The sequence below is a fragment of the Carcharhinus amblyrhynchos genome, unplaced genomic scaffold, assembly GCF_965287045.1.
Source record: "Carcharhinus amblyrhynchos unplaced genomic scaffold, sCarAmb.v2.hapA chromosome_152, whole genome shotgun sequence".
Taxonomy (NCBI): domain Eukaryota; kingdom Metazoa; phylum Chordata; class Chondrichthyes; order Carcharhiniformes; family Carcharhinidae; genus Carcharhinus; species Carcharhinus amblyrhynchos.
The window spans coordinates 307,782-411,453 of NW_027649892.1; the positions used below are offsets into that span (position 1 = coordinate 307,782).

The 103,672-nt window shown below is 45.2% G+C and overlaps 1 protein-coding gene across 1 annotated transcript; it reads left to right on the forward strand.

Annotated features, from left to right (window-relative positions):
* Positions 1-11,910: 11,910 nt before the first annotated feature.
* Positions 11,911-71,580, forward strand: LOC145338708 (lamin-B3-like). Its single transcript, XM_080183108.1, has 10 exons — positions 11,911-12,511; positions 22,823-22,979; positions 23,070-23,195; positions 41,298-41,423; positions 43,597-43,796; positions 45,974-46,187; positions 47,333-47,440; positions 57,327-57,446; positions 59,087-59,199; positions 70,211-71,580. Exons 1-9 carry the CDS (start codon positions 12,087-12,089, stop codon positions 59,168-59,170), a joined length of 1,560 nt encoding a protein of 519 aa, XP_080039234.1. The 5' UTR covers positions 11,911-12,086; the 3' UTR covers positions 59,171-59,199; positions 70,211-71,580.
* Positions 71,581-103,672: the final 32,092 nt, after the last annotated feature.

The following is a 103,672-nucleotide window of genomic DNA, read 5'->3' on the forward strand; positions in this document are numbered from 1 at the left end:
GTCCAATGCCTGACCTGCCAACTCTGCCAGTGGGGCTGGAGGGGTGTGGGGAGGCTGGGGGGGTGTGTGGGGGGAGGTGGGGGTTGGGTGGGTGGTGTGGGGGGGGGGGTGGGGGTTGGGTGGGGTGGGTGGTCTGGGGGGGTGGTGTGGGGAGGGGTTGGGGTGAGTGGTGTGGGGGCGGTTGGGTGGGGTGATGGTGGGTGGGGCATGGGGGGTGGGTGGGGTGATGGTGGGTGGGGCATGGGGGGTGGGTGGGGGGTGGGGTGGGTGAGGTATGGGGGTGGGTGGGGTGGGGGGGGTGTGTGTGGGGCGGGTGGGGTGTGGGGGGTGGGTGGGGCAGGGTGGGTGGGGGGGTGTGGTGGGTAAGGTATGTGGGGTGGGATGTGTGGGGGATGGGTGGGGTGTGGGGGTGGGTGGGTGAGGTATGTGGGGTGGGGTGTGGGGGATGGGTGGGATGTGGGTGGGGTGGGGTGTGTGGGGGATGGGGGTTGGGTGGTGTGGGGTGGGGGATGGGGGTGGGTGGGGTGTGGGTGGGATTTGGGGGATGTGGGGGTAGTGGGATTTGGGGGATGTGGGGGTAGTGGGATGTGGGGGGTGGTGGGGGTAGGGGGTGGGGGTAGGGCGTGGGGGGGTGGGTTGGGTGGTGTGGGGGTTGGGGTGTGGTTGGTGAGGGGGGGTGTGTTGGGAGAGGGGGTGTGGGGGAAGGAGGGTGGATGGGGGGTGGGGTGGGGGGAGTGGTGGGTGGGGGGGTGTGGGGGTGGGGTGGGTGAGGCAGGGGGGGGGTGGGCGTGGGGGTTGGGTGGGGCAGGGCGGGAGGGGGGTGGGTGTGGGGTGGGTGAGGTATGTGGGGTGGGGTGTGGGAGATGGGTGTGGGCGGTGGGTGGGATTTGGAGGGTGGGGGTTTGGGGGGGGTGGGGGTAGGGGTGTGGGGGTAGGGGGTGTGGGGGTGTAGGGGGGGGTGTGGGGGTAGGGGTAGGGGTAGGGGGGGAGGGTGGGGGGTGATTAGGTGGAAGGAGGAAAGAGGCTATTTGGCCCTTTGTGCTTGCACCGGCTCTCCAAATGAGCATCACAACTTAGTGCCACTCCCTTGCCTTTCCCCATACTGCTGCACATTGTTTCTATTTAAATAATCAACTAATGCCCTCTTAAATGCCTTAATGGAAGTTCCACCACACTTCCAGCAGTTCCAGACCCAAACCATTCACTGTGTGAATAAGTTTTTCACATCACACTTACTTCTTTTGCAAATCAATTCAAATTGTGCCCTCTCATTCTTGGTTCTTTTAAGAGTGGGGTCAGTTTCTCCTTATCGACTCAGGCCCTCATGGTTTTGAACAACTCTTTCAAATCTCCTCCCAGCCTTCCTCTCTCCAAGGACAACAGTCCCAGCCTCTCCAGTCCATCCTAACTGAAATTTCTCATCCTTGAATGAACCTCATCTGTACTCTCTCCAATATGTTCATATCCTTCCTGTTGGCACCCAGACCATACGCAACATTCCAGCTGAGTTCTAACGAGAGCCTTGTATAAATTCAACATAACCGCCTTGCCTTCGCACTCTATGATTCTATAAATAAATCCAGATAAAGTATATGCTTTATTAACTGCTCTCTCCACCTGTCTGACTACCTTCAATGATTTAAGCACGTGGATACCCAGCTCCCTCTGCTCTTGCACCCTGTTCAGAATTTTACCCCTTATTTTATATTTTCTCTCCATGTTCTTCCTACCAAAATGCATCACCTCACACTTCTCCACATTGAACTTCATCTGCCACCAATCTGCCCACTCCACCAACTTGTCTATGTTCTTTTGAAGTTTATACTGCCCTCGTCACAGTTTACAATATTTACAACTTTTGTATCATTCATAAATTTTGAAATTGTCTCCCTGCACACCAAGATCTAGATCATTAATGTATAGCAGGAAAAGCAAGATTCCCAATACTGACCCCTTGGGGAACACCACTACAAACCTCCTCTGGCCCAAAAAATATACATTGACTATTACTGTTAGGGTGACATGGTGGCACGGTGGTTAGCACTGCTGCTTCACAGTGCCAGGGACCAGGGTTTGATTCCTGGCTTGGGTCACGGTCTGTGTGGAGTCTGCACATTCTCCCATGCCTGTGTGGTTTTTCTCTGACTCCTCCGGTTTCCTTCCACTGTCTAAGAGACGTGCTGGTTAGGTGGATTGGCCATGCTAAGTTCTCCCTCAGTGTACTCAAACAGGTGCCAGAGTATGGCAACAAGGGGATTTTCACAGTAAATTCATTGCAGTGATAATGTAATCTTACTTGTGATTAATAAATAAACTTTATTTCTACTCTCGGCTTCCTATTATTCGGCCAGTTTAGTATCCAGTTTGCTGCTGTTCCTTTTATTCTATGAGTTATAACTTTTCTCACTAGTCTGTTGTGCAGCACTGTATCAAATGCCTTCTGAAGTCCATGTACTACACATCAACAGCTTTCCCCTCATTGGCCCTCTCTGTTACCTCCTCAAAAGCTCCAGCAAGTTAGTTAAACATGATTTAGAAATCTTCCTAATGAAACCACATTTTTCTACATGACTATTCTATCCCAAATTATTGTTCCTGAAGCTTGCCCACCACTGGTGTTCAATTGACTGGTCTATAATTGCTGGGGCTATCCGTCAACCTTCAACCTTTTTTTGAACAAGTGTGTAACATTTGCAATACTCCAGTCCTCTGACACCTCCCGTGAGTGTAGAGAAGACCGGAAGATTAGATTCAGCAGCCCTGCAATTTCCATTCACACTTCCTTCAATATCCTTGGATGCATCTGGTCCTGGTGTGTTGGCAACTTTAAGTTGAAGAAAACATGTTTCCACTTGTTGGGGAGTCCAAAACCACAGGAGCATAAATATGACATTTTTGAATAAACTCAAACGGCATTTTAGGAGAAAGCTCTTCGTTAGTGGTGAGAATGTGGAATAGTTGAGGCGACTATGAGGAATTTAAGGGGAAGTTTGAGGAATGCAAGGGAGAGAGGATTGGAAAGATAAGTTGATAGTGTTGAGATGAATTAAGGTGGGAGGAAAGTCATGTGGAATAAAAACACTGGCACGACCAAAAGCCCATTTCTATGCTATAAAATTCCATGTAATTCTATGATCATTATACTTTTATTTCAGTTATTTATTAGTGTCACAAGTAGGCTTAGATTAACTGCAATGAAGTTACTGTGAAAATTCTCTAGTTGCCACTTTCCTGCACCTGTTTGGGTACACAGAGGGAGAATTTAGCATGGCCAATGCACCATGAGAGGAAATCAGAACTCCCAGAGGAAACCCACGCAGACATGGGGAGAACATGCAGACTCCACACAGACAGTGACCCAAGCCTGGAATTGAACTCTGGCTCTGTGAGGCAGAAATGCTAACTTCGGTGCCACCATTGCGCCCATCCATCTAGGTGCCCGTATAGCATCTTCTATCTGTACCAAGCGGCCTGTTGGGAAGCTTGCATGCAATAGCACAGCGCATGGTCAAGTTCAGCTTCAGCAATAACCAGTAGATTTGTTGGCTCCCACAGCAGGGTGAAGGTTTTGTAGGAGCACTAGAACAAGTCAAGGTACCATTGCCAGGCACAAGCTTGGATGGTTTAAGTTCAATATGCAGAGAAAAGGAAAGTTGTAAATTAGACAATGTGCATGATATGAAGTAAATTGGATTTTGTTTTGCTTGTTTTATGGTTTATGGGAGCACCAAGTTAAGCAAGATTGTAGCGTTAGGTACATAGGAAGGAATGTAAGAGTAGAAGTAAGCCATTGAACCCCTCAAGCCAGTTCTGAATTGTTCCATAACTTTATTTACATACTGTGTCTCCACATCCCTGAATACCCTTGCTAAACAAAAATCAATCAATTTCAAAGAACAAAGAACAGCACAGCACAGGAAACAGGCCCTTCAGCCCTACAAGCCCGCGCCACCCATTTTAACACTCAGTGAGTGCCTTATTCAAGTCTTTCGTCGCTCGTCAACGTTTTTGTCTACCTCTAGTGGAACTCCACAATAAAGGGGATGGAAATTTAGGGAAATGTATGTACCAATTTCAGTTCCAAAATGTTCAACTGACCTGAGCTTTATAGTGGGATAGAATTCCAGATGTTCCCTATTTTCCACTTGTTAGAGAACATTCAGAATATAGGTATATAAATAAATTTAAGTTTATTTATTAGTCACAAATAAGGCTCAAATTAACACTGCAGTGAAGTACTGTAAAATTCCCCCATCACTACACTCTGGTGCCGGTTTGGGTCAATGCACCTCATATATGTAACAGGTGAACTGGTGATCTGGGGAAAGGGTTTGCATCGTGGAATCTCTCCTGATTTATTTGGTTGTAATGTACTATCACAGAATTAAAGAAGTAACATTCTAAGCCATGTGAAAAATTGCTTCATTTTTCTCACAATGATATTCATAAACCCTTCGAGTATTGTTCTCAAGTTTAATGATCAACTGATTTATAACGCGCATATTGTATTTCATGGCTTTATATAAAGTTTAATAGCAAACAAATTTAGTGCACAACAACATAAAAGTAGAATCAAAGGTTAGCATAGTTACAAAACATAACTCCTTGAATAAATAGAAAATATTTTAACTGCTGTGCTCAAATATGCTTTAGGTGACAGCTCTTTTTATTCATCACAGAAGTATCTGGCCTGATAGCAATCACCAAAGGAATCAAAACGGCATCCTGATTTGAACATACAAGCATAGAAACTAGAAGTAGAACTAGGCCACTCGGCCCTTTGAGCCTGCCCCACCATTCATTTTGATCATGGCTGATCATCGAATTCAATATTCTGATCCCCCCTTCCTCCTATATCATTTGATCCCTTTAGCACCAAGAGCTGTATCTAATTTCTTCTTGGAATCAAACAATGTTTTGGCCTCAACTACTTTCTGTGATAGTGAATTCCACACATTCACCACCCTCTGGGTGAAGAAATTTCTCCCCACTTAGTTATTGAGTCTTAAAGTCATAGAGGTTCACAGCATGAACCAGGCCCTTCAGCCCAACTTATAAATGCTGCCCTTTTTTCTTAACCATTAAGCTCATCCCAATTGCCCGCATTTGGCCCAGATCCCTCTTTACATCCCACCCATGTAACTATCTAAATGCTTCTTAAAAGACAAAATTGTACCAACCTCTACAACTACCTCTGTCAGCTTGTTCTAGACAACCACCATGCTCTGTGTGGAAGAATTCTAAAAGTTCTCAAATTTTTACAACTTACCATCAAACTATGACCCCTATTTCTGGATTCTCCAACCAATGGGAACATTCTTGCTGAATCTACCCTGTCTAACCCTGTTAGAATTTTATAAGTTTCTATGAGATCCCCCTCATTGTTCTAAACACCATGGAATAAAATCGTAACCAAGTTAGTCTCTCTCATATGACAGATCTGCCATCCCAGGAATCAGCCAGGTAAACCTTCACTGTAGTGCCTCTATAGCAAGGATATCCTTCCTCAGATAGACACCAAAACTGCACACAATACTTGACAAACTATTTTTTAATGCACAATTGTATTTCATTGCTTTACATATTTAACATACTGCAAAACGCATTGTTTTACAATAAAGAGAATTTTAGTGATTTCTTAGCTGAGGAAAATTAGCGCTGCATGACGTTTGGTAAAAGAGATGTCATTTGAAATTTCAGATTATTTGGGGGATGTGAGTGTCACTGGCTAAGCCAACATTAATCTCTCATCCCTAATTATCCTGGAGGAGGTGATGGTGAGCTGTCTTCTTGAAACACTGCATTCAATGCAGTGTGGGTGCACCCACGGTGTTGATGGGGTGGGCGGGGGTGTTGCTGATATTGACCCAGAGACAGTAAAGGAGTGGCGATATATTTCAAAATGGCATGTGATTTGGAGCGGAACTACAAGGTGGTGGTTTTCCTGTGTATTTTCTGCCTTTGTCCTTTTGTATGGTAGCAGTCATGGGTTAGGAAGGTGCTGCCTAAGGAGCCTCGGTGAGTTTCTGCATTTGTGCATTGGTGATGGAGGGAGTGGATGTTTGTAGATGTGGTGCTAATCAAGGGGGTTGCTTTGTCCAGGATAGTGTCAAGCTTCTTGAGTGTTGCTGGAGCTACATCCATCCAGGCAAGTGGAGAGTGTTCCATCACTTGTGCCTTATAGATGTGGGAGAAGGTCATGAGTCTCTGGAACTCTCTTCCTCAGAAGACAGTGGAAGCAGAATCTTTGAATCTTTTTAAGGCAGAGCTAGCTATGTTCTTGATTAACAAGGAGACAACAGGTTATTGGGGTGGGCAGAAAGGTGGGATTGAGGTTACAATCAAATCAGCCATATTCTTACTGGATAGCAGAGCATGTTCAAGGGCAGAGTGCACTACTCATGCTCCTAATTCGTATGTTGAATGACAGGCTTTGGGGAGTCAGGACGTGCGTCACTCTCCGCAGAATTCCAAGCCTCTAAACTACGCTTGTAGCCACAGTATTTACATGGCTAGTCCAGTTCAGTTTCTGGTCAATTGTAACCCCCAGGATTCTGGTACTGGGAGATTCAGCAATGATAATGACATTGAAGGTCAAGGGTGATGGTTAGATTTCTCTCTTGTGGAGATGGACATTGCCTGGCACTTGTATGGCACGAATGTTACTCGCCACTTGTCAGCCCAAGTCTAGATATTGTGCATGTCTTGGACATGGATTGCTTCAGTACCTGAGGAGCTGCGAATGGCGTGCATCAGTCACATAATGTTATAGACCTTCAGATGCTGCATCCCTTTCAGATTTATATCTAATGCCTGCTATTTGGTTTAATGGATTGTGAAAAAGATTCAGCCCATCAATCTCAATGATGTGGAGTAATCGATCCCAGACTTATTCAAATGATTGGGCAGGGCACTGTGAAAGTGGGATTCTTAATGGCCGAAAACACCTGAGTGGAAAATGATTAATTATTCAAATGTTGACATAAGGAGGAACTTTTAATTTCTAATAGGGAATGTTATCAGGAGCTGACATCAGGAATGTATTTAAAATACAACATATAGAAATTTCATAATGCACCAACGCTGCAGTTTGAGTTTACATGAAGCCGGAAGTTGGTGTCAGAGCCTGAGGGAACAGTGAAATGAAGCAGACCAAGACTCCCTGAAGGAGGGAATTCTCTGCTTTGCTTCAAGGAAGTTGAAGCTTTCACTCCTGATTTGCATTCCACGTTTAATGTTGGCATGAAACGGTATCGGTTTTCTGTCAAAATGGGGGAGGTGGTGGCATGATGGTATTGTCATGGGCCTTGTAATTCCAGGGTAATGCTCTGGGGAACCAACGTTCAAATCCCACAATGGCAGATGGTGAAGTTTGAATTCAATATTAATTTGGAATTAAAAGTCTAATGATGACCATGAAATCATAGATTGCTGTAAAAACCCAATTCTGTCACTAATGTCCTCTACATAAGGAAATCTGCCATCAGGCCTGGCCAACATGAAACTCCAGATCCCCAGCAATGCCACTCAGCTCAAGAGCAATTAGGGATGGGCAATAAACACAAGTCCACATCCCATGAAAAAATATAAAGGAAAAGGTCACCCAGAATCTTGCTCAGTTCTATGTCAAAAGGTTATTTTAAGTACAAAAATCAAGACTGACACTCCAGTGCAGTACTGAGGAGTCCTACATTCATAGAAGTGCTGTCTTCCCATAGAATCCCAACAATGCATAAAATCCCTACGGTGCAGAAGAAGGCCATTCAGCCCATTGAGTCTGCACCAACTCTCTGAAAGAATATCTTACCCAGGCCCATCCATCCCCATAACCCTGCATATTTACCATGGCTAATCACCTAATCTGTACATCTTTGGATAATGGTATGTTAAAACGAAGCTGTACTGACTCAGGTAGATGTGAAAGACAAAGAAGAGCAGTGTCCTGGTCAATGTTTATTGGCAACTTATCACCTCCTGACAGCATCTGTGGAGGGAAGCACAGAGTTAATGTTTTGAGTCCTAGAAACATAGAAACCCTACAGCGCAGAAAGAGGCCATTTGGCCCATCAAGTCTGCACCGACCACAATCCCTACCTATCCAATATCCCTACATATTTACCCACTAATCCCTTTAATCTACACATCTCAGGACACTAAGGGGCAATTTTAGCAAAGCCAACCAACCTAACCCACACGCCTTTTGGACTGTGGGAGGAAACTGGAGCACCCGGAGGAAACCCACACAGACAAGAGAATGTGCAAACTCCACACAGACAGTGACCCAAGCCAGGAATCGAACCCAGGTCCCTGGAGTTGTGAAGGAGTAGTGCTGACCACTGTGCTACCATGCTGCCCAAATCAGTCCATGTGATTCTTCTTCACAGCGAAACAGAGATAAAAGTGATTGATTTGATACTGTTTAAGAAGGGGTGGAGCAGAGTAGGTCAGCAATGAGTGAGAACTAGACAAGGGGAGGCGGGGGAGGGGAGGCATTAATGAGAGCTGCAATTTTCCAGTCTCTCATCAGCAGGTTTCTCAGCAGCGAGAGGTGATGTGTCATTTGCTAGCGCGGGTTCTTCTGTCAATGGGATTTCCCTTGTAGCCATCACATGCTGCTGGGAAATCTGTGACAGGATTGCACTGTCGGTGGAAGCAAGAGGATCCGCCACTACTGAACAAAGAACAAAAACAGCCCGGGAAACAGGCCCTTTGGCCCAACGAGCCCACGCCGCCATTTTAACATTACCAGTACCCCCCCCTCCACCCATGACCCTTATCTATTGTTTTATGGCAATCCACATTGAAGGAAACTAATTTAGGGACAATTTATTACCTCCAATTAGCCTAATAGCACATCTTTGGGGTGTGGGAGGAAACCGGAGCACCCGGAGAAAACCCACGCAAGCACGGGAAGAATGCGCAAACTCCCACAGACACTGGCCCAAATCCATGTGTCTGCACAGCAAACGGTGATAGTCACTGAGCTGTCGTGTTGCCCAGCATCTGGTCCAGTTGAAGCACACATTAACGACATGAAACACTAGGCCAATCTCGAAAATTCAAGAGCAGCCCAAGTACGACCCATCGCGTGTATGCCCCTCGTTGGACAACAAGGCGGACCGACTTAAAACCTGCGAATTAAAAGAGAAAAATCATTATTATCATACCATATCCTTTTACATTACCAGGGGCGTCCCAATGCTAATGAACCTTATTTAAAACAATCTCCGTTATCCTCCCATCTCCAACCCACTCATGTGCCTGTCTAAGTTACTCTTAAACAACTCCAGCGTGCCTGCCTCCACCACCTTACTTGGCAGAGCATTCCATACCCCCACTACCCTCTGTGTGAAAAACCTCCCTCTAATATCTGTGTTATACCTTTCCCCCCTCACCTTAAGCCCATGGCCCCTCGTACTGTGTGTCTGTAACATAGGAAATAGCTTACCTCTGTTTAATCTATCTATACCTGGAGAATTCTGGCTGACAATATTTGTGGGGTTTATTTATTCATTCATGGGACATGGGCATCACTGGCTGGCCAACGTTTATTGTCCCTCTCTAGTTGCCTTTGGAGAGACATTGTTCAACCATATTGCTGTGGCTCTGGAGTCACATGTAGGCCAGACCAGGTAAAGATTGCACATTTCCTTTCCTGAAGGACATTAGTGAACCAGCTGGGAAAAGAGAAAACGCTAGAAAATCTCAACAGGTCTGGCAGCATCTGTAAGGAGAGAAAAAGCTGATATTTCAAATGCAGATGACCCTTTGTTAGCTCCAGTGAACCAGATGGTTTTTTTTCAACAATCGACAATGGTCATCAGTAGGTTTTAATTCCAGATACTTTTCATTCAATTCAAATTCTACCATCAGCTGTGACAAGATTTAAAACCAGTCCTCAGAACATTAGCTGAGTTTCTGGACCAATAGTCTAGTGATAGTCCCACTAGGCCATTACCTCCTCTATAAATGCAGCCTTTAAGGGGGTGATCCTTTGATTTGTTTTTTTGACTTGATTTATTGTTATTACATATTGGTATATAGTGAAAAGTATTGTTTTTTGCGTGTTATACAGACAAAACATATCGTACATAGAGAAGGAAAGGAGAGAGTGCAGAATGTAGTCTTACAGTCGTAGGTAGGGTGTAGAGAAAGATCCACTTAATGCGAGGTAGGTCCATTCAAAAGTCTGATGGTAGCAAGGAGGAAGCTGTTCTCGAGTTGGTTGGTATGTGTCCTCAGACTTTTGTTTCTTTTTTCCTATGGAAGAAGGTGGAAGTGCGTGGGGTCCTTAGTTAGGCTGGCTGCTTTTTCAAAGCATTGTGAAGTGTAGACAATGGATGGGAGGCTGGTTTATGTGATGGACAGGGCTTCATTCACAATCCTTTGTAATTTATTGTGGTCTTGGACAGAGCAGAAGCCATACCAAGCTGTGATATGGCCAGAAAAGAATGCTTTCTATGGTGCATCTGTATAAGTTGGTGAGAGTTGTCGTGGACATGCCAAATTTGCTTAGTCTGCTGAGAAAGTAGAGGTGTTGGTGGCCTTTCTTAACTGTCGAATCAGCATGAAGGCACCAGGACAAGTTGTGGGTGATCTGGACACCTAAAAACATGAAGCTCCCGACCATTTCGACTTCATCCCCTTTGATGTAGACATGGGCACGTTCTCTACTACGCTTCCTGAAGTCGATGACTATCTCCTTTGTTTTGCTGAGATTGAAGGAGAGATTATTGTTGTCGCACCAGTTTGTCAGATTCTCTATCTCTTTCTTGTACTCCGCCTCATCATTGTTTGAGATCTAACCCACTACGATAGTGTCATCAGCAAACTCGTAAATGGAATTGGAAGGGAATTTGGCCACACAGTGTATAAGGAGTATAGTAAGGGGCTGAGGACAGAGCCCTATGTCTTTTAATGGCTGTGTGAGTGGTTTGGACTCTTTCGAAAGGCTATGTGGGAAGCTGAGCCAATTGGGAGCAAGGACGTGTGTGTCCTGAGTCAGCAAGGAAGCTCGGTTAGAGCCAGGGAGGAGAATAGAGTAGACGTGAATTGTAGTTCTCTCAGACGCTTATCTCGTACATAAATTATATTGATAATAAATCGTTCATTGTTGAAACTACATCAAGTTTGTATTGACTTTACTCGTGTCAAAGACTAAAGAAACTGATGATGCTGGCATAAATAGCAGAATGTCTTAATAGCAGAACAAAGGTCAGTGAAAGCAAAACTTCAGAACAAGTGATAAGTGAAATGGGGATTTAAAAATGGAGTCAGGATGGAGAAAAGTGAGAGTCAATGTCTCCTGATGAATTATAGAGTCATGGCTCATAGAAGTTTACAGCATGGAAACAAGCCCTTCACCCAACTTGTCCATGCCGCCCTTTTTTAACCACTAAGCTTTACCAATTGCCCGCATTTGGCCCATATCTCTCCAACCCATCTAACCCACGTAACTATCTAAATGCTTTTCAAAAGATAAAACTGTACCCGCCTCTACTACTACCTCTGGCAGTTTGTTCCATTCACCACCTTCTGCGTGAAGACAAATTGTCCCTCTGGAGCCTGTTATATCTCTCCTGTCTCACCTTAAACCTATGCCCTTTAGTTTTAGACTTCCCTACCTTTGGGAAAAGATGCTAACTATCTACTTCTTCTAAACCCCTCATAATTTTATCGACATCTATGAGGTCACCCCTAAGCTTCCTTAAGTGAGATGAGGAAAGGTATGCAGAGATGTGGCTGCCTCCCAGGCACCAGTGGAGTTTTACTGTGTGTATGAGACTCAGGTCCTGTGTCAGAAATAGACACACTCCAAAATAAAAAGCAATGTGCTGGTCCTAAATAATGAGGCCTTTAAACCACGTGAGCACATTCCCTGAACTTGGCAATGTTCCTACACATTAGAATTGGACTTTAAAAAAGGATATAGCTCTGGGGGTAATAAAACCCTCAAAAAGAATATAAAACCTGCCCCAATGATAATTTACTCATTGCCTTTTGTGAGGCAGATAAGTGTCTTTTTGTGGTTTCAGACCCAGATAATAGTCTTCCAGAGAGAGCAGTTGTTGACTTCTGAGTGAGTGATGTGTGACTGGGACGTCTCTCTGCGATGCAAGCAGTGCCGCGGCTCCCGGCTCGCGGAGTGGGACGACTCCCCGCCGCCTGAGCAGCCAGAGTCCCGCGGCAGGTCTCGACGGAGGTCCGGCGGCCAGCAACGGCGCTCCGGGTGCTCGCTGTGCCGGAGCTGCCAGGAGGAGAAGGAAGAGCTGCAGCAGCTGAATGACCGCCTGGCCGCTGTCATCGAGCGCAACCACAGCCTGGAGCGGAAGAGAGAGGATCTGGAGCGGCAGCTAAAGGATTGCCGGAAGGAGAAGAGCTCCAACCGCTCCCTGGTGGAGAGGGAGCTGGAAGAAACCCGGGAGCAGCTGCGCAGCAGGACCAAGGAGCGGGATCGCCTGGAGCTGCAGGCGGAAGATCTGAGCGCCGAGAACCGAGACCTCAAGGAGAGGTGAGGAGGGGGAACCAGGCTCCTCCCCCCGTCCATCCTCCACCACCCCACCTCCGTTCATTCCCTGCCTCACCCGTTCCGTCCCCCCCCCGTCCCGCTACCCCACCCCACCCCACCCTACCCTCGTATTGAGACACAGTGAGAAGTATTGTTTTTTGCACGCTAAAACATATCATTCATAGAGCACATAGGTGAGAAAGAAAAATAGTGTCACAGTTACCAACAGAGGGAAGAGAAAGAGCAGCCTAATATACGATAGGACCATTGAAAATAGATTTGTTCGCTGGAGCGGGCGGAGTGAAGGTCGCACGGAGCAAAGGTAAACGATTACCTTGGTAAAGATTTTCGCGGGCTTTCTAACGGTTTTTCTGCTTTAAAAACTGGACAGGAAGCGGGCCGCGGGGCTTTGTGGGAAGGGATTTTTTTACCGCATGAAGTTTGAAAGGCGGCTTGCCGTTGAGCGCGGGCAGCGGAGTGAGAGGGAAACAGAGTGAGCTGTAAGGGCTTTGGATCAAAGGGCTTGGCAGAAAAGGGCCAGGTAAGTTTAAATTCTTAACTGTGTTTAGTAATTATTAAGAGACTGTGATGGAGGGGCATGTGATGTGCTGTTTCTGTACGATGTGGAAGCTGGTGGACCCCAAGGTCTTTCCCAGTGACCATGGCTGCAGTAAGTGCTGTTTGCTGGAAGAGCTCCAGCTCAAAGTAGATGAGCTGGCCTCTGAGCTTCAGACACTGAGGCTCATCAGGGAGAGGGAGTGTAACCTGGATAATGGGGTGCAAGAGACATCCACACCCCCTAGACTGGCTAACAAGAGGCTGCTGCTGGTTGGGGGGGGGGGAGTGAGGAGGGAAGGTGGGAGGGGGGGGAGTGAGGAGGGAAGGTGGGAGGGGGTGGAGTGAGGAGGGAAGGTGGGAGGGGGTGGAGTGAGGAGGGAAGGTGGGAGGGGGTGGAGTGAGGAGGGAAGGTGGGAGGGGGTGGAGTGAGGAGGGAGGGTGGGAGGGGGTGGAGGGAGGGTGGGAGGGGGTGGAGGGAGGGTGGGAGGGGGTGGAGGGAGGGTGGGAGGGGGTGGAGTGAGGAGGGAGGGTGGGAGGGGGTGGAGGGAGGGTGGGAGGGGGAGTGAGGTGGGAGGGGGAGGGTTGGGGGGGAGTGAGGTGGGGTGGGAGTGAGGTGGGGTGGGGGGGAGGTGGGGAGGGTGAGGGGGAGGGTGGGGGGGAGGGTGGGGTGGGGGGGAGGTGGGGAGGGTGGGGGGGGGAGTGGGGAGGGTGGGGGGGTGGGGTGGGGAGGGTGGGGGGGAGGGTGGGGTGGGGGGGAGGTGGGGAGGGTGGGGGGGGGAGTGGGGGGGGTGGGGTGGGGAGGGTGGGGGGGTGGGGTGGGGAGGGTGGGGGGGGGAGGTGGGGAGGGTGGGGGGGGTGGGGTGGGGGGGAGTGGGGCGGGGAGGGTGGGGTGGGGGGGGGAGTGAGGCGGGTGGGGTGGGGGGAGAGGGGGGAGTGGGGTGGGAGTTGGGGAGAAGGGAGAGGCGGGGTGAAGGGAGGGGGGGTGAGGTGGGAGTTGGGGAGAAGGGAGGGGTGGGGGGAAGGGAGGGGGGGTGAGGTGGGAGTTGGGGGGAAGGGGGGGTGAGGTGGGGGGAAGGGAGGGGGAGGGATGGGGGAAGGGAGGAGTGAGGGGTAGGGGAAAGGGAGGAGTGAGGGGTAGGGGAAAGGGAGGAGTGAGTGGGGGAAGGGAGGGGGTGTGGGGGGCAGGAGGGGGTGGGTGGGGAGGAGGGCAGGAGGGAGGGTGGGTGGGGGGGGCAGGAGGGACGGCGGGGGGAGGGAAGGAGGGGCCCAAAGGCCTCAGCCTCTCAATCTGCACAACAGGTTTGAGGTTCTTGCTCCCAGTGTAGACAAGAATGAGGGCTGTAAGGTTGATGTGCAAACTGCCCACGGTGCAGTGGTGCAGACACAGGACAAAGAGGAAGAAGTAAAGAAGAATGTCGTGGTAATTGGGGATAGTGTAGTTAGAGGTATAGACACTGTTCTTTGTGACAGGGATCAAGAATACAGAAGGGTGTGTTGTCTGCCTGGTCTCATCTGGGCTGCAAAGGAACCTGGAGTGGGAGGGTGAAAATCCAGTTGTTGTGGTACATGTGGTTGCCAACGACATAAGCAAAATGGGAACTAAGGATCTGCAGAGGGAGTATGAAAAGCTGGGAATGAAATTAAAAAGCAGAACCGACAAGGTGGTTATCTCTGGATTACTACCTGAACCGTGTGCAGATGGGCGTAGGGTAAATAGGATTAAAGAGATGAATGGGTGGCTCAGGGATTGGTGTGGGAGGAATGATTTTGAATTTATGGGGCATTGGCACCAGGATTGGGGCAGGTGGGACCTGCCCAGATGGGATGATCTTGGTCTGAACCGTGCTGGGACCAGAGTCCTGGCAAATCGTATAACTAGGACTGTAGATAGGGCTTTAAATTAATTGGCTGGGGGGAGGGTGCAGGGGTGGGAGAAATTACAATGTCTAAAGTAAAAGAGAGGGTACAGGCATGGGAAAATGTTAAGGATGTCCCAATAATAAAGGGAGTAGGGGGCATGAGAAAGGTTGGTAGTGTTCCTTCAAATAGGGTCCAGATAAAGGCTGGGATAAAGGCACTATCTGAATGCACAAAGCATTCGGAGAAAAGTGAATGAGCTGGTGGCGCAGATAAGCAGAAATGGATATGATCTGGTGGCCATTACAGAAACGTGGTTGCAGGGTGACAGGAACTGGAAGCTGAATGTCCAGGGGTATCAAGTGTTTAAGAAGGATAGACGGGAGGAAAAGGGGGGTGGGGTAGCTCTGCTGATCAAGGATAATATCAGGGCAGTAGTAAGGGAAGATATAGGCTCCGAAAAGCAAAACGTGGAATCGTTGTGGGTGGAGATAAGGAACAGTAAGGGGAGGAAGACGCTGGTGGGTGTGGCCTATAGGCCCCCAAATAATAATTTGGAGATGGGGCGGACTATAAACAAGCAAATAAATGATGTGTGCAGAAATGGAACAGCGATAATTATCTACATATTGATTGGTTGACCCATGTCGGACGCGGTGGGCTTAAGGAAGAGTTCTTGGAATGCTGCCGGGATAGTTTCCTTGAACGGTATGTGACGGAACCGACGAGGGAGCGAGCTATCTTAGATCTGGTGTTATGTAATGAGGCAGGTAGAATTTGGGATCTTGTTGTGAGGGATCCTCTTGGGACGAGCGATCATTGTATGGTTTAGTTTTTGATGCAGATGGAGGATGAGAAAGTAGGATCCCGGACCTGTGTCCTCTGTTTGAACAGAGGGGAGTACGATGGGATGAGAGAGGAATTGGCAAATGTAGATTGGGGGCGCAGATTGGTCGGTAGGACTGCTGAGGAACAGTGGTAAAGAAGTAATGTAGGAGAAGGGATAATCAGCCGTGGTTATCGAAGGAAATAAAGGAGAGTACTAAATTAAAAGCTGATGTGTTTAGAGTGGCTAAAAGTAGTGGGCGAGTAGAAGGTTGGGAGAGGTTGAAAAATCAACAAAGATTGACGAAGAAGTTGATAAAGGAAGGACAGACTATGAAGCTAAACTAGCACTAAATATAAAAAAGGACAGTAAGAGTTTTTACAAATATATAAAGAGGAGGAGGCTGGCTAGAGTGAATATTGGACCCTTAGAGGATGAGGGGGGGGATTTAGTGGTAGGAGATGAGGAAATGGCTGAGGCCTTAAATAAATAGGAGCTGTTGCTCGTTATTTTGAAACAATCGCACACCAAAGCCAAGAGTTTAGGAGATGGATTCTGATGTGTAGCAAATTGAACTCATTTTGAAAATTAAGTTGATAGTAAATCAAAATCTGGGAGTTTTTATTTGGAGTTTTAATTTTAAAAAGACGATATATAGAAGTTATTGAAAACCCAAAGGTACATTGTTTGATATGAATTTCAGAAAATAATACTGATTGCATATGACACATTTTGTACATAGACATTGAAGCAGGGACATTGAAATGATATTGAGCGTATCATCTACTAGAATCACAGAAACCCTACAGTACAGAAAGAGGCCGTTCCTGCCTTTCGAGTCTGCACCGACCACGATCCCACCCAGGCCCTACCTCCATATATTTACCCACTAATCCCTCTAACCTACGCATCTCAGGACACTAAGGGCAATTTTTTAGCATGGCCAATCAACTAACCGGCACATCTTTGAATCGTGGGAGGAAGCTGGAGCTCCCGGAGGAAGCCCACGCAGACATGAGGAGAATGTGCAAACTCCACACAGACAGTGTCCCAAGCCGGGAATCCGAACCCAGCTCCTGAAGCTGTGAAGCAGCAGTGCTAACCATTGCTGCCCAACTTGTAGAGATGATAGGAAATTAAGGAGTAGGGTTGTTGAATTTTTTTATCCGTTCTTGTGATGTGAGCATCGCTGGCAAGGCCAACATTTGTTGCATATCACTAATCATCCATGAGACGGTGGTGAGTGAGCCACCATCTTGCATGTCTGCAGTCCGTTTGGTGTAGGTACACCCACAGTGCTGTTAGGGAGGGGCTTCATGGATTTTGACCCAGCAAGAGTGAAGGAACGCTGATTTAGTTCCAACTCGAGGGACTGTGTATCTTGAAGTACAACTTGCGTGTGCTGATGTTCTCAAAAAATTGCTGCCTGTGTCCTTCTAGGTGGTAGAGGTTGTGGTTTAGAAAGCTGCTATTGAAGGAAACTTGGTGAATTGCTGCAGTGCACCTTGTAGATGGTAGACATTTGTGCCACTGTATGTCAGTGATGGAAGGAGTGACTGTTGTATGGTGGTGGATGTGGTGCCAATCAAGCAGACTGCTTTGTCCTGAATGGCATCAAGCACCTTCAGTGTTCTTGAATCTGTACTCGTCCAGAAAAGTGCGCGTATTCCATATTCCTGACTTGTGGCTTGGACTTGATGGATGGACTTTGAGGACTTGAAAGTGAGCCACTCACCGTGGGACTCCCAGCTCCTGACTCGCTCTTGAACAGTTCAGATTTTGGTCAATGGTAACACCTAGACTGTTTGATGTTTGACGGATTTAGTTGTTGTAATGCCATTGTGTCAACTGTGTCTATGTCAGTAACACACTTGCCTCTGAATCACTTAACTCTCAGTTCACATCCCATTCCAGCACTTGAGGGCAAAAAATCGAGGCTGATACACCAGTGCGACACCGAAGGTGAGTTTACTGAGTGAATATTGGCTGCCATGTTTACTATTGCAATATTCACGAAGTACTTCATTAACTGTGAAGGACTTTGAGCCATCATGAAAGGTGCTATATAAATGCAAGTTCTGGCATATTATGCAATCATCAGCGATATCGCCACTTCTGACTTATGGAGGGAGGGAAGATCATTGGAGCTGAAAGTGGTTGGGCCTAGGATGCCACCCTGAGGAACTCTTGCAGCGAAATCCCTTTGCTGAGATAATCGCCCTCCAACAACCACAACATCTTTCTTTGTGCTAGCTATGAAAATTTTGAGCCCTTGATGCTGTACTCTGTCAAATTATATCGAGAATCAGCTTTCTTGTGCAAGAAAGAATTCATAAAATCATAGAATCAGCAGTGCAGAAGGAGGCCATTTGGCCCATCGAGCCTGCACTGACAACAATCCCACCCAGGTCCTATCCCCATAACCCCACAGTTTTACCCTCCTAGTTCTCCTGACACTTAGGTGCAATTCACCATGAGCAATCGACCTAACCCGCACATCTTTGGACTGTGGGAGGAAACCAGAGCACCCGGAGAAAACCCACACAGACACGGGGAGAATGCACAAACTCCACACAGACAGTGACGCAAGCCAGGGATTGAACCTAGGTTCCTGGTGCTGTGAGACAGCAGTTAATCATCCATTTTTTAAAGTGTGGTTACAAACCAAATTCCAGTTAGCTAAATATTTGGACGCCATCTCGGGGAGAAGAATATTGAAAGTTGCTGATTACGAATTATAGCACAGCTGATCATAAAAGACAGATTAATATGTTCGATAGGTTCCTGGAATAGTCAGATTAGGTGACAAATGCCAAGAATGCAGCATTATTACTTCATAGATGTATAAAAATGTAGGCAGAAGAGGCATATAAAATTCTGAATATTGGCAATAAAGCAATTCTGAATTTGCACAAGATACTAATTAGTCCAAGTCAGAGTATTCCATGCAAGTATGTAGGTTGCAGGTATTGTTCTAACCTAACACATTGATTGTCTCATTGAGTTAAAGTTGGCATCTATGCACTGAGACCAAAGTCAAATCTGCATCTTTATGGTGCATTTCATAATCTCAAAATTTCCCAATGTGCTCAAGTTCCTGGACTGGGATTTGAGTCAACGATCTTCTAACTTGGGTGAGGATCTACTACTGAGCCAGAGCTTACATTGATTTTTCTTCTTTTAAGGAATGGGTTGTAATAACGTCACTCAAGTTTCAAATAAACTTGCTTTGTTAGTTCCTGAAATTTTCATTCAGCTGCTTGTGAGCATGAGGGAGTGAAACAATAGATCCAGATTTGGGTTGTACTCGGATTGAATGCACAAAATAATCCTTGTTGGCTATAGATCTGTCTCCAGAGCTGTGAGCAATTTCGGCCAATCAGTTTCTCGCCCAACTGAACTCCGTGGACCTGAACCAAAGCAATTGTTTCAATCTTAAACTTGCTTTGTTCCCGGTGGAAATGCAACTGTCCCAAAGAAAGCTTACCAAACCACTTTGACTTGTACAATGTAATCAAAATGCCCAAACGCCTGACAAAACATGTACACCGCAACTGAGTTGGAATGATTCATTTGGACATCTTTCCATTTCATCACTCTTTGCTCATTCTCTAGGCTGGAGTTCTGTGCTAATGAGACGATGCAGTGTAAATGAAACATAATTTTAATTTCAAAAAAAATTGATGTGAAACAGCACAAAACTTGAATATAAAAGCAAACTTCTACGTAAGCTGGAAACGCAAAATAAATGATGTGGAGATGCCAGTGTTGGACTGGGGTAAACACAATAAGAAGCCTCACAACACCAGGTTAAAGCCCAGCAGGTTTATTTGGTAGGAAACGCCATAAGGAGCAGCACTCTGAAAGCTAGTGGTGTTTATTACCAACTTTAACCTAGTGTTGTGAAACTTCTTAATGTGAAATAAAAACAGAGGATACTGGATAAACTCTACGTAATATGATAGCCAAAGTTGTCCTACAGCACAGCAAAAGCCTTCAGTAACTTTCTCTGTTTGATTTGTTTTCAGAGTTTAGAGAACAAGCTTCCCAATGTTATGAACGTACCCCAAGCTACTCTGTGAATCCCCATTCCCAAAATGTGGTGCAGAGTTGCCAGGGGTTATTTTCTCCATTTCTTAAGCTGTCAGTATGAGCACTTCCACTTGTATTCTCTGGTCACCCTGTGATTTTCATATCGAATTTGCTGGTCATTGTTAACTGATTTTGCACACAGAAAATTAAATCTGAGAGCAGTCCTCTGGTAAGTTTTATTACATCACGGTTTCTTGGCATGAAGTATGCACGTCACATTGTATTTACAACATGCTGCCTGCAGCACCTTCAATAGGGGAATAGGTTAAATTTAATCTTTATCTTGTGGCAATTTGGTGGGAGGGAGACGAGTGGGGCCCTCACCTCTGCCCTGATACCCGGGATGGGAAGACTCCAGGGTAGCCTTCCTGACCCGCTGCCGATTGTGACTCTTGGGTGGGTGATTAATGTCCATTTAAGAATCTGGTCCCAATGAGATTTACCCAGCAGTGGGTGGGAGATTGGCCATATGGGAAGCCCAAGAAGCAAACCCTCTTGGGTTGGGTGAGCTATCCGAGTGGGGATTGCTCATTAAAAGATATTCTGTGGCTAATTGAGGGACCCAGCATCATTGGAAAGGAGGGCCTGCTCAGAGTTGTCCCCACCCCCGTCACTCTCTTGCCCTTATTGCTGACCCTTCTCAACCGTCACTCACCTGGATCCCTTGGAAACCCTGGGCCTTGGGTAGATGCGTTTCCAGCAGCGGTCAGTGAACTCTGAGTGGCACTGCTGAGCAAAGCACAGCTGCCAATCTGATTATCCTACAGCTTTCGGTTGACATGACTCTGCCAATTAAGTGCCTCATTGACACTGAGTGTAGTGGGCCTTTCTCATCAGAACCATGAAGGACCCTTGCCCCTTTCCAGTAGATGGGTGACAACCATAGAATCCTGATGGTCCCAAAGGAGACCATTTAGCATAATTGAATCTGCACCCACTCTTCGAAAGAGCATCTTGTGCAGCCCCAAACATCGCCCTATTCCAGCGCATTTGCCATGGCTCTGTCGCCTCCGTTAGGTACCACCCAACATGTCACTTGTGCGGGAAGTCAACACTACCAGTATAAATATGGAAATGGGGAAGTTATAATGTAGGGGTGGGAAAGTTGACAGGAAATGCACGTAGACATAGTATTCTTAAGCTGTTCATGGGCTTGCAAATCCAGGTTTGGCAGCTCAGCATTCCAGTCGCTGATGGGGAATTTTTGTCGTGCATATGATTTTACAGTTGCACTAACAAGAATAAACCTGTATTTGCATAAGTAACTTGTGACCTGTGTAGAGTACAGCTCCCCGAGCAATACCTTTATACTCTCCCTGTTGGTTTGGGCATGCAACAATATCCAGTGGCACTCATTATTTCATCACAATTGATGCTTTCAGGCATTTTGTTGGGAAGGCAGTCAAAATAATTTTGTAGAAAGTTTGTCTGATCTCCTTCCTTCCATTCCCCCCACTGCCAGGGCAGCTCCTGTTTAAACATATCTTTGCAGATAAAATACCATTTGTTGAGCTTTTTTGAAACCTGTATTTTTAAATAAAGCATCTTGTGTATCTTTTGGATGGCAAATCCTATTTACTCATGTTATTTTCCCTGGCGGTTGTTGGCACAGATACGATAATCCATCACAACTATGAGTGAACCGTCTTGTATGGGATATAGTGAAAGTTCGATATGGAGCTGAAATTGTGAGGTAGCTCTCGCTCTTTATAAGGTATTGTCATGACTGGACTAACAATTCAGATCATTACAGTGCAAAAAAAGGATATCACAGGATGGAGGAATCTCAGATTGGAATATTCTGACTGGAAAGAGCAAAGATTGGGAGACGATATGATTGCTGTTGGTAGAATTGTGAAGGAACAAGATAGCACTGCTGCCTCACAGCGCCAGGCACCCTGATTCAATCCTGGGCTTGGGTGACTGTGTGGAGTTTGCACTTTTTCCCCATGTCTGCGTGGGTTTCCTCCAGGTGCTCCAGTTTCCTCCCACAGTCCAAAGATGTGCAGGTTAGGTGGATTGGCCATGCTAAGTTGTCCCTTAGTGTTCCAAGAGCTTAAGTGGATTAGTCATGGTAAATGCTTGGGCTTAAGGGGATAGGACAGGGTGGGGGCTGTGGGTGAGTGGTGGTGGACTTGCTCTTTTGGAGAGCCAATATAGACTTGGTGGGCAGAAGTTGTCATCTTTTGCACCGTTAAGGATTCTATGTTCTAAGCTAGTCTATCTTGCCCAAAATAGTAGAACCTGAGAACATTGTACATTTCATTGAGAACCAATTTGTGGAAACAATATTTCAGTGATCGAGTGCCAATCAGTGTATTGGTCCTGATGGAGATATTGGAAGCTGTTAATGTCGATTAATTCAAAGGAAAACTGGACAGATTTCTTGCAGACAGCATAATCAAGGACCCTTTGCACCCTGGACTCTCTTCCACCTTTATCTCTCCAGAAAAAGATACAAAAGTCTGAGGCCACGTACCAACCAAGATTGATTGCTGTGATTTGCCAACAATTCTGTTATCATTTTTCCTGGCAATTTAATTGAGCCTATATTCCTTTATGGAAGCAAATTCTCGATGTAACATTGTTATGGTCTTAGACTGCTGATTGCTTTTTAATGTAATTGTGGCAAGCATTATTTTTTAAAAAATGAAGTGTGTCTTTGCTTTGTTAGTCTTTCTCCTCACTGTATCAGGAACTGTAACACTATATTCTGCATCCTCTTCTTTCCTTCTCCCCGTGTACTCTGTTATATTTTGTCTGTAAAGGGTGCAAGAAATAATGCGTTCACTGTATCCCAATGCATGTAGCGATAAATCAACAAATATTCCTTCTTAATTATTTTGTTAGTATAAATCCATCAGGTTGTTTTTGATTTAAATATATCATGTTCGAATTAGTAGAAAAAATTAATTTCAGTCCTAGTAGAAATTTTTGAAATGACCGTCAATTAAGCTGCAAATAATGTGATATTCCTTCAGGAAGAACAAAGCAGAATCAGATTTCAGATCTGCTTTGGCCGACGGAAGAGATTTGGAAAACTCTCTGCATTGCAAAGATGCTCAGCTGGCGACATGTCGGAGTGAGAAGAGGAACTTGGAGAACGAGCTTACCGATGTCAGACTTCAGCTTGCAAACGTAAGCATGGCAAGCCAGCAACCTTATTCCTTCCCCACCTGAAAAAAAAGGGAAGTTGATCCATCTGCTACTTGTTTTGTTTTCCTGCAGGCTAATTCGACTGTCAGTGATACCAAAGCGCAACTGCGGGATGAAAAGTTACGAAGCCGTAACTTGGACAACCAAGCCCGGACGTTGCAGGAAAAGCTGGATTTACAGAAAGACCTCCAAGACAAGGTAAGGGATCTGACGTTATAACTGTGCTGGGTCAGTCGACGGGGTGAACTCACATTGTTCATTGGTTAAAGATCTGGAAGTGATGCTAAATTCCAGAGTAGCTCAGTTGGCTAGAATTGCCTCGTTCTAAAATGCTACAGAAGCACCGTAGCCAGAGTTCATCCATGTCCCTTTTACATTCAAACATGCGCAGCCAGTCCAAAACTGGGAACAGATTTCTTTTTTTAAAAATCGGATAGGATGTTTCCAGTAACGGATGGGTATCTGCACAGACCGTGAATGCCTGACGAACTTGCAGCCGGATGTGTGACAATTTTTTATTTGCCCCGTCTGTTGCTCTTGTTGACTAGCAGCCAGATGGTCAACACAGCTCATGAACCCTCTTTGTGAGGAGGGTCCTCGTGCATCTGATGGCAACATTTCTGCCTCAATGCTATTCTCTGTTCTATGTCGTCCTAAAAGGAACATTTTCTAAGAGTAAAACTGCGATGTCAGTGAAAGCTAATCATGTAGATCACAGAGATAACATTTAGTAGAAGTGATTAGCCCATATAAAGGAATTTAAGCCAAGGAAAGGGCACAGAGATGGTGAGGACAAAGGGCAGAGTTGGGTTTTGGTGATCGTAAATTTAAACGGTTTGGTAGAGGGTGATAACCAAAGCAAAGGTGAATTAACTGAAGAGGAACTAGAGAATAAAGCCAGTAAGACTCAGAGGAAGAGCAGTCAGGGTGTGGTTACTGATCAAAGACAGTCTAGAGGACTAAAGTGCATTTGTTTTAATGCGAGAAATGTAACAAGCAATGCAAATGAACTTAAAGCTTGGATCCGTACTTGGAACTATAATGTTATTGCCATTACAGAGACTTGGTTAAGAGAAGGATAGCTTAATGTTCCAGGATGCAGATGTTTCAGGTGTGATAGAGGGGAATGTAAAATGGGTAGGGGAGTTGCACTGGTCAAGGAGAATATCACAGCTGCACTGTGGGAAGACATCTTGGAGAGCTCATGGAGCGAGGCAATATGGGTAGAGCTCAGGAATAGGAAGGGTGTAGTTACAATGTTGGGGGCTTAATATAGGCCTCCCAACAGCCAGAGGGAGATAGAGGAACAGACGTGCAGGCAGATTTTTGACAAGATGTAAAAGTAACAGGGTTGTTGTGATGGGAGATTTTAACTTCCCCTATATTGTGTGGGATTCACTTAGTGCGAGGGGTGTGGATGGGACAGAGTTTGTAAGGAGCATCCAGGAGGGCTTCTTGAAACAGTATGCAGATCATCCAATGAGGCAAGGATTCAAACTGGACCTGGTATTGGGGAATGAGCCTGGTCAGGTGGTCAATGTTCCAGTAGTGGAGCAGTTTGAGAACAGTGACCACGATTCAGTAAGCTTCAAGGTACTGATGGATAAAAATAAATACAGTTCTCGGGTGGAGGTGCTAAATTGGGGAAAGGCTAATTAAATATTAAGCAAGAATTGAAGAATGTAGATTGAGCTTAGCTGTATGAGGGAAAATGAACAATGCAAGGGACTTTCAACTGTAAATTGATAAGAATTCAGGACAAGCACTTTCCTGGAAGGACGAAGGATAGGTATGACAAGTTTCGGGAACCTTGGATAATGAGAGATATTGTGAGCCTCGTCAAAAAGAAGAAGGAGGCATTTGTCAAGGCTGGGAGCACATGAAGCAAGTGTGGTATACAGGGAAAGTAGACAGAAACTTAAGCAAAGAGTTAGGAGGGCTAAAAGGGGTCACGAAAAGTCATTGGCCAGCAGGATTAAGGAAAATCCCAAGGCTTTTTCTACATGTATAAAGAGGGTTGGCCCACTCAAGGACAAGGGAGGGAATCTATGCGTGGAGCCAGAGGACATTGGTGAGGTATTAAATGAGTACTTTGCATCAGTACTCACCAAAGAGAAGGACTTGCCGGATGATGAGTCTGGGAAAGTACATGTAGATAGCTTGGGTCATGTTGAGATCAAAAAGGAAGAGGTATTCAGGGTCTTGAGAAACATTAAGGTAGACAAGTCCCCAAGGCTTATGGGATATATCCCAGAATACTGAGAGGCAAGGGAGGAAATTGTTGGGGCCTTGAGAGAAATCTTTGCATCCTCACTGGCTACAGGGGAGGTCCCAGAAGATTGGGGAAAAGTCAATGTTGCCCCTTTGTTTAAGAAGGATGGCAAGGATAATCCAGGTAATTACAAGCCGGTGAGTCTTACGTCAGTGGTAGGGAAATTATTGGAGAGGATTCTTCAAGACAGGATTTATTCCCACCTGGAAATAAGTGGATGTATTAGCGAGAAACAACATGGTTTTGTGAAGTGGAGGTCATGTCTCACTAATTTGATTGAGTTTTTTGAAGAAGTGATAAAGATGAATGAGGGTAGGGCAGTGGATGTTGTCTATATGGACTTCAGTAAGCCTTTGACAAGGTCCATGGCAGACTGGTACAGAAAGTGAAGTCGCATGGGATCAGAGGTGAGCTGACAAGATGGATACAGAACTGGCTGTGACTTGGAAGACAGAGGGTAGCAGTGGAAGGGTGCGTTTCTGAATGGAGGGCTGTGACAAGTGGCGCAACTCAGGGATCAGTGCTGGGACCTTTGCTGTTTGTAATATATATAAATGATTTAGTGTAACTGATTTTGATTAGTAAGTTTGTGGATGACACAAAGGTTGGTAGAATTGCAGATAACGATGAGGACCGTCAGAGGATACAGCAAGATATAGATCGGTTGGAGATTTGGGTGGAGAGATGGCAGATGGTGTTTAATTCAGACAAATGTGAGGTGATGCATTTTGGAAAGTCTAATACAGATGGGGAAATATACAGTAAATGGCAGAACCCTTAAGAGTATTGAGAGGCAAAGGAATCTGTGTACACAAGTATAGAAGTCACTGAAAGTGGCATTGTAGGTGGAGAAGGTAGTCAAAAAGGCATACAGCATGCTTGCCTTCATTGGCCGAGACATTTGAGTTTAAAAATTGGTAAGTCGTGTTGCAGCCTCGCAAATCCTTAGTTAGGCCACACTTGGAATATAATGTTCAATTCTGGTCGCAACACTACCAGAAGGATGTGGAGGCTTTGGAGAAGGTACAGACAAGATTTACCAGGATGTTGCCTGTATAGAGGGCATTAGCTATGAGGTGAGATTGGAGAAACGTGGTTTGTTCTCACTGGAACGACGGAGGTTGAGGGGTGACCTGATGAAAGCCTACAAGATTACGAGGGGCAGAGTGGATAGTCAGAAGCTTTTTCCTGGGGTGGAAGGGTGAATTACTAGGAGGCATAGATTTAAGGTGCGAGGGGCAAGGTTTAAAGGAGATGTATGAGGCAAGTTTTTTTTTATGCAGAAACTCACTGCCGGGGGACAACTTTGTTATCAGGCTCACTGTGTTACCATAAAAACTAGTTAACGTATAAATAATTAAAACGTAGCAAGTACAAAGTACAAGGATGGGGGAATTTTGTGCCCAGAACAGCTGATTCAAGTTTCTGCTTTATCCTTTCATTCTTTCACTTTTGAAGAAAATATTAAGTTTATGAGGGTGTTTCGTAGTGAGAACAACTGATTCCTGTTTATGTTTATCTTTAAATGCTGGTTTATCTTTAAATGTCGCTTTATCTTTAATTGCCTTTTTATCTTTAAATGCCGCTTTATCTTTAATTGCCTTTTTATCTTTAAATGCCGCTTTATTTTTAATTGCCTTTTTATCTTTAAATGCTGTTTTATCAAAATCCAGTATCATTTCACTTTCAAAGGGTTGGAGACAGAGTACGTCAATGAGTTTGCAGGGGAGCTACCTTTTTTTGGTGTTGGAAACTAATATATTCACATGTATTCAAAACATTCCAGTAAATGTTCACCCCTTAATTAGTGGTACAGCTTCATTTTAGCACCTCCACCCCAACGCCTCCCCACCCCCATCCTTTTCGCCTCAGACCTTAACATTCCACACTTGCAGGCGGTTATTAAAAAGATTTTCAGTTCACCTTGATGCTGCAAGAAAGGAAATGATTAAATCCTCCTGAATTGGAGTTTAACAATTTTGCATTGCTTTACCCTTCTAAAATGTCAATTTATTCGTGTCACAATTTATTAGGCTTAAATTAACACTGCAATGAAGTTACTGTGAACCCCCCCCCCCCAAGTCACCACACTCCAGCACCTGCTCGGGTACACTGAGGGAGAATTTAGCATATACACCTAATCAGCACGTCATTCAAACTGTGGGAGGAAACTGGAGCACCTGGAGGAAACCTGTTCGGACACGGGAAAAACATTGTAAACTCCACACAGACAGTGACCCAAGCTGGGAATCGAACCTGGGTCCCTGGCACTGTGAGGCAGCAATGCTAACCACTGCGCCACCAACACAGTAAAGTCTGGTTCCAATGTTTCATAATTTAATTACAATTTAAACCGCAATGCCCCCTGTCTCCTTTGCGCCTGCGATTTACTAGAAATGTGTTTGTTTTTGATTAATTGTGCTGAGTCTAATTAAATAGCAAAGTTGTAAAATTGTGCATTTTTGCCCTGGAGGTTAATTGAATATTATCAGCGATGACTTTATAATTTAACCACCTTCCCAAAAATGTAATTGCCTATCAATGTCCCTAGCTATACAAATAATTAACACTATTTATTTATTCATCTGGCCCAGAATCTATTCTCTCATGGTAACTTTGTCTGAAAGTTCCCTCAGCAGCTGTTTAATAACAGTCTAGAAAACTCCACTCATTCATTAATAATTTCAATATGGTTCCCTTTCAAACTCAGCAGAACTTCATCCCAGCAAATCTTCCTTCTCTGCCTTTTCAAACCCAACCCTTTGTTCTACCAGAGCGTGTCAGTGTAATTGGATAATCCCAGCTAGTTATGAACTGCATTATTCCAAAGGAAGGATCATTAGAAATTATGGATTACTGACAGAGAATCCGTCAAAATTCCTAATGTTAAAAATATTATTTTGGGTGCCTCCCAACTTTGAGGAAGTGATTCATAAATTATGGGACATGAATATACAAAGTGGATGTTACTTGGATACATATGAATAAGGAGCAGAAATAGGCCACATGCATATATTCAATCCCCTGTATATAACACTTATGGTCAAATCTGCCTATTTATTGACATGGTTTTATTTTGTTCGATCTTGCTTTCCGACATTCATCCCTGTCGCCCTCCCTCAATTAGCACCAGTTTTTTGGACATGGTTTTTTAGCTCTTTACGTGATACTCATCTCGCAAACAATGATTGATAGGTTTTCAAAACTGGTTTTGTCTCTTTATCACTGCTACTTGCCTGGATGGAAGTTTCAGCAATTGAAAAACTGAATGGCTCCTATTTTTTTGTGTGTGAGGAGTGTGGAGATGACTTTTCCAGGAGCTTTTCGTAGAATCATACAGCGCAGGAGGCCCTTCGGCCCATTGAGTCCACGCCGACACATTTGAAACACCTGAACTCCCACCTAACCCCATCTACCACCACTTGGCCCATAGCCCTGAATTTGTGATGTGCCAAGTTACTCAATCAGAATGTTGTGGCCCTTTACAGAGCACGTGCCAAAGGGATGGTTATGTAAAGGTCTCATGAAGCACAGGCACCGTGTAGTCTAAAGACCACTCTCAGTTTGGTTAAGGTTGTGATTCAGTTGCCAGTTCATTTCTGCATTACCAGACATCAGAATCTCTGGAAGTCCAACTGTGGACATCTGGTCAGGAAAGTGAAGGCACCGCAGCCAGCAGCATGTTTGGTTTTGTTAAATTGCACCAAAGCAATGGGTGGGAGACAGGAATTGACCACAATGGGCGAGTGCCGTGTCTCTCAGTAGCAAAGACACAGCTGCCGTGTGCTCAATATGGACTGTGCTTGAATTGCACAAAACAAAAAAGGTGCCCTCACACCACCTGCAGCAATCCTATCATTAAACACATGTCATTTACCAGTTTTCCCCAACTCTAAAATCAGATCATTTTTAACTCTCTAAAACTTTTTAAAACTGTAATTCTGTTTGATGGCGCTAATCGATAATCACCTTTACAGATACCACAGGTATGTCCTGTACAATTTTCCACATTGTCCGGTAGACATCAACGCGGTACCTGTACTGGAATAGCATGGCTAAGGCTACAGCAAGTTCTCGAGCATAAATTTTCAGTACTACTGCCCGAATATTGCCAGGTCCCATAGCCTCTGCATTATCCAGTGGCTTCAGCCATTTCTTGATATCAAAAGAGTGAATTGAATTGGCTGAAGACTGGCACCTCTGATCCTTGGGACCTCCAGAGGTGGCCAAGGTGGATCATCCACTTGATGCTTCTGGCTGAAGGTTGTTGCAGGACAAACCTGGCCACACACAACTTATTAGTCTATTCTTGATAAAGAACATAAGAAATAGGAGCAGGAGTAGGCCATCTAGCCCCTCGAGCCCGCCCCACCATTCAATAAGATCATGGCTGATCTGTTGTGTCTCAGTTCCACATCCCCGCGATTAAAATGGCCGTTGGAAATCATTTGACCTTTGGCATTTCAAGTTCCAGATTGTCCTCGTTCTCCAGTGAATACCTAAATAAATATGCCACAGCTATTGGGGAATTCACACATCCTTTGTTTGAGGATGGACAATGAATTGTAGCATCTTAGCCAGCAGTATTATTTCTTTTGTCCATTGTGAAACATTGAAACTCTTTGTTAAATGAATGTGAATGGATCCCATCAACATACATTATGGGGGTCCCCGATTCAAATGTGGCTGTGTGAATTTCAAGACATCAAAGATCAAGGCAAGATGTGAAATCAATGTTCCACCCCTTTTTGGAAAAATAACTTGAAACTTGTACAAGTCATGTGGTAGATGTGATGTGCCAAACGGTCACCTTCTGCACAGCAGGGATTCTATGATTACAGTTCCATCAAGCCAGCTGCCCTTTATCTAAAAAGTCAAGATAATATATAGCAATATCTTGACAGTAGGAGAAGGGATGCCCCCAATCTGTTCCAAGTTCAAGCTCACTAGAGAATTACCTTCCTGGAAATGTGGTTGCAAGATACATTGCAGCTGGCCAAACTTAAAATATTGTTGAGGCAGTGCCTAGGCCAGGATTTAATGCCCATCACTAATTGTCCTTGAGAAGGTGCTGATGAGCTTCTGGAGTTTCAGGATTTTGACCCAGCTACAGTAAAGGAACAGTGATATATTCCAAGTCAGGATAGTGAGTGGTTTGGAGGGGTGCAGGTGGTGGGGTCCTGCTGTATCTGTTGTCAATGACTGCTAGCTGATAGACGTGGCAGGTTTGATTGGCACAGTTGAAGGAGCTTTGAATTCCTGTAGAGCATCTTGTAGATGGTGCACACTGCTGCCATTGAGTGTTATTGGTGGAGGGAATGAATGCAGAAGGTGTTGGGTGAGGAGTCAATCAAATAGGTTTATTTGTCCTGGATGGTGTTGAGCTTCTTGAGTATTGTTGGAAATATAGAAATTAGGTGCAGGAGTAGGCCATTCAGCCCTTTGAGCCTGCATCACCATTCAATATGATCATGGCTGATCATGCACTTTCAGTCTCCCACTTCTCTGCAAACCCCTTGATTCCTTTAGCTGCAAGGGTCATGTCCAGCTGCCTCTCGAGCTGCAGTCATCCAAACAAATGGAGCATTGTCCATCACATTCCTGACTTGAACCTTGTAAATGGTGAGCAGGGTTTGGGGAGTTAGGAGATGAGTTACTCACTGCTGGATTCTCAGCCTTTAAGCTACTCCTGGAGCCACAGCAGTTAGTACAGTTCAATTTCTAGTCCATGATAATCCCCAGGATGTTGATAAAAGGCAGGGAGGGTTCAGTGATAATAATGCAATTGAATGTGAAAGAGTGGGGGGAATAGTTGGATTGTCTCTTGTTGGAAATGGTCATTGTGTGGAAATGTTACTTCCCTCTTGTTAACCCAAGCCTGAATATAGTCCAAGTCTTCTATATTTGGACATAAACTGCTTCGGTATCTGAGGGTAGAAAGAACTTGCATCTTAGACAAATTCAAGGAACTTTACAGTTAATGTTGTACTTTTGTTGTGGTTATCACAACCATGAAGTGAAGTAATCTGACAATGAGTTTGCACACATGGTCCCATAAGTTGCAATGCTTTTACGATTGGCTAATTTATTGATTTGTAGAGACAAAGTGCTATAATCTATCACTGCAATAAAAACACATCTATCGTATAGCAACAAACTAGTGAAACTGAAAGGACAATTTCACCGACAGAATTTGTGTTCTTTCCCTGCCCATGATGAATGAGGTTTGTATCTAAAAGGTGTGTGTGTTTACTTTGATTGTCCCGATTTAGATAATCATAGTCTGCCTCTGGTGAGCTTTAAAAAACAAAGGTGATCACTGGCCCCAGGTATTTACTCTCTACAATCAATAACATAGCCCATCATTACATCATTGTAATTTGTGGGACTTTGTATGCAAATTGTTTCCTTTACTACTTTATGGTTGTGATACTGCAACAAAAATACATCATTAAGTGTAAAGTTAATTATAGAATCCTACAGTGCATAAGTAGGCCATTTGACCCATCGAGTCTGCACCAACCATAGTCCCCGCCCCAGGCCCTATCCCCATAACCCCATGCATTTACCCTTGCTAGTCCCCCTGACACTAAGGGGCAATTTTAGCATGGCCTATCCACCTAACCCACACATGCTTGTAATGTGGGAGGAAATCAAAGCACCTGGAGGAAACCCACACAGAGACTGGGAGAAAGTGCAACCTCCACACAGATGGTGACTCAAGCCAAGAATCGAACCCAGGTCCCTGGCGCTGTAAGGCAGCAGTGCTAACCAGTGTGCCACCTTGCTGCACCATGCGTTTGTCAAAGTTGCAAGCTCTTTCTATCCTGTCGCATGTCAATCCTGGCATGTAATTAAAAGAAAGAAAGACTTGTATATTTATGGGGTGATTGCTGAACATCCCAAAGTACGTTACAGTAAATGATCTACTCTTTAGGTGTAGCACTGTTGTAACATCAGAAATATGGCAGTCAATTTATACACAGCAAGCACTCAAACAGCAGTGTAATAATGAATGCACAATCCGTATTTGTGATGTTGATTGAGGGATAATTATTGGCCAGAACGTTGGGAAAATCTCCTGTTTTCTGAAATAGTGTGAACAATATATAATTTTATATATATGCTTTTATGTTAAGGAAGGCAGATGGATTTCAGTTCCATGGAGGTGATTTAAGGGCCTAGGTTTCTAGAAAATGGATTTATATTGAAAGATCAGTTTTTGGGTTTGAACATAAGAAATAGGGGCAGGAGTAGGCCATCTAGCCCTTCGAGCCTGCCCTGCCATTCAATAAGATCATGGCTGATCTGTCGTGGCTCAGTTCCACATTCCCGCCCTCTCCCCATAACCCTTAATCCCCTCGCTTATCAAAAACCCATCAACCCGCGTCTTAAAAATATTTAGCGAGGCAGCCACCACCACTTCAACAGGCAGAGAATTCCAGAGATTCACCACCCTTTGAGTGAAGAAGTTCCTCCTCAACTCCGTTCTAAACCGCCCCCCCTTTATCTTGAGGCTGTGCCCCCTAGTCCTACTGTCCTTTCTGAGTGGGAAGAGTCTCTCCACCTCTATCCTATCCATCCCATTCATCATCTTATATGTCTCAATGAGATCTCCCCTCATTCTTCTAAACTCTGACGAGTACAAGCCTAGTTTATTCAGCCTCTCCTCACAGCTCAACCCCCTCAACTCTGGTATCAGCCTCGTAAACCTCCTCTGCACTCCCTCCAAGGCCAAAATATCCTTGCGTAAGTGTGGCGACCAAAACTGCACACAGTACTCCAGCTGCGGCCTCACCAATGCCCTATACAGCTGCAGCAAGACCTCCCTACTTTTATATTCAATCCCCCTCGCTATGAAGGCCAGCATCCCATTAGCCTTCCTGACCACCTGCTGCACCTGCAAGCTGGGTTTTTGCGACTCATGCACAAGGACCCCGAGGTCCCTCTGTACCGTCACCTGCTGCAGTTTTTCGCCACGTAAGTAATAGTCCTTCCTACCATTATTCCTACCAAAGTGGACCACCTCGCACTTGCCAACATTAAATTCCTTTTGCCAGTTCCTGGCCGATTCGCCCAGCCTATCTAGATCCTTCTGCAGGCTCTCCACACCCTCCGCGCAATTTGCCGTTCCACCAGTCTTGGTGTCATCAGCAAATTTCGACACCATACACTCGGTTCCCTCCTCCAGATCATCTATATAAATGGTAAATAGCTGAGGCCCCAGCACCGACCCCTGGGGCACTCCACTAGTCACCAACCGCCAATCCGAATAGCAACCATTAACCCCCACTCTCTGCCTCCTATTTGACAGCCAATCCTCTATCCACGCTAACACCCTACCCCCAACTCCATGCCCCCTTATCTTCTGCAATAACCTCTTGTGAGGTACCTTGTCAAACGCCTTCTGAAAATCAAGAAAGAACACATCCACCGGCTCTCCTCTATCCACCGCCCTAGACACATCCTCATAGAACTCCAATAAATTTGTCAGACACGACTTCCCCTTAACGAAACCGTGCTGTGTCTGCTCTATCAAGCAATTCCCCTCAAGATGCCTCGCTATTTCCTCCTTGATGACGGATTCTAACATTTTACCTACAACAGACGTTAAACTAACCGGCCTATAATTCCCTGCCTTTTGCCTGCCACCCTTCTTAAACAACGGTGTAACATCAGCCGTTTTCCAATCTTCCGGCACTTCCCCGGAATCCAGCGACGTTTGGAAAATAACCACCAAGGCATCCACTATCACCTCCGCCATTTCTTTCAGAACCCTCGGATGCATTCCATCCGGTCCTGGGGACTTGTCCGCAATCAGTCCCTCCAGTCTTTCGAGCATCGCCTCTCTAGTAACAATAATGTCATTGAGGCCCTCCAGTCCTACCACCTTTCCATCGCTAACACCCGGCAAATTATTCACGTCCTCCTCCGTGAAGACCGAAACAAAAAAGTTATTCAACACCTCAGCCATTTCCCCATCCCCTACCACTAAGTCCCCCCTCTCATCCTCTGAGGGTCCAACGTTCACCCTAGCCAGCCTCTTCCTTTTTATATATTTATAAAAACTCTTGCTATCCTTTTTTTATATTAAGCGTTAGCCCAGCTTCATAGTTTCTCGTACCCTTCTTTATCAACTTCTTTGTCAATCTTTGTTGACATTTAAACCTCTCCCAATCCTCTTCTCGCCCACTACTCTTAGCTACTCTAAACGCCTCCGCTTTTAATTTAACACTTTCCTTCACCTCCTTCGTTATCCACGGCTTATTACCTCTCCTCCTACGGTCCTTTTTAACCATCGGAATAAATTTCTGCTGAGCACCAAGAAAGATCTCCTTAAAGATCCTCCACTGCTCCTCAGCAGACCTACCTTCCAACGTGCTCCCCCAGTCAACATTCGCCAATTCTTCTCTCATCCTACGTGCTCCCCTCCGTTCAAACAAAGGACGCTTGTCCGGGAACCCACTTTCTCCTCCTCCATCTGCACCAGAAACTCTGCCATACAATGATCACTCTCCCCAAGAGGATCCTTCACCGCAAGGTCCCTAATTCTACCCGCCTCATTACGTAACACCAAATCCAAGATAGCTCGCTCCCTCGTTGGCTCCAACACACACTGTTCGAGGAAACTATCCTGGCAGCATTCCAAGAACTCCTCCTCGATCCCACCGCGTCCAACATGGGTCGACCAATCAATATGTAGATTGAAATCCCCCATAATTATCGCCGTTCCATTCCTGCACGCCGCACTTATTTGTGCGTTAACAGCCCGCCCCACCTCCAGATCATTATTTGGGGGCCTATAGATGACAGCTACCAGCGTCTTCCTCCCTTTGCTGTTCCTAATTTCCACCCACAACGATTCCACTTTCTGCTCTTTGGTTCCTATATCATCCCTTGCTACCACCCTGATGTTATCCTTAATCAGCAGAGCTACGCCCCCCCATTTTTCCTCCCGCCTATCCTCCCTAAACACGTGATACCCCTGGACATTCAGCTCCCAGTCCCTGTCACCTTGCAGCCACGTCTCTGTAATGGCCACCAGATCATATCCATTTGTGCTGATCTGCACCACCAGCTCATCCACTTTATTCCAAATGCTTCGTGCATTCAGATAAGTGCCTTCATCCCAGCCTTCACTTGGACCCTATTTGTCAGAACGCCACCAACCATACTCACGCCCCCTGCTCCCTTTATTATTGGGACATCCTCAGCCTCTTCCCTTACCTGTACCCGCTCCTTAACTTTAGACCCCGTTCCTATTTACACGATCTGCCAGGACTCTGGTCCCAGCACGGTTCAGACCAACCCCATCCCACCTGAACAGGTCCCACCTACCCCAATACTGATGCCAATGCCCCATAAATTCAAACCCATTCCTCCCACACCAATCCCTGAGCCACCCATTCACTTCCTTAATCTTATCAACCTTACGCCCGTCTGCACTCGGTTCAGGCAGTAGCCCAGAGATAACCACCTTGTCGGTTCTACTTTTTAATTCCATTCCCAGCTTTTCATACTCCCTCCCCAGATCCTCAGTTCGCATTTTGCCTAAGTCATTGGCACCCACATGTACCACAACGACCGGATTCTCACCCTCCCAGTCCAGGTTCCTCTGCAGCCCAGATGTGACATCCCGGACCCGAGCACCAGGCAGACAACACACCTTTCTGTGCACTTTGTCATTGTGACAAAGGACAGTGTCAATAACCTTAACCACACTGTCCCCAATTACTACTATGTTCCTTTTCACCTTCTCTTTGCCTGTGTCCTGCGTCTGCATCACTGTACTGTGTGCAGTTTGCTCACCAACCTCACCTCCCTCGTTCTCGTCCAGACTGGAAGCAAGAACCTCAAACCTGTTATGCAGATTGAGAGGCTGAGGCATCCGCTCCCCACCCTCCTTCCTCTGCTCCCCACCCTCCTTCCTCTGCTCCCCACCCTCCTTCCTCTGCTCCCCACCCTCCTTCCTCTGCTCCCCACCCTCCTTCCTCTGCTCCCCACCCTCCTTCCTCTGCTCCCCACCCTCCTTCCTCTGCTCCCCACCCTCCTTCCTCTGCTCCCCACCCTCCTTCCTCTGCTCCCCACCCTCCTTCCTCTGCTCCCCACCCTCCTTCCTCTGCTCCCCACCCTCCTTCCTCTGCTCCCCACCCTCCTTCCTCTGCTCCCCACCCTCCTTCCTCTGCTCCCCACCCTCCTTCCTCTGCTCCCCACCCTCCTTCCTCTGCTCCCCACCCTCCTTCCTCTGCTCCCCACCCTCCTTCCTCTGCTCCCCACCCTCCTTCCTCTGCTCCCCACCCTCCTTCCTCTGCTCCCCACCCTCCTTCCTCTGCTCCCCACCCTCCTTCCTCTGCTCCCCACCCTCCTTCCTCTGCTCCCCACCCTCCTTCCTCTGCTCCCCACCCTCCTTCCTCTGCTCCCCACCCTCCTTCCTCTGCTCCCCACCCTCCTTCCTCTGCTCCCCACCCTCCTTCCTCTGCTCCCCACCCTCCTTCCTCTGCTCCCCACCCTCCTTCCTCTGCTCCCCACCCTCCTTCCTCTGCTCCCCACCCTCCTTCCTCTGCTCCCCACCCTCCTTCCTCTGCTCCCCACCCTCCTTCCTCTGCTCCCCACCCTCCTTCCTCTGCTCCCCACCCTCCTTCCTCTGCTCCCCACCCTCCTTCCTCTGCTCCCCACCCTCCTTCCTCTGCTCCCCACCCTCCTTCCTCTGCTCCCCACCCTCCTTCCTCTGCTCCCCACCCTCCTTCCTCTGCTCCCCACCCTCCTTCCTCTGCTCCCCACCCTCCTTCCTCTGCTCCCCACCCTCCTTCCTCTGCTCCCCACCCTCCTTCCTCTGCTCCCCACCCTCCTTCCTCTGCTCCCCACCCTCCTTCCTCTGCTCCCCACCCTCCTTCCTCTGCTCCCCACCCTCCTTCCTCTGCTCCCCACCCTCCTTCCTCTGCTCCCCACCCTCCTTCCTCTGCTCCCCACCCTCCTTCCTCTGCTCCCCACCCTCCTTCCTCTGCTCCCCACCCTCCTTCCTCTGCTCCCCACCCTCCTTCCTCTGCTCCCCACCCTCCTTCCTCTGCTCCCCACCCTCCTTCCTCTGCTCCCCACCCTCCTTCCTCTGCTCCCCACCCTCCTTCCTCTGCTCCCCACCCTCCTTCCTCTGCTCCCCACCCTCCTTCCTCTGCTCCCCACCCTCCTTCCTCTGCTCCCCACCCTCCTTCCTCTGCTCCCCACCCTCCTTCCTCTGCTCCCCACCCTCCTTCCTCTGCTCCCCACCCTCCTTCCTCTGCTCCCCACCCTCCTTCCTCTGCTCCCCACCCTCCTTCCTCTGCTCCCCACCCTCCTTCCTCTGCTCCCCACCCTCCTTCCTCTGCTCCCCACCCTCCTTCCTCTGCTCCCCACCCTCCTTCCTCTGCTCCCCACCCTCCTTCCTCTGCTCCCCACCCTCCTTCCTCTGCTCCCCACCCTCCTTCCTCTGCTCCCCACCCTCCTTCCTCTGCTCCCCACCCTCCTTCCTCTGCTCCCCACCCTCCTTCCTCTGCTCCCCACCCTCCTTCCTCTGCTCCCCACCCTCCTTCCTCTGCTCCCCACCCTCCTTCCTCTGCTCCCCACCCTCCTTCCTCTGCTCCCCACCCTCCTTCCTCTGCTCCCCACCCTCCTTCCTCTGCTCCCCACCCTCCTTCCTCTGCTCCCCACCCTCCTTCCTCTGCTCCCCACCCTCCTTCCTCTGCTCCCCACCCTCCTTCCTCTGCTCCCCACCCTCCTTCCTCTGCTCCCCACCCTCCTTCCTCTGCTCCCCACCCTCCTTCCTCTGCTCCCCACCCTCCTTCCTCTGCTCCCCACCCTCCTTCCTCTGCTCCCCACCCTCCTTCCTCTGCTCCCCACCCTCCTTCCTCTGCTCCCCACCCTCCTTCCTCTGCTCCCCACCCTCCTTCCTCTGCTCCCCACCCTCCTTCCTCTGCTCCCCACCCTCCTTCCTCTGCTCCCCACCCTCCTTCCTCTGCTCCCCACCCTCCTTCCTCTGCTCCCCACCCTCCTTCCTCTGCTCCCCACCCTCCTTCCTCTGCTCCCCACCCTCCTTCCTCTGCTCCCCACCCTCCTTCCTCTGCTCCCCACCCTCCTTCCTCTGCTCCCCACCCTCCTTCCTCTGCTCCCCACCCTCCTTCCTCTGCTCCCCACCCTCCTTCCTCTGCTCCCCACCCTCCTTCCTCTGCTCCCCACCCTCCTTCCTCTGCTCCCCACCCTCCTTCCTCTGCTCCCCACCCTCCTTCCTCTGCTCCCCACCCTCCTTCCTCTGCTCCCCACCCTCCTTCCTCTGCTCCCCACCCTCCTTCCTCTGCTCCCCACCCTCCTTCCTCTGCTCCCCACCCTCCTTCCTCTGCTCCCCACCCTCCTTCCTCTGCTCCCCACCCTCCTTCCTCTGCTCCCCACCCTCCTTCCTCTGCTCCCCACCCTCCTTCCTCTGCTCCCCACCCTCCTTCCTCTGCTCCCCACCCTCCTTCCTCTGCTCCCCACCCTCCTTCCTCTGCTCCCCACCCTCCTTCCTCTGCTCCCCACCCTCCTTCCTCTGCTCCCCACCCTCCTTCCTCTGCTCCCCACCCTCCTTCCTCTGCTCCCCACCCTCCTTCCTCTGCTCCCCACCCTCCTTCCTCTGCTCCCCACCCTCCTTCCTCTGCTCCCCACCCTCCTTCCTCTGCTCCCCACCCTCCTTCCTCTGCTCCCCACCCTCCTTCCTCTGCTCCCCACCCTCCTTCCTCTGCTCCCCACCCTCCTTCCTCTGCTCCCCACCCTCCTTCCTCTGCTCCCCACCCTCCTTCCTCTGCTCCCCACCCTCCTTCCTCTGCTCCCCACCCTCCTTCCTCTGCTCCCCACCCTCCTTCCTCTGCTCCCCACCCTCCTCTTGTTCTTGACCCTTAGAGTTAGCCAGTCTAGAGGGGGTGGATGTCACTTGCACCCCATTGACAATGGCACCCTTGCTCCCCCTGATGAGCCTCAGTGTCTGTAGCTCAGAGGCCAGCTCATCTACCTTGAGCTGGAGCTCCTCCAGCAACCTGTACTTACTGCAGACATGGTCACTGGGAAGGACCCTGGGTCCACCAGCTCCCACATCATACAGAAGCAACACATCACATGCCCCTCCATTATTCACTATAGCAATATTGAAAATTTCCACACGAACTTACCTGGCCCTTTTTCTCCCTAGCCCTTTTGCTCCTAAGCCCTAGTAGCTCACTCTGCTTCCCGCTCCGACGCTGCCTGCTGTCTACACCAGGCCTCCTTTTAAACCTGGCGCTGTTTTAAAGCCTGCTCCCCCACAACTCCCTGCTATCTTAAATTCTTAAAGCGGTAGATACAAAAAGCCCGCAAAAATGGGTTATTAAAAACATGTGATAAATGTATATTAATACATATGCTAATCTTTATTATATATGATAAATGCATGTGTATATGATAAATCTATACGAGGTCTTTCAATCTCTGAAGTGAAAGGGATGGGTTAAAAGGCTTCAGACATTTAATGATTTGGGGGGGAAAAAGCAAAGTCGGAAAAACTGGCCTTGCCTAGCGACAGTATCACGCGACAGAGATGGGGAAGAGTTCCATGTGTGTTAGAGAGTGAAGACTTGGATTTCTCAGCTCTTTAGAAGGGAAAAGTACAAGGCTAGTGGGCCAGTAGTTAACTGGATAATCAGTTATAGGACTCGCTAAGGTGATCAATTTAACAGTGCTGCTGCTGAAACAGTGATCTTAAACTGCAGTTGATTTTGGGTGTCACCTGGGGAGATGTGAGTTGGGTGTGTGTCTGCTCAGGAACTCGCCAGAAGAGAGCCATTTGCATGTGCGCCAGTCCCAAGCATTTGTGTCAAGATGTCAGTAGCTCTTCACTGGTTTCTGTGCCTATAAAGAGGTTGGGTGAGATTCTCTGGCCTCCTAATCACGTGGTTCCCACCAGTGGGAAGTGGAGCGTTGTTTGCTAACGTTGAGATTCTCTGGTTGTGCCCGAGAATCCTGTCTGTGTGAGTAGTTGTAGAATTCCAGCCATTGTTGGGTGCAGGAATATTGGAAAATTGAACCATCATCTTTAGGGTGGCATGATGGCACAGTCATTAGCACTGCTGCCTTACAGCGCACGGGACCCGGGTTTGATTATGGCCTTGGGTCACTATCTGTGTGGCATTTGCACTTTCCCCCCATGTCTGCTTGGGTTTCCTCCAGGTGCTCCAGTTTCCTCCCACACTCCAAATATGTGCAGGTGAGGACAATTGGCCATGCTAAATTGATCCCAATGTCAAGGGATTAACAGGGTAAATATGTGAGGCTATAGGACTTGAGCCTGAATAGGATTGTGGTTGGTGCAGACTCGATGGGTTGAATGGCCTTCTTCAGCACTGTAGGGATTCTATGATTCTACGATCTTATGTTTGTGTTGAGATCTTTCCAACCATTCTATCTGATGTAACATTCAACTTCCTTAGTAAATCTTTTATTCTCTATGTTAAAAGTCCATCAGCAGACTCTTGTGAACTTGTTCAGTAACTTTCCTACAAGGTTTCAAAAGCAAAAAGTTAGGATCTGTCAAGCCAGGTTTTGTTCTGGGACCTGTCCAGTATTAAATCAATTGGGCTCAGAAAAGTGACACCTTAACATCTTTTCTGTCAAATGAGAGCGTACGTTGGGCCTTAATGTCGCAGCTGAAAAACAGCCCCTCTGGCAGGGCAGCATTCCCTCAGTGTTGCACTGGAATGTAAGCCCTGATTTTTGTGTTGGAGTCTTGGAATGAAACTTGAACACACAGACTTGAGACTCTGAGAGTACAGCCAACTGAGCTACAGCTTATAAGCTAAAGCAGAGGTATTTCAAAAAAACATGCAACATATTGTGTTTTTTGTGCCCTCAGGAAATCCCAAGTTGTTGCACATGTTTGAAACGTAGTACTGTTGTAGAGTGTATTGTCGGAACATCATGCACAATTTGGAACCAGCAATTTATTTTCTTCCCCCTCATTCTCACTGATCTCTTTCTTTCTCTCTGTATAACAGCTGGAGAGTTGCCAACAGTCTGCTGCAAGGAACAGGGAGCTGGCTGAAACTGCAAGGGAAGAAGCGACGGCGGCAAGAATAAGGGTGGATTCTGTATTATCGGAGCTGCGTGAATGTCGCAGTAAGGTAAAACCTCCGTCTATTCAAAACGAGCAAGCAACCAGAACTTGTGGGGTGGAAACTTAGGACAATAGAATGATCATGCAGCACAGAAGGAAGCTATTTGGCCTATTTTGCCTGTATCAGCTCTTTGGGAAGAGTTAGAAATCCCAGAACTAGGGGACATTGTCTAGAAATTAGGAACAGTCATTCAGGAGAGATGTTAGGAAGTATTTCTACACGTACAGGGTGCCGGAGGTTTGGAAATCCTTTCCGCAAACAGCTGTCAATGCTAGATCAGTTGCTAATTTTAAATCTGCGACAGATAAATTTTTGGTAAGCAAAGGTATTAAGGGATTTGGGCTAGGGGCAGATATTTGGAGTTATGCCACAAATCAGCCATAATCTCATTAAGTGAGAGTATGGGCTGAATGGTCTAATCCTATTCCTATATTCCTGCCCTTCCCCAGATCCCTGGAAGTATCACTTTTATATATTTAATTTGAGAGTTACTATTTAACTTGCTTTTATGATCCCTTAGGGCCTGTTTTCCAGTTCATTATCTGTTGCTTAAATTTTGTTTCTTTGCTTGCCCTTGATTCTTTTGCCGCTTAAATCTGTATAGTCTAGTTACTTATTCTGAGCAGAGGATAAATTCTCTTTGGATATTAATTGGGTGGCATGGTGCTTAGCACTGCACTCTCGCAGTGGCAAGGACCCAGGTTCAATTCCTGTCTTGGGTGTCTCTGCGGAGTTTACACAATCTCCCCATGTCTGCGTGTGTTTCCACCGGGTGCTACGGTTTCCTCTCTCAGTCCAAAGATGTGCAGGTTAGGTGGATTGGCCATGCTAAATTGTCCCGCAGAGTTGCCCCATAATGTCCCAAAGACATGTAGGTTAGGGGAATTAGTGGGGGTAAGTACATGGGGTTATGGGGATAGGGCCTGGCTAAGATGCTTTATTGGAGAGTTGATACAGACTCATTGGGCTGAATGGCCTCCTTCTGCACTGTAAAGATTCTGTGAATGAACATTTTGATTACCAGGTATACTTGAGTTTTGAATGTACTGCAATAAATTGGATGAAATGATATAGGAATTCTCAACTGAGGGTGACAGCTATCTACTAGTTCATAAGAAGCTTTCAAGGCAGCTCCAAGAACTAACAAATTGAAGCATTTTTTTTAATGCATCATCTCAGTCTGCCACCTATTGTGTGCTTTTTGTGTCTCTCAGATTGGCCAGATTCAACTCAGCAATCTTATCTGATTTAACAGTGCTTTGGATGTGTGGTGCTGGTTAGTGAACACTGGTGTGGTGGGGGATGTCACTGTGCCTCACAATGGGGAGGCAGTGGCATAGTGGTACTGTCACCAGGACCAGTAACCCAGAGACCCAGCGTAATTTTTCTGGGGACCTGGGTTGAATCCCACTACAGCAGATGGTAAAATTTAAAAATCTGGACAGTCTCTAATGATCATGAAACCGTTGCCCTTGGGCAACTGTGGGTGGGAAATGAAAACTGGCCAGCTAGTGATGCCCTTGTCGCACAAGTGAAAAACATCAGTTTGATCTTGTGCTGGGTTTGCACTAAGAGGGAGTTTATTGAGGTTATCAACAGCAGAGAGCTAATTCTTCAACTCATTAAGTAAGGAATAACAGCCAGATTTGAATAAATAACCAGTAACTATAGGAGAACTAGCTCTTTACACTCTTTCATTGATGGGGTGCCTTTAGTGTTGGTGTTTAAGGTCTGGTTTAAGTCACATCCTCTGTTAATGTGTCTCTGACTTGACACTTGTGGGAAAATAAAATTGCATCCAATTTCTGATTGTCAAAGGGATGGAGTGAATGTATGATTGGATTTTAAATCCTCTGTAATAAATAAAAGTAAGAAATGTACGTGTTTGGGATAATCTTCCTCATTGACCAAATTCAGAAACTATATGGAGTTTTTTCACATTTATGAAAGCACTTTATTATTGCTTAACACTGCTGCACTTTCCCAAGATATTTTCTCAAGTTGAGTTAAAAATAAAAAAAACCTGGTTGGAATAGTTTTTGCTTCTACAGATGCATTTCTCAGAAAGATTCTGTCGGGGCTTGAATATGACCACAAGAGGGAAGCTTCGTTTTCGAGGCATTTTCCCTGTTGTTTTTGTTCTTTGTTAGTCTTCCTTTTCTTTCTTTTATTTGCTCAGAATTCTGCTCTGCGAAGGGAAATTCAGGATCTAGAGGCGATGTTAGATCGTGAGAAGGCAAAGAACCAACGGCAGATGGAGGAGAAAGACAGTGATATCACTGAATTTCGTGAGAAGTACAATGAACTAGTTGGCGTGAAGCTGGCATTGGATATGGAGCTAGCTGCTTACCGGAAGATGGTGGAAGGAGAGGAACAAAGGCGAGTTCTCTGTGATTTCTGCTTTGTTTACCTTAAATTGCATTGTTCAATATAAACCAGCCTCCTATCCATTGACTCTGTCTACACTTCCTGCTGCCTCGGAAAAGCAGCTGGCATAATTAAGGATGGCACGCGCCTCAGACATTCTCTCTTCCATCACCTGTCAGGAAAATTATACAAAAGTCTGGGGTCGCATGCCAACTGACTCAAAAACAACTTCTTCTTTGTTGCTGTCAGACTTTTGAATGGACTTACTTTGCATTAAGTTGATCTTTCTCTACACACTAGCTATTACTGTGACACTACATTCTACAATCTCTCATTTCCTTCTCTATGAACAATATGCTTTGCCTGTATAGAGCGCAAGAAACAATACTTTTATGTTAACACATGACAATAAATCAAATCAGTTGTGATGTATAAGTCAACTCAACATATAAGATGATCCAGTTTTTCCAGCCGAATAATCAGGTTTTCGTAGAATCCCTACAGTGCAGAAGGAGGCCATTCAGCTCATTGAACTGTACCAACAACAACCTCCACCCTATCCTGTAACACCACATATTTACCCTGCTAGTCCCCTGGACACTAAAGGGCAATTTTAGCATGGCGAATCCACATGACCCACACATCTTTGAACTGTGGGAGGAAACCAGAGCACCCAGAGGAAACCCACACAGACATGGGGAGAACATGCAAACTCCACACAGAGAATGACCCAAGGCCAGAATTGAACTGAGCTCCATGACGCTGTGAGGCAGCAGTGCTAACCACTGTGCCACCATGTTATCCACAATATACTTGTATAAGTCAATATATCCCCACCCTCAAATCATGGACTGTCGTATTCTCATCAGAACTCTGCCTTAGTTTTTCACTCATCCATATTGTAATCACTAAGTGAGATTATGAACAGTTTGTGGGCGGCACCGTGGCACAGTGGTTAGCACTGCTACCTCACAGCGCTAAGGACGCAGGCTCAATTCCTGGCTTGGGTCAATGTTTGTGCAGATTTTGCACATTCTCCCATGTCTGTGTGTATTTCCTCTGGGTACTCTGGTTTCCTCCCACAGTCTGAAAGACGTGCTGGTTAGGTGCATTGGCCATGCTAAATTCTCTCTCCGTGTACCCGAACAGGTGCCGGAGTGTGTTAATTAGGGGATTCATTGCAGTGTTAATATCAGCCCACTTGTGACCCTAATAAATAAACGTATCTCCACAACTTCACGTATTTACCCTGCTAATCACCCTGACACTAAGAGACAATTTAGCACGGCCAGTCCGCCTAACCTTCACATCTTTGAGTCAGTGATAGCATTTAAGTGGGATGTTTTTCTCTTTTAATCCACAGGTGATTCGGTCTGCCTTGTTGTCCAACAAGGAGCATACATGCTGTGGGTCGTGCGCGGGCTGCTCTTGGATGTTTCGAGAGTTGCCTAGTGCTTCACTTTGTTAGTGTACGCTTAAACTGGACCAGTTGCTGGGCAACACGACAGCTCAGTGACTATCACTGTTTGCTGTGCAGATACATGGATTTGTGCCAGTGTCTGTGGGAGTTTGTGCATTCTCCCCGTGCTTGCGTGGGTTTTCTCCAGGTGCTCCGGTTTCCTCCCACACCCCAAAGATGTGCTCTTAGGCTGATTGGTGTAACAAATTGTCCCTAAGTTAGTCTCCCCTCAATCTGGTTTCCAATGTGGAATGCCATAAGCATAGACAAGGGTCATGGGTGGAGAAGGGACTCAAAATGTTGAAATGGCGGCGCGGGCTCATTGGGCTGAAGGGCCTGTTTCCCGTGCTATGTTGTTCTTTGTTCTTTATAAGGAAATAGCTGAAAACTATGAAAAGATGTATGGAAAGTGGAGAGAAGTGGGATCAAGTATGTAACTCCAGTGGGGGGGGGGAGGTGGGGGGATGTGAGCTAGCATATTCTTAGACTGGATCAAAATTTCCTTTAAAACAGGAAAATGAAAAGTGTAAAAGTTGCTCTGCTGTTAAGGAATGGTTGTACAACCTCATTGTGTCGGAGGTGCAGGGAAAAGTTATTCACACTGCAATGTGGTTTGTTTTTATTGAGCGCTTCTGTGTTTACACAGTGCAGATGTGAGAAAATAAAATTGGTAAATTTCCATGTGGAATCAAACATTTATTAACACCTTCCACACTGTCCAATATTACAGACTTGACTTGACTCCTGGCCCGCCTTCATGCAATGTGCTATCCACTCCGAGGTGCACCACTTCAAACCGAGGAATAAAGCGGAGGCTGTACGCAGACGAAAGTGCCGGCAGTGATTATGAAACGCATGAACATGTGATTACTGTCGGAAAAATTACCTTGGAAGAAGTTGATGATGAAGGAAAATTTGTCAAAGTGAAGAATACTTCTGATAGGGTAAAGGCCCATCTAGAGTTTGATGCCTTTTGTTTAGGCACATCTAAAATGCAATTGTATGTAGCCGTTGGTGATTTGTTAACTAAATCAGTGCTTTAAGTATAAGATCTCTGGTGCGTATCATCTTATCCTTCCAACAAATTAATTGGCTTTGCATCATCGTCTGATGCTGTTGACGTGTGCAGTAGAATGACTTCTTCATTGTTTCTTTATTCCTTCAAGAGAAAATAGTAAGCATGTTGGATTTTTCATCCAGCACAGTATAGGGTGGCACTGTGGTTAGCACTGCTGGCTCACAGTGCCAGGGACTCGGGTTCAATTACGGCCCCAAGTGACTGTCTGTGTGAAGTCTATGTTCTCCCCGAGTTTGCCTGGCTTTCCTTCGGGTTAGGCGGATTGAGCACGTTAAATTGGCCCACACTTGGGGTTACAGGGATAGGGCCTGGGTGGGATTGTTGTTGGTGCATACTCGATAGGCTGAATGGCCTAATCTGCACTGTATGGATTCTTTGATTTACTGGGACTCGAGACGTACAAATCCTCTGTAGACTAAGATTGGAGGAAAATCCCAGCAGGTCTGGCAACATCTGTAAGGAGAAAAAGAGTTAATGTTTCGAGTCCAGATGACCCTTAGTCAGCCTGGGTGGCCCAGGATGTTTCGATCAATTTGGTCTTTGTGTGCAAGGAACAGAACTAGGATTGGGGTGAAATGAGCTTTTGCCAATAACTTGTCTTGAACACTGCTATCTAGTACAATGGCAAAAGCTATACTATTTATTGAGTATTGTAATGTAACTGTTACATGTTACATGTAACAAAGGTAACATGCCTGCTATAATTGAGTTAATTTTTTAAAAAGTTAGAACAAATTACAAGTTTTAATGAAAGGTATTTTATATTTTTCTCTGAAAGCTGTGAGAAAAATTAGTCTTGCGCAGAAATTAGTGTCCCAAGATGTATAGGCTGGAGGAATTAGCAGGGTAAATATGGTGGGTTACGGGGACAGGACATGGGTAAGATGCTCTGTTGGAGAATTGATGCAGTCTAGATGGGCTGAATGGCCTCCCCCTACACTGGAAGAATTCTATGAAATTGTTATTGTTTTAATAAACATTAAACTTTCTAATTTTGTAATATCCTTGTAGGATCAGTCACTAAATGGATGGACCATAGAAAGACAATTCGATGATATGTCCTGGACTACATACAGGTTTCCTCCACGTTTTACAATTAAAGCTGGCCAAGCAGTAAAGGTAAGTATTCACCGAGAGCTGTAATACTTTCAATGCAAACAGTTTTTAGCAGTATACAATGTACTTTACTGGAAATGTGAGAGCAATCACTTGTTCAATTGCATGGAAACTCCACGCTCCAAGAATGCTGTGAGTAACATAGGTATCAGGGTAACTGATAAATTTCCCTGAGTTTCCAACTATCAACTGAATTTAGATGAATTAACCTTGTAATAATTTCCTTGCGTCTTTTTTCCTCGCCTTTTTGTTTCCCAGCAGCTGCCTAAAATGAGAAAGGGGATTTGTAGCTGTAAAAAAGATTGTAACGTGAGAATTTTGTCAAAAATGATTACCTTTTACAAAAATCAAATAGCAATGGATTGGACTTGTTGGCACCCATTCTAGCAGTGTTTGGTGTTTTCTGATTTTTTTTTTTAGTTGCTGAAATCTGGAGCAAGCGGTATGGCAAGTGCTGCAGGAATTTAATTCCTACTTCAAAGCACAAGCCAGTTACTCCCAGATATAGGTGCATAACAGACTAGCGCACTAGAATGAAACAGAGGATGTGTAGAGTAGGCAAACTGCTGGAGCAAGGAAAAGGGAGGTGGGGGGGAACATAGAACGTGCCTTTCTGTCTGGGCTGTCCATCTGAGTGCGATATCAGGAGCTACAATCCTCATTCGTTGGAAGTCCCATAACTCCAAATTCCTCCATCAATGACCATCACATCATCAGCACAATGCAAAAAATAAATGTTTCTACCGGACAGAGATTTTGAACCACGTTTGTAAATGAAATCATGCTGTATTCCAGGAATAAGTCAACTAGTTATCATCTGGTTCCCTTGGTGTCAGCCTTTTCCTATCCTAACACTGTTACATTTATACCCCAGTAGCATGGCTAATGAAAAACTGACTTTCAGTGAGGGAGGATGCAAATGGCCTTGGAGGAAAGCCCTGGACACGTTGGTGTGGTCCTTCCATGCCCAATCTAGGCTGGCTGACAGGCAACAGTAAGGCACTGATGGAGTGAGAGTGTGCACGCATTCTTCCTCAGAGAGGACCTTTGGTTCATTCTGGGCGGCACGGTGGCAAAGTGGTTAACACTGCTGCTTCACAGCTTCAGGGTCCTGGGTTCGATTCTCGGCTTGGGTCAATGTCTGTGTGGAGTTTCCACGTTCTCCTCGGGTCTGCGTGAGTTTCCTCTGGTTTCCTTCCGCAGTCCAAAGATGTGCAGGTTAGGTTGATTGGCCATGATAAATTGCCCCTTAGTGTCCAGGATAGCGGAGGTTAGAGGGATTGGTGGGTATAATATATGAGGACATAAGAAATAGGAGCAGGAGTAGGCCATCCAGCCCTTCGAGCCTGCCCCGCCATTCAATAAGATCGTGGCTGATCTGTCGCTGCTCAGTTCCACTTTCCCGCCCTCTCCCCATAACCCTTAATCCCCTCTCCTATCAAAAACCCATCAACCCGCGTCTTAAAAATATTTAGCGAGGCAGCCTACACCACTTCAACAGGCAGAGAATTCCAGAGATTCACCACCCTTTGAGTGAAGAAGTTCCTCCTCAACTCCGTTCTAAACCGCCCCCCTTTTATCTTGAGGCTGTGCCCCCTAGTCCTATTGTCTTTTTTGAGTGGGAAGAGTCTTTCCACCTCTATCCTATCCATCCCATTCATCATCTTATACGTCTCAATGAGATCTCCTCTCATTCTTCTAAACTCTAACGAGTACAAGCCCAGTTTATTCAGCCTCTCCTCATAGCTCAACCCCCTCAACTCCGGTATCAGCCTAGTAAACCTCCTCTGCACTCCCTCCAAGGCCAAAATATCTTTGCGCAGGTGCGGCGCCCAAAAATACACACAGTACTCCAGTTGCGGCCTCACCAATGCCCTATACAGCTGCAGCAAGACCTCCCTACTTTTATATTCAATCCCCTTCGCTATGAAGGCCAGCATCCCATTCACCTTCCTGACCACCTGCAAGCTGGGTTTTTGCGACTCATGCACAAGGACCCCGAGGTCCCTCTGCACCGTCGCCTGCTGCAGTTTTTCGCCCCGTAAGTAATAGTCCTTCCTACCATTCTTCCTACCAAAGTGGACCACCTCACACTTGCCAACATTAAATTCCATTTGCCATTTCCTGGCCCATTCGCCCAGCCTATCTAGATCCTTCTGCAGACTCTCCACACCCTCTGCACAATTTGCCGTTCCCCCAATCTTGGTGTCATCAGCAAATTTCGACACTCTACACTCGGTTCCCTCCTCCAGATCATCTATATAAATGGTAAAAAGCTGAGGCCCCAGCACCGACCCCTGGGGCACTCCACTAGTCACCATCCGCCAATCCGAATAACACCCGTTGACACCCACTCTCTGCCTCCTATTTGACAACCAATCCTCTATCCACGCTAACACCCTACCCCCAACTCCATGTCCCTCGACCTTCTGCAATAACCTCTTGTGAGGCACTTTGTCAAACGCCTTCTGAAAATCTAGAAAGACCACATCCACCGGCTCTCCTCTATCCACCGCCCTAGACACATCCTCATAGAACTCCAGTAAATTTGTCAGACACGACTTCCCTTTAATGAAACCGTGCTGTGTCTGCTCTATCAAGCAATTCCCTTCAAGATGCCTCGCAATTTCCTCCTTAATGACAGATTCTAACATTTTACCTACCACAGACGTTAAACTAACCGGCCTATAATTCCCCGCCTTTTGCCTGGCACCCTTCTTAAACAACGGCGTAACATTAGCCGTTTTCCAATCATCCGGCACTTCCCCGGAATCCAGCGACGTTTGGAAAATAACCACCAAGGCATCCACTATCACCTCCGCCATTTCTTTCAGAACCCTCGGATGCATTCCATCCGGTCCTGGGGACTTGTCCACAATCAGCCCCTCCAGTCTGTCGAGCACCGCCTTTCTAGTAACAGTAATGTCATTAAGACCCTCCAGTCCTACCACCTTTCCACCGCTAACACCTGGCAAATTATTCACGTCCTCCTCCGTGAAGACAGAAACAAAAAAGTTATTCAAGACCTTAGCCATATCCCCATCCCCTACCACTAGGTCCCCTTTCTCATCCTCTAAAGGACCAACATTCACCCTAGCCAGCCTCTTCCTTTTTATATATTTATAAAAACTCTTGCTATCCTTTTTTATATTAAGTGCTAGCCCAGCTTCATAGTTTCTCCTACCCTTCCTTATCAACTTCTTTGTCAATCTTTGTTGACATTTAAACCTCTCCCAATCCTCTTCTCGCCCACTACTCTTAGCTACTCTAAATTCCTCCGCTTTTAGTTTAACACTTTCCTTCACCTCCTTCGTTATCCACGGCTTATTACCTCTCCTCCTACTATCCTTTTTGACCATCGGAATAAATTTCCGTTGAGCACCAAGAAAGATCTCCTTAAAGATCCTCCACTGCTCCTCAACAGACACTCCCTCCAACACGCTCTCCCAGTCCACATTCGCCAATTCTTCTCTCATCCTACCGTATTCCCCTCTATTCAAACAAAGGACGCGTGTCCGGGAACCCACTTTCTCCTCCTCCATCTGCACCAGAAACTCCACCATACAATGATCACTCTCCCCAAGAGGATCCTTCACCACAAGGTCCCTAATTCTACCCGCTTCATTACATAGCACCAGATCCAAGATAGCTTGCTCCCTCGTTGGCTCCAACACACACTGTTCCAGGAAACTATCCCGGCAGCATTCCAAGAACTCTTCCTCGAGCCCCCCCACGTCCAACATGGGTCGACCAATCAATATGCAGATTGAAATCCCCCATAACTAAGGCCGTCCCATTCCTGCACGCTGCACTTATTTGCGCGTTAACAGCCCGCCCCATCTCCAGATCATTATTCGGGGGCCTATAGACGACACCCACCAGCGTCTTCCTCCCTTTGCTGTTCCTAATCTCCACCCACAACGATTCCACCCTCTGCTCCTTGGCTCCAATATCATCCCTTGCTACCACCGTGATGCTATCCTTAATCAGCAGAGCTACGCCCCCCCCTTTTCCCTCCTGCCTATCCTTCCTAAACACTTGATAGCCCTGTACATTCAGCTCCCAGTCCCTGTCACCTTGCAGCCACGTCTCTGTAATGGCCACCAGATCGTATCCATTTGTGTCGATCTGCGCCATCAGCTCATCCACTTTATTCCGAATGCTTCGTGCATTCAGATAAAGTGCTTTCATCCCAGCCTTCACCTGGACCCTATTTGCCGCAACGCCACCAACTATACTCACGCCCCCTACTCCCTCTATTATTGGGACATCCTCGGCCTCTTCCCTTACATGTACACTCTCCTTAACTTTAGACTTCGTAAAGTCACCTACCCTCGCACCCTCCCCCCCCCCCCTAATTAGTTTAAAGCCCTGTCTACAGTCCTCTTTACTCGATTCGCCAGCACTCTGGTCCCAGCACGGTTCAGACCAACCCCATCCCGCCCGAACAGGTCCCACCTACCCCAATACTGGTGCCAATGCCCCATAAATTCAAACCCATTCCTCCCACACCAATCCCTGAGCCACCCATTCACTTCCTTAATCCTGTCAACCCTACGCCCATCTGCACACGGTTCAGGCAGTAGCCCAGAGATAACCACCTTGTCGGTTCTACTTTTTAATTCCATTCCCAGCTTTGTAGGTGGGATTGTGTTCGGTGCAGACTTGATGGGCTAAAGGGCCTCTTTCTGCACTGTAGGTTTCTATGATTCTCCGTAGAGTCACTGCCATTTCCCAGGACGTCAGCTATCCAAGTAATCTGCTGAAAGATGGATTGCTGGAGTGCTGTGACGACTGTTTGCACATTGGATCGTACTGTGCCTGTAGATCATCGGAGCTTGCACCAGCTCCCAGGCAACATTCAGGCCTTTTGTGGTTTCTGCTGACGCTGCAACAGAAGCTGTGTCATGATTGGTTCCATCAGTGTGCAAAAAAAGCTGACTACTATTTCCATTCTAACAGGAAGGGCTCACGAGCTCTGTGCTACTCTGACTACTGTCTTTCTGCCAGGCTTCCCAATATCTGTCAAGAAATTTTGATGTGCCTATCCATCAACTTACTTCTGTAGGTTTTTTAATTCAGTCACAGGATTTGGGTGTCCCTGGCTGGGCTAGCATTTGTTGTCCACTCCTAATTTCCCTTGAACTGAGTGGCTTGATCAGCCATTTCAGAGGGGGTTTGCTCTGAATCTGAAGTCACATGTAATCTATGCCACGTAAAGATGGCAGATTTCCTTCTCTAAACATTAGTGAACCTCGCATTAGTGATAATTGACGATGGTTTCATGGCTATCATTAGATTTTTCATTCCCGATTTCTATTGAATTCAAATTTAACCATCTGCTGTGTCAGGATTTGAACCCAGGTCCCCCAGAATATTCTCTGGATTATTAGTCCACTGGCAATACCACTATGCCACCACCTGCCCTAATGAAGACTGCCCCAATGAAGTCCTCATCTTTATGACACAAAATTACAATGCATTGGATTGGAGGTAATACATGAGCATGGATTGGTTAATGGATAGTAAGCAGAGTAGGAATGATTAGGTTGACATTTTTGGGGTGGTACACTATAATAACTGGTTACCACAATGCTCTGAGCCTGGGACTCTGCTATTTACAGATTAGACGGGATGAGTGTAATGTATCCAAGTTTGTTGACGATACTTTCTCACCTTACTTTACACAGTGAGGCAGACACCAAATGTCTGAACCTGCGGTTCCTCTCGTACTGAACAGGATTACTATTAGCCAGTCATAAGCCACCAGAATGGACTGGTCAGGCCAGAGAGAGAATTTAACCTCCTTTTGAATTTCCACCTGCTCCAATATATATCTCTCTCTAAAAACCAATTTTCTAATGTAAAATCAAGGCAGTTCATTTAAAATGCACTGAGTTTTAATGTTCAAATGTCTTGCACCAATTTTTCACTGCATGTGCCTCCCTTCCTTGTACATCACCTATTGCCTATGCTGCATTTAAGCTTTTCCATGCATGTATATGGTTTGTGTTCTTTAAAGCCTATTCTGAGTTTCTGTGCAAGATGTACAAGCTCTTGAACTCAGTCCTGAAATGTTTTCAACATTTTCCTGTTCTCTCTGTGGACTCAGGCTCCATTGGAATACTTGCATTCATAAAAGCACCCTCACCATTTGCATCTACCAACATAAAGTGTGCTGCGCTCCCTCTGCTCATCCCATGCTTATAACCCACACAGTTTCTCCTATATTAAGTCCTTTACTCTTTCCATAGAACGTTACAGCGCAGTACAGGCCCTTCAGCCCTCGATGTTGCGCCGACCAGTGGAACCAATCTAATGACCCTCTAACCTAAACTATTCCAATGTTATCCTTATGCCTATCCACTGACCATTTGAATGCCCTTAAAGTTGGCAAGTCCACAACTGCTGTAGGCAGGGCATTCCACAACCTTACTACCCTCTGAGTAAAGAACCTACCTCTGACATCCGTCCTATAATTACCACCCCTTAATTTAAAGCTATGTCCCGTCGTGTTAGCCATCACCGTCCAAGGAAAAAGACTCTCACTGTCCACCCTATCCAATCCTTTGATCATCTTGTGTGCCTCAATCAGGTCACCTCGTAACCTTCTTCCCTCCAATGAAAATAACCTCAAGTCCCTCAGCCTTTCCTCATAAGACTTTCCCACCTTACCAGGCAATATCCTGGTAAACCTCCTCTGCACCCTTTCCATTGCCTCCACATCTTTCTTATAATGCGGCGACCAGAACTGTACGCAATACTCCAAGTGCGACCGCACCAGAGTTTTGTACTGTTGTAACATGACCTCGTGGCTCTGAAATTCAACCCCTCTACCAATAAAAGCTAACACACCGTACGCTGCCTTAACAACCTTATCAACCTGGTGCCAACTTTCAGGGAGCTATGCACATGTACCCCGAGATCTCTCTGCTGGTCAACACTACTAAGAGTCCTTCCATTAGCCCTATATTCTGTACTCCTGTTACTCTTACCAAAGTGAATCACCTCACACTTTTCTGTATTAAACTCCATCTGCCACCTCTCAGCCCAGCTCTGTAGCTTATCTATGTCCCTCTGCAAACTGTAACATCCATCCTCACTGTCTACAACTCCTCCAACTTTGATGTCGTCAGCAAATTTACTAATCCATCCTTCTACACCCTCATCTAGGTCATTTATAAAAATGACAAACAGCAGTGGCCCCAAAACAGATCCTTGAGGTACACCACTTGTAACTGAACTCCAGGTTGAATATTTCCCATCAACCACCACCCTCTGTCTTCTATCAGTTAGCCAATTCCTGATCCACCCTCAATCCCATGCATCTGCATTTTCTGCAATAGCCTACCATGGGGAACCTTATTAAATGCTTTGCTAAAATCTATATACACCACGTCAATTGCCTTACCCTTATCCACCTCTTTGGTCACCTTTTCAAAAAACTCAATAAGGTTTGTGAGGCACGACCTACCCTTCACAAAACCAGACTTGAGTCCCAGCCCCTTGTGTGCATGTGTTCTTGTGACTTTTGGACAGTTTATTCCCGTACCATAAACAGTGAGTATCTATCCCCTATTTGGGGCACATTGGTTTTATCAAACTCCAGGAACTTCAGGTTTAAAAAAAGAATTGAAACCAGTCAGTCATTTGGTGAAACCAGGAGATGGGAAGCAGGAGAATTTTTTTTTCAGAACTCTGTGAGCTAGAGTTTAGCCAATAACATCTACTCTGCATTTTGTTCATCTTGGCAAATTAGTTGTTACTGCAGTTCCCCGCTCATTTTCATATCTCACATTGGAGATTAGTTGGAAATAAGATCAATCTTCCCGTTTAACTATCACCAAATGGTTCTCCGACCTCTGGAGCATAATCCATGTCTTTTTCATAGATCGTAGAAACCCTACAGTGCCGAACGAGGCCATTCAGCCCGTCGAGCCTGCACCGACCACAATCCCACCCAGGCCCCACCCCCATATCCCTACATACTTTACCCACTAATCCCTCTAACCTACACATCACAGGACACTAAGGGGCAATTTTAGCACGGCCAATTAACCCAACCTGCACATTTTTGGACTGTGGGAGGAAACCAGATCACCCAGAGGAAACCCACGCAGACACGAGGAGAATGTGCAAACTCCACACAGACGGTGACCCAAGCCGGGAATTGAACCCAGGTCGCTGGAGCTGTGAAGTAGCAGTGCTAACCACTGTGCTAGTGCCACCCTTTTTTTTTTGAGACCTGTAAGGTTGAATTTTTTTCTGGGAAATTCACTTACAGTTGGCGTGGTTTTAATTTTAATGAAATTACTATTTTGGACGATTCTCAGTCTATCACTCAGGTAATTCTCTTCATTCATTTAAAAACTAATCAGATCACAGGTTTCTCATAGTTGAGCACTTCCTTCCCAGGTATTCTCCTTGTGGTCATTAAACTCCCTCCAAGGACAGTGTATTTTTGTTCTAAGATAGGGAACCCAAAACTGAACCCCATATCCTGAGGATGATATGAATGTGCTCGATATAACTATTAATATTTTATTTTACCTTCTGCCGTTCACCATCTCTGTTGTTTGCTTTATACTCTAGCCCTTTATCATTTCAACTGTAACCCCGTGCCATCTGTATCCTAGAATGGCCTGCCTTAATCTGCATCATCCATAAATCTGCTTAACCTATTTTGTAATATTCTACTTTTTGCAGTTCACTGTACTTTCTCACAGAAACTTTTCTGTGATGTGGATATTCTCCTGTCTAATCCTAAATCTAGGTAATTTATTGTGACTCTCTCCCTAGGTATCACTTTTTGCGAGTGATCCTCTTATAATCTTCACCTTGTATCCTCTTTGTGTTCGTGCAATGTGGTCCATATGCTGTAATGTCACATATTGATCACTGTATGAAGCCATATCAGACATCATTGCCATATACCAACAGCTGATCCTACTCAGAGTTCTATGGATGCTCTTGGGTTAGTTAGATATCTGTTACCTTTTCCCAAAACCATGTTTACACTCTCTGAAGAGCTTGTACTTTGTGGGAATAATGGTTCGACCCATTCTCCGACTAAACTTGCTGGTCTAAAGTTAATTAATTTTATCTTCACTCCAATTATATTACAACGTTTGCTGCTCTCAATCCAAGTGTGAGACAGAGTCAGAGACTGCATTGTGACATTCATAGGGAAAGCTGTGTTTGGGCTAGGAGAGGACAGTGTGAATGAGTACTAGAACAAGTGGATGAAAGGGAAAAAGAAGACTTGCAATCTCAATCTCTACCATGAGAAATCAATGAGTTTAACATAACATTCAATTTCCATTACTGCTGGTGTGGCTGGTTTAACCTGTAGGATCTGTCTGAATGCACCATGCTGGTGAATTTTCAAGTTAACCTGCTTTTAAGCCACCTCATGTAAATGGACACTTTTGAATTTGTGTATAGGTAGAAGTGCAGTGCAAGTCACCTACACCCACCTTGTGAACTCCTTGACTTGTTGGATGGGGATTCGAATGTACTTTACACAGTGGCACAGTGGTTAGCACTGCAGCCTCTCAGTGCCAGGGACGCTTGGGCAGAGTCTGCATATTCTCTCTGTGTCTGCATGGGTTTCCTCTGGGTGCTCTGGTTTCCTCTGTCTGAACGATGTGCTGGTTAGCTGCACTGGCCATGTTAAATTCTCCGACGGTGTACCTGAACAGCAGCCAGAGTGTGGCAACCAGGGGATTTTCACAGTAACTTCATTGCAGCATTAATGTGAGCCTACTTGTGACAGAAAAATACAACCGGCTTTGACATTTTGTTAGAATTGTGCTTTTCGTTAGCGGCGCAAATTTAACAGTGCTGATCTTGAAGTAACATTGTTTAATCTATTATCTTTCTTTTTTAGATCTGGGCTGGAAGTGCTAGTGCTTCCCAACGTTCTCCGGCTGATTTGGTGTGGAAGGGACAGAGATCCTGGGGAACAGGAGATGATATCCGTGTGATTCTCCTCAGTTCCAGTGGAGAGGTGTGTGCAATAAATGGTGCATTAATGCAAAGCAACATGTATCGATATAAATGCACTGTTTGCAGTAACTCGGTCTCAAACATTACCGCCCTATTTTGCTTTCTTAATCTGTTTTTAAGATGACACACCGTTCATTTTATATCCAGTCTGATGTACCACCGCAACCAGCAAACCTTTCAGTGGCACTTTGAAAAAGGAGATTCTACAGTCTGCTAATAATATCTTTACAGAATGCAATGAACAGCCAGTATTAGGAATATAGCGTAGGAGAGCACAACTGAATTGGTACCAGAGCAGATTATTGGTACCTTGAGTCAAAATAAAGTGATAAAAGAAATATTTGTATCCTCTAGTTTTCCTAGTTGGTAGTGAGATTGTACAAGAATCTATGAGTAACTTTTTTTTTTAGAAAGAGATTGAGAAATTGTCAATTCTAAATTCCGAGAAAGTTTAACGGGGAAAACTTGCGTTTTTAACCTGAAATTTGTTGCTCCTATTTTCCAATGCAAATTCTCAATTACTATAAACTCCAAGGGCCTAACAGGCCTGATTTAATAAAATGTATGAAACCATTCCTCCTGTTAGAGAAATGTGTACAAAATTGCGAGGGGCCTGGATACAGTGGATGTGAAGGATCGATTTACGTTAGCAGAGAGGTCTGTAGCTAGGGGGCATTGATTTAAAGAGATGGATTAGTAAGATTAGATTAGGGAAGAGATGAGGGAACAAAATCTGCCTAGGGAATGATCATGGTCTGAAATTCATTGCCTGAAAGAGTCTTAGGGGCAGAATATTCAAAACATTGAAAGGGTATGTGGATACGCATCTCAAGAGCAGTAATCTTGAGGTCTACGGACTGAATATAGAAATAAGCTGGGCAGCTGGTTTTATTTTTGGCTACCCATTCCTGACAAGTTGTTGGTGTGGGGTCAGCTGTCGAGTTGAATTTTGATTTCTTTGATGGTTTCCTGGTTTACTTCAATCAATGCACTATTTTCCTGATTCTCATACAAATAGCTTCACACTATATCAACAGAGGTAGATATTGCAGCATTTAACTACACAAATACAGTATAGTGGCCCAAGGAACATTGCAGAAGCATTATCAAATAAAATGTTGCCGCTGTGTCACGTAACCTAGATGAGCCAGTGACGAAAGGTGCAAGATTTAAGGCAGGGAAGAATCAGTTGAGATAAATATGTAACTGGTTGAGTGAGGATTACAAAATCGTGTGTAATTTACCATGACGTTGTATCAGTTTAAGATTCCTTGCAAAATCTCTAATATAAGAAACAAATATTTGAAACGTGTGTCTCCACTGACTAACCTTTTCACATAATTTGATGTCTATGGGGAATAATTCTGCCACGAGAATTAATTGTTCAAGACCAAAGTAAAATTGTGTTAGAAATTTACAGTGACTAGAGTTGTTGAAAGCCTGGAATTCATTTCTGGGCTTGGGTAAGCTACAAATCCCTTTTTTAGATATAAAACAGACAAGAATTCCGTGAGGATAATTTAACAAGATCCTGTGTAAGAGCATCTTTAGGGACTGCCTTTAACCTGTTCATAGCTCTGTGGAATGCCTGACTTTTTTGGCCAAAATACCCTGCTTCAACTAACGCTGCTGATTTCACAGGAGATGGCCAGACGGACTCTTGTGCACGGAGTATTGGGAAGTAAATCTCGAAGAAGCAACGAAGACGACAGTCCAACAGTTTGAAGGTTCAAATGAAAGCTGTCTATCGTCAGGTATATAAAATGTAATACAAAACAAATTTGATAATATGACCAAGTTTTAGTATGCAAGTATATGGAGTGGATCTTTCTGTTCTGCTATTCTGAAATGCAGTGAAGTACAAGACCATGTGTAACCAAAAGAAAGAATAAGTTTGAAATAGTAATCCTAATTAGCCATGATCAAAGCGGGTGAGCATCAAATACTTCTGTACCTTATATTTACATTCCAAGTGTTATGTACATTCCCGTTTAGATATGGAATAATTCTGGGTGGGAGAAGGGAGGAGGTGGAAAATCCCTGGATATCTTGAGTGGTCAAAGGGGCAAGCCCCCAATACATTCGTGGTGGTGGTTAGGGGTGTCACCCCTCTGCTTGTGGTGGCGGTGTGATCCTCCATGCCATGATAGGGTGGGGGAGTTCAAGTTCAGTGCTGTTTGGGGATCCTTTAAGATGGCGTCCCAATTTCTGTGGAGCTGGCCTTGCAAGCTCTATCAGGCCCTATGCCCCTGGACTGGTTACTTCTTATCAGAGTGGCTGAAGATTTGGCCTGAAAACAACCATGCTTCTGGAGAAATGATGGGAACATTCCTCCCAACATCCCCAAAGTTCAAATGATACACCAATGCCTGGGCATAGGCAGTGTAGAGCCAGATGTGGAGGATGGGTACCTCCTGGGTAGAGCCAGATGTGGAGGATTGGAAACTCGAGCTCTTCCTTTAGTACGATAGGCCTTGATGACAAGGCCACAAACACACCAAGCATTGCACTTTTGCAAGGGTTTTGAGACCTTGGAGATGGTGTGGCAGAGATTGACTAGAATGGTACTAGGTCTGGACGCTTCAGTTATGTGACAAAATCAGATAAAGGATTTTTCTCCTTCAATCCAAGATATTGAGGAATGATTTAATGAAGCTGTACAAAATCACCAAGGCTATTGATAAGATAAACGGAAAAACCATTTCAATTAGCAAAGCATCAGAAACTTGTGGATACAGATGTAAGATCATTGGCAAAAGAGCCAAAGATGAGATCATACAATCTCTGTAGAGGAGAAGGAGGCCATTTGATTTGACTTATTATTGTCACGTATTAACATACAGTGAAAAATCTTGTTCCTTGTGTGCTGCACATACAAAGCATACCATTCATAGAGAAGGAAACAAGAGAGTGCAGAATGTAGTGTTATAGTCATAGCTAGGACGTAGATCAACTTGATGCAAAGTAAGCCCGTTCATAAGTCTGATGGCAGCAGGGAAGAAGCTGTTCTTGAGTCAGTTGGTACATGACCTCAGACCTTTGTGCCTTTTTCCTAACAGAAGAAGGTGGAGGAGAGAATGTCCAGGGTGCGTGGGGTCCTGAATTATGCTGGCTACTTTGCCGAGGCAGCGGGAAAGTGTAGACAGAGTCAATGGATGGGAGGCTGGTTTGCATGATGGATTGGGCTGCATTCACAACTTTATGTAGTTCCTTGCAGTCTTGGGTAGAGCAGGAGCCATACCAAGCTGTGACATGACCAGAAAGAATTTGGCCCATCAAGCCAGCACTGACATAAGAACATAAGAAACAGGAGCAGGAGTAGGCCATCTAGCCCTTTGAGCCTGCCCCACCATTCAATAAGATCATGGCTGATCTGAAGTGGATCGCTCCCACTTTCCTGCTTTCTCCCCATAACCCTTAATTCCCTTGTCTATCAGAAATCTAACAACAATCCTCCCCAGACCCTATCCCCGTAACCCTATCTATTTACCCTGCTAATCCCCCTGACATTAGGGTCAATTTAGCGTGGCCAGTCAACAAAACCTGCACGTCTTTGGACTGTGGGAGGAAACAGGAGCACCCGGAGGAAACCCATGCAGACACGGGGAGAATGTGCAAAATCCACACACAGTCACCTGAGGCCGGAATTGAACCCGAGTCCCTGGAGCTGTGAGGCAGCAGTGCTAACCACTGCGCCGCCAAGGAAACAAAACCAGAAAATGCTGGAAAATCTCAGCAGGTCTGACAGCATCTGTGGTTCTAAGAGAACTTTGGAGCCATTGAAATAAAAAATCAATTGGACATTGTTACCCTCATCGTATATGAAATAGTATAGACTAAATCTTTTTCATTTTCTGGTCTGATGTTTGGCCTATTTATTCCAAGGTTGTCACAAAAAACATTCCCTGATTTGTTGACATTAGATTTCTTTTCCTACTGAGTAAGTTGTTCTGGAGACAGAGTTGAAAGCTGAGCGTGACGTTTTGCTGCAGAATCGTGTTTTTCTCGTCTTCTGTGGATAACAGTCAGAAGTGAGACAATTAAATCAAAGCCCCACTAAAGTTCTCACAAAGTCACCGTCAAAGTAGTTTAAATGAATATTGAGACATCTAACTTTATTTGTCATTATGAACTCATTTTTTAACACCAGTTCATGCTGAACTATGGTCAAACAGATGTTCTTCACCACCTGCACGTTGCCCAACTAAAGCTAAAGTTCACTTATTAGTCACAAGTAGGCTTACATTAACACTGCAATGAAGTTACTGCAAAAATCCCTCAGTCACCACACTCCAACGCCTGCCTGGGTACACTGAGGGAGAATTTAGCATGGCCAATGCACCTAACCAGAGCACCTGGAGGAAACCCACGCAGACATGGGGGCGGCACGGTAGCACAGTGGTTAGCACTGCTGCTTCACAGCTCCAGGGTCCTGGGTTCGATTCCCAACTTAGGTCACTGTCTGTGTGGAGTTTGCACATTCTTCTCGTGTCTGCGTGAGTTTCCTCCCACAGCCCAAAGATGTGCGGGTTAGGTTGATTGGCCATGCTAAGAAATTGCCCCTTAGTGCCCAGGGATGTGTAGGTTAGAGGGATTGGTGGGTATAATATGTAGGCATGTGGGGGTAGGGCCTGGGTGGGATTGTGTTTGGTGCAGACTCGATGGGCCGAAGGGCCTCTTTCTGCACTGTAGGGTTCTATGATTCTATGAATGTGCAAACTCCACACAGACAGTGACCCGAGCTGGGAATCGGACCCGGGTCCCTGGCGCTGTGAGGCAGCAGTGCTAACCCACTGTGCCATCACAATTGATTCCAATCCTTTCCTCAGCTGATATGCAACCACATGTGATAGGTAGCAGGATGCTAAAGAGCAGAACGCCATTCCCAGGGGTACTGGGACCAATTTCCCATGCCCTTACTTGCCAACCCAATTCAGAAGAGTTAACACAGCAGCACCGGGAATCAAGTCTCCTGGTGTTTTGTGGCTCGTTTAGGGTGGACTAAAGTTAAGGTCTGGTGAGGTAACAAATCGGCTGGATTTTAATAATTCCACTGATGGTTTTGGATCATTATTGTTGACTTTGGTGCAGGCTGTGTCCAATTTATATCAAAGTTCATAAAACTTTCATATACTTTTATATGAAATAACAGTCGGACTGAAAGTTGGTTGGGGGGTTGCTGTCTGCTTTGCTGCCTGGTATGCTTGATACCGCTCAACCTTGGCTTGGAAATGACATTCTCACCTTTTAACTCCCAAGGTAAGTCGACTGTGAATCATGCCAGCTGTGATTAAATAAGGAAGCTGCCCTGATATATGCTAACGTTTGAAATTATTACTGGCAATGCTGTCGCAGATGCAATTACTGCTGGAAATATCAGGAGTGGTACAGGGGAGACGTGGTTACATAATGAGTAAAGTAAACGCGTAAATGACTGGGTCGTGTTGTATGATGTCCAGTTGTATAAACTTCCCATTCAGCATATACTGGCACCTTTGGTGTTCAGACTGATTTACGTGGAGACGTTTACCGAGAAATCCAATTTCATTTTGTTATAGTTTCTATGACATGGTTCATTTCTTCTCCCTGCTGGAAAACAAAAAGTGTTGTTTTTCACTCCAATGACTTTGCTTCAATTCTGATTCTGATGGTCTTGGCAAACAGCGTCCTGGCATCCAGTTTTATTCACACATTTGCCAGAGCTTTAGGGATCCTGACTTCAGCAAGTCCCAGTTGTGTCTTTTCAGATGGTCAGGGTGGATTATATTGTGGACCTCCAACCCAGGTTGATGTTTTGTTTGAAAGATAAGCTAACACATGGGGCAAGAGTTTTGAAGGCTGAGATTAATACATATGTGCTAAGTGTACTGCTGAGTCAGTTCATTCGTCCGCTTAGTTGTATATGCTATTTGGCATGCAGTGATAATTTAGAACTACAAGTTGCCTTTTAATTCATGTTTTTGACTTGTGTTGATTCTAAAGCATTGGTAGTTTAGGTAGAGTATGATGGTGTTCCGTGTTTACTTGGTTTAACTCTTGTACAGTAAAACTTCTGTTTTAATCCATGTCATGGTTTCATATTTTCACTAAACTGGGGATTTTTTAAAATTCCTAGTTGCTATTGAGATTTTAATATCTGTCATTTTGGTAATGTGGCTTGCAAGATGGAAAAAAATATCCTGCTTATTGAGTGAGCATTAGAGTTTAGCAAAACTAGCTGAGTTTGACCCAGACGTCGGGCACCGTTTTTAAGCGTGCTGAATGTTTAATAGCTTGAGTTAAATGGTCACCTTATTAAGCGTAAAATCGCTAGTTATTTTCACATGCATGGGAATTTCATGCATTTGATTTAATTTGATGTTTGCTGGAATATAAAATGGACGCGGATTCTAAAAGGAAATAGTTGGGTTTTGGGGTCGGACAGAGAGAGGACACATCCCCTGTTCTTCATGCTCTGCCACTTTTCTTACAGCTCACGTCCAACCCTTGTTGCCCCCTGTGATGCCTTGCCCTTATCTTGTTGTCTTCTTGTCTCCTAGGCCTTTTTCTTCTTGTATGTTACTTTTCATGTTAGTTTTTTTCTTATGTGGGGTGGTGAATTGGGGGGGAGGGTACCCTCATGTGGCAGAAGAGAAAAGAGGGGAAAGAAAACAAGGTCAGCTTCTGTCATATTTTAGGTGGCTGGGGGGAGGTGGTTGTTGAGGTAGAGTGTATTTGGAGGAAGGGGCTGCTCACTTGGGCGTTTGTGTTTCCGGGGGCTGGGGTGGATGTCAAAGTGGTGTGTGTTGGAGCGGGTGGTTTGTTGCCCTCCCCTGTCTTGGCACTTTCATCTCCCATGTGTGTCTATTAGGGTGGGTGGTGTGAGGGGGCTTTCAGAGCTGGTGAGATGGGGTGACTTTTCATCTGTTGTGGGTGTTTTGTCTTGTGTTGGCAGGATGGTGTGTTGTGGATTCAGGAAGTATGTAGCGGATTGGTGTGGGGGCCCTGGTTGGCAGAGCAGGTTAGTGTCAGGACACCCTCATTTATTCAGATGGTTTATGGGTTTGGTATGAGGATAGACCTTTTACTGGCAGTACAAAAATTACTTCATTGGCAATTTATTTATTTGTTTATTAATTAGTGTTCTACGTAGGCTTACATTAGTAATGTAATGAAGTTACTGTGGAAGGGTACACCAAGAGGGAATTTAATATGGCCAATTTACTTAACCAGCACATTTTTGATGTGGTGGGCTGGCCCCATTCATATTAGTGTTTCATTGGTAGAGAAAGAAATTAGATTTATTTATGAGGGAGTGTTTAAATCCAATGTTGAGTGTTTTGGAGTTCATTTTGAGAGAAGAGAAAAGAAAGGATGGTTAGATATTTATATTTTTGTTAGGCAGGATTCCATTTACTAGTTATGAAGAGTTCTTCTTTTGCTCAGGACCCCTTATATTTTAAATTAATCACCTTTCTTGGATTTGAAAGATGGAATAAAATATATTCCGTTTATTGAGTTAGCATTAGCAAAAGTAGCTGAGTTTTATCCAAACATTGGACACTTTTTGTTCATTTAAGAATGCTGAAAGTTTAATAGCTTGAGGTAAACGGTCACCTTATGAAGAGTGAGGTCACAAATTACTTTAACATGTGTAAGAACATCATGCATTTAATTTTATATTTGCTGCAATATAAAATGGATCCGGATTCTAAAAGGAAATAGGTGTGCCTTTTGGACTAGAAGAGGTATGATAATTTTTGGTGACTGTTTTCCAGAATGAAACTGTTGTCTTCTTATCCTGTGAATAACATATCTTTGCTTCATATTAGTAAATCAAATCTGTATAAAAATACCTCGGTTAATTATAATGTAGATTTGATGAGGTCACAGCTTGCAATAAATTAAGTTATGGGCATGAGTCACTGGAAGGGATCAGTTTGCTGGTTCTAATCTATCATTGATGAATCTTTTGTATTATGCTTTTTGTTACGGCGATTCTCATGTTCCTTGATTTTAAAATCTGAAATCTTCCTGATGGTTTCTGTTTTAAATTACAAGTGAATTACTGGAAAAGCTCTGGCATGGCGGTAACTGTGGAGAGTGAAGGAGAGTTAACGGGGTTAGTTATCATCATCTAGGAGAGAGTCAGGCTTGCCTGCCTCAGCAGAACGTGTCCAGAAAGGTGGGATTTTCGTTGTGGAGTGGTGGGTACAGGCTGCAGTTGGGCCAGTCAACTGGGGAAAGAGTTCAGAGGAAGCAACCGGGTGTCGAGGTGGGATGTTTAAAAGGCCCATCTCAGCGCTGTGGGAGTCCGTCAAAGTTGTAATGAAGAAAAGCCCCCTCATCCCTCTCTACACACTCTCCATTCCCCATCTGGACCACCTTGTGCCCCCCACATGCAAAAAATGTTCTCCACACGTAGCCCCTCATTCCGAGATGTGGCACTTCCATACCCATTCACTCACCACACCCTCTGGAACCAACAAACCTTATAGTGACAAGATGTGTTTTATTTTAAAGAAATATCATCCATTGATAGCTTTACACTTTCTCAAAAAAAAATGTTTTTAACCACAGGCAATAAATTTTTGTATTGAAAACTAAATGTTTCAATCATCCAAATCATGTAAATTACCAATAGCGGCAACTTCAAGTGCGTGAAACCTCTTCAGCTTGTGTAAATAAACATTATGCAATTAATGGCATCAAGCAGAGAGCCCAAAGCTCAGGTGTTTTAGTGCTTTAATGGATGTCTGGGCTCTCAGCCAAGAATACATAATGAAGCTTGATTCAGACCCCAGAAATCTATTAGCCTGTTGAAATACCTGAGACGAAGTGAAAACATTGCTTGATAAACAAAAGCTTGGATGATCAGAGCTGTTAATTTACACCAAATTAAGAGGTTTCAAATGCTTTCACTTTCTGCAATTGATACTTTTGTGGGTCTGACTGACACTTTTATTTGTCCAAAATAAAAGTTTTTGAAGAGGCAAAGTTCATTGACCAACTATTTACTGTATGGAACCAATGAGAATAGAACTGCTACAGGTTGGCATGGATGGCACAAGGAGCAGTAGGGACTGGGTGGGGGTATACCTTGGTATGAATGGTCATAGCGGTTGAATGGGGGACATGGACATGGTTTCCTCCTGCAGACAATGGTTTCCAGTGTCTCCCGACTCTGTGACCTGAAAAACTGGCCCAACTGCATCAAAATTGCAGGACATGCCTGTCCCAGCCAGGTCCAGAATGCAGAGGCTGGGGTCATGGCCACATACTTTAAAAGGCCCTGGTAAAAATCAGGAATTCCTAGGAATGGAATTGGGATTCATGGAATCAGGTCCTGGCTGATTATTTTTTTAAAAGGTTCCTTTGTAAAAACCCAACTCAATGTTTTGAGTCCGATAAGATTCTGCATTCAGGGTGGCACGGTAGCACAGTGGTTAGCACTACTGCTTCACAGCTCCAGGGTCCTGGGTTCGATTCCCGGCTCGGGTCGCTGTCTGTGTGAAGTTTACACATCCTCCTCGTGTCCGCATGGGTTTCCTTCGGGTACTCCGGTTTCCTCCCACAGTTCAAAGATGTGCGGGTTAGGTTGATTGGCCATGCTAAGTAATTGCCCCTTGGTGTCCAGGGATGCGTAGGTTAGAGGGATTAGTGGGTATAATATGTAGGGATATGGGGGTAGGGCCTGGGTGGGATTGTGTTCAGTGCAGACTCGATGGGCCGAAGGGCCTCTTTCTGCACTATAGGGTTCTATGATCATTCCAGAGAAGCCATAATGGAATCAAAATGTTAGGAGGGATTTTCCAGCTCTTCCAGCCCTGGTGAAGTTGACCCCTCGCAGTGGGTTCCCTGGCTGCGGAGCTGGCAAGCCACACGAGAGCCCATGGACTTAGGTGGATCTGAAAGATCCTGCAGGTGACCAAGGTCTGTCTGCATTCGACACGAGAAAATCCACCATGGGGTGGGATGGGTGCAGAATTCCAGCCGTGAACTCGATTTCTCCACAGATGTCGCCGGACCTGCTGAGTTTTTTCCCCACCATGTTCAGTTTTCAAATTTCTGTAATATTGTGCATTTATTTTACCTTTTTTTTGTAGTTCCACCACCAATGAACAACATTGTACTCTCAGCTACAGGCTTGTAAAGTACCAGAGTTTTTTAATTGGTAAATTACCAATGATGGGAAAAAGACAAAGGGTGGGGGCGTTGGGATTTTCCATTCACATTTTTGGGATGCTAAATTAGCAACAGGAGTCGGAAATCATTTGGGAAATCATAAAACGTGGATTACACCGGCGAGATTTTGCTGCTCCAAGGTGCACATAAACTGGAGCACCCGGAGGAAACCCTCGCAGTGACCCAAGCCAGGAATTGAACCTGGGTCCCTGGCGCTGTGGGGCAGCAGTGCTAACCACTGTGCCACCGTTGCACACCAGCACCAAGGGCAGCTTCCTCTGCCCAGTTTTTAAGATCATGGAGTAAAGTTAGGGGGTGTGCCCATCCCACAACGTCATGCTCACAAAGTAGCAGCTTAGTCTGTGAAATGTCAGGTGTTGACATGGATTGACAATCTTACAGCGGGAGGAGGCACAGTCGCACAGTGTTTAACACTGCCGCTTCACAGCTCCAGGGACCTGGGTTCGAGTCCTGGCTCGGGTCACTGTGTGGAGTTTGCACATTCTCCTCGTGTCTGCGTGGGTTTCCTCCGGGTGCTCTGGTTTCCTCCTACAGTCCAAAGATGCAGTGGTTAGGTTGATTGGCTGTGCTGAAAAATTGCCCCTCGGTGTCCAGGAATGCATAGGTTAGAGGGATTACGGGTAAAATATGTAGGGATATGGGGGTAGGGCCTGGGTAGGATTGTGGTCGGTGCAGACTTGATGGGCCGAAGGGCCTCTTACTGCACTGTAGGGTTCTATGATTCAGTTGTCATTGCCAGCCCACCAATGGTATAATGAGAATCCTGCTTTTCAGTAACATGGTTGCTTTTGTTTGAATGCAATTATTATCAGGCTTTAACCACCCCCACCCTCTTCCCGCTGTAAGATTGTCAATCCATGTCAACACCTGACATTTCACAGACTAAGCTGCTACTTTGCAAGCATGACGTTGTGGGATGGGCACACCCCCTAACTTTACTCCATGATCTTAAAAACTGGGCAGAGGAAACTGCCCTTGGTGCTGGTGTGGCACAGTGGTTCGCACTGCTGCCCCACAGCGCCAGGGACCCAGGTTCAATTCCCGGCTTGGGTCACTGCGAGTGTTTCCTCCGGGTGCTCCAGTTTCCCCCCTTATTTGGAGAGATGTGCTGGTTAGGTTGATTGGCCATGCTAGATTGCCGCTTAGTGTCCTGGGATGTGTAGGTCGGAGGGATTAGTGAGGTAAATGTGTGGGGATAGGGCCTGGGGTGGGATTGTGGTCAATGTAGACTCAAAGGATTGAATGGCCTCCTGCACTGTATGGTTTCTGTGATTCTGTGGTGGCTTCCAAGTTTTTCCTACTCACTGTGCCACTCTGCGAAAAAAAAGAGAAAACGCCACTCAAAGTTCAATTCTCTTTGGGTTTTCTGCTGTTAGAGACTGCGGTGATATTTCTGAACTACTCATTAAAATGGGTGGTGGGAGGGCTGATCTGGGAACTGTACGTAACTTTGTTTGTGTTTACGTTTCTGTGTATTTTTCTGAAGTTGCATGGTTTATGTCATGCTGTTTATGTGCTCTTTCTTACTCTGACCCACATTCTCAGCTAGCAGTATTTTCCTGGGCACTTTTTTACCAAATTGCTGCAAAGGATAGAGTCAGCTGCAAGTTGCATGCTGGCCAGCAGGGGTCACCCAGAGCTGCGACTTGAGCTGATTCCTGCCTTTCACTGATCCAGAGATACGAATCATGGAATCCTTACAGTGCAGAAGGAGGCTATTTGGCTCATCTAGTCTGCACCGACCAAAATCCCATCCAGGCATTTACTCAAGCTAATCCTCCTGAAACTAAGGGGCAATTTAGCACAGCCAACCCACCTAACCCACACACTTTGGACTGTGGGAGAAAACCAGGGCACCCGGAGGAAACCCACGCAGACATGGGGGGATTGTGCAAACTCCATACAGACAGTGACCCAAGCCAGGAATCGAACCTGGGTCCCGGATGCTGTGAGGCAGCAGTGGTAACCATGTGCTGCCGTGCCGCCCAGGTACGGGTGGGATTTTATGGCCTCGCTTGTCCCAAAACTGTAAAATCCCACCCGAGGTCAACAGACATTTCCATGTCCCACCTCTCGCCCGCTCTGATTGCCATCGCAGGTGGGGCGCTAAAATTTGGGTCACTGAGACGAATGAGCCTTTCATTCTACTCCTGCTCTGATCAGTTAACTCAATTCATAGAATCCTACTGTGCAGAAAGAGGCTATTCGGCCCATCGAGTCTGCACGAATCATAATCCCGCCCAGGTCCTATCCCCATATCCTTCAACATTTACCCGCTGATTCCTCTAACCTACACACCCCAGGACGCTAAAGGGCAATTTTAGCATGGCCAATCAACCTAACCCACACATCTTTGGACTATGGGAGGAAACTGAAGTACCCGGAGGAAACCCATGCAGACACAAGGAGAATGTGCAAACTCCACACAGACAGTGACCTGAGCCGGGATTCGAACCCGGGTCCCTGGAGCTGTGAAGCAGCAGTGCTAACCCACTGTGCCACCCGAATTCAATCCAGTGTTCCGTGGTCGGTAATGTCAGTTGTAAATATGTAACTATATGCTGTGGATTTGATTTTCAGAATCATATTGAGAATGAAGACCCAGGCTGCACTATAATGACACGGTACAAACCTCAGATCATCAACTGAATTCTTCAACAGATGAATATATTTCATTATCTTTTTTAATGACTGAATGTGACACTAATCTTGGGACCGTAAAATGTTTTTAGGGAATGTTTCTTTTTTTTACAACGAGAGACTGCTTAATGGGACTGTTTACCTTGTGAAGTAATCTTGCCATCAAAAGGTTTCTGTTAACAAAGTACCTCCTTGTGCGAAGTGTTCTGTAAGCACAACAAGAACTTGTATTCATCTAGTTATTTAATATGTTCAGAAACAATTTTTTCTCAAAAACAAGAATCTGCTTCAATAATTATAATTCCAGCTTCTGAGAACTCTACTAAGCACTGGCTTATTCTAGAGCAAAACAGCACTGATCTTTGGACATCTCCAGTTGAAAGTTTTGTATAGCAAGTAATGCAATCTAACATTGAATCAATTATAATCAGGTTTGGAGTGGAGTTCTAACATCTCAATGTAAACCGTTAAACTTTCCGCCTCAGATACGAAGGACATGAATCCTTTCAAGTAAACGTTCCCTTAGATAGATGTTCTCAGTAATGGGGTCCCTTTAAATAGCCTCTCGTTGCACACTTTTGTCAAAATACTGCTGCATTGTAAAATTCAGAAAGTTTTTAAACTTTTGGCTTATGATTCATTGGGATGTCTGATCAAACAGAAATGATACGCAAGTGCCATAAAATGTTAATGTGCTGCAATAGTGATGTGATCAACTGTGGGGAAATTATGTGAATTTTGACATACACTTTTGAAGGCCACTTCAATTATGTCAAACCTGTAATTTTATTCTCATTTGGGTCTGTGTTCTTTACTCTTTCTCCCCACCCTGACACACAGTTTCCACCTATCAGCTATCAAAATTTTAGAAGTTATGCGCCAAACACTTTTTGGTTCTTTAATCCTGTCATCATTTGGCTAAAATCTCCAGATTCATCAAGCTGTAATCATAACCAATCAATCAACTCTTAAATACAGCTTCATGAGTGTCCACCAACAATCAGATATTTCAATTTTGCCCAGCTCCTAATTTGTATTTGCTTGTCCACTTGTTTGATGCCTACTCTTTACCAAAACCCCAGCTTCCCAATCTCTTCTGTCTTTGTTTCTCCTCATTTGTCAATGAAATAAACAGAAAGAGCCTTGATTGTACAAATCCACTTGTACTGCTACTTGCACACATTGTCATTGCTTTAAGATTAGAATGTCTTATTTCTATAACCTTTATGAATAAATTTATATGAAAATTGATTTATGGTAAACAAATTTGATTGAACAATCAATATTCTAAAATAAATAGCTTTTATGATTATACTGTGTTTTGCTTCTGTTTTCCTTTTTAATTACGTGTAGCTCCAACTTGGTAAAAATGATACAAATGGTTCAGCTATGTCCAGATTGATATTCCCACATCCATCTGTTTATGCATCCAAGCATATCATAGGAGATGAAGAGTTAAACCTCCTGTGACAATGTGGAGCACTGGAGCTGGTGGGTTCATTTCATTAGACAGAGGTGTTGACAAAGCCAATTTCAATAGAAAAATCAAACCTTATGCACCAAGCTCAAATTAATCTAGAGATTCATACCCTTGTACAGTTTACAGTTACATCTGATGTCCAGCACTTATCTATTGGACAGTAGTCAAATTTTCTTTGTTGTACCGATAACAAAGAACAAAACAGCACGGGAAACAGGCCCTTTGGCCCAATGAGCCCATGCCACCATTTTAACATTCTGAATGCCCTCCGCTACCTATGACCTTCGTCTACGCCTATTGGGGAAGATTGAAGGAAGACTAATTTAGGGATAATTTGTTACACCAATCAGCCTAAGAGCACGTTTTTGGGGTGTGGTAAGAAACCAGAGTACCCAGAGAAAACCCACGCAATCACGGGGAGAATGTGCAAACTCCTGCAGACACTGGCCCAAATCCATGTATCTGCACAGCAAACAGTGCTAGTCACTGAGCTGTCGTGTTGCCATCTATCATTTAAATACAGGGCAGCACCAAATATCAGTATGAGGACATGTGATTCATAGATCACAACATAAGCTGCAAGCTCCCACATGGTATGAATTGCAACAGTTCAAAGAACTGGTTACATAGATGAGGAGCTGAATGTCTTGCAGTATCTCTGGGAATTGAACATTGCTGTCAAAGCACTAATCTGCAGACAATTAATATATAGAAAGAGGTGTGAGACAAGGCACTGTGTTTCTTCTATCCCTGTGACTTGCACATGGACTGCAGTATTTCAAGGTGCCACCCCAACCCTCACCCCCACCAACTGAGTGCCACCCCCCACCAACACCCCCACCCCACAAGTGCCATCCCCCTGCCCCCCCCCCCCCCCCCCCCAAGTGACGCCCCCACAAGTGCTGCTGCCCCCCCCACCACCCCTCAAGTGCTGCCCCCACCCCCGCCACCCCAAATTCCAGTGGTGGGCAGGCTGGGAGAATTCCAGCCACAATGTTATTTGTCAATAATAATAATTGTTCTTTGTGTTCCTAAAATTCTTCCAGGGTGCATTGTAGCTGAATGCAGGTTAGCACGCAGATGCAGTATTAACGTTTAGTTTAGTCATGATAAGATTTTGCTTCGCAATAATTGAAGCAAACACACAAATCTGCCCATGTTTGTCTTCAATGCCACATAACTTCAATGACATTAGTTACGAAGATTGCGTTAAACTGGAACAGAATGCCCCCAGAAACAGTGTGAAACAGTGTCAATGAGGAGATGGTGGCATATTGACATTGTTCCTGGACTAGTAATCCAGAAACCCAGGGCAATGCTCTGGGGACCTGCCACTGGTGAAATTTGAATTCAATAAAATTCTGGAATTAAAAGTCTAATGATGATCATTAAAAACCCATCTTGTTCACTAATAATCCTTAGGGAAAGAAACCTGGCGTCCTGAACTGGTCTGATTCCAGATCCACAGCAATGATGCCCATGCCAGTGATGCCCACGCCAGTGATGCCCACATCTCATTAATGAATGCCCTGCTGTGACAAGGCATTGGCAACTGATCTTTCAATTCTAAAAACTAAATGTTCAGCTATGGTTTAAAGTGCTCAGATCCTTCCCATAAAGTCCTAACTTTATTAACAAATAGAATGAGATTCTGGAAGATAAACTCTGTTATTTCAATCTACACAGTAACATGGATAAGTCGACAAGTCCCACCTTCTGAACAACTTCAAGGATGAGGAAGGGGAAAAACAGAAGTCCATGTTGATCCAGACCATAGCAAGAGAAATATCAGAACTCTGTTATACTTCCCATGTACTGAAGGCCAACAGGCTGAAAATTACCATAGAAGGATAGGCCTCAGGATAGACCTATCAACGTCCTGGGATAAATCATTGACCATAAACTGAACCGTACCAGCCATATAAATACTGTAACTATAAGAATGCTTCAGAGGCTAAAAATCTTGCAGTGAGTAATTTACTTCTCGACTCCCCAAAGCCTGTCAACCGTCTACAAGGCACAAGTCAAGAGTGTGATGGAAAACTCTCCACTTGCCTGGATGAGTGTAGCTCAAACACTCAAGAAGGCCAACACCATTCAGGAGAAAGCAACCCACTTGATTGGCACCCCATCCCCCATCTTAAACATTCACTCACTCCACCGCTGACGTACAGTGGCAGCGGCATGTACCATCTACAAGATGCACTAAAGGAACTTAGCAAGACTCCTTAGGCAGAAACTTCTTAACCCACAAATATTACCATATAGGACAAGGATAACTGATACATGGGAACACCACCACCTGGAAGTTCCCTTCCAAGCCACTTACCATCGTAATTTGGGAATATGTTGGCCATTCCTTCACTGTCACTGGGCCAAAGGTCTGGAACTCCTTCCCTAACAGCACTGTGAGTGTACCTTCACCACATGGACTGCAATGGTTCAAGATGGCAGCTTACCACCACCTTCTCAAGGGCAATTAGGGATGGGCAACAAATGGTGGCATAACCAGTGATACCCACATCCCAGAAATGAATTTAAGAGGATGAAAAATGCTATGTATGAATTGTGGGATCTACTACATCTCCTTAGTGGTAAAGCAAGAAGTCTACAACACCAGGTTAAAGTCCAACAAGTTTATTTGGTTGCACGAGCCTTCGGAGCACTGCCCCTTCATCAGGCGAGTGGAGGATCATGTTCCAACCATTATCTTATAAATTGAGTCTGTATCTATATATGCCCTGTTTGTGAGCCCAATCCTCCACTCACCTGATGAAGGGGCAGCGCTCCAAAACCTCGTGCTAGCAAATAAACTTATTGGACTTTAACCTGGTGTTGTGAGACTTCTTACTGTGCCCACCTCAGTCCAACGCCAGCATCTCCACATCATGGTTCCTCAGTGATGTTTGCATTCCTCCATTCTAGCCTCCATTCTTTCATTCCCTCCCTTAGTTTCTTCACTTCCTTCTCTTCCTGAAGAGACATTCCTTAAATCTACATCTTTCCCAAACTTCTGGACATCTGCTCCAATCGCTCTTTCTGTGGTTTAGTGCCAAACTTTGACTGCCCCTGATCCTTATGCAATGGGGACTGTCACCTGCCATCTTTTCCAAAATAACAAGCAGGTGGATTAAACAGAAATAGTTCCTCATGTGTCCACCGTACAAAACTGCACCTTATTGAATAGAATTAATAAGATTCCTTCCAGAGTTTGGTGGATTTCAGCGGCAGAGGGCGCTCAGAGGATAGGCAGCTCAAAAGCTTCGACCCAAATCCTGAACGTTACAGGAATTCAGCTGAAAGTAAATGTGCTTTTAAATGTAAGGCAATGAAATGTAATTAAAAAGTGTGACAATCGTACTCACTCTCGTTTTGTGTTGAACTTGTTGTGAAATGGAAGCTGTGAAGTGAATACCTCTTATCCCAAACAAAGTGAGAGCTGTTTACTCTATGTTGAAGTAGCTCATTAACCATTAGCTTCTGTCAAACACCTTTCAGATTTCGCATTTTCCATTCTTCGAAAGCCACCTGGTAAGATTGTATTTTTTTAAACCAATTCAGTTTTTTTTATAATGGGTAAAGCATTTTGCACGGTTGGTGCAGGAATTACTGCCCGTTTTATATATAGCTTCTATAATAGAATGGACTAACATTTCTCAATGTAATGATGGGGAAGTTAAACACCATGTTAAAAGATTTTGGACTCGAGAAATTTGTGGCCACGTCTCCCTTCGCTTGATAGGGTGGGGAGAAGATCAGTTAAAGTTGATTGACCCTTTAGGTGTTGAAACCCGACAAAATCTCTTGGTCACTTTCGTTCAATGTCTCGACAAGCTCCAATGTCGGTTGGAGGCATTCGCAATTTTAAAGTCCTTTTTTTAAAAACAACTTTGCAACTGATCTTGTCTTGATTTGTGCATCATTGTCAGGCAAGAATTAGTTTTAAAAAACTGAACCAACAGCATGTTTTCCTGATCGTGTTGTTTTAGTGTGACACTATCCAAAATAATCCCCAGAGCTTCTCCCCCTCCCTTTTTAATTGTTGATTAAAGCCTTAAATATTTCAAGTCAAATAATTTGATCCAAAGATAGTTTGATAAATTGATCTGATTACAGAATTAGGAACACACTGCTGTTCCTTCACTGAGTCAATATTATGGAACACTCTCCCGAACAGCACCGTGGGTGCACCTACACTTCAGTGACTGCAACGGTTCAAGAAAGCGACTCACCATCGGTCTCTTGAGGTTAATAAGGGATGGGCTATAAGTGCACATCTACTTAACCTACACCCACGTCCCTGGAATGATTTTTTTAAAATATGATTTCATACTTTATTGCTTCTCATAACTTTATATAATACTTGTAGAAGCTCTGCAGTGCAGAAAGGAGGCCATTCAGCCCATCAAATCTGCACCAACTCTCCAACAGACTATCCCATTGCTATAATCCTATATTTACCCTCTAATCCCCCTGAAACTAAGGGACAATTTAGCATGGCCAATCAACCTGACCCACACACCTTTGGAGTATAGGAGGAAACTGAAGCACCCAGAGAAAACTCATGCAGACATGGGGAGAATGTGCAAACTCCACACAGACAGTGATCCAAGGCTGGAATTGAATCCAGATCCCTAGCACTGTGAGGCTGGTGTGATAACCATTGTGCCACTGTGCTGGCCTGCAATACTACATGTTTGGCTGGCATGCAATTTGGGATTCATTGGTTGTAGAAGATTGGGAATTGGATTATTGAAGAAAGAACTCATCATCTGTAAATGCCCTGTATCCAGAGCTACTTAATTGTTTCCTTTTGTGAAGTGAGTAGATGAATACAATCTTTAGGTACATTTTCCCATTAATTGATATGCTTTAAACTGGGAATACCAACAGATCATAGAATCTTACAGGAGACTATTTGGGCTGTCATGTCCGTGCTAGCTCTTTGAAAGTGCTGTCCAATTTAATCTCACTCTCCAGCATAATACTTCAGATTAGTCCTCTTCAAATACATTCAGTAAAATACAAGAGGTTTGCAGATTCTGAAGGTTGGTAACACAGCTGACTTCAAGCTAAACTTGATGATCCTACTGCTTTCAGTATCGAGGTGGTTTAAGATTATGGGTGGATCAGATATATGTTCTTCTGGAGACAGCAGCACTGGTTTGAATTCTTCTTAAAATCACGCATTGTGGCACCTGGACAGTCAAAATCAGCAGGCAGTGTTCAAAACTTGCAAGCTACAGAGAGAGAGAGAGAGGGAGAGAGAGGGGGAACTCACTCAGGATTCATTCCTTCAGTATCTTAGTTGTTGGTCATTCGCTTTAGAAATAAAACAGTTACTTAAACACAAAAGAGCCCATTTGTCAAGATGATGCTCTCTCCGCCAACTGCCCAGTGATATAAATATGGTCATAGCTAGTGTATTCCGACTACCTTAAGTGGGTCATGACTTGAAATTGCTCTCTCAGTCACAGTTTTATTGTAAAAGTTATTACACCTAACGGTTTGTTTCCAGCTGAGTGCCCATGTGATTGTCTGGATGCTTTTTCAATGGATTAGGAGATGGTCCCCATTCTCAGTCCTCCAAGGCCATTGTTCCAGGTGTAGCTTTGCACACAAGGTTTTGGAATGTAGAAAATACAGTGTTGCAAATGTGCAGCCATCTTTGACTGTGATCCGAAGGAACTGGAATGTGGGTTTAGTATTAAAAAAATAAATTAACTAGTAGTTTCCAGCCAGTGAATTCAAAAGTGCTTTTTTTGATATGAAGCAAGGTTTCATATCATTGGCTGTAATTTTAGTAAATCTCCTTTGTACATTCTCTAGGGCCCTGATACCATCCTTAAAGTGTGGCGCTCAGAATTGTACACAACTTTTGGGGGATATGGTGGTGGTGTTGTGGTATTGTCACTGGCCAGTAATCCAGAGGACCTAGGGTAATGTTCTGGGGACCTGGGTTCAAATCCCATGGTGAAGTTTGAATTTTGTAAAACCCCCATCTAATGTCCTTTAGGGAAGGAAATTCTGGTGCGACCTACATGTCAGTTCAGATCCACACCAATGTGGTTGAATGTTAAATGCCCTTTGAAAAGGCTTCGCAAACCACTCAGTTCAAGGGCAATTAAGGATGGGCAACTAATGCTGGCCCAGCCAACGACACCAACATCTCATGAATGAATAAAACAAAAATCTCTAGTTGAGATTTAACTAGAGAGTTGTAAAGGTTTAGCATAATTTCTTTCCCTTTCTGTGCAATGTCCCTATGTACAAAGCCAAGTATCTCTCAGGTTTTCTTAGCTGCCATATCAACCTGCCCTGCCTCCTCCAAAGCTTTGTAAACATATACCATCGAGTTTCTCTGTTCTTGCATCCCACTCAATATCATTTATATTCTCTCAATCACATTGTTACAGTGCTGAAGGAGGCCATTCGGCCCATTGTGTCTGCACTGGCTCCCTGAATGAATAATTCACTTAGTGCCAGTCTCCTGCCTTCTTGTTGTAACCAGCACATTCTTCATTCTCAAAGAACAGTCTAATTCCGTTTTGAATGCTTCAATTGAACCTGTCTCCACTACACTCTCAGGCAGTGCACTCCGGACCTTAATCACTCAGTGGGTGAAAAAGATTTCCTCACATCGCTTTTGCTTCTTCTACCAGTGAATTTAATCTGTGCCCGGATTATACTCTAGTTTTCTAGTTTATGATTTTAGCTACCAATTTTAGCTACAAGAATCCTAATAACACGGCTTTGCAAACTCAGGACACCAAGATGGTTCCGGTCCAGAAACACCAGTTTCCCACAAATATTTGGAGTTAACATAGCGACTCATCACTTGACCATTTGGACACTGCGACAAATATAGAAGGCAACAACTCATCTGAAGTGATGAATATGTAATGTAGAAAAATGCAGTGTGAGGCTGCAAAGCCACTCAATTTATTTCTCCTCACTCTCCCTCTCTCTCTTTCTGATGGTCTCTGTCTACCAATCTATCTCTCCTTTCTCTCTTGTTTTCTCTCTCTCTCCTCCCCACTCCTCTCTCTTCCCAGTGCTGCTTCTAAGTAGACCCAAGGGTTGCCAAAGTGAAAAGTGAAAATCATAAAGAAACTAAATGAAGGTGTTTCACTGAAAAAATGTGAGGTGTATGGTATGGGTGTCTTAACAGTTTACAACATCAAGAAGCAGTGCAACAATAACAAGGAAGATCCGTTATTTGGTTAAGTGACACATAGTTAATCACTGCTTTATAATGTTTTCTCATTTTTATACATCAGGTAAATATTTTTTGCTGCGATGTTTTCTGGTTCTCACACTTGTGATTAGACATGCTAACGTCCTTCTATAATCCAGAAATTATTTACTCCCATGTATTCTGAACAGGAGAATTACTGTAAGATCAAAAACAATGAGGTTGGAGTTACTAATCGTGGATAGAACTTGGCTGTTTTTGTGTACATTTCAGGAGGTTGTATGGAGGATGGGGAGATAATGGGTTAAATTGGCTTTAATGAAAAACTGGATAAATATTGAAAACAGGTGGAAGTTGCCTGCAGTGAACCAAAAGATATGAAACAGTAAACAGAATTTAAGTGCTGAAAAAAATGAAATAAAACAGAAAACATCTGGTACTCACAAGACATCAGCAGACCCCCAAGAAAGAATAAACAGTTTAATATTACAAGCCCACCGACTCCCACAGCTACCTTGACTACAGCACCTCAGAGCCCATATCCTGTAAGATCTCCATCCCATTCTCTCAGTTCCTTGCCTCCACCACATTTGTTGCGATGATGCCATTTTCTGAAATGACCCTCCTGATATAACAAGCTCTGACGAAAGGTCATGCAGACTCGAAATGTTGGGGGGGGGGCGGGGTGCGCACAGTGGTACAGTGGTTAGCACTGCTGCCTCACAGCACCAGGGACCCGGGTTTGATTCCCGGCTTGGGTCGCTGTCTGTGTGGAGTTTACACCTTCTCTCTGTGTCTGCGTGGGTTTCCTCCGGATGCTCCAGTTTCCTCCCACAATCTGAAAGACGTGCTGGTTAGGGTGCATTGGCCGTGCTAAATTCTCCCTCAGTGTACCTGAACAGGCATCAGAGTGTGACGACTCGGGGATTTTCACAAGAACTTCATTGCAGTGTTAATGTAAACTTACTTGTGATGCTAATAAATAAGATAAACTCTATTCTCTCCACTGATGCTGTCAGGCCTGCTGAAATTTTCCTGCACTTTCTGTTTTTCTAATAGTTTTACATCGTTCACCTCTGGCCAGAAGTATAACCAGATGAAAGGTTCACACTTATTTTCTTCTAGATGATGAAGGATAAATGCTCATTCCCAACATCTCTTTAAGAAAATAGGAAAGAAAGTTAAAAGTTGAAATTATTGTTTAAAATAAAAACAACATTCAAAATAAGTAAAAGCAAATTACTGCGGATGTTGGAAAAATAGTCTTTCGGTCTCCCTAACTCCAACCTTGCCTCCTAGGGGCTGGTGAAATTCAGCCCCTCGATTTTGCTTCTCTCCCCAGGGACAAACTGTTGAGTGTTTGAGCACTTTCCGTGCTTTATTTCAGCTTTCCAACATCTGCAATTTTTTTTGTGTGACTCAATTATAAAATTAGCTGACCATTTTGAAGGTATATCTCGAATATTGCGTGCAGTTTTGGTGTCCTTATCTGAGGAAGGATGTCCTTGCTATAAAGGGAGTACAGCAAACGTTTACCAGGCTGATTCCTGGGATGGCAGGTCTGTTACATGGGGAGAGACTAAATCAGTTAGGATTGTATTCCCGTGTGTTTCGAAGAGTGAGAGGGAATCTCATAGAAACGCATAAAATTCTAACAGGATTAGACAGAGTGGATTCAGAAAGATTGTTCCCAGTGGTGGGGGAGTCCAGAACTAGAGGTCATAGTTTGAGGGTAAGAGATCAACCTTTTAGAACTGAGGTGAGAAGAAACTTCTTCGTCCAGAGAGTGGTGAATGTATGGAATTCACTACTCCAGGATGTAGTTGAGGCCAAAATGTTGTGTGATTTCAAGAAGAAATTAGATACAGCTCTTGGGGCGAAAGGGATCAAGGGATATGGAAGGAAGGGGAAGGGAATCAGGATATTGAATTCGATGATCAACCATGATCAAAATGAATGGTGGAACAGGCTCAAAAGGCTAAATGTCCTCCTCCTGCTTCTAGTTTCTACGCGGCTGGAGTTCTCCAACCTTGTCTGCAGCTGGGATTCTCTGGTCCTGCTGCAATGAACAAAGATTTGGCTGAGTGCCAAATTCTCTGTTCTCGCCGGCAGCGGTAACGAGGCATGTGAGATGGGAGAATTACGGCCATCCATTGTTATTAAAACACATACCTCTGTGGATGTATTTGCTTTTCGAGATAATGAAAATGGCTTAGAGAAAAAGGGTTCGGTGGATTGATTGGATTTCCAATAACATGCATCATGAATGCTTAAATTTTTTTTAGGAACGGCAAGTTATTACTGGGGAAAGGAATATTTTCCATTTGTTCCTGTCAACTTAACCTGTATGTTTCAGCATCATAATCAACGCAGGGCATTCTAAATGTAAGTGTGTCAATTTTCACAGCAGCTCTCGTGAGCTTTCTGAGTGAGCTTGTGAAATTGGCCCTGAACTATGGGCAGTATTAGGCCAGCAATGCCTACTTGGAATTGACAGCTCAAAATGTTGCAATTTACTAATATTCGAAAAACATGTTGTCATAATTTTCTGAAGTGACCAAGAATTTTGAAGGGGAAAATTGCGAGGTGGACATCACTTACAGAAATATCTGAACAAGGAACAGGGTCATTCAGCCCCTCGAGTCTGTTCCTCCGTGATTGATCTCATAATCTCCAATCTGCTTACCTCTGATAACCTATCACCCCCTTGCTTATCAAGTTCATCTAGCTCTGCATTAAAAATATTCAAAGACTCTGCTTCCTGTCTTTTCAGGAAGAGAGTCTCAAAGACTCATGGCCCTAGGTGAGAAGAAATTCTCCTCATCTCTGGTTTAAGTGGACAACGCCTTATTTTTAAACAGTGACCCCTAGTTCAAGATTCTGCCATAAGAGGAAACTTTCTCTCCACTCCCAGCCTGAGAACACCCTTTAGAATCTTACATGTTTCAATCAGGTCACCTCTTACTCTTCTAAACTCAATATGAACCTAGTCTGTCTCATCGTTCCTCATATTGATACCATCACTTGCTTATTATAGGAGAATTTTGTTAAGAGGGTTTATTCAGCTCACTCATGAAGTGATTGAGGAAGTTAGCATGGAACTCTAGAATAAGACAGGCTGGATTATTTGCTTGTGCTGTTTGCTTCGCTAAGCAAGGTGGCAAGAAGAGGTGCTAAGGTATTAGCCTTGGTGCTCCTGGGTTGAAAGGACTGTGCCAGGGAGTGGCTGTGCCATGGAATGAGTGTACCAGTGCATGCAGGAGAGCGGTTGTGCCAGAGAGCAGGGGGGCAGGCGGGTGTGCAAATCAATGAGTGCTGGGGGGGGGGAGGGGACAGTGAGGGTGCTAGGGGGTGATGAGTGAGTGCTGGGGGAGGGGGGAAGGGATTTAGGGACCGTGCACCAGGAAGTAAGTGAGTGAGCGTGGGTGAGTTATCATTGGTGAGTGAGTGATGGTGAATGGGTGAGCCTGTAAGTGGGCAGGTTTGGTGAGTGTGTAAATGGGTCAGAATGGGTGGGGATTCGGGAAGTTGGCCAGAGCTCTGAAGGGGGAGTCACGGTGGGTGGTGGGGGGGAGTCATGGTGGGGGGGAATCACAGTGGAGGGTGGGGGGGAGTGCTTTCAAGTGGGAGTCTGGGTGGCAGTGCTGAGGGGGGGGAGGTAGTTTGAAATTGGTGTACAGGTGTGAGGGAAGGAGGAAGTGGTTTGAGGTGGCACTCAGCCAGGGTGTGGGAGGGGTTGTCAGTGTGGGGGTGGGGGTCAGTTGTTTAATTCCCCAGCATTTAGCGTCAGGCTTTTCATTGAACTTTTCTTGTGTAACTGGAAGTTGGATCTGTCCAAAAATCTCTGTCTCTAACTCAAGAGTCGGAGCCATTGGCGGGTTCAGGAGAATTGCCCAGGTGGAAAAGGGCCATGGGGTCAAACCCTGATCCGTCGTTCACGCCGTTTCCGGCCATCAGGAGACCGGAAAATGAGCGGCAAACTCGGTTTCTATCTCTCTTTCTCTCTGCAGAGGCTGTCTGACTTGCTAAGCATTGCCAACATTTTTCGTGCCAAGATGTTGCTTGGGCTGAGTGGCAGAAAGTGTCAGGGCTAAGAGAGGAATAAACTCCTGGAAGAATCAGTTACTGCAGGCAACTTTTCCAAAGATTTATATCAATCCACTGAGTTCCCTATAATGAACCTCCCCTGGAGGAATGAATCATTTGCTGAGGGGCAGGTTGGGTGTTTATTTTGGCTGCAAAAAAAACAATAGCGGGGCAGTGGGCTGGATTTCCACAACAAGGGGAGTGAAATGACTTGTTATTTTCTCCTTCTGAAATCAACATTCCTCCGAACCTTGCTGTTGCAGTGTGAACGCCGGGTGATCCACTCTCCTCTTGCTGTTTCTGGGCGGAATATATTTCCAGTTGTGTAGTAGTTTTAGATAACTCCTCAGTTGGATTTGGAGCTACACTCTGCCCAGAACCTCATGGGGGTTTGTTGGCGGCAGGCAGAAAGAGGACGGGTCTGTGGCTGTAACACCCACCCAGCCAATTTCAGAATCTGCAGGCACTGAGTGAGAGGCTGGCTGGCTGGCTGGGGTGGGTTAGTTAGTGAGTAGCTGGGTTAGTGAGGGAGGGGTCCCTGGTTTGCACTTTGAGTGGTTTCGGTGCAGCAGAGGGTAGAATGGGAAAGTGACAGTGAACCCTGGAAGGAATTCCTTGCCCCCCACCCGCCTTGTCCTAAACTGCACTTGAGATAATTTCGCCTGCGGCTGCCAGTCTGTAGCCTTAAACTGTAGGGGGAAGAAAGCCTGGATAAATCAATGTATTGCTTTGAAAAGCTCCCGGTTACAGTGAAAGGTGAAAGTTTTTTCTTTTGCAATGTTTCTGTTTTTTTGGGGGGTGGTGAACATTTATTTGGTTGCACGGACTGTTTGTCATGAAATTTATTAGCAGCGCCGGGTCGATCCTATGATATTTGTGTGTGAGTGAGTGTGGGCAAGTTTAAATGGGAAATGAACTGGACAGTGCACCGGGCATGAAGGGGCTTGTTCAGGGCGCTGATGCTTTACAACTTATCTGATTTCTTTGGACAGTGAAGCGAAGCACCTTCTGAAAGCGAAAGGGGAGCACTGATAGTCTCCCTCGCCCGGCTTCTCCCCAATATCTTCAGCCCACTGCTATATGTGTGTCTAGTAATTCCAACTTACGACTGGAAACTTCACATTCTGACTGTACCTTGGCCAAAGGATAAAATATGTATTGATGTGGGGGGGGGTTTTCTCTCTAATTTCAATCACAGGCTGAAACCCGAGCTCTGGAAATGAGGATAAGCGAGCAAATAGCCATATATGCCCTGGCGTGTGTGTTTCACTGTGTACAGGTACGGCTTCTCAACCTAAAGCGCTGCTCTCCCTTTTATGGGGAACCCTATCTGCAATTTCAGTGTTGCCTTGCCTGCGATGAACGCCTTGCTGTTTTAAAATGGCAGGGCCGGGTTGCAAGCTTCGGATTTACCAACGGGACTGTTGCTTCCTCATCAGCTTGCGGTGGTTGGAAAGCAGACTCAAGTCTTGTCACTTTGGGCAGGACGCTGCATCCACAGAATAGAAGCTTGAACAGCGACTGGTCTTGACTGTGTTTTAAAGATAAAACTTTTTTGGGGCTGGGAAACAAATGTTAACACAAGTGAATTTTAAAAAAACTCAATGCTAGCGGTGATGTTAAGAAGTTAGATTTTTTTACGATGTTGTTGAATTAGAATTTGATTTCTTCAAATCAGGATTATTTGACAATCTTACTTGGAATGGGCGGTGCAGAAAACATATCTTTTTTTGCCTCAATGTTGAGTTTAAGACGTGTTTTTGTTTGTTTCATTAGTGTCACGAGTAGACTAACATTTAACACTGCACTGGAGATTCTGTGTAAATCCCCCAGTCGCCACACTGCGCTGTCTGTTCAGGTACACCGAGGGAGAATTTAGCATGGTTATTGCACCTAACCAGCACACCTTCCAGCAGTGGGAGGAAACCAGAGCACCCGGAGGAAACCCACACAAACTCGGGGAGAACGTGCGGACTCTGCACAGACAGTGACCCAAGCTAGGAATCAAACCCGGGTCCCTCATGCTGTGAGGCAGCAGTGCTGACCACTGTGTCACCGTGTTGAGGCTTATGTTGAATGCCCAGATGAACTGGGAGACAAAGAACAAAGAACAAAGAACAACCCAGCACGGGAAACAGGCCCTTCGGCCCAACGAGCCCGCGCCGCCGCATCACCCTACACCTATTCTACCCTGCATGTCTACGAATGGAACCCTACTCAGTCAGATTCAGGGAAGAAATAGTGTCAATTTGGTAAAAACCGATTAGCCTAAGAGCACATCTTTGGGGTGTGGGAGGAAACCGGAGCGCCCGGAGGAAACCCACGCAACCACAGGGAGAATGCGCAAACTCCCACAGACACAGGCCCAAATCCATGTGTCTGCACAGCCAGCAGTGCTAGTCACTGAGCTGTTGCGGCGCCCGTCTACCGGTCCAGGATCAAGCACACACACCAACATGAAGTACTAGGCCACTCCTGGAACTTCCAAGAGCAGCCCACGCACGACCCGCCGTGTGCATGCCCCTCGTTTGACACGAGGTGAACCTCCACCTGTGGAATAAAGACAAAAATATTAATCTTACAGCCTGCCCTTCCGGTGTCTCCCGAGGTTTAACCCTATTTAATAGCCCCTACCACATCCCTCCATTCTCGTTTCACTCATGTGCCTATCTAACTGCATCTTAAACGAGAATGGAGGGATATGGTAGGGGCTATTAAATAGGGTTAAACCTCGGGAGACACCGGAAGGGCAGGCTGTAAGATTAATATTTTTGTCTTTATTCCACAGGTGGAGGTTCACCTCGTGTCAAACGAGGGGCATGCACACAGCCCTTGTTGGTAATTGTCTTAAAAGCAGTGACAGTATTGCATTTAATTGTGATAAAATTAGAAGTGATAATCGTTGTATACTGCTGCTACTGTTTTGTTCACCTGATAATACTATAGGTCTTTTGGCACTTACACCAAACTGACAGCACTAGCTTACACTACTGGCTGCACACTGTTTTATGGTTGCACGCATAACTTTCCACTTGTGTAAAGTATATATGCACAGCTCCATCCAGTGGTGTAGGTTTTTTTTCAGAAAGAGATAGTTTTTATTCAGGGTTTGGAGAAGTTATGAAAACCACTTTACAGCCAATGAGGTTTTCACCGATGAGCGGTCACTTTCAATGTAAGCTTTCAAGGTTCAAAAGATACCAGCTGTAAGACAGTGCAACTCTTCTTCAGATCTGCACTGAAGTAGCACAGTGGTTAGCACTGCAGCCTCACAACACCAGGGACCTGGGTTCGATCCCCAGCTTGGGTCACTGCCTATGTGGAGTCTGCTCATTCTGCCCATGTCTGCGTGGGTTTCCTTCGGCTGCTCTGGTTTCCTCCCACAGTCCGAAAGATGTGCAGGTTAGGTGCATAGGTCATGCTAAATTCTCCCTCAGTATATGCGAACAGTGTTGCAACTAGGGGATTTTCGCACAACTTCATTGCAGTGTTGCTGCAAGCCTACTTGTGATACTAATAAATAAACTTAAAACTTAAACTTAAATTGCCAGCATGGGTTATGGTGCTCATCTCCGAAGTGGGAGTTTGAACCCTTGTTGAGTGTTATCAGAATCCAGGCTGATACCTTTTAATAATTCTAATCAATGATCAATTATCTTGTTTGTTCTTGATTGATGTTCAAATGTAAAATCCAACAGTTTTTAAAAGCATTAGCTTTATTTGGAATGATATAGTATTCCAATAGATGGAAGCTTAAGTGAGCGTGAAGTTACCTTTTTGAATTGAGCTTACGATGTTTGCCCGGTTTTAGATTACACTGTGAACAGTGATAAGCATCTAATTCTGCACTGACACACAGATAGTAACATGACGAGGATTTGAAGATTGAAACGGCAGTCAGGTGTTCCTTTAGTTTATAGATTTTGTCACTTACATGGAAAGGGGCAATTCGATGATTTGACGCCCCTTACAGGATCCGGTGCTCTCACTGAGTAGGGGCTGGAGTTGTAGTTGTGATTCTTTTCGCTCCTCCAAACATAACTCCCTGCTGTGAGGGCGGCGTTGCCACAATTTTATTTAAAATTAACATCTGTACACTTCAAAGAGCAAAATATTATCAAATAGGAATAAAGAGCCAGCAGCAAGTTGGATCCCTCAATTTACTTAACTCTATAAATGAATAAAATGTCATAACATGAGCTCAGGAAATGAACATTATTATGCAGAGAGGTTAGCATGTCAAACTCACTGCAACAGGAATGGTCTAGGTGAATTGCGCAGACACATTTAAGTGGAAACCTAGAACCATTCATTGAAACTAGAAGCAGGAGTAGGCCATTCGGCCCTTCAAGCCTGCTCCACCATTCATTTTGATCATCAAATTCAATATCCCACCCCCCACCCCCCCCCATATCCATTGATCCCTTTAGTCCCAAGAGCCACGTCTAATTTCTTCTTGAAATCTCACAATGCTGCATTCTGTGGTCGTGAATTCCCCACAATTCATCACCCTCTGGGTGAAGAAATTTCTCCTCACCTCAATCGTAAAAGGTTTTCCCCTTTCTTCTCAAACTATGACCCCTAATTCTGAATCTGCCACCAAGGGGAACATTCTTTCTGAAATTTAAACTCCAAATCTTAAGTTAGATACAAGGAAGAAAGAACGAGAAGGCTTTACTGACAAAGTTTGATGAAGTTTTCAGGGGAAAGGCTCATGAAGTGTCAACACTAGCTTGTAGAACTGAAAGCAACATGGCCGATACGTACAATTTACATACTAGAATATCGTGAGACTTGCCAATAAAATATTTCTTTAACATGAGAAATGCCTGTGAGATTTCCTTTCCATGTCGACCTCTTGCTGCTGTCTGGAGTCCAGTGTTTCAGTTAGGAATTCCACCCCCACCCCAATCCCTCTGCGTATTGCGTGTGTCTTTTGAACTATAATACAAATGAATGTATTGTGATAACCACATAGTCGCAAATAACAACTTCAAGGTATATGTAGTTCCTTTTAGTAGCATTGTTATCTTTGTATCAGAAGGTGATAGGTACAAGTTCCCTTCCAGTACTTCCCAGACCAATAGTCATCATTGAAGTAATGTCACTGAAACAGAATCACCAGATTGTACATTGTGAGAACTTCCTGCCTTATGACAGTGATTGCAAGTACTTATTTGGCTGTAAAGTGCTTTGGGTTATTCTCCTATTTGAAAAGGTGCTATAGAAATGCATCTTTCTTTTATACTGAGGACCAGGGATTTTATACCAGGGACCCAGGTTCGATTCCCGGTTTGGGTCACTGTGTGGAGTCTCTACGTTCTCCCCATGTCTGTGAGCGTTTCCTCCAGGTGCTCCAGCTTCCTCCCACGGTCTAAAAGATGTGCTGGTTAAGTGCACTGGCCATGCTAAATTCTCCCTCAGTGTACCCAAACAGGTGCCGGAGTGTGGCGACTAAGGGATTTTCATTGCAATGTCAATATAAGCCTACTTGTGACACTAATAATTAAACTTTATTGAATAAAAAGATCTGAGTTATAGGTGTTGGTTGGTACGCAGTTATTTTGCGTCACATGTAACCTGATTTTTGCCTCAGAACCAGAACAGGCTATTTGAGCTGCTCCCCGAGATCAAATAAAGTCAGTCTACTTTGACGGTGGGGTTTTGGTGGTCCATTCAGATGCTGGCCATTGGAGGCTCAATATTGGGGCAGAAAGGTAAATCCACAGTGTGAAAGGAGTGGAAAGGAAAGGACCTATAATTGTGTCAATATGTGTCATGATTAAACTGCAGTGGGAGCTGTGGGAAGCTTTAGCTGCTGCCCTACATGTGAAACCCGTTGTTGTTCCGAAGAGTTTATTCACAAGATTTGACAGAATAATCGAGCTGAATAAGCATACGTACGTGATGTATTGGCTGTAACACCTGCCTGAATGACTCTTTCTCTTGCATTAGTTCAGCTTTTTCACATCGTTGATTTTGGTGGCTATTCCCAGTTAGTTTTTCTGATGTCATCATATCCTGTTTCAACATGAATACCTTTTAAAAAAACAATAATTTACAGCTGTATCATTTGTAGATATTCCTCCCTGAAGTTACCATTTCTTTAATATGCACAACAGTATTATTTTAGATGAAATAACACTGCAACTTACGACGGGATACGACGGGAATAGTTCAATAAGCAAGTACAATGGCAGTCACTCGAGTTGTTAAATTTATTAGAGGTGGTTTATCTTGACTATTTCTTTGGGGAGAAAGCTCATTGAAGTGAAGTCTTGTTGGGTTATTGGCTTGTTGCTTGTAAGTTTTAAGTCACAGCAGGAACCCATCGGAATGAATGTGTGTTCGACTTCCTATGCATCAGTTAAAACGACAGACTTCAGCGATTCTTTTGTTCAATGTTGAAAATTTGGTCTTTATTGAAGTGGCACTGAGATAAACTTAAGTTGTAACGTAGATTTTCAATTCCCTTCCAACTGTTTGTCATGCTTCAACTGTGCATGCCTGAAGCAGAGGTAATAGTGTCGGGGGAATTAATATTGGCTCAGTGTTTCGCACCATTCGCAACTCCTCAGGTACTGAAACAAACCCTGTCGTTATGCAGCAAGACCTGGAGAACATGTCGGCTTGGGCTGAAAAGTGGCCACAAAAATGCCAGGTGTTGACCACCCTCAAAGAGCAAATTTTCCCTTGTTATTCAATAAAGTAACCAACACTGAATCTCTCGCTGTCAACATCCTGGGAGTTACCATTGACCAAAAACAGATTTGGACCAGCCATACAAATACTGTGGATGGAATTGTCCGATCCCGCCCACCCACGGGAATTGTAGCAGGCGGGATATGGACCATGCAAAAATCCGTTGATCTCGGGCAGGATTTTCCGGTCTTGAAGTGAGTGCGGCTGCAAAATCCCACCTTGTGTCTTTAAAAAGCGAGTCAGAGGCTGGAAATTCTGAGGTCAGTAATTCGCTGCCCAACTCCCCAAAGCCCATCCACCATCTACAAGGCACAATTCGGGAGCACAATGGGATACTCTTGCATGGATGAGTGTGGCTCCAACAACACTCAAAAAGCTCAACACAATCTAGGATAAAGCAGTTCACTTGACTGGCACTCCTTCTGTCATCTTAAACATTCACTCCCTGCACTAACAGCGTACAATGGCAGCAGTGTGTACCACCTACAGCATACACTGTGGCAGCTCACCACCATTCCTCCTAAAACAGCACCTTCCAAACCAGTGACCTCTCTAGAAGGGCAAGAGCAGCAGATGCATGGGAATGCCACCTGTATGAGGTCTCCTCCAGGTTCCCTGACTTGCAATTATATCACTGTTCTCTCACTATTGCTGACTCAAAATTCTGGGACCCCATTTGTAACAGCTCTGTGGGTGTACTTGGATGAGGATGGACTGTATTGGTTCAAGAAAGAGAGGCTCAGCACCACCTTCTGAATAGTGTTGATGAACAGAGTGGTCTAGGTGTATTTGTACATAGATCCGTGAAAGTTGGGAATCAAGTAGATAAGGTTGTTAGGAAGGCATACGGTGTCTTGGCGTTTATTGGTAGGGGGATTGAATTTAGGAGCCGCAACGTCATGTTGCAACTGTACAAAACTCTGGTGCGTCCGCACTTGGAGTATTGTGTGCAGTTCTGGTCCCCACATTATAGGAAGGATGTGGAGGCATTGGAGAGGGTGCAGAGGATGTTGCCTGGTATGGAGGGGAGGTCCTATGAGGAGAGACTGAGGGATTTGAGGTTGTTTTCATTAGAAAGAAGAGGGGACCTTATTGAAACATATAAGATGATTAGAGGCTTAGATAGGGTGGACAGTGATAGCCTTTTTCCTCGGATGGAGAAAGCTAGCACGAGGAGGCATAGCTTTAAATTAAGGGGTGGTAGTTATAGGACGCATGTCAGGGGTAGGTTCTTTACCCAGAAGGTGGTGAGGGATTGGAATGCCCTGCCTGCTGCAGTTGTAAATGCGCCTAGTTTGGGGGCGTTTAAGAGATCTGTGGATAGGTTTATGGATGGAAAGGGATTGGTTTAGGTTAGAGGGTCATTGCTTTTTAATTGGTCGGCGCAACATCGTGGGCCGAAGGGCCTGTTCTGCGCTGTTATGTTCTATGTTCTTGGGGGTACTAAGTGATGGGCAATAAATGTTGGCCTTGCCAGTGATGCCTCCATCCCATGAAAGAATAAAAGAAAGCTATGGATCTGACATCACAGTGATAGCCATCTTAATCAAATTTCCACACTTTGGGTTGTTGTTCGAATGTGACACATTTAACTCCTCAGTGAAATTCCAGAGCAACCTGAGAAAAATAACAGTGAAAGAGTAACATAAGATTAAATACTTACTTAGTTTCACTCTATATTAGTAGAATCAGTTCTTTGCAAATTAAATGAAATATTAAATATCAGCACATACAAAAAGTGTAATTTAAAACTGGATAATAAGTGATGTTGTGCTAACTAGACTATTTTTCTTCAATAAGTTGATACGTTGCATCTGCAGCTTAATTCTAACTGTTGTACTGTTAAGAACTACAGTATCGTATGACCTTTCTGTTCAGATCGTTTATAAGAACACAAACTCTTAATTTTACCTTGATTGAATGATGTTGACTCCACGAGGAGAAAAAGTTAGGATCGTTCAGACCATTGGGGAGGGGGACGTCGTATCACTGTGAAAAATAATGCGTTATGTAAACATTAGTTCATATTGTCCATCAAGGAACAAAATGAGTCTCGTCAAACCTTATTTCAAGAAGAGAACTTGGATGATGTTACTTATTGGGTTGTGTAACATTGGGCTGAGACCATAACCAAAAAGAATGTTAAAGAAGAGGATTTGAAGTGGTAATTTGAAGGAACAATGAGGCAACTGACATTGTCAAACATTCAGGAAATTAGTCAGGACAAGAACTCAGGAACACAAGAAATAGAAGCAGGAGTTGGTCATCTGGTCCTTCAAGCCAGCCCTGCCATTCAATACAATCATGGCTGATCTGTGTCAGCTCAATTCCTTTTCAGTGTCATTTCCCTCTATTCCCCAGTCTATCAAATATTCATCCATCCCCATCCTAAATACTTCTGTTGATGCAGTCTCCACTATCGGGCGGCACGGTAGCACAGTGGTTAGCACTGCTGCTTCACAGCTCCAGGCTCCTGGGTTCGATTCCTGGCTTGGGTCACTGTCTGTGTGGAGCATGCACATTCTCCTTGTGTCTGTGCAGGTTTTCTCCGGGTACTCTGGTTTCCTCCCACAGTCCAAAGATGTGTGGGTTAGGTTGATTAGCCATGCTAAGAAATTGCCCCTTAGTGTCCTGAGATGTGTAGGTTAAAGGGATTAGTGGGTAAAACATGTAGGGATATGGGGGTAGGGCCTGGGCGGGAATGTATTTGGTGTAGATTTGGTGGGCTGAAGGGCCTCTTTCTGCACTGTAGGGTTCTATGATTTGTCTTGTAGCTGTGACCCCCTTTTTTTCAAGCATCTCCCACTAGTGAAAACACCTCAGCACCAACCCTGTCAGACCTCCCTCAGAATCCTATATGTATAAATAAGGTAATCCCTTCCTCTTCTGAAGCCAGGCTTGTGCTTGGGTAAAGTGAAGACTGACAGGCTTGGGGGAGAAGCATTAGTTGTGAGTGGAATGGGTCGTGTGAGATAAGGATGTAAAAAAAGTCCCTATGAGGTCACTGTGAAATGTTTTGCGGGGGCAATGAAAATAGCTCAAATGGAAACATAAGCTTTTTTTTTACCATTCTGAGTGTTATTCTCCCCTCCCCAGGGGTGGGCTGGCAGGCAGGTGTGAAGCATAAAATTGGGTGTAATTGGCGCTCTTTCCAGTTCCTACCCACTGGCCTGGTGTAATTTTATACACAGTGAGGGAGGCATTGGAATACCTGGCTACGCATTGGTGAGAGAATTGAAGCCTTCAAATAATTAATATAAAAGCCTCTTCCCACCCGTGCGTACATTTGCCCTCGACAAGGTGAGGGATTGCTCCTTTACGAACCCTCAGATACGCTGGAGGCCCCCATTCCAATATTCCCTCCCACCTTCGACCATGGATTTCTGCTGTCCTCTGGCCTATCCACCGCCTGTGTCAGGATCTGCTTGTGTGCCCCCACTTACCTCCCCGTCCATGTCCAGTGATAGTCACTGACGGGCGCTGGCCCGCAGTCCCACTGCTCCTGGGACCAGGGAGCGGCTGGCCATTTGTTCGGCCGTCATCTTCTCAAAGCAGGACTCCCTCCTTAGAATTGCTGCGGGAGGGTGGGGGAAGAGGTGGAAGCATCGCTTCAAGCCAATTGATGACCTGCTGACCGGGTCCCTGGCGCTGTGAGGCGGCAGTGCTAACCATCGGGCCATTGTAGTTAATAATAGATCAATTTATGATCCTGAGTTGGTCTGGGGCAAAAATGGGATATAACTGATGCTCTGTTTGCATGAAGTGACTCTGAACTAATTTGTATTATTTTGTATATGGGATGGTGTCGTGTTAATCACAATGTATCAATACAAATGAAAAGATTGTTCAGGAAATGCAGCAATAGCTATGTGAAGTCACAAGTGAAACTGCAGAGCAAAAGATTGTAGAAATACATGTGAAATTATAAGAAAACAATCTAAACATCAGCCATGATCAAATGATGGAGCAGATTCAATGGGCTGAATGGCCTAATTCTGCTCCTATATATTATGGTCTATCTTCTAACACGAGAAAGGAGAATAATATATGCAAGGTACATAAAGCAAAATCCACTAGTTAGAAAAATCTGAGACCGGAAGTAGATATTTTTGGATAGAGATTTATCGATTTTTTTTCCCAAGGTGGTGAAACTGTGTCCAGAAGTTGTATATATTTATTTGCGACAAAAATGTCACAACACTAATTATTAACAGCTCTAACTCTTAAAAAGTTAGTATTTTTTTAAAGTCTCCTTTGGGGATGGATGTTTTGTGGTAGGCAAGTATGTTTTTACTGTTGTAACTCTTTGTGGGGTACATTTTGAACGATTTCATATTGGAGGCTGGATGTTACTCCCTGCAGTGAATGAATTGCATCAGTTATTCATTACACTTTAACGCTTGCTCACTGACCTGCTTTGGAATTTTTGCATTCGAGCTTGCAGTAAATTATAAAGAGTAGCAGCCGTGCAGCACCCTCTACTGGAGATCTCCGACCTGCCTAAACAGGGCAGACAGCAGTGTCGCTCCTTGAGCTAACTGATTAAAGAATTGATAACGAGCAGCGCAGACTCTGAACCAGGAAATGTCAGTTCGAATATTTAATTGAATGTCTAATTGAGTGCAGAAAGCAAATTTAAAAAATATGTATTAGAGAAGCTTTTCTCTCAATCTATTATTCTGCTGAGGCAGTCCCTCAGGATTGAGATGGCTTTCTTCCATACCAATTCTATGGTTTTTGAGGTGACTGATGGTCCAATGCCTGACCTGCCAACTCTGCCAGTGGGGTTTGGGGTGGGGGTTGGTGGGTGGGGTGGGTAGAGTGTGTGGGGTTTGGGGTGGGTGAGGTGTTGGGTTGGGGTAGGTGAGGTATGGGGGGGGGTGGGACGGTGGGGGGTGGGTGAGGTGGGAGGGGTATGGGGGGTGGGTGGGGTGTGGGGGGGTGGGGCAGTGGATGGGGCGGTGGGAGGTGGATGGGGCGGTGGGAGGTGGGTGGGGTTGGAGTGGTGGGTGGTTTGGGGGGTGTGGGGGAGGGGGGTGGTGGGGAAGATGGGGGGTAGGTTGGGGGTGTGGGGGAGGGGTGGGGGGTGGTGGGTGCGTTGGGGGTGTGGGGGAGGGACGTGGGTGGTGTGGGGGAGGGGCGTGGGTGGGGTGTGGGGTGGGGTGGGTGGGTTCGGGGGTGTGGGGGAGGGGTGTGGGTGGGGTGGGGTGGGTTCGGGGGTGTGGGGGAGGGGGGTGGGTTGGGGGGTGTGGGGAGGGGGGTGGGTTGGTGCGGGAGGGAGATATGGGAGGTGGGATATTGGGGAGATGGGGGGATGGGGATATGGGGGTGGATATGGGGTGTGGGGGGGATGGGGATATGGGGGGGATATGGGGGTGGGGGGATATGGGGGTGGGGGGATATGGGGGTGGGGGGGATGGGGATATGGGGGGGATATGGGGGTGGGGGGGATGGGGATATGGGGGGATATGGGGGTGGGGGGGATGGGGATATGGGGGGGATATGGGGGTGGGGGGGATGGGGATATGGGGGGATATGGGGGTGGGGGGATGGGGATATGGGGGGATATGGGGGTGGGGGGGATGGGTATATGGGGGGGGATATGGGGGTAGGGGGGATGGGGATATAAGAACATAAGAACATAAGAACTTAAGAAATAGGAGAAGGAGTAGGCCAACTAGCCCTTCGAGCCTGCCCCGCCATTCAATAAGATCATGGCTGATCTGTCTTGGCTCAGTTCCACATTTCCGCCCTCTCCCTCTCCCCATAACCCTTAATCCCCTCTCTTATCAAAAACCCATCAACCCGCGTCATAAAAATATTTAGCGAGGTAGCCTCCACCACTTCAACGGGCAGAGAATTCCAGAGATTCACCACCCTTTGAGTGAAAAAGTTCCTCCTCAACTCCGTTCTAAACCGCCCCCCCTTTATCTTGAGGCTGTGCCCCCTAGTCCTACTATCCTTTCTGAGCGGGAAGAGTCTCTCCACCTCTATCCTATCCATCCCGCATGAATAATTCCTGAATGATCAACTGGGGTCTAAATTTATTCAACTAGTTTTTTTTATTGATAAGCAGAACTTTGCACTTATTACTGACTCACCATTGAAACAGACTGGAGCTCCTGCACTGGATTTTCAATTTATTATTCTAGTTTGTATTTTATGATTCAAACACTATTAGTCACAAATAATTCTTCACGATGACCAGTTAATTGGATGAAGAATTGGTTTGTCTTGTTCATCCAGATCCCTTAGGCCTAGTAGAGGATGTTGCAATTTTGCTTAGTCACATGATAGAAACTTTCATTGTAAAAACTCATTCAGCAAAATCTGGCCAACAATATTCCTGAAGCAAATTATATTTATTACGATATGAATAGAAGTCTACTTGTACTTCAGACATAAGTGAGTCAGTTCCAAAGTTATTCCACAATTAAAAGTATCTGTTTGGTAAACTGCTGAAAATCTCTGAGGGAATCCTATAGTAATCATGATACACAAGTCCAGCTACTGAATCCAACTAGGCTTTCCTTCAGCAATGAAAATCCTTCACCAAGGCCTGCAAATACATGAATTTTTTTTCCTATGGTGTGCCAAACACACGAATTACAAAATATTGCTTTATGACTTTTAAAGGTGCACTATTTGCTTTATTTGTATTTCTGCTCAAGTATGTGGGTGCGTGAGCATGTGCGCACGTGTCAAGTGAGTGATGTTGCATTGGACTTTCATGAAGAAACCTCTGTATTTACGTCCACAATAGCTTGCTGCTATTATTAAAATTGACCACATGTATGAGTTAAGAAACATACATGTTTTTCACAAAAACACAGATTACGGACAGTAAGGGTAGGAATTAGGGTTTTAGATGGTACACACTGCCACCACTGTGCATCAATGGTGGAGGGAGTGAATCTTTGTGGAAGGGGAACAATCAAGTGGGGTGTTTTGCCCTGGATGGTGTCAAGCTTCTTGAGTGTTGTTAGAGCTGCACTCACCCAGGCATGTGAAGAGCATCCCAGCACACTCCTGACTTGACTCTTGTAGATGGTAGATAAGGTTTGGGGAATGAGTTGATGAGTTACTTGTTACAAGAATTCCCAGCCTCGGATTTGCTCTTTATGCCACATTCTTTATACAGCTAGTCCAGTGGTCAATGGTAATCCCTCAGGCGGTGGTGGGAGATTCAATAATGGTAATGTCATTGAATATCAAGGATGCTGATTAGATTCTTGGAGGGTCTCATTATCAGGCACTTGCGTGACACAAATGTCACTTGCCATGTCAGCCCAAGCCGAGATGTTTTTCACCTCATACTGCAATTGAACATGGACTCCGTCAATATTTCAGGTGTCACACAAGATACTAAACATTATGCAATCCATCTGTGGACAGCCCCACTTGGGAATTTATGATGGAAGGACAGTTATTGATGAAGCAGCTGAAGTTGTTTGGGCCTAGGGAACTACCCTGAGGAAGTCCTGCAGTGATGATCTGGAACTGAGATGATTGATCTCCAACCATCAAAACCATCTTCCTTTGTTTCAGGTATAAATCCAACTAGCTCTTCAATACTCAAGTAGCATTGAAGCCAAGAAATCAATGCACAGCTAAATATCAATGTCATGTAGTTACCAACTAAACAAATGTTGGATGGTGTAACAGATCGAAACCTTCAAAATATCCAGCAAGCTGTTGATGACAATAATGACTATGATGATGCAGCAAGACCAAGTCACTGCCAACGTACATACAGTAATCCACTATTGAGAAAAATCGCAAATTGTTAAAATGATTGAAAGTCAACAAAATATCAACTGCTTCAAGTGTGGCACAACTTCATAACATCTTACGTTTAGCAAAGGTAGAGGTTAGGAGTAAATGTGACGAATAAAAAAATACCGATTTCAACCAAAAAACAACACTCTGAACATGCACCAGATTGCACACTCCTTCAAGACCACACATGATCTCAGTGGGAACAGCCAAGATGTTTGAAACAATAGACAAGGTCAAAAATAAAGATTTATTCATTCCAAACATGTGGTGGAAATGGTATGTAATTGATGTTAGAAGATATCTGCTTCGTGATGGAAACTAGCTATTGAAGTTATTGAATGCATTTACTTAAGTAATATTAACATTTTAAGTAGAGAACTGTCACAAGATGAAAGCAATTTTTTTCCTCACAGGTACCACTACTGAGAGGTCTCTACCAAGCAAATAAACATCTTTACTTGGAAAACTTGCACATAAATCTGAAGGAGTAGTAGGAAACAGGCAGTCATTAGACTAAACACTGGCCACTGCATCTAATTGCTAACATGCAGAAAAAACCTTTGGCAGAACATAAGAACATAAGAAATAGGAACCGAAAAATCTCAATAGTTTTCTGAAAATCCAAGTTGTCAAAAGGATAAGACAGCCTAACTGACGTCAAGACAATGATTTTACATAAAACTGAACCTTAAAGTACTTGATAGTGTCACTTACAACAGATCTTTAGCCAAACTTCTCAGAAATTAATCAATTAAATTGTTGACAGCAGAAAAATCTGAAGCTATGAAGAGGTGTGGGTGTTCATAAGAACAGATAAGGCATTCCAGCTACTAGGAATGAATATTTTTACTTTCCAGAAATTGTCATTAGCAAACATTTTTTAAAATGCACTCCAGGAAGAACAATATTAACATACAGAATTAACAAATTGCTTAACCAGTATAAAATATAACTTGTCGTCCAAATTGTTTTTTTCAAGCTTGCCGTTAGAACAAGTATGCCTTCACATTGATGACCTGGTACAAAGGAAACCTCAAAAATAACCATATTCAATCTCAAGTATGCTGCAGCTGGATATTGTCATTAACATTTTATTAAGGGGTTTTGATATTTCCTTCTGCATGCAATAGTTTATGGAAATATTTTGACAGAAGGCCACAAAGATTTGGGAGCTAAGACACTGGCTGAGATTTTGGACCTACCATGATTCAGTAAGAACGTACTGGTTTGTAGGGAGACAAAAAGGCTAATCATGTTTTGACATTGTTTTTCTAAAAAAACAAAATAGGATTTATAGAACTCAGAGCTCAAACCAAGTGGGATTCCTGCAGCTGAATAAATCCTCTTATTCAAAGAGAATGAGACAAATGCAAAGTTTGTGGGTCTTTATCCGAAAGATGTCAAACAATTGCTCACGTAGTGTATGCTAATTTCTGTCTGCAGTATTACCATGGTCAGTTGATTCTTTTTTATGAACAAGATGGTGATAATGTTGAGAGAGACACTTCAGAAACATGCTCTGCAGAGCCCTCTCATGGTCACTGTACAGTAACAAGTGAAATATCAAAATTGAATGGGAAATGCTGTCACAGCTATTTGGGGAACCAAGCATATACGGGGGGATATGGGGGTGGGGGGGATGGGGATATGGGGGTGGGGGGGATGGGGATATGGGGGGGGATATGGGGGTGGGGGGGATGGGGATATGGGGGGATATGGGGATGGGGGGATATGGGGGGGTGGGGGTGCGGGGGAGTGTTGGGGGAGGGGGGATATGTGGGGGAGGGGGGATATGGGGGGGTGGGGGGGTGGGGCAGTGGGGGGTGGGAGGTGGATGGGGCGGTGGAAGGTGGGTGGGGTGGGAGGTGGATGGGGTTGGAGTGGTGGGGGGTGGGTGGGGTGGGGGTTGGTGGGTGGTTTGGGGGGTGTGGGGGAGGGGAGTGGTGGGTGGTTTGGGGGGTGTGGGGGAGGGGAGTGGTGGTGGGTGGTTTGGGGGGTGTGGGGAAGGGGGTGGGGGGGTGGGGAAGGGGGTGGGGGGTGGTGGGTGGGTTGGGGGTGTGGGGGAGGGACAGGGGTGTGGGGGAGGGACGGGGTGGGGTGGGGGAGGGGCGGGGGGTGGTGGGTGGGTTGGGGGGTGTGGGGGAGGGGCATGGGTGGGGTGGGGGGTGGGGGGAGGGGCATGGGTGGGGTGGGGGGTGGGGTGGGTGGGTTGGGGGGTGTGGGGGAGGGGGGTGGGTTGATGGGAGAGGGGAATATGGGGGGGTATATGGGGGGGATGGGGACATGGGGCTGGATATGGGATATGGGGGTGGATATGGGCTGTGGGGGGTGTGTGGGGGGGAAGGGGACATGGGGGGGATATGGGGGTGGGGGGGATGGGGATATGGGGGGGATATGGGGGTGGGGGGGAGGGGGGATATGGAGGTGGGGGGGTGGGGGTTGGGATAGTGGGGGTGGGGGGGGTTGGGTGGGTTGTGGGGTGGTTGGGGGGGCTGGGGGTGGGTGGTGGTTGGGGCAGTGGGGGGTGGTTGGGGGGCTGGGGGGAGGAAGGAGGAAGGAGGCCCTTTGCCCTTTGCCCTTGCACCGGCTCTCCAAATGAGCATCACAACTTAGTGCCACTCCCTTGCCTTTCCCCATACCGCTGCACATTGTTTCTATTCAAATAATCAACTAATGCCCTCTTAAATGCCTCAATGGAAGTTCCATCACACTTCCAGCAGTTCCAGACCCAAACCATTCACTGTGTGAATAAGTTTTTCACATCACACTTACTTCTTTTGCAAATCAATTCAAATTGTGCCCTCTCATTCTTGGTTCTTTTAAGAGCGGGGTCAGTTTCTCCTTATCGACTCAGGCCCTCATGGTTTTGAACAACTCTTTCAAATGTCCTCCCAGCCTTCCTCTCTCCAAGGAGAACAGTCCCAGCCTCTCCAATCCATCCTCCTAACTGAAATTTCTCATCCTTCAATGAACCTCATCTGTACTCTCTCCAATACGTTCATATCCTTCCTGTTGGCACCCAGACCGTATGCAACATTCCAGCTGAGTTCTAACTAGAGCCTTGTATAAATTCAACATAACTGCCTTGCCTTTGTACTCTATGATTCTATAAATAAATCCAGATAAAGTATATGCTTTACTAACTGCTCTCTCCACCTGCCTGACTACCTTCAATGATTTAAGCACATGGATACCCAGCTCCCTCTGCTCTTGCACCCTGTTCAGAATTTTACCCCTTATTTTATATTTTCTCTCCATGTTCTTCCTACCAAAATGCATCACCTCACACTTCTCCACATTGAACTTCATCTGCCACCAATCTGCCCACTCCACCAACTTGTCTATGTTCTTTTGAAGTTTATACTGTCCTCTTCACAGTTTACAATATTTACAACTTTTGTATCATTCATAAATTTTGAAATTGTCTCCCTGCACACCAAGATCTAGATCATTAATATATATCAGGAAAAGCAAGATTCCCAATACTGACCCCTTGGGGAACACCACCACAAACCTCCTCTGGCCCAAAAAATATACATTGGCTATTACTGTTAGGGTGACATGGTGACACGGTGATTAGCACTGCTGCTTCACAGCACCAGGGACCAGGGTTCGATTCCTGGCTTGGGTCACGGTCTGTGTGGAGTCTGCACATTCTCCCATGCCTGTGTGGTTTTTCTCTGAGTCCTCCGGTTTCCTTCCACAGTCCAAAAGACGTGCTGGTTAGGTGGATTGGCCATGCTAAATTCTCCCTCAGTGTACTCAAACAGGTGCCAGAGTATGGCAACAAGGGGATTTTCACAGTAAATTCATTGCCGTGATAATGTAATCTTACTTGTGATTAATAAATAAGCTTTATTTTTACTCTCTGCTTCCTATTATTCGGCCAGTCTAGTATCCAGTTTGCTGCTGTTCCTTTTATTCTATGAGTTATAACTTTTCTCACTAGTCTGTTGTACAGCACTGTATCAAATGCCTTCTAAAGTCCATGTACTACACATCAACAGCTTTCCCCTCATTGGCCCACTCTGTTACCTCCTCAAAAACTCCAGCAAGTTAGTTAAAGATGATTTAGAAATCGTCCTAATGAAACCACATTTTTCCACATGACTATTCTATCCCAAATTGTTGTTCTTGAAGCTTGCCCACCACTGGTGTTCAATTGACTGGTCTATAATTGCTGGGGCTATCCTTCAACCTTTAACCTTTTTTTGAACAAGTGTGTAACATTTGCAATACTCCAGTCCTCTGACACCTTCCCTGAGTCTAGAGAAGACTGGAAGATTAGATTCAGCAGCCCTGCAATTTCCATTCACACTTCCTTCAATATCCTTGGATGCATCTGGTCCTGGTGTGTTGGCAACTTTAAGTTGAAGGAAACATGTTTCCACTTGTTGGGGAGTCCAAAACCGCAGGAGCGTAAATGTGACATTTTTGAATAAACTCAAACAGCATTTTAGGAGAAAGCTCTTCGTTAGTGGTGAGAATGTGGAATAGTTGAGGTGACTATGAGGAATTTAAGGGGAAGTTTGAGGAACGCAAGGGAGAGAGGATTGGAAGGATAAGTTGATAGTGTTGAGATGAATTAAGGTGGGAGGAAAGTCATGTGGAATAAAAACACTGGCACGACCAAAAGCCCATTCGTATGCTATAAAATTCCATGTAATTCTATGATCATTATACTTTTATTTCAGTTATTTATTAGTGTCACAAGTAGGCTTAGATTAACACTGCAATGAAGTTACTGTGAAAATTCTCTAGTCGCCACATTCCTGCGCCTGTTTGGGTACACAGAGGGAGTGCCAATGCACCATGAGAGGAAATCAGAACTCCCAAAGGAAACCCACGCAGACATGGGGAGAACATGCAGATTCCACACAGGCAGTGACCCAAGCCTGGAATTGAACTCTGGCTCTGTGAGGCAGCAATGCTAACCTCGGTGCCACCGTTGCGCCTATCCATCTAGGTGCCCGTACAGCATCTTCTATCTGTACCAAGCAGCCTGTCGGGAAGCTTGCACGCAATAGCACAGAGCATGGTCAAGTTCAGCTCCAGCAATAACCAGTAGATTTGTTGGCTCCTACAGCAGGGTGAAGGTTTTGTAGGAGCACTAGAACAAGTCAAGGTTCCATTGGCAGGCACAAGCTTGGATGGTTTAAGTTCAATATGCAGAGAAAAGGAAAGTTGTAAATTAGACAATGTGCATGATATGACATAAATTGGATTTTGTTTTGCTTGTTTTATGGTTTATGGGAGCACCAAGTTAAGCAAGATTGTAGCGTTAGGTACATAGGAAGGAATGTAAGAGTAGAAGTAAGCCATTGAACCCCTCAAGCCAGTTCTGAATTGTTCCATAACTTTATTTACATACTGTGTCTCCACATCCCTGAATACCCTTGCTAAACAAAAATCAATCAATTTCAAAGAACAAAGAACAGCACAGCACAGGAAACAGGCCCTTCGGCCCTACAAGCCCGCGCCGCCCATTTTAACACTCAGTGAGTGCCTTATTCAAATCTTTCGTTGCTCGTCGACGTTTTTGTCTACCTCTAGTGGAACTCCACAATAAAGTGGGTGGAAATTTAGGGAAATGTATGTACCAATTTCAGTTCCAAAATGTTCAACTGACCTGAGCTTTATAGTGGGATAGAATTCCGGATGTTCCCTGTTTTCCACTTGTTAGAGGACATTCAGAATATAGGTATATAAATAAATTTAAGTTTACTTATTAGTCACAAATAAGGCTCACATTAACACTGCAGTGAAGTTACTGTAAAATTCCCCCATCACCACACTCTGGTGCCGGTTTGGGTCAACGCACCTCATATATGTAATAGGTGAACTGGTGATCTGGGGAAAGGGTTTGCATCGTGGAATCTCTCCTGGCTTATTTGGTTGTAATGTACTATCACAGAATTAAAGAGGTAACATTCTAAGCCATGTGAAAAATTGCTTCATTTTTCTCACAATGATATTCATAAACCCTTTGAGTATTAGTCCACAACAAAATAATAGTAGAATCAAAGGTTAGCATGGTTACAAAACATAACTCCTTGAGTAAATAGAAAATATTTTACCTGCTGTCTCAAATATAGCTTTATATAAAGTTTAATAGCAAACAAATTCAGTCCACAGCAATATAAAAGTAGAATCAAAGGTT

What these genes read in the sequence shown, in the direction of transcription:
- LOC145338708 (XM_080183108.1), top strand. Translation starts at nt 12,087, where the DNA reads ATGTGTGACTGGGACGTCTCTCTGCGATGCAAGCAGTGCCGCGGCTCC. An exon ending in TGCGTGAATGTCGCAGTAAG is followed by an intron (nt 41,424 to 43,596) that starts GTAAAACCTCCG and finishes TTATTTGCTCAG; the next exon opens with AATTCTGCTCTGCGAAGGGA. An exon ending in GTGGAAGGAGAGGAACAAAG is followed by an intron (nt 43,797 to 45,973) that starts GCGAGTTCTCTG and finishes CCAATATTACAG; the next exon opens with ACTTGACTTGACTCCTGGCC.